Raw genomic sequence first — 140,868 nt, forward strand, 5'->3', positions numbered from 1 at the left:
TCTCTTCCCCCCTCTCTCTCGCTACCATTACTTCCTCTCTTTTCGCTATTCTGTCTCACATTGCAAAAATATCGCTTAAACGAAAATAAGATGAATTAGTGCATCAGATGCATAAGCAGACCGGATGATCCGCTGTGGCGACCCCTAACGGGAGCAGCCGAAAGTAGTAGTAGTGGATGCATAAGCAGACCCCATGCAAGAAGGTGTGAATTAGAGCAGAATAAGGTTGAGGCCCTCCTCAATGACGTGTACGCACACTCTCACGTGAAATTACCTATTTCAACTCAATTCCTGCACGTTCGCCCAGTAATGCTGCACATTAGCCTATGGAGGGGATACAACATCGCGCATACTGCCACAGCTCGTTGCTGATCATTAATAGAGAGCAGAAACAACTGCTTACAGGCATCCGTTTTCATTGAAAACACCTTTGTTTTGTTGACATTCAACGTCTCCCACCAAAACACGATCCATCACACATGTTGAATGCATTTCCTACTTCATAAAACATTTGCAAAGTCTGTTTTTTTATGTTTTGAAACATGCATTGTTTAAATGCATGCATTGTTTCTTCTGCTCTTTTTAACTGGTGGATATGGTGCATAACCGTCAGCCGACTGTCGAGTGGCCTCGCCAATTCAAACACACATGTCATTTCTTTCGTCGTCTTTCTGTTTTCTCTCTGCAGTGCTGTTGTGAATCTTACGTGTCTTTGCTTTCGTTGCAGCCGATTCGCTTCCCCCCGGTCCACGTGTTGTTGTCTTTTTCTTCTTCCTCTTCGTGTTTTATGTCCGCACAAATGTGTAGTACTTCACCCTCGTGCTCGTGGCGTGGACGTGTGTTCTTGTGTGCGTGCTGGAGGGGCACGTGCCACAAACGCCACGGGGACTCGCTTTTCTTACTACGCTCTGTTAACGCCACTAGTAATAAAAAAACCCAAAACCTGTTTCATGCAACATTGACTTTCATGAACATCAGTTTTGATGTGTATTGGGAAAAGTCATCAATTTTTATTTACATTTCCTAAACTGGAAACGGTCCAGGAGCGAGGCCCCCGTGCTGTTCTGCTTTCAGGTCTGCCACGTGCTAGTACTAAAAGTCTTCAGATGGTTCGGAATGCTGCAGCCAGAATCCGAACCAGAACTGGAAAAATGTGACCATATTACACCAATTCTTGCCTCATTGCACCAATTCTTGCCTCATTGCACCAATTCTTGCCTCCTTTCATTGACTTCCTGCCCATGTTAGACCAGACCTCAAGGTGCTTCTGCTGACTTATAAAATCCTAAATGGGCTTGCCCCATCTTACCTCCTTAAACCGTACTCTCCATCTCGAGCTCTTGGCTCTCAAGATACCGGGCTCCTGTGTGTTAATAAGAAGTCAGCTGGTGGCAGCAGGGCCTTTTCCTATCAGGCCCCGTTCTTGTGGAATAACCTGCCTGCTGCCGTCAGACAATCAGAGTCTGTTGAGTCCTTTGAATCCAAACTTAAACCTCATCTTTCTGCCTTAACCTGCAGTTAGTCGCCTTTAAGTTGCGTGCTTCACAACCTGTACTGCATGGCGGGTTGGATTCTGTCTCAGTGAATTTACCGACCACTGTCATGCCCACCAGATTATAGAGTATATAGATTATGGCTATTGCAAACTGTTCTCTTCTCTCACATGTCTTTTACCTCTCTCTCTGAAGGATGTCGTCTCCTTTCTCTTCTTCTGTGTGTGTGAATGGTGTGATGTGAGTCTCCCCTGTGTGCACGTGCAGTCTGTCCTCCTCCCAGGTCTCCATGGTGATGGTGGTCGCCACCTGGACACTGCTTGGCATCCCCGTCATCACATCTTCTTTTTATATGTCTTATAAATCCATATAATTTTGTTATCCTGTTTCAATGTTATATCCGTCTCTCACTCAGACGTGTGACAAATTTTTTATTTTATTTTTGTCTCCATGGTGATGGTGGTCAGGTGGCTCGGGTCCTGGGCTGTTCTGGTGGTGTCTGGACACTGCTTGGCATCCTCCTCATCGTATTCTTCATAAATGTTGTAATTCCATTATAATTCTGTTACCCTCTTTCAGTGTTGTATTGTGTAAATTGTGTACACACAACATCCATTGCACGTCTGTCTGTCCCGGGAGAGGGATCCCTGCTCTGTTGCTCTCCCTGAGGTTTCTTCCTATGTTTTCTCCGTTACAGGGTTGTTTTTTTTTAGGGCGTTGTTCCTTATCTGATGCGAGGGTCTAAGAAGGACAGGATGTTGTGTTGCTGTAAAGCCCCTGCGGCAAATTTTTAATTTGTGATATTGGGCTATAAAAATAAAATTGACTTGACTTGACTTGTGCTGTCTAGAGCTTGCAACGGCTCTGAACACAACCACTCACATCTCAGTTTCAGATGCAGGGGTTTCCAGGAGCCTGAAGAAACACCTCTCCAACTCCATCCTGAAGGCATCCTGTGGTGCTTTAAGAAGCGATGTGGACTACCCCCCCCCCCACCCCGAGGTATTGATGGGAATGTTTCCCAGAAGGCCGTTGGTCAGATTCCTCTCAGCTTTATCTCAACCCTCTGATGGCATTTCTCCTTCAACTTGCAGGCGAATACAGCTGTAGCTATGGTCAGGTGGTGGCTTCCACCAGGATGGAACCGGAGAACAAAGCCGACCCCGTCCTGCTGAAAGACGTTGACCTCGAGAGAACTTCCAGAGTGGTGAGGACATTTTGTCCGTGCTGTGTTGACGTGATGAAAGCTGTTTTTTTTATTGGTAATGGAATTGTTCCCAGTTTGACTAGAGCTTCTTTTTCGACACTAATTTGACACACAGTCAACTACTGAGTATCCCGTCTGGCCATTGTAGAACATAATTCACTGACCCCCAAAACCGGGGGTGGGATTTTAAGAAGATTATGCAAATTTTTCTAAATTGCGCTAATACCCATCGTCTTGATGTGTTAGCACACCGAATACATTTTTTTCTCCCCCCCCCCCCCCAATTGTACTTGGCCAATTACCCCACTCTTCCAGGCCGTCCCAGTCGCTGCTGCACCCCCTCTGCCAATCCGGGGAGGGCTGCAGACTACCACGTGTCTCCTCCGAGACACGTGGAGTCGCCAGCCGCTTCTTTTCACCTGACAGTGAGGAGTTTCACCAGGGGGACGTAGCGCGTGGGAGGATCACGCTGTTCCCCCCAGTTCCCCCTCCCGAACAGGTGCCCCAACCGACCAGAGGAGGCGCTAGTGCAGCGACCAGGACACATACCCACATCCGGCTTCCCACCCGCAGACACGGCCAATTGCTTCTGTAGGGACGCCCCACAAAGCCGGAGATAACACGGGGATTCGAACCGGCGGTCCCCGTGTTGGTAGGCAACGGAATACACCGCTATGCTGCCCGTAACACTATAGAGACAATTACAAAGATCTGCTATAAGCAACATTTTGACAAACATCCATTATATAACATTATGAACAAGTTTCATCCACCCTTCCTTGGAGAAATCAGTACCTGTCTGTATTCATGTATGTTGGTTGCCTCGCTTAGGGGGCACCACCGAAGCAGATTTGCCCCCCGACAGCCTCAAATTTGTCAGTCTGCTCTCCCGCCTGATTTCCCCACTTGAATAGAACGGCGTCTCTCGGAGGAGACGTGAGACGTGATTTAATCTGTATTTAAACTCGTCTATTATTTCGTGTGAAAACACGCCTTTGCGGATGCTCGGTAGTTCCTTGCTTTCCCAATTGTTCGCCCCAGACGAGTCACAGGAAGAGGCAGGTAGATTCATGTTTGCTCCGCTGAGTGACAGGGAAGTTGCCACGGGGTCACGTTCCAAAAAACAATCTCACCTCTCGGCATTCAATCTGAGTGTGTGTGTGTGTTGGGGGGTGGGGGTGGGGGTAATGGGGAATTTCCAAGTGGATAGAAAAGACAGAAGTTAGGACTTGTACTTGTCAACACAATTGGATTTTGCCACGACTGTGGAACCGTAATTCTGCTCTTCTGCAATACAAATTGACAGCAAAACTACACAGTTGATCAGCGCCTTGCCAAAGCCGCCGTGGAAGGAGGGGGATTGGCGTGCGAGCGAGAGGACGCTACAGCGCTATCTGCGTGAGCGGAGCGGTTCTGGGCTCGTGGATTGACGGGTTCCCAACGCAACGCCGCCGATGTGCATCGCAGACCCCACCCCCACCCCGCCAGCCAAGATAGTATGTGTGCGTCCGTGCGCACATGTGCGCGCGTGTTCGAGAAGCAGAATTTGTCCCAGATTTCCTCTCTTCATCTTTCTCCTCCTCCTCCTCCTCCTCCTCCTCCTCCTCTCCTCCCTTCTCTGAGGGCTGGATGGAGGGAGCTTTGATGTGGCACTGTCTCAGTGTTGTGACCGCAGGCCCAAGAGGAACCAGATGCTCTTTGGACTGGCTTGTGGTGGAGAGACATATATATATATATATATATATATATTAAGGCAGAGATGCAGAGATGGTAGTGTGAGTGTGAGTGTGCGTGTGTGTGTGTGCGTGTGCATGTTTGTGTGTATGTGTGTGTGTGTGGGGGGGGGAGTCTAATGCCAGCCTAGTGTACAGTAATGCAACCCGCACCAAAGCAGGCAGAGGGGGGTTGTCTTGTCCCCGGGACAGTGACATGACACCATGGAAAAACCAGAGATGATCAGTTGTTCTCACAGAAAGGAGTTTGCGTGCTGACGCCTCTTAAGATTTGGTGACGGCAAACAGTCCCCGTGTTAAAACGCAGCAGAATGTCGAAAGATCTGAAGACGCGAACATTTTTTTGCACCTAATACCGCCTCATGAAACAACTCTTAACCATAACCCAAAGCAGAATTGTTCCTCGGCTGGTCGCTGAAGGATAAAATGTGAGCCACAAACTATTCTGCAGAGTCACTGACAAAGTATATAAAAAAAAAAAAACCAAAAATGTAATATAATATCTGATGATGCAAAACCATTTAGTAGTCCCAAGTCTAAAATAGATTGTGTTTATGACTCTGCAAGAAGCTTATGATCATGTAATAGTGTTGCACCTCAACCAGAAACGGTTGTTAGTAAAAAATGATCACATTTGGTTTACTCAGATTTTTGCAAATTTTACAAACTTTTTTTTTTACAAATTTTACATATTTGGTTTGTGCTCTGACTCGCACTACACATCCCCTGCTGCAAATTACACCAATTCTGATCAACAGCAGACTTTTTTTTGTCAACTTGGGCTATATGTATAAAGTAAAGAGAATTTATTTAGAATGTAATGCAGTGTGTGTATGTCTATCTACCCTGTATCTGCTCTCATGTGACCTCATAAGCAACATAAAAACACAATATAATGATGTTTTGTTTCTTTAAAGGTTCATATGTATGGGGAAATACTCTGCTTGACCCAACCAGACAGCAGGGTCATCCACAGAGCACTGCACATGGAGCTGGTAGGGACGGACGTAGTGCCCGGCTGAAAGAGCAATATCCACCATCGGCTGTTTTCCTCGACAACATCAGCAGTATGTATCTACAGCACGGCGGGACATAGGCCCCATCCAATATGTCTCCTCCACAACTCCCCACAACCACTGCCCCGGTAATGTACCATTACAAAAACCTCATTATAATTTTGATTTATGACCCTCATGTGGCACCGTAGGGTTTGGCTCCTGGCAGGAAGCCTAGAGAGCTCCATCCTCGGCTTCGACCACATAAACATAAAGGCGCGCATGAAGAATTTTCCTCTGGTCACACCGTAGACACTAATGTGCCACAAACTGAGCCTGACTGGGAACTGCTGACAGGGAGGTCTACGTGATAGAGGTCCGTTTCTTCAAAGCGGGCCCGAGTCCCATGCCACACCGGCGTATCTCCTCTGGAGCAGGCCCGAGGAGATGAGGTCTGTGGGATCCTTGGCAGAGTGATGTCAGTGTTTCCAGTTTCCCAGTCTTCCTCACTCGGCCGAACCTCCCTCTTTCTCTTTCGGTCTCACTTGTCCGTTTTCTCTCCTCCTCCTCCTGCTCCTCCTCCATCGCTCTTCCTCTCCCTCCCCGAGATAAATCTGTCACGATGTTGTTTATCTCATGTGACGGAGCGCCGTCTAAGCAGTAAACCAAAAGCAGAGCGCCACACGGCCCTCGTAACGGACGCTGGACGCCCAGCCTGGCCTTGATATAACTGTTTTGATTCCAGGGCAATTGAACCCGCGGCACCATAAACAAAAACAACAAAAGAGCTGATTTTGTTTACCGGAGTCGAAGACGGGGTACACACAGAAAAGCGATTTCCCCCCCCCCCCCTCCAAGGCCTCTGCTCGAGCAGTTACGAGCTTTGAACCGCGGTCGCAATCAGAGTCGCTTCAACGGCCGAGGACAATAAACACACGAGGGTTGAGTACGGGACGACATTGACGCGAGAGACGTGTCCACCACTTGGATGGTAACGCAGTACATTCTGACGGGCGGAGACAACAAGGCCTTGCGACACGACGACACAGTGCTCGCGATGGGACGTTGGCTGTGGTGTTGGGCGGGGACATACGTACGCATTAAACCGGCGGAGGGGCGGCTTTAAAACGCTCGTTTTCCCAGGGATCATCAAGCCGAGCCGAAGCTGCTGACAGAAAATGTCCCAAAGTCTGCCAGTGGTTGGTTTCATGTGGCGGAGCGCTGCCCATTTAGGAATCTTCCTCAGCTTCCCTCTTAAACATCAAAGGGTCCTCGGCTAATCTGTTTGAGTGGGGCCTGACTGTCTCCACGGCGACCGGATCAGAGACAGGAAGCCTGTCTTTCCTTCATGGACCCTTGTCATCAACAATGCAACTGCTCAGCAGTGTCTGACTCCGCCGTAACTTACTGTGTGTGTGTGTGTGTGTCTGTGTGTGTGTGTGTGAGGGGGGGGGGGGTTGTCCAAATCTTCCCCCACTGTTTGGGACTGTGTGTGTGTGTGTTTGTGTCTGTGCATGTGTGCATGTTATCCAAAACCAATGCAACAAAGCACACTGATTCAACAAACACCTAGAGCACGTGTGTGTGTGTGTGTGTGTGTGTGTGTGTGTGTGTGTGTGTGTTGACGTGGGGGATTGCACAGATCTTTAATCTTTTCTTACTGTGTGGGAATGTGTGTGTGCACGTGCACGCGCTCGTGTGTGTGCGTGTGTGTGGGGGGGTTGTGTGCAAACCTTCCCCCGCTGTTTGTGCATGTGTGTTTGTACATGTGTGTTTGTGCATGTGTGTTTGTGCATATGTGTTCGTGCATGTTTGTTTGTACATGTGTGTTTGTGCATATGTGTTCGTGCATGTGTGTTTGTACATGTGTGTTTGTGCATGTGTGTTTGTGCATGTGTGTTCGTGCATGTGTGTTTGTGCATATGTGTTCGTGCATGTGTGTTTGTACATATGTGTTCGTGCATGTGTGTTTGTACATGTGTGTTTGTGCATGTGTGTTTGTGCATGTGTGTTCGTGCATGTGTGTTCGTGCATGTATGTTCGTGCATGTGTGTTTGTGCATGTGTGCATGTTATCCAAAACCAATGCAACAAAGCACACTGATTTAACAAACACCTAGAGCACGTGCGTGTGTGTGTGTGTGTGTGTGTGTGTGTGTGTTGACGTGTATATGTGTGTGTGTGTGTGGGGGGGGGGGGGTTGCACAAATCTTGAATCTTTTCTTACCGTGTGGGAATGTGTGTGTGCGTGTAAATTTCAGCTTCGGCGACCCAGAATGCTCCATCAAACACCCGGATTTCAGGTTGCCAAGGCGACCACTTTGTTTGCCCGACACACGCTTGGAAACCAAGACAGTGGCGCTGGGCAGAGTTTGCAGAAGACAACTGTACTGTAATGAAACGGATTTGGATGAATCTCCCCAACATATCGAGACCCAGCCGAGATGACGACGGCCCTCCTCCACGTGCGTGTCCATTAGTTGTCCGCGCTCGAATTATCGTTTCAGCCCAACTTTGAAAACTAAATTTCTCCCTTCTAGCCGCTCAGCACCTTAGCTGCGGTCGGCTGCATCTGTGGCACCCACTGGCAGATTTAGAAGCTGAACTATAAGAAAAGCATCATTAATCATTTAGGCCTCCAAAATGTGCCGCTGATACTGGCGGAATAATTTCCCGCTGAAAATCACAAGCAAGTTTTGATACCCGGCCCAGACAAAGTTACAGAAATTGCAATTTGATTGCAATGTGCAAATCATCACCCCCCCCCTCTACCGTTTGATTGGAGCACTGTGTGCGTGTGTGTGTGTGTGTGTGTCCGTCCAATTTAAGACGCATTCTAATCAGTAGGCTCTGCATGTGTGTGCATCCAAGTGCTGTTTCCATCAGTTCTCGAGTCACAAAGGCTGTTGTCATCTTCAGAGTGTTTTTCAAGTTGAATATGTACAATATGTTGTTGGCGCCTGCGGGTCTTAACAGACATCAGGGAATGTCAAGTCTGTGTCCTATTAAGAAAGTGTCATAAACATCTGATGGAAAGATGGAATGAGCTTGTGAATGCAGGAGGGGGAATCAGCTGCAGCACATTAGGACCAAAGCTCGACAGGACCAATAGACTCCAGCGTGTCCACCTAAGCTGCTCTGTGGACTCCAGATTGTTTGCATAACATCAGTGGCTGAGCAAATTGACGAGATGGATTCAACTCACATGTGTTACGCTGTGCATGCAGCCTTGAGTCTGCAACTAAGGAAGTGTTGCATGCATGATGAGGACAATATGAGACCCGGACCTTTGTTGCATATTTAGAAATACGTTTTTGTGGTTTGTTTTAGCCCATTTAGCATTTTGTTTTGTTCGTGTTTTCTTTTTGTTCCCTGTACAGAAAGATATGCGTCATTCCCTAAATTCCTTCACTGTCTTGCCAACTTATAGATGTTCATACTGAGAAATTGTGAGATTTTCCGTTTCTCTTCTGTTGATATTCTTAGATACTATTAAATGTCCTGCCATATACAGCACGGTGGCCCAGTGGTTAGCGCTGGCGCCTTACAGCAAGAAGGTCCTGGGTTCGAGCCCCGGGGTTGTCCAACTTTGGGAGTCATCTCGGGTCATCCTCTGTGTGGAGTTTCCATGTTCTCCCCGTGTCTGCGGTGGGTTTCCTCCGGGTGCTCCGGTTTCATGCGTGTTAGGGTTAATACTCCTGTCTGTACCCCTGACCGAGGCAATGGGAAGAAGAGCTGGAGTTGGTCCCCGGGCTCTGCACGGCGGCCGCCCACTGCTCCTAGCTACACAGCTGGGATGGGGCAGAGAAGAATTTCCCCACCGGGATTAATAAAGTATATCAAATCACTATGATGTTGCACTATGACCTGTGTGTTCTTTAATGTGAGCGTCCCACCATGTCACAAGCCTTGCACGTGCACACTTACCGTGGCTGATAGTAAAACCTGACTCGACATGTGCTCATTTAGCGCTTTTATCCGAAGCAACTTAGAAGACAGTCAGCGATGAGCAGGTAAATGTGCATGCCAGCAGCTGGCATCATAGAGCGCGACATAGTAATCCTGCCACAGCCAGGGGTGCATGTCGGGGTGGGTGCATGTAGTGTAGGTGTGCCTTTGAGCATGAAGAGGCAGAGAACAGGAGAATCAAGAGTATGAAGTGGAGGTACTTCGTCACAAGTCAGAAAGCAGACAAACTAAGCCGTGAAGTGCAGTTAGAAAGTGGCTCAATAGTAGTGGTGTTTTAAGTACACAGGCGCAACGAGTCAGCGCCGGGCCCCGATGCAAGATAGTCAAAGTGGGTCCCGGCCTGCTCGTCACAATCACACGTAGCATAACGCCATACCGGTAGCGAGTGAAAGAAGTGAAAGCGCAGCTTTAAAGCGACCAGTAACGGCGAAATGCACAGCACAGTTGACGTCTTAATGAAATGATTACTAGGAAAACAGACCGCCGTGCTATAGAAGAGGAGTCGTAATAGCAAGGCCAAGATAGTGACAGACTGGCCTACCTAGCTAAATCCGGCGTTGGAGAACCATAACAGAGGAAAACATAATCAGTGATGGTGCACCTGCACTTTGACGGCATTATTCATGTCAGCACGTAGGCCTTATAAACACAAAACACAAGTGTATAGGTTGATCATCAGTCAAACGAATAATAATTAAGTTCTACTTACATCATAGACGCACTCTCTGGGATTTTTGCTGTGTGAAGTCTTGCCAGCTAGCTAACTCCTCTGTGGATTTTGTAAGCAGCAGTGCGCATGTCCATCATTACGCGCGGGCACACTTTGCAACATTTTTGAACTTACTGCACACCGTAGACTCGGTGCTCGGGTCATCGATACGATAGTGGTGAGATAAAGAGGGGTCCGTGTGTGCGGGCCCTAAATTGTTGCGGGCCCCAATGCAGTTGCATTACCTGCATATATATGGTAGTTTCACCTCTGTTTAATTAAGTACGGGCGCAATAGCAACAGCCGGCGCCGATTCACCTCACCTCACCTCACCTCACCTAGGTCGTCCGTCAGGACGCCCCATAACTGCTTCCACGCAGCACCTCCAACTATCCCGCTCTTTCACGGTCGTTTTCAGCTCCCGTACGTTCTCCACCCCTGTGTCCCTTAATAGGTTGTCCACAGAGGTGATTCTTCTTCTACCACATTTGAGTTTTTCCATCAGGCGGTTGCCAGAGCACAAGTTTGCTGGCAGCTTCGTCGCTGGGACGTACGCGGTGGCCTGTAAGACGCATCCTTCTCTGTTGCACTTTTGTGGATACCATAGGGAGCTCTTCGTATAGCTGTATATTTGTCAGATGTCTCTTCCACGATACATTGACAGCCATTCTAAGCATCCTAGTATAGCATCCATCTAGCTGTAGCTGTTTCTGTAGAGACTTTGTCACTGTCCAGGTCTCGGCGCCCGTAGAGTAAAACTGTTTCAACGGCTGCCACTTACCTTTCTTGACAGCATGGAGGTCCATATTCTTCTCAACTTATGGCACGCACACCACACGATTGCTTTCCTTACAGCAAAGTCCTTTTCTGTACATTCAGTCAATGCTCTAAGGTATTTAAAGTTCTTTACTTTATTGTAGTGCCATCTTTAGCTTTTATGATCACCGGTTCTTCTAGGTTATAAGCTTGCGATTCAGTTTTTTTTTTCGCATTGCAATGCTGTCCTACTTTTCCAGCTTCGTGTTCTAGGAGTGTTTGAGTATTTCTTGTGCTTGCTCAGTTTCCTCCGTAAGGAGTGCGAGCTCGTCGGCAAAGTCGAGGTCAGTAATTGTGATTGGTGCAACACGTCAACGCTTATGTAGTTGGAAGCCTAGCTGTTCTTCTCTGCCGCTGATAGTTTTGTGCATGACATAGTCAAGTACTATAGCGAAGATGTACGGGGCCAGGGTATGCCCTTGCAGTACACCTGCGATTACTTCGAAAAATCTTGTTTCTCCATCTGGCGTGATGACTCTCGCTCTGGTGTTCTCATAAAGTTTGCTGATAGTGCTGTGAAGTTTTGGTGGTACATCATAAACTTTAAGGATTCTCGTCATTATTCTCTTGTGTATTGAGTCAAATGCCTTTCAAACGTCTACAAATAGGATTATTGCTTTCCAGTTGTGGCTTTTAACTGCTTCGATTAGCTTTCTTAGTGTGAGAATGTGTGCAGATGTTCACCGTCCTGGTCTTAAACCAATGTGATTAGGATGAAGATGTTTGGCCGTCTTGGGCTGGATTCTGTTGAGGATCATTTTTTTGACTGACTTTGTAACCACTGATGATAGACGTATTCCCTGGTAGTTCGATGTAGCCTGTATCTGAATCTGAATTGTCCTGGCAGCCAGTTCAGATTGATAGCAGTGTGCCACCAGAGACCACTTTAAGGATTAAGGCCTGGAAGAGGAGCTTTTTTTAGGCCTTTCTTCGAAGGAAGTGAACGATTCAGATGGAGACTGGGAGTTTGGTCCATCATTTCGGGCCACGTGAGAGAAAAGTCTGACCTGCTACCATATGTTGGGTGATGTTTGCCACACAGGACGTGAGGGTGAGATATACAGGGTGACGATATAGTTATATTTGAAAGTCAAATCAGTGTACATCTCTGTGACCCATTAACATACCTGATACCACCTCAGCTGTGCTGCTGCTGCGGTAAACCCGACCCATGCCATGTTTCCTGCAGGTTCAAACAAATGCAAAGGAATTATGGGAGAAGACGGGGTTGGGATCAGAATCAGAATCAGAATCAACTTTATTGGCCGGGTGTGCCTATACACATGAGGAATTTTGGCACCGGTTCACAGCAGCTTCTAGTACTTGCAGACATCCTTCACACAAAAAAAGAAGAAAGAAGGGAAAAAATAAAACAAACAAACAAACAGGAAGAAGGAATAGATGGAACATTGACAGGACACTGGAGGCTATGCACAACAGATTTGTTGTCTATACAGGGTTTTGTTATGGTGGAGTAATCAACAACCTATGCCCATATATTATACCATATTGCTTTTATACTATATTGTCCATACACTATACCATATACCATAACACAACTTCTCAACCCATCTCATATACAATGCTATATACTCATACTATATTACACTATATTATCCTATGTACCAGAAGTATACATTATATATCCTCCTACCATCCACCTCACAACTACACACTATATTATATACCTATGTTACAACCGCCACAGCAGCAATAATTGTAACCAGTATACAGCAGTTGTGTGTTTGTATTTACAATTGTACATTTGTATTGCACAAACATTTGTGTTGCACATCTGGTTTAAAGCGGTGGTGCGCATCCCCAGATATGTCGGTGAAGCATCTCGAACACAGGAGGCAGTTTACAAAGTATCATATTTACATAATAAGTGTCTGTTCTTGCACCGTGCTGTTAAGGGTGGGCCGGATGGGTCGATTCCCTCTGCAGAAAGTCTCTGTTTTAGTTCAGCCGTCTACAGTGTTTGTTCCAGTCTTCCAGAAGGTCAAGGTGTGATTCCTTCCCTGCCAGCGCCAGGTTACCCAGCAGCCAAGTATTGAGTTGAGTCTGAGCGTTTCACCTCAAAAAGAGACTGATCATGCGCACAGTTTAAACAGTCTCGAAGTTCAGATCGTTAATGGCCGAGCCATAGTGTTGTATGACGATTTGGGGCCATTAAAAACTGCGGCGAATTCATCACTGTATTTGGCACCGTCTCAGTGCTCACCCCCAACCAACCCCCCGACAACCCCCACCTCCCCAAACTGTTTCAAACACTCCATTACTGATGAGTTGTGAGGGAACAGATTTCCAAACATGTCACTGACTCCATCTTATGGCTTTGGCTGTGTGACCGACCCCACGCCCCCCCCCCCCCTCACCCGCCATCACCCCTCGCGGGACATGGAAACAGAGGTGGAGAGGGGGGCATGGGGGAAAAGTCAGACCCTTTCCTTTTTTCTTTTCTTTTTTACAAAAATGTTCCCCCTTTTCCTCCCCAGTTGTATCCGGCCCATTACCCATCTCTTCCGAGCTGTCCCGGTCTCTGCTCCACCCCCTCTGCAGCTCCGGGGAGGGCTGCAGGCTATGTCTCCTCGGATACACGTGAAGTCGCCAGCCGGTTCTTTTCACCTGACAGGAATTTCATCAGGGGGACGTAGCGCGTGGGAGGATCACGCTATTCCCCACCAGTTCCCCCTCCCGAACAGGCGCCCCGACTGGCCAGAGGAGGCGCTAGTGCAGCGACCAGGACACACCCACATCCGGCTTTCAGCCCGCAGACACAGCCAATTGTGCCTGTAGGGACGCCCGACCAAGCCGGAGGTAACACGGGGATTCGAACCACCGATCCCCGTGTAGGTAGGCAATGGAATAGACCGCCACGCCACCTGGACGCCCGTCAGACCCTCTCTAACCTGCTCTGACCACTTCCCTCATATTCTGCCAGGGTGCCCTGCGATCCCTGTTGTGCAGCTACGACTGACACATTAAAAGCCATTGCCAACATCCAAAGTCATCTCAAGGCACCTCATGAGTCTTCATGTCAAGTCACCTCTTCAATCACTCAGTCGTATATATGTATATAGATAGATAGATAGATAGATAGATAGATAGATAGATAGATAGATAGATAGATAGATAGATAGATAGATAGATAGATAGATAACTTTGTTGAAAGAAACACTCAACGGTAGGGGAAAGTGCTCAACAAATAAGCAGAAAAATAATCCAGTATTTCTAGTAAATTCTTTATGAGACGGTACGCTAGCCCTTGGCTAACAGGTCGGACCGTTTAGTCGACTGGTTAGCGTAGTCGCCCGTGGTGCGGGAGACTCGGGTTCGCGTCCTGGCTGCGGCGGATTCCTGCCCCGCCCCGAATTCGCTTACATTGCTGTCAGAAGTGAGATCGTGAGGCCACCGGAAGCGCGTGCGCCCAGAGGCGTGAAGGAGCTGGTGTGCTGAAGCGCAGGGACGCGCTTCCCCGAAGGATGGGTGGGGGGGGTAACGACCACGGATAACTAGACTCGCTAGCCCTTAACTAAGGGGGGCGGACCCTTTAGTTGACTGGTTAACGTAGTGGTGCGGGAGACCCGGGTTCGCGTCCTGGCTGCGGCGACATGAAACAGGCTTATACTGTCTCATAAGGAATTTACTTGACTCACAAGATCATATATATGGAAAATTTTGGCTGTCTTGTGTGTAAATGTGCTTTCATTTTGGGGACCGGGGCTGTGTTTTTATAGCGTTAAAGTGCACATGCATGTCTTGGCGGTCTTCTTTGGCGACGCCGTAGCTTTTTAAATGCTTAGCGTCTCAGCGGAGCAAACTCGGTTCCCATTGTTTTCTTAGAACCAGTTGATTGATACCGTTTCAGCCACGCTTAGCCGTATAATAACCTGTGTCAAACAAAAACAAACCACTCGCAAATCTCTCCTGCAGCCCCGCCGCTGCTTTTGGACAGGCTCATCAAAACTCGAGGGTGCCAGCAGAAAGTTCCCTCTCCTGCTGCTCCGGATGAAGGTTGTCCACGTGTTTTCTTTCTGGGTACTTGCTGTCATTATTGTCACGCGGCTTTCCATCATAAACTACTACCCCCCCCCCGTGATTTATTAAACGTCTCCAGCACAATGGAGGAGGAGAACGCCACAACAAGCGTGGAGGACTGCAAACACAGTTCTGCTTAGTTTAACCTGCTGTTTATCAGAAACGCTGCGGGGAGGGAAGGCGTTTATCTTCAGCTCAGCACCACGGTCAGATTCCCCCACCCCCCCACCCCAAAAAAAGGAAAACAAAAGTTTACGAGTCGAGGCCTCCGGCTCCTCCTCACAGTGATTTGCAACCAAAAGCCGAGTTTCCCCCTTTTCCACTTTCTGCAAATCCAAAAACACCTTGTAAGAGCCGCTGCGGGTCACGCGCAAGGTGTTGCTTGTGTGTGATTATTCGTAATAGTCTAAGCATTCGGTCACAAGTTTAGATTTTAGGCCTGGTGGGCACACTTCATATTTTATGTTAATAACAATAATAATGTAAGCTACTAATAAGACACGTTAGCCCCTAGCTAACGGGTCTGACCCTTTAGCCGAGCGGTTAGTGATGTCGCCTTGTGGTGCAGTACATGCCGTATCGAATCCCGCATCGGGCAAGAAAATAACCAGTTACATTGGTGGCAGCGGTGGGGTCCGGAAGTGTGCAGATCCTCAGAAGTCTCTTCGGAGCGCGGGAATAACAAAGCGCGAGGGCGCGCTTCCGGGAGAGGGTGACGACTGTAAACTACTAATAAGACACATTAGCCCCTAGCTAACAGGCCTGACCCAGTAGCCGAGCGGTTAGTGATGTCGCCTTGTGGTGCAGTACACTCCGTATCGAATCCCGCACCGGGCAAGAAAATAACCGGTTACAATAATGATGATACTAATAAACAACTGAGAACATTTTATGATATAAAATATTATATAAGTTATGTAAGATGCACAGGAAAACAATCCTAGCAGGAGTGACAGAAAGATGAAATAAAAAAACACACAACCAAGGCAACGAGGACAAATCATAATACAAGCCAAGAATAAGGTGATATAAAAGGAGATGTAAAAGGTGATGTAAAATTAGCTATAAAAGGAGATATAGTGAGGCGTCCGGGTAGCGTAGCGGTCTATTCCATCGCCTACCAACACAGGGGGATCGCCGGTTCGAATCCCCGTGTTACCTCCGGCTTGGTCGGGTGTCCCTATACAGACACAATTGGCTGTGTCTGCGGGTGGGAAGCCGGGTGTGGGTATGTGTCCTGGTCGCTGCACTAGCGCCTCCTCTGGTCGGTCGGGGAACTGGGGAGTAGCGTCACCCTCCCACGCGCCACGTCCCCCTGGCGAAACTCCTCACTATCAGGGGAAAAGAAGCGGCTGGCGACTCCACATGTATGTGGTAGTCTGCAGCCCTCCCCGGATCGGCAGAGGGGGTGGAGCAGCCACCGCGACGGCCCCGAAGAGTGGGGTAATTGGCTGGATTCAATTGGGAAGAGAAGGAAGGAAGGAAGGAAGGAAGGGGGGGTGATGATAGTGACCTTGTCAGCCTGGAGTCCTCAGGCAACGTTGCTCCAAAGTTTAGGAGCCTCAAAAAGCAGAAGCAGCTACGTAATTTGTAGAAGTGACGTTGCTGTAATGTGCATATTCAGCCCGGTCTGAAGAAGCACACGTAGGAATGATGGGTGCCCAGGGGGCGTCTCGTGTCTGAACGGTGCACCGAACCACCGGAAGACAGTCACGTCGGCGTCCCAGCAGCTCATCCGGATCAACATCCACCATGTTTATCACAGCGTATCTGACGCTGCATGTCATCCCCTCTTTCTCTCCGCCCAAGACTTTGTTTACACCGTCACCGGCAAAAACAGTAACAATAAAGAAAGGGTAATTGTCATGATATGAGAATCGCCCGCCTAACTGTTGATGGGTGGACGGGTCAGAACCAGACTTCCGAGTCCGACTACATCTCAGTTGTTGACGCCTCAGACGGTAACTTCCACAACACATGACGGTGCATCAGGCTGGCGATTGGCAGATAATCCTCGTATTGTAACCGGTTATTTTCTTGCCCGGTGCGGGATTCGATACGGGGTGTACTGCCCCACAAGGCGACATCACTAACCGCTCGGCTAAAGGGTCAGACCGGTTAGCTAGGGACTAACGGGTTTTAGTAGTTTACAGTATCATGACAGTAATCTCTCAGAGGGAAACAGTTTAAACATGGATATGACGAGGCTCTCAGAAGTGTGGCGGTTTCTGAGGACTTAAGTGGTGATGCCGTTACCTCACCACCTGTTGATTTCTTTCCATCATGATTACTTCGAACAAAGAAGTTTAGCTCAGTCTGAAACTCAGAGAGACTGCCAGGAAGTGACAGAAAAACAGGAGTGTTACGTGTATTTTTGGGACTCAGAAATATTAACTATTATTCCACCTACCAGAGTCCAAAATAAGACCGCTCATGTTTTCCAACTTTATTGAATTTATGAAGGTTTTACAAGTATATGTCTAATTTAGGGAAAACCCTTCAAAAACACATGAATGTTGAATATACCCTAAATTATGGGGGTTAATTTTAGATGGACAAATCCCCCAGTTCAAATCCACAGACATGCTGGGATAACGGTGAATAGCCGCCATCTGCCACTGAGCCAGGCACTTGTGCCGGGATCAGACTACACAGTGTGGCGAATTCTACTAGTGTTCCTGCTCCAAGCTCATTTGCATATTACCCACGATGCAACTGAAGTGTCGATGTTTTGGTTATGCTGTGGGATATTGAACATGTTAAAAACGGGCATATCTGTTACAGATAGCGGGGATGTGGTGGAAGGTAATGGGGACGTTATGAGAGAAGTTGTATTAGACAACATGCTGTTTCCCACCATGAGGGTAAAGAGTAGGCGAATAGATAACCTCGCTTCTGTGGCCAAGAAAAGGATTAAGCTGAGACCAATGCGAACATGTGTCTGTTATGACTAGCTTGGCTTGCGGTCATTACAAGCTTGCTTGTTAACTCTGATAGGCTTGCTGAGAAGTCCAATATTTGACCACGTCACAATAATTTCAGCTCGATTTTGTGGTAAATTTCTAGCGTCGGGATCAATTATCAACGTCGGGAATGACGACCGGGCGTCTTTACGCCGTGTAGTGTGACATAGTCGAAGAGCAGCTGAAGTCTGGGACGCCCCACGACACCTCGACGAAAAGTCTAGCGCCTCAGAATGTTTTACATTTTCCCGCCTTGTCTGACATCGCCTATGACGTGTTCCTCGACGTTGACCAATAGGATGACAGAGTGCTCTTTGGCGCACATGCGTGAACATGGCAAAGGGAAAGCTATGCTGCTGTCACTTGGAACGGCGGAAGGTTCGCTGAGTAGTGGCAACAGGCAACACCCCTGCAGGCCTTTTAGTCGCCTCCTCGAGGGAGGACCATCCATCCATTATCCAAGCCGCTTTATCCGAATCCGGGTCGCGGGGATGCTGGCGGCTATCCCAGCAGTCACTGGGCGGCAGGCGGGGAGACACCCTGGACAGGCCGCCAGACCATAACAGGGCAAAAAGAAGGGAGGACCATGAAAGTAAAAAAACATAGGCTAAACGTTGGCGAGAAATAGCGGCGTGTAACAGTCAAGAGTCCGGTAAATATAAATGCAATGCCAAATAGCGCCACAGGGTGGCTCCACCTTTTTGTTTTGTGACGCGCTAGAGTAGAGCCGCTCAGTGCTGCTTCAACCGACGTCCGCAAGAACGAACTCTCACCGTAACAAGGTGGCGCAGGTTATAATTTTTACGTTTTACTGTTCACGCATGAACGGTGAACATAGCGCCGTGGAGACCTGGCTACCTATGGTTGCATTGTATGGTTGATGTTATGTACAGTAGAGTAAAGCAGCAGTGTGGAAATCCCCCATCTCGTCCCGTCCCGTCCCGTCCCGTCCCGTCCCGTCCCTCCACTCTGAGCTAATCAGCTGTCCCGGGGCTCTTGCTAACTAGTGTTACCGGTTATTTTCTTGCCCGGTGCGGGATTCAATACGGGGTGTTCTGCACCACAAGGCGACATCACTAACCGCTCGGCTAAAGGGTCAGACCCGTTAGCTAGGGGCTAACGTGTCTTATTAGTAGTTTACAGTCGTCACTGTGTGGCAGCGGTGGGATCCGGAAGTGTGCAGATCCTCTGAAGTCTATTCGGAGGGCGGGAAGTACAAAGCGCGAGGGCGCGCTTCCGGGGAGGGTGACGACTGTAAACTACTAATAAGACACGTTAGCCCCTAGCTAACGGGCCTGACCCTTTAGCCGAGCGGTTAGTGATGTCGCCTTGTGGTGCAGTTTACCCGTATCGAATCCCGCACCGGGCAAGAAAATAACCGGTTACACTAGTGAGAGGCAGCCTACGACGATTGATCGGGGTCATACGTGCAGTGTTGCCAGTCTCCCGACCAAGACACGGCAATAATTTATGGCACTATGATTACCTAATCTGACATGGTGACCCTGTGAAAGGGAAGTATCGTGTAGTCTGCTCCCGGCTTTAAAGCCTAACTGCCCCACCATAGTTGATTAGTGGCAAACTGTGGTTGTACAGGGGCAGAACCGGACGTGAGTGTGTGTACATGTGTGAGTATGAACAAGGTTGGAAAAGGTATCTTAAAAACGCCACATATAATACCTTTTGCTGCTGGCATTTTTGTAACAGCCAGCAAGTGTATTAGTGTTCCTCTATGTGCTGTATTTCGTTAGTGCTGGCGGGGGCCACCATTCCCGCCAAGTTTTTTTTTGTACTATTCCCGCCAAGTATTCAAATGTAACGCAAAGGAAATGCGTCAAGTCGGCCACAAAAGGAAAGAAGAAGACAACGATGATGATGAAGAAAGAAGTTGCATGTCGAATGCCGAAGAGCAAGTGATAAATATTGTAACGTGCACGGATAAGTAGACACGTTAGCCCTTGGCTAACGGGTCGGACCCTTTAGTCGACTGGGTAACGTTGTCGCCCGCGGTGCGGGGAGATACGGGTTCGCGTCCCGGCTGTGGCGGCGGTTCCCGGGCTGCCCCCCCAAATTCGCTGCAATGTAAAGCTAACCGTGATCCAACAGGTAACTAGGTTTAATGATATGATATGGTTTGAAATGATCACGAGTATTACGGCGTCGAAGGACATTGTTGATCAGTCTTCTTTCTCCGAAATACCCACAGTACCTCTGGATTATCAGCCCAGCGCACTCCTGCTGTAGGGCGTAGCCAAGCGAGCCATGGGCGGTGTCATACCGAGCTCTATGCCGGTCGAAAGTTGTGACCTGCATGTCAACGCTTTCTGCACGCCGGGGACCACATTCCTTTCAAATGGGACAACTGTGGGATTTGGTTATGAAAACCAACTGCCGTGACTACCAGTTGTCCCCTAATCCACCAAAAGTGACATTAAGGATAACCATGTTAAAGAAGGGGAAGATAAGTCATTTGAATGTTGTATCTTGAAAACAGTACACGACTCAACATGTAGCTCCTGGACCGTGACCCCCTGGAAGGAACCTACCTCGCTTTTCCGTTTGGGAGAACAGGATACATGGAAGTTTTAGGGATTTTAAAGGATTTCAGCTTTTCGTGTGTGTGTGAGAGAGAGAGAGAGCTGCTGCTGCTGATAGGGTAGTGATCGCATCACAGCCTACTGAAGGGCTCTCTGTCTTCCACAGAGTACAGTGATCCAGGTTCTCACACACACACACACACACACACACACACACACACACACACACACACACACACACACACACACACACACACACACACAAGTTGATGCATGGCACCTGATACTCAATACAAGCCCGGCCAGGATTATCGTTGTCATATTTCAGGGGTGTTTGTCATCAGTGTGAGGCAGCATCTCCGGTAAAGGGAGAGGTAAGTGACAGGATTAACTTGGGCCAAAAGCCCTCAGGAGAGGCCTGGTTCATCTAAGGCCATGGCACACCTCAGAGGTTTATTTTCGTAATTCCATTCAGATAATTACTATTTTGCCAGATATCAGTTCCTAATAGATCTTTCCTTTTTTCAAACTCCAGTTATTTTGATTCAAGGCAAAACCGCGTTTCACATAAAAGAGCAAGGACGTGAAATTAAGTTACGCAGCTCACTTCTCTGTAACCAAAAACTATTACCACTTCATGTCAAAATTGGGTTAAATGATTTTAAACGGATCAGAGGAAAGGCACTGCACTCTGTTTTGTAACTTTAAAAGAATTTAGTACCCTGCCCATCTGAACTCCTTCCCTTGGCTAAAATGAGTGCCTTTTTTTATTTTGCAAGCAAATTTCAAATCAAATTTGGGAAAATCTCAAATTTGGGTCATGCTGCAGGCAATCGCAGACTTTGTTATGTACTCCAAACATAACATGATAAAGTATTTATTGCTAGATCATGACAGAGAGCTTCGTGGCCATTTGCGATAGCGTGTACAGAGAGAAAGGGGTGTCTCTGGAGGAGCGAATCAGATCCTGTGCGACAGATCAATCTGGATGAATTCAGAGGCTATAACCTCCAGCGTTCTTCATTCCAGGACAGACCACCCAAAAAGACCTCCACACACCCTCTATCCACCCTCGCCCGCTCACCCCTCCCTCCCCCGTGTCTCAGGTTACAAGGCATCGCTGCTCTCCAAAGGAAAATGTCACCAAAAAAAAAAAAAGGGGGGAACTTGAACTTCAAAAGGCGACTAATCTGAAGTAGCCTAAGTTAATCGTGTGCATCTGTTCCACAGATCTGGGGGCTTCTGACCCGCTGGAATCTCGCTGCACTCCGCCGGCTGGCCTCGCCATGCAGTCAACGCCAAACACGAGCTGGAAGATTGTAGAAGTATTAAGAGTGTTTGGAGGGAGAGCCTGGAGTTCTGTTGATGAAGCCGCATGGTGAGATAGCCCATCATTTAGGAAGGTTTGTTGGATGTCTGATGTTTTTTCCAAAGATCCTTGTCGATTATTTTTCCCTCTATGCGAGCGCTTCCAAGCTGATGTCTCAACCCAGAGGGATCGTAGTCTGCCCAGTCCCCATGAAGGCCTTCAGTTCGAGGGAAAAATGTATTTATGGTAAAACAACAGCAAAAAACCCCCCCCCAAAAATCCTCTTCAACACTGACTATTTAAAAAGAAATTAAGATGTAGTCCTGTAGAAGTGGCATTATTTTGCCAACAATAGGTTATAATGAATACCTATTGTTCTTTAAAGCGGCAGTAGACAACTTTTCTGCTTTTGTCATTATGAAGTAAATGGTGATTGAACAATGTAATGGCTATAGAATAATGACACCATCGACATTTAGATTAGTTCCCCATAAGCCTTGCTTTCACTATGCAATTCTGTCTGCCACCGGGTATGACCTCGCGGGAAAATGGAGGCCCAGTTTATGGCAGAAAGGAAGCGTGTCAACTATTGCGCAACCAAAATATTGTAGCGAATTCGGGGGGCAATCCGAGATACCGTCGCCACAACCGGGACGCGAACCCGTATCTCCTGCACCGCAAGCGACAACGTTAACCAGTCGACTAAAGGATCCGACCCGTCAGTGGAGGACCAACGTGTCTCCTTATCCATGCACGTTACGCTATGACGAGGGTGGCGCTTTTGTTTTCCCTGGTAGCTATTGGTAGCTAGCCCCAGTAGCGGAAATGGCGGACAGTAGAATAACCGAAATGACAGTGGAAAGTACCCAGCAAGAGAAAAAGAACCCCATTGATGGAGGAAGCAAAGCAGGCGAAGAGGGAGAGTGATAGAAACAGGTAAAATAAGAGCGAACCCCGGACGGGCATTTACTCGATGAAGCGAACTCTGGTGTTGCATCAAACTTTGTTTTCTCATCGAGATCTGTTTCCCCCTAGCCAGACGAGAGCGTTCGCATGGCAACAGGTTAGCTATCGGTTACGATTAGGTTAAGCTTAGGGTTAGGTTTAAGTTAGGTTAGGTTAAGGTTAATCAAGCGTCTCAGTGATGCATCGAACTCTGGCTAGGGGGAAACAGATCTTGATGGGGAAACAGAGTTCGATACAACACTCGGGACTTGAGAACTTGAGAGGATTCCACACCGACATTCAGTTAGCATTCTTTGTACTGGATCAGTAAGTTACACAAGGTGCCTACTTGTTAATACTACTGGATGTTGTACTCTGACGTTATTCCAGTCCTGAGATTGGGGTTTCTAGTTCAAATTGGGATTCTTACGGTTGTTTCTTGCTTTGGACAGTAGCTAGGCTAGTAATTGTAAACTACTAATAAGACACGTTAGTCCCTAGCTAACGGGTCTGACCCTTTAGCCGAGCGGTTAGTGATGTCGCCTTGTGGTGTAGTACACCTCGTATCGAATCCCGCACCGGGCAAGAAAATAACCGGTTACATAATAAACAGAAAGTGATCCGGTTGTCTTTGCGACAGCGGCGCAAACAATAAAAACACTTGGAGATGCTAGGGGGGAAGTTGAAAAGTTATCTACAGCTGCTTTTCAGAAGACCTTGCAGACTTCTTTGTTTGAATAGCAAAACCTTCTTTGTTCTAAACCAAGGTGTGTCTCCCAGCCACCTCAGTTTTCATTGTTCTTTGAGCATCCCGAAGCAAGCTGTGTTCAGTGGCTTCATTTTCCCGCGCATCTCCGACAAGTTCAGACCCAAACAGTTGGAATGACTTTGATCGCTCCAAAGTAATGGATTTATGCTTGCGATCTCACACAAATGGCCAAAACAAGTTTTAACCTGAATAGTCTCACCTTCATAACACTTTAATCATATATCAAACTAAAAGGAATTACGAGCAGCAGGCCGGGTTTAGAAAAAGCCACGCCTTGTGTAATTGTTTGCACCTCTGCCAAATGAAGTAAATCTGGGGGCATTTTTCTGAAGGGCGATGGGACCTGTCCTGACACTGGCTCATCAGACAGATAACCCTGCAAGCTGACCCGCACCGATTCAGCTTGATTTGAGTTGTTGCACAAGGTTTCACTACAAACCATACAGACAAAAAAACAAAACTAACGCAATATCATCAGCCTCAACATCGGCGCAGTAACACACATTGTAAAACCTACAATGTTTGTAGTTTGTACAACCAAACTAAAGCCGCTACGTGTTCACCGTGGGGTCAGATCTGTCAAGATTTCCTACTTGAGGTGCTTCTGCACGGTCAACGTTGGCGCTGCACCATTATGAAGTTGTTCACAGGTTTGCCAGTGTTCACTGCGATAGGCCAACTTTCTTCCCCACAAAGTCAGTGAGCTGCAAGTGTGCGATGCACAAACACCATAAAGTTTATCTTGCGCCCTGATAAAAGTATTGAGGGTGCATAAGTGGGTTGTTTATCACTTAATGCTGTTTGTGGGTGTAGTTTGTTACCGCTGCCCTTTGAAGTGCATAGAAAGTTGTCGCTGCTGTTTGCACTGGTGGGGTTAGCGTACCAGGAAAAGTCGATACCAGCTCCCGGCTAATGTCAAAAAGGCCTTTTTCGCTAACAGACGCCTATTTCGCCAACACCTAGCGGAAGCGAGGGGCTGCTCTTGTCGATGGACGACTCCCTCCGCGCCTCCTACAAACCCTGTGTTTGTTTAACACGGGGACCTATTTCTTTGTGGGAACGCACAACCCCTCGCACTGTCTCTTCACACCGTGTGTGAGGTCCCGTTGCCCACATATGTGTCAGTATGTACTCCCCTTACTGTGTAAGCTGCCAGTGGATCCTTTCACTAACACTACAAGTGCAAATTCCTGTGCGTTTGTTTTGATGGGTGAACACACCGATCCCGATCTCGCCGGCCCTCAGAAGTTTATAAGCTCAGAAAGAGGCATGCAAGTCAATTTCATGTCACCAGATGTTCTGTTGTAGTATATTGGGACTACTATTCCGTGATTATATGACGTGACACACGGGAGCTAGACACTGCTCCCTTCAGTAATGGCAACATTCGATTTCTCCGTGTGGTGTAATGATAGATCCTCTGACCAAACTGTCTGCATTCCTTGCAGTGGGACAGAGAGGGAAAAACATATCGCATTTCATCTCCAGCACCACCTTGCCAAGCAGATAGTAGTCCAGTAACATGTGGCTTGCCCTTGAAGGCTACCCAAAACCACATGTGTGAACCCCCCCCACCCCCTCACACACAGACGTCCACAATCGTGCGCACACACACATGCACCAAAGGCCTCTCGTTACACCCACATATGTGTGTGTGCGCATACAAAGGCATGCACACACACACACACACATACACACAGGCAACCTGGTATCGTTGAAGAGGGGCGATTAGGGGGGAAGCCAAAATCAAAGGTACAAATCTTGCAAATTAAAGGACTGTGGAGCAGCCATCTCTTCCTCTCTGTCAGGAATGCTTTTCATTAGAGGACCTCCTCAATGTGAGCCAGCAGCCCGCAGATGCAGATCGGAGTGGCAGTGCTGTTGCCTCTTTAGAAAAATGAATCACAATGAAAAGGGTTCAAACTCGTAATGTTTTCAGTGTGTCTGTGGGTGTTCGGCTTTAGATGTAACAGGATGTGTAGCGGGGTTCAAATCCCATTACACCGTTGCCATACGGCCTGCAGGACTCAAAAAGTGCGACTCCTTAACACGGTTTAGTGTCCTTTGAGAAAATGTCAAGTGAAGCGACTCTAAAATGTTGGTTTCCAGTTAAAGTTGAGTAAACTGGCTTGATATACCGGGACAGTTGAATCTGGGCTGATTAAAATATTAAATCGATAAGGAGAGATGCCCAATGCAGCCGCCGATTGGTACTCCTTACAGTACAAGCATAGAGCGGCTTGTCGTCTAAGTTATAATGACAAGTCTTCCCTTGACACTTAAAAGGTTAGAGGGATTAGCTACTCTGTCCTCCCAAGCAGCATTTTCCTTTGCCTTACCTTGTGGAAATTTAATGATTGAATATACAGTCTTAAACTTGAACTGATGTTGGTGTGGCGTGTCATAGCGGGGTCATCAGTAAAACATCGGGGAGGAAACACTCGAGATCACATGCTCTCGCCAAACCCATGTGTGTTTGTTTAAAGTGCCTCAAATATAGAGCCTTTGCACAACACCTTGGCACATGTCTGACTTCTGCGTGTGTTTGTGCATATCTGTGTATTTGTGTGTGTGTGTGTGCTTGTGTGTGTGTATATATGGGTGGATGGGGGGTGCAAGCATGTGCACGCCCAAGGTCGGCCCGCTTCCTTTTCAGGATGTTCCGCAAGCTTCACCCACTTAATTCACATGAGTTTATCAGGCTGGTGAATTATTCACCGAGGGGATCGCTCCATCATTCCAGTTTCTTTAGGCTTCCAGGTCGCCTGTCGGACAGCCAACGCTGCCGTGTCATAGGTGTGTGTACACTAAGGGGAAAGGCATTCCCTAAGTGAGTGTTTGTATAGAATTAGAGTCAACGCTACATCCTGTTTACATTCACTTGGGCCACTCCTATAAGCTATTATGATGTGGTACTCGGTTACGTGCATTAACTCACTCACTAATGTCCTCCTCTCCCTTGCCTTTGTTTCTCTTATGTGCCATTATCTTTAGCTTGAGTGTCTCGCAGATGGAAAAGCATGTCAGTCGCAGCCGCCGGCGTGCGTGACATCCACCGTTTGGCCTGCTTATGCTGGAATCTTCCTCTCTTAGCGCCGCACACCTGTTCACTGAACAGCCCCCCCCCCTCCATTTTGTGCCGAAACGGCAACTGTTTGGTGAGAGGGGTTGGAAATCCCTCTGAAAGCGTGCCGCCGACCTTCCCCCTACGAGGTGTTTATGAACGCAGGTTGCGTTATAGGCACTTGAGCTACGCGACCCCGGCGTGACCCTTACTCTCAAATGTAAAAACACCGGCCTCATTCCTTGGCAGAAACCCCTGCGATCGCTAAGCCTCGGTATGAAACGTAAGATTGTGAGAAGGCTGTGATGAAACGTCCACTTCAAGCGCCCTCTCCCTGTTCAAACGTCTCGTCGGGAGCCGGGTTCAAGTGCAAAGACCTGGAGGCCCGCTTCTGGGGCGATAGTGATAAACAGAACTGCAGATAATTTCCAAGCAAGTATGTGCGGCGAAACAACTGCAGCCAGATATGGCTATCCCACTTCTCTCTGCAGCTCTTTGTTCTGCCTCAGTCATTCGGCTGGTTGGCATGCGCTACCTGGACCATATCGGAGGTATCCTTTGAAACACTGGCTGCAACATCGGACTGACAGAATAACAGCTTAGGAAGTCTTAGCAAACTACCGCATTACATTGCGTTTGGGTGTTTGCTGCCAGATGGCCGCTTGAAAACCTCCTCCTCGGTGCCGTGAGCTACTTGTGATCGTTTGGGAACAAGGCCTCCACTGTTTGCGGACAAGCTAGACTGCTGATCAGAGAGCTCCGAGGAGGACGCAGCTGCAGATAATTGCTGGCGTGGACTGATCTGGATCATGTGTGATAAGATGAGGGGGGGTGGGGGAATGGGTGAACTTTAAAGTCATCACCGTTTGGGCTCCACCCCATCACGAGAGAGAGACACACACACATGCCTACCTCTACCTATCTGTTACCTTTTATCAAGAGTTTAAATGCAATAATAGAATAGAGTCATTGTCGCCCAAAAAGCAGTTACTTTAAATCTGTTTGGACGGGAAACGTTGAAGTAAAAAATATTTCAAGGGGTTTGGTTTTTAATTAGCTTAAGGTAATTCATTTTTATCAATTGTTATATCCATCTTGGAACAAAAGGCCTCCCCACAATTATGCGACCTCTAGGTGTCACCCTCCCAGGTGCAATAACTATTTGGACCCGTGTCACATCTAACTGGGCAGTGGGTCTTGGTACCGGTCCGGTTAGACTGTACAGCCGTATCAGAATCAGAATACGTTATTCATCCCCGAGGGGAAATTGGGTTCTATGACATCGCGTTAGCTGCTGCTCAGAAGTCCACGCCTCTGTGACTCCGACTTTGCGTATGAGGTGCCGCTGCTCTTGTTGTTCAACGCTTACTGTGAAACCATTAATTCTTCATGTGTCAGCGCCAGCGTCCCCAGTATTTTGACTTCACAGCTTAAAGCGGTTCTGATTCCTTTTGATACAAATGCCACAGCATGTGTGTCACTGGAACGTGTGCTTGCTTAGCCAGCATCTTTACACAGACCCTGTTCTTGTTCACGTGCTGAAGCCTTGCCGTGTTGTTTTTATGTCCCGTGCTACCTTACTTTATTTCTGTCCTTGCTTTGCGTTCAATGTAGCCAAAGGAAAATGAGCACGGGTGCCGGTGGTTTTAGAGAATGACAGATTCTATTCTGTCCGATTCGTCTCTAAGTGTTGAAAAAGAGACATATCCACATGTTTAAACCAACCTCTCCGATGACACATGCCTCTTAGGATGAGTCAATATTTTTCAGGGACTCCCTGGTAGTCTTCTGAGGGGCCTGCTGAGGGCCCTGTGGTCCTGAGTGCCTGTCAGAGGAAACCAGAGGCCCCTCTCATGAACCCAGTCTCCTGGTCTGGCTGCCCGACATCAAAGATCCCCTCCGAGCTCAGACCCAGACAAGACAGAAACAGGCCAAGCAGCCAGAGATCGAAGCGATACCTTTTATCGTGTATTTTCCCTCGGCAGGAGGACAGAGACGGGGGCGTCCTCGGATCAAACGGGAAAACAAAATGCTCCCCTGGAGCCAACGTCTGAGGAAACAACCGCAGCTAATTGATATTTGCACACCTGCTGAGGAAAAAGACAGCGAGGCTTTCGGTTTTGGGCCCGAGTCCAATTCCCATACTGCCATGTTTCACCAAGTTTGTCGAGGGAGGTGTTTCACCCGCCGTTGACAGCCACAAGCGATTCATTTCATAGTCAGACCTTTAACCCCTTCAGGGATTCTGGCTCACATCCATCCCTCCGTGACAGACCTTTATGGTAACACTGCCACGGATTTTGAGGTTGACGTGCTCCTTGGAGAGACAGCCCAGCCCGCATCGGACTCACAAATAAGAAACCGTCGCTGCACGGAGCACATATCTTCAGATTATAATAACATACAGGTTGATATGTGCTTATAGGGGGGAAACTGTCCCTTCAGGAATAGACCGCAGAATATGATGGGATGCTGCTGTTATAATCCCCGAGGGAAGGGGGGGGGTCGGGGGGTCTTTACTCTGTTACTCCGGGATAAGTCTGGAGCCGATTGCTAAGTTGATTTGGAACTGGATCTGACTCTCCTGAGGAGCTTTCAAGTGAAATGCAATTTGGATAATTTTGTGTGTCATGCAAGTAAATCAAGGTTGTCCGCACAGATCACGAGAATCTTTCTCAGCAGGCCTCGCGGCGCGAGGTGGCGAGGGCAAACGTTCGCGCCCCATCGCAGGTCGGGACCTTGCTCGTGCGTTGATGCGCCGGGTCCCAAATTCCCCGAAGGGATCGCTCGATCTCTTCTGCTTTTCGGGTTTTGCCGGTGATAACGTTGGTGGGGTTACGTCTTGTTTTAGAAGCGCTGTGAGACGTGTTATTCTGCGGGGTTCTGAAGTCAGTTCAGATTCGAAGTCAAGAGACATGAATGATGGGGGGGGGGGGGACGTCCAGAGCTCCAGTGGGGGATTCCCTCCCCGATAGTTTTTCAAGCTTCCTTTGTAATACGTGTGCAACTGGCTCCGAGAGGTCAGCGTGAAAATATTGTAGCGAATTCGGGGGACGACGCAACCACAGGAACTGCTTTGGCCGGGACGCGAACCCGTGTCGCCCGCACCGTAGGAGGCATCACTAACCGCTAGACTGAAGTGTCAGACCCGCGTGCCAGCGGCCAGCGTGTCTTCTTATCCCTGCACGTTACACTACATCGGGGTGTAATATATGACATGTTATACAGGCTTGGGATTTTGCTTTCAATTTACTCACATGTAAACCGACGGTGAAATGAAACTAATGGCTGAGCGCCTACATGCTGCATGATGTGTTTTCTCCATGTTGGCTGTAGTAACGCCAGAAAGTTGCTCATTTCTGAGATGTGAAGAGAGGCCACAGCCGCATATTGACTGCAGTAAATGTGATTCTATCCTTGATGCATAACATCGTTCTCTCGAAAATACGTTCGAATCCGAAACTACGTAGGGGCAAAAGCTGACTGTGTGGCCCAATGTTTTGTTCATGTGGGATCTAGTCTGGCAGCGACAAAACGGGTCACATGAAGATGCTTTAAGATTATATGATCTGCAGTAGACACGGCTCGGATAGAGGGTGCATTTGCCAAAAAAATAAAATAACCCACTTTGGCTCAACCCACCCTGACGATCAATAAATGTGTGTGTGTTGGTTTAAAGCCTTTATTTGAGCTGGTAGTCTTTGCACGTTAAAACAGACACTGCATTTTATGTGGGGGCGCCGTCACTCCAACTGAAGCTTTGCCAGGAGATTTCGTATCCGCTCCTTCAGGAACCTCTGCAGGTGTCGTACAACACCAGGCCTCTATCCGGGAGTTATTTTCAGTATACTCCCTATTCATCATCGGTGGTCGCTTGGGGTCGAGTATGACCGTCCTCCCTCTGGGTCCTCAGGTGGGCGCAGAGGCTGACCCTGGAGTGTCTGATGTGCCCGCAGCCACCACACGGTCCTCGGCAGGGGGTGCTCAGAGCCCAATGGCGTGGAGAACCGAGACGATTGGGGACCACCCTCTGTTGCAGCTTTCATCCACTTTCACTGCCGTTGTGACCCGGAGGCATCATCTGCCAGTTCCGCCGTTGAGGTCTTTGTTGGATCGCGCTTCGTCTGGAACCTCCCCCTTGACCTGCCTGCCTCGGGTGACCCTACCAGGAGCCAAGCTCCGGACGGCATAGCCCTTGGGATCATTGGTACACACAAGCTTCTCCACCACAGCAAGGTGGTGATCCAGGAGAAGACCCCCCCTATATTACACATGACTGATGAGCTACTAATTCAGTCAGCATTTAGTATGAAACCAGTAACATAACCCTGATTTACTGTCGGGTCCGGGAGTATATTCAGGATACTTTTGGTTGGTTTTTGAGTACTTTGCCGATGAAAAACGTAAAACATGGAGTGACACTTGCCATCTATTCCCATTTAAGCGCAAACGATTTGGACGGTGCTATCATCTACAGCGCCACCATCAACCACTACTTCCCGATATTGGAAAAAAACTGTTATCTGTGATTTTCTTTTCAATAACCTCAAAATCTACAAATAATTGTGCTGACACTTTAGTGTCCCCATCATTACTGGTTACCAGATTTCTGTTACATGTTTTTTGTGATTAACCAAAAAAGTCTAGAGGAGATACTCTGTTCCCAGTTAAGCATGGGGCCAAACGCAGTCTTCAGATCCTTCAGCGTGATCAACAGGGGAATTTCATTAGAGTGGGACCTCCATGGCCGAGCCTGATAACAGCTCTGAAGGGGGAGAAGGATAACAGTGTGTGCTGTGTTTGACCAAGGACATACCCCACCCCCACCCCCACCCCCCCACCCCCCCCTGGGAGTCCTGGAGTTGTTATCTCTGCTGGGTGGTGAGAAGAGAAGAGCGAAGGAGGAAGAGAAGACAGGATGTGGTTTGAGGTGGCAGGTGACGGTAGGGGAAAAGAGAGAGAGAAGAACGAAGGAGGAGAGCGGAGGAGAGGAGGGGGTCGTCTGCGAGTCTGACCGAGACCCCCGCCGTGGAGAACACGGCGTGATGGTAATCTCGCCGCTGTAACATCTGGACCGCTCCTGAACAATGGAGTTAGCCGATAGCGGGGCTGAGCCAGCCACCGGCCGGTTCTCTCAGTGCTGCAGAGATGGCGCGATAACCCCCCCCCCTCCGCCAGACTAAAGGGGGGTCTTTGAGCTGAGGAGGAATACAGAGGTCAAGGCCACGCAGGCCAACAAAGGCATACCTTATGTGTGGGCACACCGGGTCGTGGTTAATAAACGCTTCTCTGTGGTCTGGTGAGAAAAGGAGGAAACTATAGGGAGATAGCAGCTCCTGTGTTTGAGGTGAGGAGTGAGACCCCCCCCCGCCCCGCCCCCCAGGTAAAATTCCTAAGAGATCAATGCTCTCCTTCAATCAATACAGTGTTCACCTGGGATACCCGATATGCCTCGACCGTTACAGGGACTCAAGTTAGCAGGCGTTGTACCGAGGGTATCTGTTTAAACGTTACCCCGGGGGGGGGGGGGTAGGTGGGCGCAAGATGATAAATTATGTTCTGTTACTTTATCATTTATGTAAATACATGAATAGTTTATCATCCCGGTCTCCAGTTTCTGTAAACATATAACTAGCTTGGGCTGTTCTGTCGCTCTCTTCGTCTTCGGGCCCGTCTGTCCCGTGTAACGTCATATGACTGCAAATTAGTCGGCGGGCGGCGTCCGGCGAGTTTCAAGAGCTGGCAACACCGCTTGGCCCTCTTTGGTGGACTATGCCCTCATAGGCCCCGTGCCTACCGACCAAGTATAGAAGAGGGCTGCGTGTCCATCGGAGACCTCTGTAATGCCAGCGTTTAGATAGCGTTGCTGAGGGCTGGGACGAGATGCTCGGGGGTTGATATGCAGCTAAATACGTTTGGCGGCGGAAGAAATACTCTGCCCGCTTTCTCCTGGATTCTCCTGGATTCTCCTGGATTCTCCTGGATTCTCCTCGTTCGTGGGTGGATAACGCGCACACGGCGCGTGAAACGGGTTTTCTGTTATCAGTGCCGCTTGCTGGTTTGTTCACGTTTGCCATCTCTGTGACCTCTCTGGTCCCGCCCCTCCTTGGTTCTTATTGGTTAGCGGAAACCGAAGCGACGCTGATGAGCCGTGCTCTTCAGCAAAACGTGAAATTGTTTTAACTTGGGGAGAGGTGGAGCGCTCACGGCACCAGGCCGGGTCTCGGCCCTGGGCGAGGAGCCTTCTAAGCACCAGGTCCTCCACAGAAGACCAAAAACAAAATGCAAAAAGACAGCGTGCTGTTTTCTTGGGGGGATTTTTTTCCCCTCGTTTTTCTCCCCAATTGTATCCAGCCAATTACCCCACTCTTCTGAGCCGCCCTGGTCGCTGCCCCACCCCCTCTGCCGATCCGGGGGGAGGGCCGCAGACTACCACGTGCCTCCTCCAATACCCATGGGGTCGCCAGCCGCTTCTTTTCACCCGACAGCGAGGAGTTTCGCCAGGGGGACGTAGCGCGTGGGAGGATCATGCTGTTCCCACTCCCCCAAACAGGTGCCCCGACCGACCAGAGGAGGCGCTAGTGCGGCGACCAGGACACACACCCACACCCGGCTTCCCACTGCCAGTTGTGACTGTAGAGACGCCCGAGCAAGCCGCAGGCAACACGGGGATTCGAACCGGTGATCCCCGTGTTGGTAGGCAACGGAATAGACCGCTACGCTACGCTACCCGGACGCCCCGGCAGGCTCTTTTCCACAGGCCTAAAAGTCTACCGAACACAAAATCACCAAGACCTTACTCGCCTGGACTCTAACATATATTACCCACATAATAAGAGCGGTGCCTTGCATCAGTAACACTGCATGTCCTTGTTCTTAGCTTAAGATGTCCTAGAGGGGGAAAAATAAAAGACATATAAAAGCTCTCGTGGAAAAGACAACATGGAGTAGAGGGTCCACCGTCCAGGATCCAAGCCCTTAAGTAGGCAATGACACAATTCCAGATGGTGCTGGGGTAAAGACGACATCATAGGAGACTGTGGGGCCTTTCAACGTCAGTAACGCTGATTAAAAGCTTTTACACATGGGGGGGGAAAGGCCTCGCCTCGGCTCCTCTGCCCATACATCACCAGGAATTGTTTGTATACAGTTGTTTCATTCGTCTCCAGTGTGTGTGTGTGTGTTGTGTGTGCGTGTGTGCAAGAGAGAGAGAGAGAAAGAGAGATGAGATGAATGTAATTAAAGTTTTTTTTAATTAGACACTGCTCTTTTCTGGGAAGCCTGTGGCAGTGCTGGGTGGAGCCAGCGTGGAGACTAGAGGTTTGTGGTCTGGCTGAGGGAACCACGCCGGCTGGGGTAATGGAAACCGGGTGTTCACCATATACTCGTGCACGCACACACACACACGTGCACGCGTGCATGCACACACACGTGCACGTGTGCACGCACACACAAACAGAACCATGCTCGTGAATTTAGTGTACACATTCTCACATATATACTCACACACACACACACACACAAAAGTAGTCACATTTCCACACAGACAGCGGTGTAGTGGTCGTTACGGTGACCTAGATGGTAGATCAGTAAGCGGGTGTACTCTCCTATACAGTTCAATGGCTTTTTGACTGATAGGTGATTATGCTGTAATCTGACAGAAAAAGATGTGGGTGCACTCTGTATGCTACCTGGATAGACACTACACTACACTACACTACACTACACTACACTACACTACACTACACTACGCTGCACTGCACACCGAGAAAGATTCTGTACTCATACACACATGCATATGTGCAAAAGTGCACACACACACACACACACACACACATCGACACAAAGGAAAAAAACACTCATGGTTTAAGTGAACGCGAAAGCAGACCGAAACACAACCTCCTGCAACGCTGAGTTGTGCGCACACGCCTGCAGACACCGGTATGCAGTCACACGCCTGCCTGCAGCATGCAGCTCTCCGGCCTGCTCACATGTAAACAGCGGCAGTGTGCACATTAGCATGCACAGAAATGCATGCGAGCTCATGCATACATATACACAAAGTAAGCAGTGACAAAAATACAGACTGACACACACACACACACACACACACACACACAACCATGCCACCCCTGCCATACTGATGAGCCATCCACACGCACAGGCACGGATGAGCGCACGCACATAGGTGCATGCATGAATGCACACCCACTGACTACCTATCACTCACCCGGAGACACAAACAGATGTGCGTGCGCACTCACAGAGCGGCCTCATTATAGATGCACACAGGACACAAACCATAGACTTACACGAGTGCACACACACGCACACACACACACACACACACACACACACACACACACACACACATGAATGCACATTCTCCAGCCCCCCCAATCATTACACATGCATACACACGCACACATGCATGCACACACATAAAAAAATGCGCTTAGGCACATGCTTGAGCACACACAACACAACACAACCCCCCCACGCACACACACACACACGCACACATAAACACTCACCCACACCACATACATGCAAACAATAAGCCCTCATCACCCAAATCCCCTAGGCACACAAACACACACACATAATTCATGCAACCACTTCAACCCCTCACACACACACACACGCACACACACATGCACACAGGCAGTCACGACATAAAAGGCACACAACCGAATAACAACACCCAACAAAATCAATCCCACAGTGTGATACAAAACCCAGATCCTGCATCATTCACCGGACTCGGTGCCCTCACACATATACGGGGATGGTGAACTTTCACACACACACACACATTCACTGTCTCGCTCTCTTTCACACACGCACGTGCGCGCACACACAAAATGGGGCCAGGAAACGCAGAAAACAGATCTTGGGCATCTACTGACACCAGCGAGGGAAGGCCCGCCTTTTCCATTTAGACACTGACGTCATTTTTCCACAAAGCCCTTTCACCCCCAAATTATGGGCGATCAAACCCTTCCTCTGTTAACAGTTATGAAGAGATCAGCCCCACTTCGGCGTGCGTACACGCAGGCGGACAAGCCGGGGACCGGAGCGTCGGCGAGGATGGTTCCCATTAGACGCCGTGGCCACGCGGCCATAAATAGGTACATCGCTGGCATACTGTCAGTTGAGACAGAGCCACAGCTGTGAAACCTCAGAGTCCTGCGCGAGCCGCAGCACAAACGTCTACCAGCAGAACTGGATGTATGTAAATGTATGGAAAGCATCAAGGTGTGATACCGCATACATTTAGCACAGGCGCCGGCCGGGCGTGCTTTCGATTACGCTCGGCTCCCTTCGCTCCGGCCAAGCGTCCACCTTTTCTAGCCCAGTCGCCGCTGTGAAATCGTCTCTTCACGGCTCAGTCGGCCCCGGACTTCCTTGAATTACCAGGTCAAGTTGGCCAGCAACAGGTCAACTACTATGAGCAGGGCACCATCTAGTGTTGCATATCGAGTATGGGCCGGCTCTTGAAAAATGTCCCTCTCCATCACTACACGGACATGTTTGAGTCGTGTACCTGTTTCGCCCCGCGCGAAGGTTTTCTGTAGCCTCCTGGCGTCCGCGTCACCTTTCACTTCAGCCTAAAACTGCCGCATTGAAATAGACCTGAAACAGACGAGGCGAACCCGAGGGGCAGCAGACTTTTGAGTGTGGGGGGGGGGGGGGGACTGGGCACCAGATGTGATTGTTTGCATAGGCGAGGCCTATAAACAAACCGAAGCTTGAATTTCTGCTTTGTCTAAGGACGGAGGAGAGCTTGAACTTAACATGAACTACAGAGTCATCACTTAAAAACCGTCCTCAACATACCATAATATCTTTCCCCCCCCTGGGTAGCCGCGCTGTCATATGATATACGTTCAAGAGAACAAAACGGGGCCCGAACCGGAGCTTCTCGGGCTGTTGCCGACGCCAGTGAAGCCGTCCCGAACTGCTTCGGTAATCCGGCATTGCAGTAAACTACTGTGCAGAACGCAGCTCTGAATCAAAATGGAGAGTGTGGCCTCGCACAGCGGATCGCCGCACATGCAGGCAGCCCCTCCGGGCAACTTGATATTTCTTGTCATCATCAAAAGCGGAACTTCACGCGCCTATCGTCCTTTATCGCTGGGGATGAAAACAACTGGCCGTGAACCTTCGGGGGAAAGGTCTCTTAACGTAAAGAGGCGAAACGATAACGGCTCCCAACACCCGGCCTCGTGGAACTATCCAGCCCCACTACGACCGCTCGACACTCGGGGGGCCAAAGTCAGAAAAACTCCACGCACCAAGTACAAGGGACGAGATTTATCTGCATCATCGGCTGAACTTATTGATGATTGATGTAATCGCCCCCCCCCCCCCGCCTCCAAAAAAAAAAAATAACATCACAGATTAATTTGGGTGTGGCGCACTCATAACTGCAAACCCGAAAACCTCCAACTGAGCAACTAAGCCTGAGTTCTTGAACAAAACCAGACTTTGGGAAAACAATGCAACGCAGCAAATGGTGTTTATTGTCAAAGTGTAGGAGTAGGACAATGTTATATGTGCATATTTCATTATTGTGTATTCTAATTGTGCAACAAACTAAGCTACAGTATATACAGACATCTATCATTAACTGTTGATAGCTGGATGACAGGTATACTGTATAACAGTAAATCTAGTTGGCCGGTTGCTTGGGCAGGACAGCCTATTCAAGACAATCCGTTAGAGGCCCAAGACTTTGGTATCATCTGTGTCAAATGCAAAAATGGTGATCTCTTACAGTGTAATACCAATCAATACAACTAAACACATCCATTAAAAACATCCACATGAATATACTCAACGCAACAAATGTTATGCAGAAAAATCTTCTTTTTTTTTTGTTGTATCTCTCATCTTCTCAAAATGCATTAAAGGTTAAACGAAACATTTAAATGTTACATATCCCATAAAAGTAAAAGAGAATAATGTTATGAGGGACCCCCAGTCTACATAGCAACAATGCTTTGTGAAAAATATACGTATAGTAGAGTGAACTAAACATTTACATGATTTTACAGGCGGAAAAAAAAGAACATTGCTTCGACATAACTCTTAGAATAATAATACAGCCCCACAGTCTTATGAACATGCTATGATCTCTTTTTACTCACTCCGATAATTGTCCATGTGATTCAAGGCCACACAGCCTATCACAGGGTCGTAGTTTGTGTGTGTGTGTATGTATATATAATATATATATATATATATATGTTTGTGTGTACATTGGTTTATCTCATAGTGTGTGTGTTGTGTGTGTGTGTGTGTGTGTTATGCTGTGCCAGTGTGTGTTTGACATGTCAGTTGTGTGTTAACGGTTTTAAGTGCGCTCACAGGCTCAACAGTCCCCCGAATTATGCGAGTGTGGGCCGGTCTCCATTTTCCAGTCTCTCTGGTCAGTGGTCTCTCCTTGGCCCTGTTGAGAGGCAGCCGGGGACAGTGACATCTGTCTGCGTGGGTTGCCGCTGTGCATGGTGTTCCAGTGGCGCTTCAGATCCGACGCTTTGATGAAGGCTTTGTCGCAGGAGCCGCAGTTGAAAGGCCGCTCGCCCCGGTGCTGCCGCTCATGGTCTTTCAGGTGGGACTTGTGCTTGAATGCCTTTTCACAAATTTGGCATCCAAAGGGCCTCTCGTTGCTGTGGACCCTCTCATGCCTCTTCAGGTCGGGGCCTCTGATGAAAGCCTTTCCGCACACCACACAGCGATGCGGCTTGAAGCCAGAGTGGATCTTCAGGTGCTCCTTTAGGTGGGCGGCGGTGGTGAAGGCTTTGGGGCAGTGCTCGCAGGCGTAGGGCCGGTTAGCGGTGAGGAGCCTCTCCTTTTTGGCATTGTGGTCCATGGGCTTGGTCCCGGGTCCCTGGCAGGAGCCGTGGTCACGGTGGCCATATAGCAGGTACTCCAGCTTCATGTCGCTGGAGGAGGAGGTGCCCCATCCGTGGCTGTGGGGATCCTTACCCATGTTGGTGCTGTAGTTGTGGGGTTGGGAGACGTGGGAACCCCCCGGTCCCATGCCGTCCATACCCTGGTCATAGAAACTGTTCTTCCTCACTTCCTCCATGGCCAGCTCCTTGAGAATGGCGTCTTGGGCCCTCATCCCGTGGTCCCCCGGGGCCTGGTTCTCCCGGGTCTTCATGTTGGTCAGCTCACGTTTCTGGGTGCACAAATTGTCCAGGAAGTTGATGCCCAGGATTTGGCCGGACGACATCATCATGTTGATGTCCTTCTTCCTCACGGCGAGCCTGGCTGTGTACATGTAGTTGAGCACTTCTTCGAAGATGTCGGAGCGGATGAAGTCCAACTCCACGATGGAGTTGTCCTCGTCGCTCTGTTTCTTGAAGAGCTTTTTGAAATAGTTGCTGCACGCCGCCAAGACGCAGCGGTGAGCCCTAAACTCGATATTTTCAACCACCACCACCACGTCACAATGCTCACCTTCCATCCTCTGTTGGTTGAGCATCTTTAAAAAGGTGGCTTTGTGGTCATAGTCGATATATCTCAGTAAGTCGGACATGTTGCAGGTGAAATGGGGGCAACCTGGGGGGGAAAAAAAAACAAAAACAAAATGACTATTAATGATCCCCCCCCCTTGCAGAATAACATTTGTTATGGACGTCACCTGCAAAGGGTAATACAATTTGCATGCCCATTAGCATAATTTATACAGTGAATATATGCAACAGCCGTCAACTTCCAGGAAGAATTAAATAGACACATTTAAAAAAAAACAACAACAACAACAACTAATTGCTACAGCGGTAATCGATGTCGCTATAGTCGAAAAAGGGAGAAAGTAAACAAAAGTAAGCCAGCCAGTCATGCAGAAATCCCTTGGAAAAGAAAAAAGAAAAAAGGGGGCCCGACAACGTCAAAAGCGCGGCTACGCTCGCAGGTTTGAGGCAGCAGCAGGAGCAGCAGCAGCGGCGGCGGCAGGAGGAGGAGGAGGAGAAAAAAAAGAAAAAGAACGAAAAAAAAAAAAGAGACAAACGTGCGGGTATCGCCGCAGCGTTCGCGGCCACAGCCGAACGGCCCGAGACCCGCCGCGTCTGCGTGCGTGCCGCGGCCGCGTGCAGAAAGAATAACCTTAGCAAGAATATTTCACATTTCACTGCGCCCAGCCATTTTGGTCAGCAAGCCTCCATTGGCATGTATCGGCGTCTTTGAGCACTTTGGGGGGGGAGAAAAAAAAAGCCAGAGGAGCGAGCGCGGCGTCAGCGCACGGAGCGGACGACGCCAGCGACGGAGTTTCCTGCACCCTACCGAAACAATTAGGTAGTGAATAAAAATGCAATACCCGTGGCCTGGACGCGATCCTTATGTTGTCACGCAAGGCAAGTCGACGACGATCCGAAGCTGTCGTTTTTCCTCTTCCTCCTCTTGTTGTGACTGTGGGGCTCCGGAGGAAACGCTGCATTGTATTGCTGCCACCTACAGCACCGGAGCGCACACGCACGCACACACACACACAGACGTACACACTAACACACGTACACACACACACGCATACACACGCGTGGACATTTTCTCGGAAACCACGTGGGTGGCGAAAGCTGCCGAGTCGCACCTCCGGATAGGCCGTGTAAAATGCGTCCGCCACGGTCGATTGTCGCGACACGGAGACGGCGATTACAGTTATAATGGTTAAATTTTGGGTTAAGATTGAGGGTTCGGTTAAGGTTCGGGGTGTCGTGTAGCACTGAGGTTAGGCGGTGTTTAATTGAGTCGTCGATACGTCGGTTCGGGCAGCTTCGTGTAATCATGTGGTTTCCGAGAGAATGTATACGGCGAGTCCCGGGCGGAGCCCCGGACATGAATATTTCAACGTGAGCATTATAATATGTAGTCATGAAATAAAACATTTCTTTAACGAGCCAAAGGGTTGCCAACATTAACGAATAATATAGAATTGTAGAGCCAGCTGCTGTGTCATAGATACTGTAGGGTATTAGTGTCTTTATGCATGCTCAATAATCCAGGTAAGAAAACCAAAGAAGGTTGAATCGGTTCAGCGGTTCAGTTTATTGACAGATGCGTGTCATCACTCAGCTCAGTGACGTCTTCAATCTAAGCGGCAGGACGACCGAAACCAACGACCGGTGTCATATGCAAATATGGGCGTGACCATTAACTACAGTTTCAATGGCCGCGTGTATGAGGTGCCGTTTGTAAACTTGAATAGGGACATTTTCACAGGCCTTTTTTTCGCAGATTGAGATCTGTGGTAGTATAAATAAATCCTTTCTTTGGAAAGATTTAATTTATAAATATAACCCTTGAAAGAAGACGTTTAAATATTTGTTTTAAATATTAAATCTGTCTTGCGAAATAAATATTTAGCACAGATTAAATATTTAAATGATATCTAAATGTTTTATAAAAATAATTTTTAGTTACAAATTAAATACTTAATTATAAATGACACGCTGTTAGATAAATATTTAATTACATTTTAAATATTTATGTTAAATCTTATACCTAAATGGAAAAAAAATAGATATTTAGTTCAAAAACAAATATGTAAATTAAATCTTAAATCTGGGACTTTAGATTAGTTATTTTAAGTTAAATCTAAATGTTGATTTTACAGTTTGCCACTTTTAGCAATTTGCTATGGGAAAGCCACGGACAGTTCCACCTCCGTCATCAAGTTTGCAAACGACCCGATTCCCAGCAACAACGAACAGGCCTATCTGAACCAAGTAGATGACCTGAATATTTAACAGCAAGCTAAATATTTGTTTTATTGATCCAGGTATAACATTTAACTTAAATGTATAATTTTTCAGCAAATATTTCTTTAGCACAAAAGATTTAAGATATGACCCAAATATATATTTTCTGTTCAAATATTTAATTATGTGTCTTATATTTAGATATGTTATATATTTAGTTAGGTGGTATATGTTTATCTATGATCACCGATTTAATATTTAAATCAAATATTTAAAATGAGTGGTTTTTCCTTTGATTTATAAATTAATCTAGTAAACGAGCTATTTATTTATTTTAAGATATATTTATCGCTTGTATAAATAAATGAATAACTATTTCCATTACATTTAATTTAATAAATCTGATGGAATGAATGATTTTATGAAATATTTAAATTAAATGTTAAATCAGTTATTCTAAATAAATATAGACGTTATATGCTAATTAACCCCGCCCATCTCTGACTCATTGGGTCAATTAGGCCCTTTGACAGTGCCTTCAGAAGTGCCTGAGAGAAATGCTATGTTGGCAGCAGAAACAGCGTCTTAAAACTTGTGTGCTTGCTAGCGTTATGAAACGTATCCTAACATTAGCCCAGCTTACGTCAGCGATGTTCGCAATGTTGGCAGCCATGTTCGTTTTATTCAATTGGAGAGACAGTCTAGCAACTTGTGTGCGTGCTACAGCATAGTTCTCAAGTCTCACTCACGCACCGAGACCACAGCTCACGGTCTCACGCATAGGTTACGAAATCTCACGCACACATAGCCAGGGAAAAAGCTCTATAAACATGTTAACGAAATAGCCTGTACTTTAGTTTATTACCTGGTTTGATTTGTTAATGTTAGCAATACGTGAACAAGGTAAAATCTAATTGGTTGAGCATTACTGCGTCTAATTGGTTGAGCGTGACTTTAGCCAATCAGACGCGTTCCTTGATCTTGCTCCTCAACGGCGGGTTTACGGCTTGTGCCGCTTGCTGTTTGCGACAGCTAGCAAAAACGTCGAAACGAAAGTTAAGCGGTACGCACACTCATATAAAACCAAATTCAACAGTGAATGGATAACGTCATCTCCTGAATATGGACGCGTACATCGAGACAAACTGGACGTCTACAAATTTTTCTGTGACATTTGCAAAAGATCTCTAAGCTGTGCTCACCGAGGACGGACAGATGTTGAACGTCACATAAATGGCGAGGAGCACGAGAGAAGAAACAAGCCATGGTGGGTATGACTTCGTTGCAAACCTTCTTTTTACCAAGCGCTTCACCATTGCAAGAGAAGATTACCAAGGCCGAGGTTTTATTTTCTAATTTTCTCGTGGAACACAATTTATCAGTCGCCAAAGCAACCCCCATCGGGCCTTCAGTCAGAGCTGCCTTTCCAGCCGCTCTGGTGGCCGAGCGGACTAAACCGCCGTTCTTGCAACCCGCTCGTCATGTGGCTGGGAGGTTCGTATCCCAGACTCGCCATAACCGGTCACGGCCAGAGCGTCCACGGGGTAAGGCATTCATTAGACCAACCCTTACCCGAGGGATAGTGGGTGTAGTGTTCGGGGAGTCGTCGTTCTCCGGCGCCTGCAGCCAAGCAACTGAAAGCATTCTCCCTTCGCGGCCTGAAGGTGATGCAATCCATGCGAGGCTTCAGCGTGTAAAATAGCGAGAGCAGCCGACACGAGTTTGAAGGAAGCTGGTGTTACGACCATCTCCTTCCTGTGGAAACGTGAGCCAGGGGAGTTATTCACCAAGAGTTCCGGCCATATGCCATTGGGTTAATCGGGTGGGATAAGGGGAAAAACTAGAAATAAATTTATAATAAAAAGGAGCTGCCTTTCCAGACAGTGAAATCGCTAAAGGTTATGCCTCCGCTGCGACAAAGACATCCTGTATAAGTAATGACGCACTAGCACCACATTTCCTTGCACCTACTATTGCATCAATGAAAGAAGGTTAATTCAGTGAGCATGGATGGGAGCAACGACTCTGGTCTGTACGGCTCTTTGACATAAAGCCTCACACTCGAGTCTCGCGCGAGTTTTTGAACATGTGCTGTACAAATGCTGGAGATGCTGAGACACTTTACTCCACAGTCAACAATGCAATGAAAGAACATGGCATCCCCTGGAGTAACATCTATGTAGTAGGATGCCCTTGTCATATCATTCATAATGCAGCCAAGAAAGGGGGTAGTGGGGTTACTATAGCGTTTGATGTTGAAGATTTAGCTGTTGATCTGTTCTATTACTTTGACAAGTCAAGTAAGAGGAAGAACGAGTTAGTAGCTACTGCGAATTTTGTGATGTTGAATACACAGCCGTTCTCAAATGTCTCAACTTGCTGGCTGAGTTTGCAAACTGCGACTGAAAGGGTCCTGAAGCAGTTTCCTACCCTGAAAAGTTACTTTGCCTCGACGAATGGCCCAGTGCAAAGCCCATGATTCAAGACACTATGTAACGATTTCCAAAACCACGTCTGAAGTGTATCTACTCTTTTACCAGGCTGTATTGCTGTCACTCACTGAATTGAACTTATTTTTTCCTGCAGTCATGTCATGCAGTCAGGTGGAAAATATGCTCGAAAAAATTGATGCAGAACTTTATTGATGCTTGCAGAAACATAGCAAAGTAATGCACATTGACTGCAGTAAGGTCTAGCCAACCACGCACATATTCACTGGCTTTACAACTCAGTGCAAGCTGCGAAATCTGATTGAAAATGGTGACGTTGGTGACACAGATGTTTAACCCTAACCCTAACCCTAAGTTCTACAGTGCCGTGATGATGCGTGATCTCTTCCTACGTGGCAGCTGTGGAATATCTCAAGACAAACTCTCCACTAGGCGATGAGCTGTTGTCACACGCTCAGTTCACTGACTTTAATCACCGGGCCTTACATGGTTTTGAGAGTGTGCAGTTCATCGCACACAAATTCAAGATGCATCTCCAGTGGGATGACGGCGCCATTGACAAGCTGTGGGAGGAATTTATGGACTATCAGAGTTTGCGAAAAGAGGAAATTCCACAGCATGCATGCGGAACAAAGCAGAAATCAAGCTGGAGACTAAAGATGGTAGCACCACCGCAGTGTACCATCGGATGGATGTGGCATGGGCTTTTCTCTCTCAAGTAAAGGTGCCAGGATCCGCTATTAACCGACTTGATTGCCTATCGCAACTAGCACCTGTGTTGCTTGTGATTCCTCACAGCAAAGCGGACGAAGGGAGACTTTTCAGTCTAGTCCGCAAAAACAAAACTGACTGCAGAGCCAGCCTTGACATGGACGGAACACTCAGCTCAGTGAATACAGTCAAGGTCAACAACAAGGAGACCTGTATAGTTTACAAATGCAAAATCAACCTGAACAGGTCTTGTGCAGTGACTTGAAATTCTTTTGCAGAATTTGGTGTCAGATGATGAAGAGTCGCCCCACCAAGGACAAGGAGGAGGGGAGAATTCAGAGGTATGGACAGGACAAGACTTACTTTTGGAAGTTCTTATCAATGTTGATAATGGTTGAACTGGCCACCAATGTGGGGTTTTGTTGACTTGGTGTTAATCTATTAACTTCCAAACAGCACCCTGTTGAGTTTGACCACTGAGTGATAATCTGTGAGTCATCTAAGTAAGGAGCTCATAATTTATCAGCCATTTGAAAATGACCTGTTCAGAATTTAAAGTTTTCTAACACAAAAGTAAACACTGGTTCTGCACTTTGCTTGGAATGTTTAAGTTCATTTGAGCCCTGGTACATGGAAGATAGATCATAAATAATCAATAAATGAAGGTAGTTCAAGTAGGAAACTCATGTCAGAATCTGCTGACATGCTGTGTGGTGTCAGTGGCGTTTACACCAATCAGGTAGTCGGAACCAGGGATTAGGAACGAGTGATTTAGCGGTCTTTAAATGCCGAATCAGGTGTTCTCACTATTGCTGAACTGCTATGCCAGAATGATGTTTTCCTTTTGGGTTTTGTTTTCCACCGTTAACCCAGCCTCAACCTGCCTGGATCTGCTCTTCTATCTCTCATGGGCAGGGGGATATTATTCATTCCCTGCCTAATATTTAATTTGGTCACTTAATTTCTGTGCTTCCTCAGCAGGGAACAACCCAAAAAGCACAGCAAAGTGAATGTAATGATGCTTGCATGTCAAGGAATATTTAAGCCAAATACAAACTTCCCTGACCGAAGTACTATATTGTGTTCAGCTACAAATTCAGCGGATCATAATGTGAAATTTTGAAATGGAATTTTCTGAGTGTGCTGTCTTACTGTCTAGGATCACCAGTGCCTCGCTAAAGTAAACAATGTTTAATGTCACAAACAAAGTGTAAGATCTGGTTTTATATCCATATCGCTGTGGTATGTGGATTTCAGGTGCGCCAGGTGCTCTTCAGCTGACGGACTGGCCACTAATATGTCGTCGAGATAACGAACACGAAAGCAAGGTCACGCAACACCGAGTCCATCAGCCTCTGAAAGGTTTGCGCTGCCCCCTTCAAGCCAAAAGGCATGCGCAGGAACTCAAAAAGCCCAAACGGGGTGATCACTGCGGTCTTGGGCACGTCCTCTGCGTGCACGGGAACCTGATGATAGCCGCGCAATGGACGAACCGTTAGCTGCACTCAACTGTGGGCCGCCGCCTTCGGCTGACCTGTCTGTCTTAGCAGGAGGGAGTAGGCTCTTTTGCGAGCCTGAGTCCACCAGAAACCATCTTCCTGACGTTGAGTCCTTAATGAAGAGCAGCTCACTACGTCCGCCAGCGCCCACAGCTGCCACTGAGCGCTGGCCCTGGAGTTTCCCGGCGCCTCAACCGTGCACGGAGGGACGCAGCGCCTCGCCTTGCCGCCGAACCGCTGGTGGAAGAAACAGAGGCCTCTCCCGCGCCGTCTCCGGGCAGTCACTCCAGCCACCACTGCCGGGTCCGCGTCCTGCGACGCTGGCTGCGGAGGCTCCGATGCCACACTCTGCACAGAGAACCGTCTGGTAGCCAGCAGGACCCGATCGGCCTCCTCAGCCAAACCTCGGCAGTCACCAGCGGCCAGACACGGGGAGTTAGCCAAAGCCGCGCGCACAGGAGACGGGAGCTGGCGCAAGAAAACGTGCGGGAAGATCCACAGCCGTCCCGTCACCCAAACCGGATAGGGAAAGGATTCTATCTGCCCTCTCTGCGGCAGATAGGCTGTACCTCCGGAGCAGAAGATGTTTGAGGGCGACGTATTTACCGTGTTTGCGGAGGGGCGCGCAACAGCTGCATGGCCCGGCGTGTGGACTGCTGGTCCAGCGCAGCGACGACCAAATAGTATCTGGAGTCGTCCGCGGAGATTCCACGCAGGTGGAACAGCGCCTCGACATGCTGGAACCACGAAGCCGGGTCGCTCTGCCAGAACTCTGGGAGCTTCACAGCCGCGGCGAGAACTGCCGGCTGTGAGAGTTGGGGTGGCGTGGCCGAAGTGGATTCACACTCTTCTTCTGCTCCAAACATGTTCAATTCGGGGTCACCAATGTGGCAGAATGAGGAAAAACACAGGAGACGAAGGCAAGTTTGAACTTTATTCCTCAGCTCCAAAACCAAACTGAAACAGGAACAACTTTGCACGAGAGAGCCCGGGAACGTAAACCACGCCCCCAGCTCACAGCCCTGCTGGGTGAGAGGCATAGCCCCTGGTTTCTGCCACAATAGGAATTTTTCTGTAAATGCTGTTAGTGGAACTGATGATGCAGGAGACATCTTACCCTATCTGAAACATAGGGTAGATGTTTCAGATTTTTGGATGTGATGTATTTGGTGCTGCTTAAAACATACCCATAATGTTTATTAAAATCTTATCACTGAAGAATTAAAATCTTTACAAATGCTTGAATTTATGATGTTGAAGCTGTGCATATCATTTTCTTTTTTCCTTGTATGTTTCAGTTCTTTTACCTCAGAGGAGGAGGAAATTCAAGAAGCTATTTTTCGAAGCCTGAATACCGATAACTCGGATACCAGTTCATCGTCCACCAGGGTTGAAAGGTTCGTTTGTACTGTAGTATCCCACAAATATCAAAGCAAATGGTTGCAAATCCCACACAAACAGTAACTGTAGCAAGCCAGTGTACTGCTGACCTCAAGAAACTCTTGGAACCTTCCTTTCAGGTGATCTGGCAGGCGTTTACCACAACCATGTTCACTTTTTACTTATATTGGGGAGTTTCCAACTCTAGTTTCCATCCATGCACTTCACAAGAAATTAAATACATGGATGGTAGGGGTAGTGTCATTGCTTAGACATGCATGTCTGCCACTGGTATAGACACAATACGTATTGATTATGTTCTAAATTATGGTATCGGAGGATGTGTACATAGGTGTTATTAGAAAATATCTCCCGACTAATTGGACAGCACTTGATCATAAAGCTATACAGTGACCCAACAAACCAAACACAACTAAGTATTCATCAGGGGAAAAGTGTAATGTTTGGCCCCGATAATTTCAAACAACTGATAAGGGAAGCAGGTACAGCCTGGCAAAGCATCTTAATAAAGTAGGGTGTTGTCACTGGGTTTTAGGCTCATTCATTTATTGCGTGCAAGGAACGTGTGACCAAATTCTAACTTTTATACAGTGTAACTGTAAAAGCAGTATTGGGAAACTCAAAATGCCACATGCAGTGTTTATCTGACTGTGCTTTGATAATGATGTTTTAGGGTCTGAAGATCACCTGTCTCCAGAGGAATTTAGGGGTACACTGACCGCCCACAGTAAATTGGTGGTGGTACCACTAGCAAGAAGGATTTTCATAAGTCGGAAGGCATGGCACCATAGAGGTAACGTTTGCCTGTGATGAGCGACAGCAGGATGCGGTTGATGATGGTGGTCCTTGGAGAGTTTTTCAGGCTGCTGCGCAAGGCTATATTCCAGGAAAGTGGAGCATTTCAAGGTTTGTGCACTTTCACAGAACCCACTTTATGAACTGTATCGCTTGGATGAGTGACCTGATTTATAGATTGCGCTGTATTTGTCTAAAGAAACAGTAAACGGATTCATTCCATGGATGAATGGTTCCCTGGTTACAAGTGGAACATTCAGAGTCATTGGGCAGATGATGTCAACAATTCTAGTTCAGGGGGGTCAAACACTATGTTTTTTGGCCCCCTGCATTGTCGATTACATCATAACGGGATGTAATGCAAACACGGGTTTCATGCGAGGACGTACCTGAGAGGGATGTCAGGGAATCTCTAGAGAAGGTAATAAAAAAGTCATTAAAAGTGTCAGGTCTTTACTCTGTATTTTTCTTTGATGGTAACATAATTATAGATGATGGACCCAGTTCTGATTTGCAGGATTTCTATTTTGAGCTGTGCTATCTCATTTTCAATATCAGTCTGACTATTCTTTTCTGTTCTATTATGAGATTCAAAAAGCTTTCAGTGAGGCTGAACTTCAAGAGGCAGTGGAACTGTGTGACTGGCGTTTCTTTGTTGAGGGGTTTCCAAATCCAGTTACCCTGGCTAACAAGCTGCATTTTGTGAGATGTGCCATATTTTACTGGGTCATCATTCAGAAAAAATGCAGTTTGGATCAACTTACTGATGGTTTATCACACGATCAGGTAAAAGGAGGCATCCTAATCAGATGCCCGAACCACCTCAACTGGCTCCTTTCGACACGAAGGAGCAGCGGCTCTACTCCGAGCTCCCTGCGAATGTCCGAGCTCCTCACCCTCTAAGGCTGAGCCCAGACACCCTACGTATGCGCGATCTCACCCTTTCGGTCACTACCCAAAGCTCATGACCATAGGTTAGGGTTGGAACGAAGATTAACTGGTAAATTGAGAGCTTTGCCTTCTGGCTCAGCTCCCTCTTCACCACAACAGTCCGGTACAACGTCCGCATTAGTGCTGATGCTGCACCAATCCGCCTGTCAATCTCCCGCTCCATCCTACCCTCACTCGTGAACAAGACCCCGAGACACTTGAACTCCTTCACTTGAGGCAACAACTCGTCCCCAACCCAGAGGGAGCAATCCACCATTTTCCAGTAGAGAACCATGGCCTCAGACTTGGAGGTGCTGACTCTCATCCCGGCCATTTCACACTCAGCTGCAAATCGCCCCAGTGCGTGCCGGAGGTCGCGTTCTGATGAAGCCAACAAAACCACATCATCTGCGAAGAGCAGAGATGCAATTCTGAGGTTCCCAAAACGGACACACTCCTCACCTTGGCTGCACCTTGAGATCCTGTCTATGAATATCACAAACAGAATTGGAGACAAGGGACAACCTTGGCGGAGTCCAACACCCACCGAAAACGTGTTTGACTTTGTGCTGAGAATGGGGACACAGCTCTCACTTTGGTTATACAAGGACCGGAGTGTACAAGTACACGCTTCAGAGTGTAATGTACATTAGATACCATATCGCTGGAGATAATGTTTAGTAGTTTGCCAACATTTAGGGCTGTTTCTGTTGAAGTACTACTATCGCGAATTAGACCTACCTTTATTTATAACACATGATCTATTCATAACACAAACCACATCTTGCTACGTGTCATGAACCAGATGCTCTCTGAATCATCAATCAGCCCATTGTTATTCATTCAGCCAGAATAACTGACCTGACATATTTATGGAGAGATGTTATTTAAACATGTGAACACTCAATAACAAATTTGCTAAGGATGGCTTTCAATAATATAGTCAATAGTCAATACTTTATTTGTTGAGAAAATGACAAAAAATAAAAGTAATGCATTTGCCACTTTTATTTCTCCGCTAAGGGAACATTGTTGTACATGAACGATGGTGAGAGTTCAGGTATTCTAAGAGGGAGGAATTTCATGTGACGAACTTCCTCTGCATCCATACTGGACAGAATGCACAAGTTTGCATCTATACTGGACAATATGCAGCACTGTGCATCTATACTGGACAATATGCAGGAGTTTGCGTCTATACTGGACAGTATGCAGGAGTTTGCATCTATACAGGACAGTATGCAGCAGTTTGCATCTATACAGGGCAGTATGCAGCAGTTTGCATCTATACTGGACAGTATGCAGGAGTTTGCATCTATACAGGACAGTATGCAGGAGTTTGCATCTATACAGGACAGTATGCAGCAGTTTGCATCTATACTGGACAGTATGCAGCAGTTTGCATCTATACAGGACAGTATGCAGCAGTTTGCATCTATACAGGACAGTATGCAGCAGTTTGCATCTATACTGGACAGTATGCAGGAGTTTGCATCTATACAGGACAGTATGCAGCAGTTTGCATCTATACAGGACAGTATGCAGTAGTTTGCATCTATACAGGACAGTATGCAGCAGTTTGCATCTATACAGGACGGTATGCAGCAGTTTGCATCTATACAGGACAGTATGCAGTAGTTTGCATCTATACTGGACAGTATGCAGCAATTTGCGTCTATAGTGGACAGTATGCAGGAGTTTGCGTCAACAATGGACAGTATGCAGCAGTTTCTGGCCAGTCACACAAATCTGGCATGTCAAATATAGAAGACTTCAGAAAGTATTCATCCCCTTATACTTCATATTTTCTTTCTTGCTACACCTCCAAATTTTAATGTATTGAAGTATTTTTACACCCTTTACCAACACAACAACTCAACACATTTATAAAGCAAAAAAATGTTTTTCTCAAAAATTAAAGATTTACATTTCTCATACAGTATCCAGTCCCCCAGAGTGAATACTTTGTAGCTAGGCCTTTGGCAGCAATTACAGCTGAGTTTTCTTGGTTGTGTCTATGATCCTTGCAAACGCTAGTTTTTTTTAACCCCCCCTCAACACAAATATGTTTCAGCTCTACATAATTAAAAAGATGACATAGGTGAGCAGCAATTTTAAGGTTATGCCAGATTTTTAGTAGCATTTAAGTCTGGGGTTTGGCTGAAGATAGTGTTTTTACATGTGTGCTTTGGGTCAGTGTCCTTGTTGAACATGAATCTTCTCCCTATACACAGATCAAGAGACTGACCGACTGACCGATCAAGAGACTGACTGACTGAAATGAGCTCACCTCAAGTTTTGTCTGTATTTGCCCTCATCTTGCCTTTGATGGCAACAAGCTTTCCACGTCCTACAGCTGAAAAGAAACCCCATGGCATGGTGTTGTCACTTCCATGCTTGACAGGAGGGACGGTGTTCACCGGGTGTTGGGCTGTTTGGTTATCGCTTTGCTTTCAGGCCAAAAAGCTCAACACACATTTTTTTTCTTCCCTAAGATCTGATTTTTACAGTTGACTTCAAGCACACTCCAGGCATGACCTGATGTTTGTATTTCTAAGTGGCTTCTCGCCACTCTCCCAAATGGGCTGAAGCTGAAGTGCCGAAGAGACTGACCTCAACTCAGTTGCTCCCATTTCAGCTCTGCAACTCTGAACTTCGTAGCCGGTCAAGTCTCGTGACAGTTTCCCTTTTTGTCCAGTTGCCATGATGTTCCGAGGAAGGTTCAAAGCTTTGCTAATCTATTTCTAATCTTTGGCTCCAACTTTATCTCAAAACTGGTGGTTGTTGAGTCAGTTGGGAGACTCGGCGATATTTATATGAACAGTCATGGAAACCAGTGGTGGCTGGCCAATACAGGGCGCTGGGGTGCCGGCCCCTTCAGATAGCAAGAGATTAAAATCTACTTAAACATGTTAAATATAATTTAATTTAGTTGTATAAATCAAATAACTATGAAGTAAAAGTGTTTTCCAGTCTGTGAGCGCCTGTCAGCAGCCATTAAATATTGGTTCCAAATGGTATTTGGTTGATTTCTGTCTGAATACATATACTTCCTGGGTGAGGGGCGCCGGCCAGACGATACCTTATGTAAGCCCTCAAGTGAGCAGGTGAACTGAGGCTGCTGTCTGATGGGTTTCTTCAGATTTTCAGACACTCCCACTTTTATTGGCAGTGAATTGGTATTGTTTTAATGTTTTTTGATCTAATGTGATTGGACAATTCTCGTGGCTGTCAATCATGTTCACACCCACCACCACGCCTCGTCTCGATTTTAAATCATCCACCGTCTACCAACCCTGATAAAATCTATAGGCTACATCGTCCTTCTTAATAGTTCTGTGAATGTGTGGACATTAAAGCAGTTGTCAGGTGTGCTGCGCCAAGGTAAATTGCGCCCCCCCCCCCCAATCTTTTTAGCACCAGCCGCCACTGATGCAAACTTAACACAGGTGGACCTGAAATTTACATTGTGGACCTTGTCAGTGTGTTTTGTGATCGCTCAAGAAAACTGAATACTTTGGCCCAATCTAAGTTGTTATCAAAAGGGTGGTGAACACTTTTCCAGCTGAATAATTTTTAGGTTTTTTTATTTTTCATATAATTCTGTGGACACACAAATACTTTATTTCATTTTGCCATTATAGAGAATTACTTCTGTAGGAGTAGAAAAAAACCCATTCATGTATATTTTAAGCTCACTTTGCGACAAGGCAAAGCGAGCAATAATCGATGCAAGGTGAATACTTCCTGAAGCCACTACACGTACGTACAGCCATAAAATGCACTTGTCCACCCTCAGAAACATTCAAGGCTTGTACTGGCATACAAAAGTCACTTCATTTGCACTGAAACGCTGATTTCTCTCCTCTGGAGTTTTGCCAAAACAGTCTGTGTTTCAAGAAGTGTTGCAAATGGTGGAGTCACATGGTGAGAAGTAATAAAATACCCAAATGACAATTACAAAACAAAAAAATTATTCAAGTAGACAAGAAAAGTCAACTGCTAGGGATATGTTATTGTTTTCTCTAGGAAAGCTCGGTAATGTACAGTGTTGGGGTGATATCGATTTCTGCGGTGCCACTTACAATGAAAAAAATTATCACCGAGTCGGTGGAGTGAGTGAGACGATGCTGGCTGGCAAAGAGGTTGGCACTTCTACAGCGTGGGTATACGGCATGTGCTCTAGTGTATACAGCCTACAGCATTTTTAGGGTTTTTTTTTTCTTTTCTGGAGTGATGGCTTTATTTCATAAATAAATTGTCACTATAGTAATTACTCTCAATAATCATTAAAATGCATCAAAGACATAAGGCAGTGAAAGAAAAAACGTTTTGCTCGCTGCACACATGGATTCGTCGTGCAGATGGATAATAACCCTTTAATATATCGTACAGTTTATACGTACTGTATATATCTTGTCATTCTTTGATAATGCAACACTGCGTCCTTCTCATGCAAAATGCATTAGGTTTTTATTCCTGCGGGTGACGGGTGGGACGAGTGGTGAGCTGCAGCATTTGGAGAATAGGAGCCGACTTCTGTGTCCCGATGTAATATGTGGAATCCTGGATGTTGGGAGGTTGAGTCGTTGAATAGAAAACTGCCATCAGCCTCATTCCTACAGGTACACAGAAAACAGCAGCTTTAGTGCACGTTCAGTCATCTCCCAATCTCCCTCGCCATGCTCAAGGCACGTGGCATGACAGTGGAACCAAATACTTTGATAATGAGCCTGAAAATGAACCCGAGGCAACATCACTGCAGTGTTTTAAATCTCTAACAGATACTCAGAGGTCTACAAAGGGGGGAAAAAAGCCTGTTGATACACATGGGCTATGTGTTAGCTGGAGCCAACTTGCTGGCAGCGTCACCAGTGTCTCTTCTATATTTGCTATAACATTGACATTTTTTTTTGGGGGGGGGGGGGTTGCCCCTTTTTCTCCTCAACTGTACATGGTCGCTGCTCCACCCCCCTCTGCCGATCCAGGGAGGGCTGCAGACTACCACATACCTCCTCCGATACATGTGGAGTCGCCAGCCGCTTCTTTTCACATGACAGTGAGGAGTTTCACCAGGGGGACGTAGCACGTGGGAGGATCACGCTATTCCCCCCAGTCCCCCCCCCCCCAAAAAGGTGCCCTGACTGACCAGAGGAGGCGCTACTGCAGCGACCAGGACACATACCCACATCCGGCTTCTCTGCCGCAGACGCGGCCAATTGTGTCTGTAGAGACGCCCGACCAGGCCAGAGGTAACGCGAGGATTCGAACCGCTGATCCCCGTGTTGGGAGTAATATTGACATTTTTTTGACAGCCAAGCTAGCCAAGTATGTAAAAGTCAACATGAATAAAATCACAACCATCTGCTGACAGATACAAAAATGATTTATGATCGCTTGGCTTATGTCCTAAAAATCTGAGGTGTGGATGGGACTACATTTAGTGTTGACATTGTTGATCTAGATTTTCTCCACTTTCGTAAACATTTAGCTGCTCCATGTGTATCTACAGAGGTCAGAGGAAAGCATTCAAAAGACCACAAAAACACCGAGTTGACTGTTGATAGTCCTGTTGTGGGTGCAGGCATTCTGCAGGCAGACATGAAACAGCACAGCACATAAGGCTGAGGGCAAGTCCATGGAAAAAAAAAGTCAGCCATTTATCGTATACTGTGTCGCACAAGTACAAACCCGCACCCGCACACAAACACAAACACACGAGTCTCAATCTCTGTGCCTTGGGGTTATTTCATTCAAAAGCAAATGAAATACCAAGCCAGAGTGCGAAAAGTTGGTGTTGAACGAGACAAATACAGGAAGTATCCAGAGACAAACACGCTTTAATGAAAAGGGAGGCAAGATAGGGGAAACATCAACAGGGCGATGCTTTGTGATAGGATGGAATGAGAGGTTCCAGCACACAGCGCCACGCCTGTCATAACCCTGACAATACTGACAGACAAGTTGAAACACAAACCATTGCATTTGCAAAGTTAGTAAAGAAAAGAAAATGAAACAGACCCTGCGACAAGAACCTCTGGCATGCCACGAACACAAGCAAAGTTAGGCATTCAGTTCCCACTTCAGGGGATCATGCTAAAAATGGATGCACTCGTGGTTATGTAAAGTAACATCCAGCTAGACTTGTGTCGGATCATATTATTTCTGTTGTAAGAGTGAAGTCGGAATAAGAACCTAGAGACAGACTAAGGTGCATTTCTGTATGCATGGGATCAGATTTCAGTCAATGGACATGACTGTGCAGACCACAAGCAAGAGGCAGAGCTGGTTCGGTTGGTCTTCTGTACCTTATCACCGACTGTATCTATTGTAGGACTGCTGGTTGCTGACAAACGTTAAACTGGAATATTGTTTGCTCGATACAACAATTTCAATGTGACATGCAACTGTTGTGGCCATAGCTGTTTCTGTACAATGTTTTTATGCGTTTCATATACTAGATTATACAAAACGGATGTTTTTCCTCTGGTGTATAATGATGTTAAATGTGTCTTTTTTGATCACCGTACAAGAGTCTGCACTAGAATATCTTGTTTAGTGGGGGGATCTTAAAAGAACATTTTAGAAACTGCAGTATCTAATACTGCAATTTTATTTTTCTTGTTGAAAATTTGCACCGCTAGTCTATTGCATCTAAACATTCTTGATAGGGCTGTGGTAATGCAGGGACACAAAATAGCACCAACAATGATACACTACATAGATGCGGCAGTCATATCTGGGAAAATGGGACCATGTTTTATTTCCAGCAGGGGGGAGTGTTGCAAATAAATGACTAAGTATTGCATAAGGCTGCCAGTGGCATTACCTCGACATTATAAGCTGAGACTATAATATATACTCCCTGGATAGTTGATCTATCCCTGCTGGGGGTGGAGGTGCCAGAATGACGACAGCATGATGCACTGGCTGAGACTGTTAGTACTACAGAAGCAGGGCTGTCTGGTAGGAGGAAGCGCTGATGGGAAAAGCGGCATGCGGAGAAATGGTACGTAGACCAGCTTGCAAGATCAGCCCGACCCAGAAACTAGACCAAACCGGACTAGCGTAACCAAGACCGCAACCTCTAAACCTCTTACCTGGGTCAGTCCTCCCCCTCCTCTGGCGTGATCTCTGTCTCTTTATGTACCACTACTTTGGTCACTGACATGTCAGGGTGCTGCTCTTTGGCTTCCTTAATGGCCTGAGCCAGAGCCTACATATGGGGAATGCAGTGCCAGGAAGAACCACCAGGGGGAGACAGAGAGCGGGAAAGGCAGGGAGGTTGGGGGTGGGGGGGAGTGGGGATGATGTTGGATTGTAAGTTACACTTGTAATACTTGCAGTACTTGCAATGCTTGTTAAAGTCACACCACATGTTAAAAGGCTTTCTGTAAAAAGTCATGTTAGGCCACACTGCATCACGTTTATGAGTCTCTGTGCATGATAGTAGATGGTAAAAAAGGGGCCGGGGAGGACAAGTTGCCTGTTCAGCCTTCTACTTTTTTATGTCAAGATCAAATCACTGACGGTACAGAGAGATAGAGAAAGACTAAAGGAAGGTGAAAGAGAGCAGAAAGAGAAAAAAGAAGAGCTCATGAGACAAAACAAAACAAGGAAAGATAGTCAAGGAACTATGTCGACACCTGGTCGTGGTCGATGTCCGCATCTCCTGTGATAACAATCCTTTTCTCGATTCTTGTCTCCGATATTCCTCCTTTCACCGTCTGCAGAGAACAGAGGAGAGGACTCCGTTAAAATGCTTCACAGTGCTGAAACACAATTCATTCATTTGCACACAATGGTTGCCTGCTGTGGAATAAATAATTTGTAGCCCTAGTTTTGACATCTCTGAGTAGATGTGATGATATCATTTGGGGGAAAAAAGTCATCCTACTTGAAACTAGGTAATTTTCTCCCCTAAACCGGCTTCAGTTTTGCTCTCAGGATGCAATATGTTCTGCATTGCCCACCTGTATCTGATAGGACTCGTACTCTTAATACATATTTGTCAATGAAAGTACAGCTGAAAACTGCTATAGTAAATAGGCAAATGTGTTTTCTGACCCAACTACATAGCAGCTATACACCGATCAGCCAAAACCACCTGCCTATGTTGAGGTCCCCCTCATGCTGCCAAAAAACAGCTCTGACCAATCAAGGCATGGACTCCACAAGACCTCTAAAAGTGTCCTCTGGTATCCGGCACCAAGACGTTAGCAGCAGATCCTTTAAGTCCTGTAAGTTGTGAGGTGGGAACTCCATGGACCGGACATGTTTTTCCAGCACATCCCACAGATGCTTGATCGAATTGAGAGCTGGGGAATTTGGAGGCCAAAGCAACAATTGGAACTCGGTCATGTTCCTCAAACCATTCCTGAACAGTTTTTGCAGTGTGGCAACATTATCCTGCTGAAAAAGGCCACTGCCATCAGGGAATACCCTTACCATGAAGGGATGTACCTGGTCTGCAACAATGTTTAGGTAGGTGGTACATGTCAAAGTATTATCCACATGAATGTCAGGACCCAATGTTTCCCAGCAGAACATTACCCAGAGCATCACACTGTCTCTGCCGGCTTACCTTCTTCCCATAGTGCATCCTGGTGCCATCTCTTCCCCAGGTAAACGGCGCACATGCACCCGGCCATCCACATGACGTAAAAGAAAATGCGATTTATCAAACCATGCCACCTTCTTCTGTGGTCCAGTTCTGATGCTCACATGCCCAATGTAGGTGCTTTCGGCGGTGGACAGGGGTCATCGTGTGCACTCTTGACCGGTCTGTGGCTATGCAGCCCCATACACAGCAAGCTGTGATGCACCGTGTGTTCGACTCTTGTCTATCATAGCCAGCATTAACTTTTTCAGCAATGTTAGCTACAGTAGCTCTTCTGTGGGATCCGACCAGACGGGCTAGCCTTCACTCCCCACAAGCATCAATGAGCCTTGCGCACCCATGACCCTGTTGCCGGTTTACCGGTTGTCCTTCTTTGGACCACTTTTGGTAGGTACTGACCACTTGCATACCGGGAACACCCCACAAGACCTGCTGTTTTGGAGATACTCTGACCCAGTCATCTAGCCATCACAATTTGGCCCTTGTCAAGGTCGCTCAGATCCGTACACTTGCCCATTTTTTCCTGTTTCCAACACATCAACTTCAAGAACTGACTGTTCAACAACCATTATTAACCCCTCCCTGTGGAACAACAAAAACCATAAGATTAAAAAAAGAGTCACCTATGTAAGCCTAAATGTGAGGGGGGCTTGGCTTTGCTGGACTTCATATAATATTACTATGCAGTGAATGTCAGAGTGTTTTACTTCCATTCCTTTCAATATTCTCCTAACTGGCTAATGCTAGAAAGGGAAGCCAGCCACCCATATAAACCAGAGACCATTCTACTGGCGCCTAAATATAATGGCAATGTGTTAATACACGCATCAGATGACATTTGGAAACAGACAGGCAAACATGTCCACTGGAGCGCAATGTACCTACTGACGCCAATCGTAAAACCTTTCATCCCCCCTTTCCACGTTGGACCCTACGTTCAAGACATGGGAAAGAGCTGGTATTACGACCATATCAGACCTGCACATTGAGGGTGTTTTTGCCTCATTTCAACAAATTGTTGACAAGACAGGACTGCCTAGACAAGACTTCTTCAAGTACTTACAGATAAGGGACTATGTCTGGAAATGTGTCCCCTCCCTATAAGACAATGATTCATGCCATAATTAGGGCAATTGTCAGATGTTCTCCTTTTTCCCCTCATTTTATATCAGACCTTTACATGAATATACAAGAGGGCAAAGTAGACACTTCTAATATAAGGGTACTGTAGGAAAGAGATCTGTATCTTGATTACTGAGGAACAACGAGTCATAGTCTGAAACAGATACACAGATAGTCCATAAACGTTAAGACATTGCCTCACCCAATTTAAGATCATATGCAGACTATTATTAGGTGACATTTCCCATTATTCCCCTTCGTTTCACCAAAATGTGAGAAATGTGAGACGAGTGAGGCCACTCTTGCTCACAGTTTTATACAATGTCCCAAGATTGAGAATTACTGGATTTATGTTTTTAAACTGGTCCGAGCACCAGAGAAGGAGCGGTATACCTGGTGGACATACTGAGTATAGCACTCTTCTAGTTGTTTTTGTGCCATGTGGTGTGTGTGTGAACCAAGGATCAGCTCCGAGCCCTTTATTGTTTGCAGTGGTGATGGACGGACAAGATCAGGCAGGAGTCTGGACTATGGTGGACTATGACGTTTGCAGATGACATTGTGATCTGTAGCAAGAGTAGGGTGCAGGCTGAGGAGAGCCTGGAGAGGTGGAGGTATGCACTGGAGAGAAGAGGAATGAAAGTCAGTAGGAGCAAGACGGAAAACCTATGAATGAATGAGAGGGAGGACAGTGGAATGGTGAAGATGCAAGAAGTAGAGGTGACGAAGGTGTATGAGTTTAAATACTTGGGGTTGACTGTCCAAAGTAACAGGGAGTGCAGAAGAGAGGTGAAGAAGAGTGCAGGCAGGGTGGAGTGGGTGGAGAAGAGTGTCAGGGGTGATTCGCGACAGAAGGGTACCAGCAAGAGTTAAAGGAAAAGTTTACAAGATGGTTGTGAGACCAGCTATGTTATATGGTTTGGAGACAGTGGCACTGATGAAAAGACAGGAGGTGGAGCTGGAGGTGGCAGAGTTGGAGATGCTAAGATTTTCATTGGGAGTGATGAAGAAGTACAGGATTAGGAACGAGTACGTTAGAAGGACAGCTCAGGTTGGACGGTTTGGAGACACAGCAAGAGAGGCAAGATTGAGATGGCTTGGACATGTGTGGAGGAGAGATGCTGGGTATATTGGAAGAAGGATGCTGAATATGGAGCTGCCAGGCAAGAGGAAAAGAGGAAGGCCAAAGAGGAGGTTTATGGATGTGGTGAGAGAGGGCATGCAGGTGGCTGGTGTGACAGAGGAAGATGTGGAGGACAGGAAGAGATGGAAACGGATGATCCACTGTGGCGACCCCTAACGGGAGCAGCCAAAAGTAGTGGCAGTAGTAGTAGTAGTAGTAGTAGTAGTAATAATAGTAGGTGTGTGTGTGCAATGTGGTTGCTGAGTGACACAGAGGAAGATCTGATGGTGATGCTGTCTCTTTGGTGTTAATCCAGTAGTGCATACAGTGCACTATAGTGTATTTTCTATGTTGCTGTGTTGACTGTATTGGCCCCCGTATGAGAAATGTGTTTATATGTATGTGTGTGTGTGTGTGGGGGGGGGGGTGCAGTTCATTCCTGAAGGCCCTGACTGAAACCCCATGTTACACTAGATAATAAATCTGAATAACATGACGAATATGGCCCTGTGATGGACTAGCGGCCTGTCCAGGGTGTCTCCCCGCCTGCTGCCCAATGACTGCTGGGATAGGCTCCAGCGTCCCTGCAACCCTGAGTAGGATAAGCGGTTTGGATAATGGATGGATGGATGGATGGCTGGATGTTTTTTCACCTGTCTGTATGTGTGTTTGTGTGTGTATGTACCTGTAAAACAGAAAAAAACAAATGAGGGTTTGTGTATGTGTATGGCCTAACGTGGTGCTTGATTATGCTGTCTGTCTCCAAGACAGACCGCCTGATTGCTGCATCGCTATTAAAATATTTGTTTCAGTTACAGCTTATGCTAAGCCCTGTTATTAGAAAATATCCCTTGTTATTTCTTTGTTATTATTTTCTGTTTCATTATTAATTAAAGATTGTAATCTTATCGTGCCCTTCTTCATATCTGTTACTCGTTCTAACAAAAGCAACGGTGTATGTATCTTATTTGTAACTGTCAGTAACCGTCCCAAACACTTCAGTAAAACGTCTTGATGCATGCTCAATAATCCAGGTCAGAAAATCAAAGAAAGTTGAATCACTTCATCTGGATACAATGTTTACTGAGAGAAACGTTTCATCACTCATCTAAGTGACCTCTTCAGTCTAAGCTGACTGCAGGTATCCCACCCTTATAACACCTCTATAAAGAATACACCTTTATAAACAATACATGGTCATTCCCTCCAAGTCTCTTCATGTGCGTTCTTGTTGATGAAGCAGTGGAGATAATCCGTATGAAATTATAAAGTGACTCCACCCTTAGCAACAGGACCACCCTTAAAACTGACCAAGTATGTCTGCTCCTGAAGCTGTGTCTTCAGTCCACATACTTCACATACAGGGTCCACATACTTCCTGGCTTTGACAAATGCCCAGTTAAGATAACCACACTTAACCAGGGCCTGTTTAATGTGGTATTTCTCCCCTTCCTCGGCCGCTGTGTCAGTGGGGACGTTGTCAGCTCGGCGGTACAGTGCCCTGATGACTCCTAGTTTGTGCTCCAGTGGACGATGTGAGTCAAACCTTAAATATTGATCAGTATGTGTTGGTTTACGGTAAGCATCAACAATCAAATGTTCCCCATCCCCAATTGCAATTTCACAGTGTAAGAAGGCTAACCTGTCATTTTCACATCCTCCCTGGTGAACTTGATGTGGTGTCCACAGACTTAATGTGGTCGGTGAAATGTGGTACATCCTGACATTTAATTTTAACCCAGGTGTCGTCCACAAATCTGAACAATGGCTGGGTGCTGTCTCTGGATAGGACATCAGAGCCCTCTTTTTCACTTCCTCCATATACAAGTTGGCCACTACAGGTGAGACTGGGGAACCCATAGCACACCCATGCCTCTGCCTATAGTAGTGCCCCCTGTATGTGAAGTATGGGGACTGAAGACACAGTTTCAGGAGCAGACACACTTGGTCAGTGTTAAGGGTGGTCCTACTGCTGAGGGTGGGGTCGTTTTGTAATTTCATATGGACTACCTCCACTGTCTTGATGCATGCTCAATAATCCATGTAAGAAACTCAAAGAATGTGGTTCTTTGACTACCTCCACTGCTTCATCAACACGAACGCACGTGAAGATAATTAACATCATAAGAGGCCATTGTTTCCTCCCCCTCCATAATGATGTCCCTTACCTTATCCACAAGATTACACATGGCTATTGAAACTCTAGTTAATAGTCACGCCCATATTTGCATATCAAACTGATGGTTTCGGTCATTGTATTGTTTATAAGGGTGGGGATACCTGCAGTCAGTTTAGACTGAAGAGGTCACTGAGATGAGTGATGAAACGTATCTGTCAATAAACGTTGCGTCCAGATGATCTGATTCAAATTTGTTTGAACTTCAATAAAATATCTTGCTGCCTAATATATCCCACCCCTTGATAGGCGCCACTGTAAAGAGATAATCAATGTTATTCACTTACCTGTCAGTGGTTTTAATGTTTTGGCTGATCGGTGTATATTTGGGTCAGACAGAAGAGCTGTGTGTCTCCACTCTCTCCAGACCGGAGGGTGTGGGTAATGAGGCATATCATTCTATCACCCCCCCCCCCACACTCCTCAACCTCTTCTTTACATGCTTACAAATAGTGCATTAGGCAGGAAAATGGTCAGATTGGGAGACGGGGCAGGGGCTGGCGTTACCCATTAATACAGCTCCATTACACTTCTGTAGACATGTGCAGGCTACAAGAGATTACAGGCAAAACGGAACAACTGATGACCCCTGACCTTTGTGATGTGTGTGGTCGTGGTGGTGCTGGTGGTTTCCGAGGTGATGGTCTGGGCGCTCAGCAACACCCCGGGGTCTGCGTCGCCGTTGGCGTCGACCTGTTGATAGTCAAACGCTGTGTTTTGGAAGGACATTCAAACTTTCAAATGTTAAAATGACAGAGGAAGACATTTTTGGAGTCTCGAGGGAAAAATGTACATCGGTGGTGGTTGTAATCTCAATGTGTCGGAGCAAATCAGAGAGACACCCCCCCCCCTTTGCCCCCTTAGCCTACTCCTTAATATCTTTTTAGATAACTGATACAAAAAGGAAGCTTAAACCTGTGGGTAACAGGGGTGGGATGATACTGGATCGAATTCCAAATCGTTCGATACAGTCTTCACGGTTCAAGACGCTCCCCATTTCGCAAGTTCGTGTGTTATTAACACTAGAACGACCGGGATTTCACTCCTACCTAAAATGACCATGGGCGGTCAAAATGACCGCTGGTTTTTAAACTCTATATTCTGTCACGATAAATACCCAGTTGAGATATTAATGCATTGCATATGTTAGTATGTCTGTTAGGAAACGACTGACACCAAAATTAACATTTCAACAACTATAATACTGCAGCGAATTCAGGAGGCAGCTGGGACGCGAACCCGGGTCGCCCGCACCACGGGCAACTGCGCTAACCAGTTGACTAAAGGGTCCGACCCGTTAGCCAACGGGCTAGCGAGTCTACACATCTGTAATTATTACAATACAAATTTTCAAACAATTTAAAATGGCTGCTGTCCAACACATGTAAATACTGCAACGCCTCGGTGGTAGTCTGGAACGGCGGCTGTACCCAGACATGTTGGAAATACTACCTGAAAAACTAAACGGAAAACACATATCGCTAATCTAACAAACGTAATAAGGCATATAAAACGTGGAATGTAAAAAAAGAACGTTGCGAAGGAAATGACGCGAACAACACACGTCATAGTGACATGATGCGCACGATGATGCGCAAATTACGCGCGGTCATGGTCGTTTTAGGTAGATCTTATGGTTTCTTTTTTTGTGCAATTGATCTAAACTCGTTTTAATGCAGATATATGCAATTTTAGGAGCATTCAGGGAGCGGCAGGTCTGTATCTTTTTCCGCCCACAAAGTAATTAAACTTTGAAAATCCAAAATGCTCAAAGTGACCGCCTGGGTCGTTTTAGTAGTTTTAACATTTTTAAAGTAAAGCAATTGTGTTACACAACGAGAAAAGATGGCACAAAATGTTGTGAGAACTTCTGCACTTGCGTTACGTTTGAGTACGTGCCTTGATGATGCCAAAATGCTGGGCCTGATTCTTACAATAAATGAAAAACAGAGAACGGCGGTGGTGTTTTGTCTCTTGCTCAACCAAGGCGTCCACTGTATCGTGTTGAATTGAAACCATGAGCCCTGAATTGTGAGACGCATCGAACCGTGAGATGTGTGACTCCGCCCGCCCCTAGTGGGTGATATTACGGTTTCAGGTGTATGTAGGTCATCAGTACCTCTGCTGCCTCGTAGGTGATGGTCTTCGTCTCTGTGTGGACTACAGGCACCTCTTTGGTACACAGCTCTTCCTGCTGCACAGCCTCAGGACTCTGAAGAAATAAGCAAAAAACGCAAACAGAAGGAAGGAGATGTGAGTGTACATGTTGGTAAAATACCAGACCAACAAGAACGCCAGATGTTCTAGTTCTCAACACAAACCTTGGGTGTCGTGTCTTTGGCATTCCTAACTTCACGGCTGTGCTTTGCTGACTGTGTGGCTTTGTCCTTAAAATAGCCAACACTTCTACAGCACCACAACAAACATAATCGAATCCACACAAACCAACGCAGCATGCTCGTAAACTAAGCCAGCGACTGTCATTTACAGGCATGCAGATATGTTTACGTGGAGCGGGGAAAATGAGTGAGATGCAAATCACAAGGTTTTCATCAAGTGTGTGTGTGTGTGTGTGTCTGCGCGCACGCTATTAGGTAGGTTCCCTGATTCAGTCAGGAACAAACAGTGAAGCTAGAAAACTGAGATGGAGGTCCATGCTGAGTTTTGCCCCAGATTATTAGTGGCAGACTGTGCCAGCGAGACACGAAGGTATCAGGTGAGGTGAGGTTACTGGGCCCTGGATGAGGGGCTGGTGCAAGGCTAGGGTTACCTCTGGCTGAGGAGTGGCTGGAGGTGTGCGTGTGAGTGGGCTCTCAGGGGTCCGAGTGTTGATCTGAGTCTCTTCCTGACAGCTTGACTTCTGGTTATCTTCATTCGGTCCATCATCCCATACTTGAGCCTGGCTTACCCGTTCTTCCTTCCAGGCCACATGTACCCGTTTTGCAGTCATTGCACTGACACAGTCCATTACTTGTTCCAAATTCCTTTTTTTCTCCTCTTCTTCTTGCATCTGCTCTCCATCCGTTACCGCTCTCCCTGCCGCCTCTTCCGTCCTCTCAAGATCATCTTCTGGGCTTTCCATTCTAACGTAGTGGTATTTCTTCTTTTCATGAGGTAAGTTCTTTGAGAGGTCTTGAGAGCTGTTCTCTTCTTCTGCCTCCTCTGAACATGGCAAGCCTTTCGTGGAACATTTTTCCTCCTCCTCAACAGTATCATCCAACTCTACTCCTCTGAAGTACTGCACCATTGTGGAGAATTGAACTTTCTTGCCATTTACCTCTGTGTGCTCTCTCTCCTCAACCTCTTTTACAAATGTGGGTATGTCCACTTGCTGTTCTAAAGCCAACCCCAACCTGCCCGCTGCAGCTTCATCTTGGCAGCCTTCCTGCTTAGGTGAAAGAAGCGCCTCTTCATTTTCATAATTGTCTGCTTTTGGGAAGTACACAGGCTCAACGATGACCCTGGAAAGTCCGTCTTCCTCTATGATCATCAAATCCCCGTCCTTGGCACCTGGAAACCTCCTCTCCTCCTCCTCGTCTCTCCCCACCTCACGCTCTGCTACTGCTGCTGAGCACAGCACTGCAGGCTCAAGAGGCAAGGGAGTATAAGCAAGCCAGTGATCACCTACACCCCCTGTTTTTTCTAGCATGTGTACTTTGGCTGTTGGCTCCGACTCTGTGGATGCACTTTGTTGAACTTTTCCTTCCGATGGTCCAATTAGTATGGGCACAGCACTAACAGAGTCGGCTGATCTATCCTCTGCAGTACGTTCTCTGACATTTGCTTCCGGTGTCTGTGTGTTGACAGCGACTCCTGCCCCCGACACTGATGCTACACCACAGGCCACGGTCATGTCTGTGGGGTCCATAAAAACTGGTTTGGGTGTGGGCTGTAGTGCCTCCACTGCGTTGTGTGGTGGCCCAGCCTTTGTTGTGTGGATATTCACCGTGGGCCCTGTCGACTCGGCCGGCATCGCCTCTGTCTCCTCAGCAGCTCCCTGCTTCTCCTCTGACCTGGCTGATGTCTGTGAAGGATAACAATCCCATTAGATGACTGTCTCTATCACACTCGGAAAAAAAAAGAAAAGGGAGGGGGTCACACGCCACAAGGTCTTGCATCACGCCTGTTAGAGATAAACAGTTTGTTATGTAGTTCTTTGGCAGAATAAGAACTCCATATAGAATCACAAATAAATAAATAAAAAGGTAGGGATACTTTCAGACAATCTACATGTTTTCATTTCAACCGAAGAAACCAAAAACACCTCTGTGGCTTATTCTTTACTGTAGGAGGCCCTGGGAGGGCATGGTCACCTTTGGTGAGGTGGGACTCAGAGAAGAGGAGACCCATCCCAGCGTTGACTGATGGGACAGATGGAGAGAGAGACATATATGAAGAGAGAAGAAAGAGAGGACAGTCAAAAAAAGGACCCGGTGAATACCAGACAAAGAGCAAATAGAGAGAACGGGAAAATGACAGCTCTGACTAAAAAAAAAAAGTATTGATTGTATGGGTATTTTAACAATTTGATTGCCTACAATCTCAATCCATTGATACTAAAACCAATTTGAATAAATCCCCAAAACATTAAGTGAGCAGAATTTTGTAGGACTGGTATGGCTACCAATAGCACATTTCCAGTAATGTGTATGTTTTGCAAAAACTGGTAATCGAGAGCATTTGGAAATCTCCGTTCAATTGGACCCATACAATTTTATCCTGTTTAGCCTTCTGCTGGTGGAGGCACGGGGGATTGTGGAGAGGGAGGCGGGGGGGTAACTGCAGCGGTGGCACGGGGCCAGGGCTATGAAGTCACTGCTTAGGTGGTTCAGATGATTAGAGAGCTGAAAGAAAAAGTGATGTTGCTGAGCAAACAACAATCCCCCCCCCCAAACAAACAAAGCCAACAAAACCCTTCTTTTCTCCCCTCATTAATGGTTAAAGCCAGCTGCTAAAATAAGGTAAGCGTATTATCAGTGAAAAAAAAAAAATCACAACAGAAAAACACTTGTATCAAAAAGAAGCAGAGCACCTGAGGGCAACAAAAGCCTGCAGGTTTGGCAGGTTTGACGGTACACGCTAATCGCTTCGGGCCATGCAAAGCAGTTGGTTATACTGTCGATAAACTGGCTGGGCTACAGGTTAATGGGGTGGGAGGCTGTGGGGGTTGGCGATGATGGGGGTGTGGTAGGAGGTTAACTTAGGGTTGAGCTTGTCATACAGTACCACCGCTAGGGACGTAGTCGATGGCTCTGTAAGAATTTGAGCGGCGGTTGGGCTGGTCCGTGATTGCTCAGTCTGGACCTCCTCAAAGGTGAAGAGCTCTGTTTTCTGTCGGACTTCATGAAAGGTCTTCGTCTGTTCAACATACTTGGTGGACAAGCTCACATCCTCTGCTCCTTCGGTTGTATTTGTCACCTCGGACACCCATGCTGCCATGGCCTTCTTTGGCGAGTCGACCCCTTTGGACCGAGTCAGCTCGACCTGTTTGGTCTCCACCATCACACATGTCTTGTCTGTTGTAGCATCTGTCTTGCTGGCTGTCTCTTCTTTGATGGCTGGAGCGACATCCTTTATTTCAAAGGCAGAAGGGGATTTTTCCTCATCAGCTTGGGTCTTTTCAGAGATAACAGGCTCCTCCTTCTCGCGGCGCATCTCTGTCTCTCCCCTCTCGGTGTCCATGTCGTCCTCCGCCTCCTTCAGGATAATGAGAGTCCCTCTCTTGTCACTGATGGCCTGGGACACCTCCTGTCTGACGGCACTGGGGCTTATCTTCACCATGGACCTCTCCGACACCTCGTCCTGTGACTCGGGAGTCTTCTTCTTCTCCTCTTCCTCCTCCTCCTCCTCCTCCTTCTTTAAGGCCCCATCGGTGAAGACATCATCATCCATGGTGGTCGACAGACTGATTCCATGTGGCCCCGAGGATGTGGCTCCATCCGTAATGATAGTATCCAACACGTATTTCACCACGTATCCTGGCGCCTGGGGGAAACAACTAGCTTATTGAGACTGGGCCGGTTAAGCTGATACACAAGAGGGCATAGTATAAGAGGTGGAGACACACAAACGACACACAGTACCACTGAACTAGAGACTCAGAGTTCATGTGTATAACGCCCACGTGCACACTGAGCTCCATAAGTATTTGGACAGAGATTTGTCTCTTAATGCACCCTGGCCCTCCACCCAGTTTTTCTTGTAAGGAACTCTGAAATAATCTTTAATAGAAAAATAAAAGAGTTGCATGATGACCAATATTATACAAAAACTCACGCAACTTCAGATGTTACTTTGAAGAAGGGCCAGACTGTGTACAACAAGGTATATACTCTTTTGTATGGTAACCTTTAGGCCCAAATATTCAGACCATCTGAGCTTTAACCACAAATTCGATGTGCCTTAACACATCCAAAGTAACGCTCCAAATGATTCAAAACTGTGAAAGTCTGTATACTATGGAGCTCACTGTGCTGCAGACCCAAATGCTGAGGGCAAGATACGGCCAACACACAAAGAAACAGGTTTGGCGGCAAGAAACAAAACGGGCGGCAGCTTACCTCAGTGGCGTTAGCTTCTAGTTCCTTCTTTACCACACCTTCCACAGGCTCCTCCTCATCTTTAGCCTACAGGAAAACAACAGAGATGTCATACAGAACACAGCAGACAAGACAAAAGATGTGATGCGACTTGACGATATCATGCCCCATGGAAGTTCCCATGAAAAGGCACTTGATCCCAAAACACTTCAAGAGAAGGAGCAGCTCTCTCATTTCAGCCAGTCAAACCCAGTTGATGGCAGTGATTCAACTTGAATGACGGTAATTAGAGATGCTCCTTTATCCTGTGTTATCTCATCACATTACAAAGCAAGTCCCATGCTGAGAACACAGTGAGACACTTTGATAAAGCGTTTCTTAACTGCAGCCATACTACTGACTATGATGATTAAAAGTCATATATTAGTGATTAATGACTACATTCATTACCCACACAGAAGTATTTTATGTTAATCAGAGATACAGCAAAGACCTGGCAAAGAGACAGACTCGTGGGATTATGAATTCATTTTATTATCACACAAATTCTTGGCACAAGTGTACAAAAATTTCCTAACAATACTATAAGGGTGCAAGTACCCTGCAATAATATAATGCGATAGACCTAGGATTATAAAACATAATGTGCTAGTAAGATCTTAAACACACTACATCTGACGGAGTGTGAAATGACTACTGGGCTGAGTGTGAACTCTGTGATAATGTGTGAATGCGACTCCTTGGCAAGGTCATGCTTTGCACACATGCCGTTAATCAGTCTTGGACAACATCTTACATCCTGAGGGTGCAGCGGCTCAATCATGGGCGCCTCGTCCGCTTTTGGAGAGCGGGCGGGGGACGAGGAGAGTCTCTTCTCCCACTCCGTAATGCCTGGAGTGCTTCCCGTCTCCAGGAAGGAGCGCTTCAGCTCGCTGATGTTGGTCTGATGCTTGACCAGCTCGGCTGAAGTTTCGGTGTCCTAGCCGATTAATTACGATATAGGGAGAGAGATAAGGCCGGGGGCAGTTCGGGCGGGACGGCGGGTCATGCTTTAAGTACTTACTGGTAGCGTGCACACTTGATCAACACGGTAAGAAAAACATACAGGGTAGAGAGGTTTTGAAGCCTGCTGATAATTAAACACTGATATATATCAGAGTCAACAGCTTCTAAACCTCCAAACTCCCTCTGTACACTGCAAAAAAATGTTTTCTTTTTCTTGGAATATTGCCCCCTTTTCATCCCAATTGTACTTGGCCAATTATCCTACTCTTCTGAGCTGTCCCAGTCCCTGTTCCACCCCCTCTGCCGATCCGGGCAGGGCTGCAGACTACCACATGTCTCCTCCGATACATGTGGATTCTCCAGCCGCTTCTTTTCACCCTACAGTTAGGAGCTTCGCCAGGGGGATGTAGCGTGTGGGAGGATCACGCTATTCCCCCCCAGTTCCCCCTCCCCCCCGAACAGGCGCCCCGACCGACCAGAGGAGGCGCTAGTGCAGCGACCAGGACACATACCCACATCCGGCTTCCCAACGGCAGACACGGCCAATTGTGTCTGTAGGGACACCCCGACTGAGCCGGAGGTAACACGGGGACTCGAACCGGCGATCCCCGTGTTGGTAGGCAACGAAATAGACCACTACGCTACCCGGACGCCCCTCTGCAATAAAATATGTTAATGAGCCATTTCATCTACACCTGAGTCTTAAAAACCTGTGGCAAAAAATTAATCTAGTGTAGCAATTAATCTTATTCAAGAAGTGGAAAAAAATTCAAAAAGCAGTAAAATAATTTCACTCGTTTACAGTGTAAATCAGCTTGTTTCAACCTTTTTATCGAGTCACTAGTGACCTCAAGGCTCGTTTCAAAACACTTAAGAATTTCGCAATTTGATGAAACTGCATTGGGAGCCAGAGTAATCAGCTCAGCCCAACTGAGCAAAATGTCCTACACTAGTTTTAATCAACCCAAGGTATCAATACTGAATTTTAGAATAAATGACTCATTAAGATGGACATCATTTTGTAGCTTGTACATCGGTCCCTGTTGAGATGCTGTGCAGCTACCTGTAAATGCTTTCTCCGTGTACTGATTTAATATTCAGCAAATTAATGGCAAAATAAAAGGTCCATCTACAGCGTGGTTTTAATGGATATAATAGCTGGAGGTTAAATGCTGAGGGGGCATTTAAACCATCTCATGCTGAAAATAAAAATGTTCATGCATATCTTTTAACGAGTATAGTTTAGTACAACACTCCCAATTCTCGTTAGAATCAGAAAACTCGGCAAACCGTGACACTTGACCAATTTCTTTGTTATTGCCTCATCCATCACACGAATGGGTTTCGACACCCAGAATGAAGTCTGCTACACCGCGGACGCCATTGTAATAGTAACTCCAATCCACACAGGAACTCCAAAGAAGATGTTTAATACCGACACAGCAACGAGTGAGCCATGTTTTTTTTTTTAATCGCAGTCCAGTTTTTCACACCAAAGTACCTGCATGCATCTTAGCATCATGCTTCGTTTTCTTACCAACCTCGAGCATCAGGTTACTATGCCTGATAAAAACGTTCTCCCCTTTCACCCGTCTTATGAAACTATACTGTGAAGACAAAGAAGGGGGAGAACCCGTCAGCTTGAAGTTTGCCTTTCCACGTTACGCTGCGTCGTCTGGAGAAAGGGGAGTTTTGCTTGACTTGACCTTCTATAGCTGTAAATGACAGGGTGGTCAAAAATAAAATCACCCCCGGAGGGTAACTGCACCATAAATGAATGCTAGCGGGGGGGGGGGGGGGGGACAACAACCCAATGATAGTAAATGATAAATCGAACCTGCAAACAATCGATTTGATTCTTTGACAACGGGTTTGAGCAGCAACAGAAACTTTAAGCGCCGTTGCACCACTTCAACAACACAAGCACAGACAGAAATGAGCCGGGATGAAATGGTGCCGTTTTCAGAAACAGCGGCAGCTTTGCGGCAGTTTTTGTGGCCCGAACTCGTGGGCAACTGAACACTCGGCCTGGCGTGTGGCGGCGGTGGCGTGCGTGTCAACAGCAGCAAGCAAGACTGGCGGACAGCACAAACTGACTGATGGTGTCGGGGTAGCTCAGTGCATCCGCTGGTGGGGCGATGCAGTGAGCTGGGCTACGAAGCGAGCCCATTGTACCTGAGTCCGCATCTCAGAGTCCTCCTCTGCCTCCGACTGGCGGCAAGTAGGCGGGGGGGAAGCCAAGAGAGACAGGGTGAGACGGGAAAGAGGAGCGATAAGGAGAAAAGACGTTGAGGGAGAGACGGGTCCGGGGAGAAGGATGGGAGAGGGGGGGGGGCAGCAAAGAGGAGCATGCAGAGAGACAGAAGAGGGACAACACAGCAGGTAGAGGAAAAGTGTGGCACACAAATATATTAGACAACCAAGGCACAGAAGGAGAGTGAGACAGGAGTATTAACGGTCGGGGTGACACGGTAAAACGACAGACATGGCAGAGAGAGAGTGATAAAGCGGAATACTTATGAGTAAAGCAATATGTACATCCAGTTCAAAGTTTATGCACTTTATGAGGAAAACAAGAAGGAAAAAGTTAATCAGCACAAATGGCATGCACTTTCTGCGTGCATCACCTGCTGGAATACATTTCCTATAAAACCCTTAAACTGGTTCAGTAAGAGCATTCCACCTAAAAGGTTTTGCTCACGCTTTATAATGCGTAGCTTAAAATACCGATTAAAATCTGAGTAACAGGGCACCTATAAGCTCTTACAACACTTGTTTGTTAACACAAGCAAACGGCTTAGAACTAATCACCATCATAATCTTAAAACTCATTTAATGCTAATAGTAGCATTACAGGAAAAATGTATACGAAGATTAATCAGAATTTACACCTGACATTTCTGAACCTGGAGGTTAATTTAAACACAAAGCCCTGAACGACTGAGGTTAGAGCTAATAATTTGGTCTAGAAAGTCTATTCTGGTAACTTCAATTAGGAAGAGGTTCATCCATCCATCCATCATCCAAGCTGCTTATCCCAGTTGGGTTCACGGGGATGCTGGAGCCTATCCCAGCAGTCATTGGGCAGCAGGCGGGGAGACGCCCTGGACAGGCCGTCAGTCCATCACAGGGCCGACACACACACACACACACACACACACACACACACACACACACACACACACACACCTACCTAGGGACAATTTAGTATGGCCGATTCCCCTGACCTACATGTCTTTGGACCGCGGGAGGAAATCGGAGCACCCGGAGGAAACTCACACAGACAAGGGGAGAACACGCAAACTCCACACAGAGGATGACCTGGGACGACCCCCAAGGTTGGACTACCCCGGGTCTCAAACCCAGGACCTTCTTGCTGTGAGGTGACTGCGCTAACCACTGCGCCACCGTCCTGCCCGGAAGAGGTTCAGATTGGATAAAAAGAAAGAAAGAAGGCACTACAACACTCAAAGCTGTATTAATAAGATGGTTATAAGGGGAGTCCAGGTAGCTGGAGGTCTATTCCGTCACCTCCCAATACGGGGATCGCTGATACGCCCCGTGTTACCTCTGGCTTGGTCGGGCGTCCCTACAGACACAATTGGCCGTGTCTGCGGGTAGGAAGCCGGACATGGGTATGTGTCCTGGTCGCTGCACTAGCGCCTCCTCTGGTCGGCCGGGGCGCCTGTTCGGGGGGAACTGGGGGGGAATAGCGTGATCCTCCCACACGCTACATCCCCCTGGCGAAACTCCTCACTGTCAGGTGAAAAGAAGCGGCTGGCGACTCCACATGTATCGGAGGAGGCATGTGGTAATCTGCAGCCCTCCCCGGATGGGCAGAGGGGGTGGAGCAGAGACCAGGACGGCTCGGAAGAGTGGGGTAATTGGCCGGATACAATCAGGGGGGGTAAAAGAATCCAAAAAAATAAATAAGTAAGATGGCTATAAATACTTTTAAGCCGTCTGCCAATGTTAAAGTTGTTAATGCGTTACTCATTTATTCATCACTATTTACTGCTCCTTATTATAAAGCATCGCCGTGGTTTAAAAAAAAGGGCAATAATGATCCAGCATCACTTTATTTTGCTTTTCATGGATATTTCTGTCATGCATTGAGGATTTCCTCCCCTCAATGTACAAACCTCTGTGGCGGTCGTGTCTCCGTCAAAGGCAAAGTCGGTTTGTTCGCTGTCAGTCTGCTTTGTCAGACAGACCGAGACCATTCCACACGGCAAGCAGAAAACGAGAGAACCCGACTTGTGAACTTTTGTAAAATATATATATATATATTAATTGAAAACAAAAAAGTAAACAACTCTTAACAGTGACACCTTATAGCCACAAATGGGGAGAATGGAATGCATTGGTTGTTTTACGTATGCGAGTACAGAGTCAGACAACACTAAATATAAAGTTAGCAAATTAAAAAAAAAAAAGAAGGACAAATGAAAAGTAAGCAAGCAAAATTTGGCAAACAGACTCAGAGGAAGTCGAAACCTTCGGTCAGTCACTTTTAAGATTTTCGAATAATATTAAAGAGTTTGACCCGGATTCGGAAAAGGCAAGGTTATGTTCTACGTTGGCTGAATTTCAGACCAGGTAGCGTCACTGGCTCACAATTTGAACGCCGGATTCGACTGGTAAGACAGCAACCTGACTTTCAGGCCCTCCCCCCTCACCGTGCAGGATGATGCCAGGGATGAGCTGGACGCCCGGAACTGGAACTGTCTCTCTGCATCACACGCTACACCCGACACAAGCCGCTCATTTGTTATTCCACAGGAAGCGTTGTTTTGGGGAAAATCCTGACTCTGTCAGGAAGCAGCTAGTTACAGTACTCGGGGTGGGGGGGGGGCCTCGTTGGAGCAAGAGAGAAATTTAAATGGTTTATCTTGTTTTGTGCTGCTTCGCTTGAGGCAAATGGCAATGCAGAGAGACTGGGTGAGTGCAGGGATGTGTGTGGGAGTGTTTCCACGCAGGTGGTTATGATATATTGCATGGTAGCGGTGATGGACTACACTATAAGGATGTGAATGGAGGAAGGTAGTGACTGAGATGGGTTAGGCAAAAAGTTAAGCAATACATTTTCCCGGATTGGTATTCGGTTAAGGATTAGTATTTATGGATGAAAAAGGTGAATTCTTCAAATTCCCAAAATTTAAGACAAACCAACTATGTGTCACAATTTACATTTATTTACATTACACAGATTTTGCCAGTGCTATTATTCGATGGTTAACTGCTCGTGAGGTTGGTGAGGTACAAATTATCCTAAAGAAGTGGAACTTGACTTGGACGCGGGGAAACTAGATCCCCCAACAGTGGTGTTCTCTCTTTGTGTCTAACCCTCTCAGCAGATACAAGCCAATCTGTCAGATAGGAAATGGTGGGAACTTGCATGGATTCATCTCTGTGAACTGCTGATGGGAATGTGGTCTACCGGATGAGACTGTGACCAGGCAGAGATGAGGTTCTGAAAGTAGGAGGACTGACAGACACTGGGACGGACACAGTCCTCAGGTCGGCTCTGGACAAGTGACACAGTACAACGGGGTAACAGGACAGGAAAGTGGCTGTTAACCGCTAAGGTGAACCGTCACTCTAAACCGGGAATATCAAAACACACAGGCGTACGCGCACGCACACACCTCCTCTTCCTCTGAACTGTCATGGTCATGGAAGCCCTGGGCTATGGAGGCGGTCAGGGAGGCAGCCTTGGGCTCCAGGTAGCAGAGGCACAGTGCCAGGGGGAAGGAGAGGGTGAGGGCGTAGGGAACGGAGAAGGAGGTGGAGAGCAGGAAGAAAAAGATGAAGAGGAAGCAGGGGATGAGCGAGGGTGACTTGATGGGCAGGAAGTGCTGTGCGCACTCAGGGAGGAAGTGCAGCTCAGACAAGTCAGGGAAGCTGATGTAGCCATCCTCGTCCAGGATGGACGACAGGTCGGGCAGGTGCAGGGAGAAGGAGAAGAGGGTGCCGCTGCGGCCCTTGCCCTGCTCCAGCCTCTGCTTGCGGGCCGAGAGCAGCAGGGCTTGCTCCTCCAGCAGCGCCGCTTTGCGGTCGGCACGGGCTTGCCTCCGGCGGCACCCGGCGCCACTCTTGGCTGGACTGACCGATGAGGCCCGCTTGCGTGAGCTCTCCCTGCGCCGACGACGCACTTTGGTCGATGAAACGGGGGAGGAGGGGAGAGAGAGCTCGGACCGGAGGGGGTCGGGCGAATACAAACAAGGTGAGCGCTGATGGGGAGGAGGACGACACAGGGGTGACGGGAGGTGAGGATGGAGGCAAGGAAAAAGGTGCATGTGTGTGTGTAAATGGAGAAAGGGGGGGGCGGGGAGGCAAGTGCGCATGATCACACACAATGATAGTGTGGGGTCAAAGGAAGGACAAGAAAAGAAAAGCTAATTAGTAAAGCATACACATGACGAGAAGCACTTAGGCCTAGTCTACTGCGGTGGGTAAGCTGAAAGCATCTGGGATACAATTCAGACAGCCATGTAGTCTAGAAAGAACTGAAAAAAAAAGAAGAAGAAAACAGTCTTCTCGAAGACCTTGCAAAGGACAAGTCACGCAACCACTGCAAAAATCAAAAAATAAAGAAATAAAGAAGTTTCTTCGGTGTGTAACCAGTGTGCCATCACCAAGAGGAATCTTTTACACTCACAGTGGCACATTTGAATAATTATTTCTCATTATGCAAAATACAATCCGATATCACCGACATCACCATCCGAGCCTTTGAATGGTTCTTTTCTCCGATTCGACAATAGCGGCGCTGACCGCAGTGAAAACGCTGGGCGCTTACCTTCATGTCCTGTCTGAGCTGTGTGGGGGGCGTGGGCTCCGGTGCCACGGCGGCGTTGGTTTGGGCTTCCTCTTCCTCCGCCTTCTCCTCCTCCGCCTTCTTCTCTGGCGTCACACTGGTGATCAGCTCTCCCTTGGAGATTACCTTAGTCTCTCCGTCAGAGGCCGTGTCCTTCATGAGGGTCTCGTGGTTTTCCATGATGGGGGCTAGAAGGACAACAGACCACAAAGACGGAAAGATGGATGCAACTGACTAGAATTAGTGGCAATTTAAGTAGATTCAGACTTTCACAGATAACTAACAGCTGACTTCAAATGCCTGGCAAGAAAAAGAATGGTGACTAATTCTGAAGACTTGAAATATTTTGCATTTTTTTCTTTTCTATGATAAATTGGAAATAATTTTGAATAGCTACAGCCCAATACCACCATGATAGTGGCAATAAAGCATCTATCTATCTATCTATCTATCTATCTATCTATCTATCTATCTATCTATCTATCTATGCAAACATGTTGTATAGATGTGGAATTTGCGTAATTTGTTTCTTCCTTGTTTATTTGCACATATCAAATTAATAAAACAATACATGAATGTGTGTATGTGACATTAGAAAAACAAACAAGAGGGCTTCTAAAAACGTGTCATCCACCATCCAAACCGCTTATCCTGTTCAGGGTCGCGGGGATGCTGGAGCCTATCCCAGCAGTCAGTGGGCGGCAGGCGGGGAGACACCCTGGACAGGCCGCCAGTCCATCACAGGGCCGACACACACATGCACACATTCAAACCTAGGGACAATTTAGCACGGCCGAGTCACCTGAACTACTACATGTGTAGGTCAGGACTGTGGGAGGAAATCGGAGCGCATGGAGGAAACCCACGGAAACCCACGCAGACACGGGGGAGAAAATGCAAACTCCACACGGAGGACGACCCGGGACGACTCCCAAGGTTGGACTACCCGGGGCTCGAACCCAGGACCTGCTTGCTGTGAGGCGACGGCGCTAACCACTGCGCCACCGTGTCACCACATAGCAAATGATGAGACAATGTTTGCAAAATAATGACATGGCAATCCACCAGTCAGCGCTTTGCAATGTCCCAATAAGAGCAATGGAAAGCAGTGTTGATCCAATGCTTTGTAAATAAAATACTGCTGGGTAAGTAAAAAGACATTGCTAGAAGAGAGATAATGGTGAGAAGGTGTCGTTGGGGATCTAAAACAGATTCACACTAGGAGCACAATGCATTTTTGGTTTCCTTCCCCAAACCCCAAACCTTTATGAGTGCATTTTATGGAGTAAACTCTGAGGAAGACCACACTTTCAATTAGAGGAAGAAAAAAAAAGAGACAGCATCAACAGGGCACACTTACATCTGCTCCAAGTTAACTTAGCTGCAGAGCTCATCTTGAAAGTTTACTGGCCATAAATAACGATAACTTAAGGATGTAGGACTTGAGGAAATTTTGCAGTGGTCAGCTGGATGACAGGAACTTGATGTAAGCGGAGCGTTTAAACTCTTGAGGGCGTTTGTTGCTACGCACTGATCTGATGAAGACTGTTCAGCTGAAACGAGAACCGTGCTGGAATAAACCTTTTTTTGGAGCATTTAATTTAGTGTGTGAGTCTCATTTCTCTGCCCCATTTTGGTTTGTTTGACTATCTTTGGGACATTATGTGGCAGCACATTACAACGTAGGCCCGGGGCGTCCAGGCAGCGTAGCAGTCTATTCCGTTGCCTACCAACACGGGGATTGGCGGTTCGAATCCCTGTGTTACCTCCGGCTTGGTCGGGCGTCTCTACAGACACAATTGGCCGTGTATTGGAGGAGGCATGTGGTAGTCTGCAGCCCTCCCCGGATCTGCAGAGGGGGTGGAGCAGCGACCGGGGACGGCTCGGAAGAGCGGGGTAATTGGCCGGATACAATTGGGGAGAAAAAGGCCCCCCCCCCCCCCAAAAAAAACCACAGGCCCATGCATCTTACCTCCATCTAGGCTGCGGGACATGTTGTAGCGCTTGCTGGAGGAGCGTTCAAAGAAGGGCGCAGGTCTGATGATCTGAGAGCTGGCTCTGCGGGTCTGAGCCTGTGTTCTGCCACTGTAGCGAAACTTGGAGCCCAGGCCCAGGAACTTCTTTGGAGGTGCCTCAGGGGATACCAGCCTGCCACAGTTATAAAGTACTCGCAGTTAATCAATCCAGACACCGAGCACCGATTCAAGCCCGACACTTGTGAAATATCAGATACTCTCCTGATTTAAATACTCCCCAGACAGCGACTAGCATTCGTCTGGGTGCTTAAAATAACTCAAGGAAGAGCGTTTATGCACATCAACAGCTGTTTTATATACCGTGATGAAGTCCTGGGCTTTTGACTATTTCTACACCTGAAGGAAGTATTTCTTACCTGAAGAAAGTATGGTGCTCCACGCACACCTTCCAGAGCCGCTTGGCAGCACGGTGGTTTGGAAGCTTGAAACCGATCGTGCTTTCAAACTGCTCAAACTGCAAGGCGGATAAAACATTTCCATGTCAGACACATCGTTCTTAAGCTGCAGCACATTTTTCAAATAGGGCCCTTTTTAATCTCTTTATGCTGCACCTCATTTGTTTTATTTGGATAGAAAATACATTAAAATATATATATTTATATTTCTCTTGTTTTTCTTTTTGGATTTTCCCCTCCCGTTTCTCCCAATTGTACTTGGCCAATTACCTCACTCTCCTGAGCCGTCCCAGTCGCCGCTCCACCCCCTCTTCCGAGCCGGGGAGGGCTGCAGACTACCACATGCCTCCTCCGACACATGTGGAGTCGCCAGCCGCTTCTTTTCACCTGACAGTGAGGAGTTTCACCAGGGGGACCTAGCGTGCGGGAGGATCACACTATTCCCCCCAGTTCCCCCTCCCTCCTGACCACCCTGACCAACCAGAGGAGGAGCTAGTGGAGCGACCAGGACACATACCCACAGCCGGCTTCCCACCTACAGACACAGCCAATCGTGTCTGTAGGGACGCCCGACCAAGCCGGAGGTAACACGGGGATTTAAACCGGCGATCCCTGTGCTGGTAGGCAACGGAATAGACCACCACGCCACCCGGACGCCCTTATATTTCTTATTTTTATATATATATCAGTTTCTTCATTGCCTATGATAAGTGCCGCGTAATCAAGTTCCTCATCAATCTGACAGTTTCTGTTGCCCTCATGATGGGTCACCTCGCCGGGGCGGATTTTGATGTAGAAGTTGTTCCTCTTGTAGGAGATCTTGAGGACTTTGGGCCAGGCAAACCTGTTGATCCGCAGCCTGTCTCTGTAGATGAGAAGGCCACTGGCGCAAACACCTAGCATGATCTCCACGCCCTCAGAGTCCTGGGGGAGAAACACACACACACACACACACACACACACATAGGTCAGAACTACACAGTCTCATTGCAGGACAGTAGGAGGGTTATCAGGATTTCAAAAAGAAGCCACTGAGTGGGAACTGGCTCTTCTTTTTTCTATTCTGCGGTACTACTCTACTGATACTACAGTATATATGGGAGATATATACCAGCCAGAGGACAGCAGGGTTGAACTCTGCCAGGTTTGAGACAGAACCAGGGTTAAGCAGGCAGGTGGCAAGTGGAGTCAGGCATTTGGTATCTAATGTACTGTATGCTGGGTTGTAAAAGGTGACCATGAATAAGGCCTCCAAGCGGCCATTTCGTGGCAAATGAAACAATGGAGTGGATGGAGGGGGTGTGTGTGTGTGGACAAAGCAGGTAATGGGGTTGTGGAGTTCACAGGCCTCCTTATGATGTGATGCACGGGGTTGTGCGACTGAAACCAGCGGTGACGTCGAGACGGAGGGAGGCGTGGGTCTGAAGCGGGGGCAACGTGTGTACGGGAACAGCAGAGCGCACGCCGTGATACAAACCACAAATGGCACTCACACCGTCTAAACCATGCATGAGGAATTAACACACCTAAACACAAGACACACACACACACACACACACCCACCCACACACACACACTCTGGTAAGCACATGGAATGCAGCGTCTTACCTCTCCCTCGGCAGGACCCAAGCACTCAAAGAGACTCCCTACCAACTAGGCATTTAATGAGACAGGAGAGAGAACAAAAGAGTTGTGCTGGTCTGATAGGTTCTCCAGTACTTGTATGTCATTATATAGAAAAACTACGACACCCCACACTCCCTGACGAGGTGCAGACGTGCCTCCTCGGTTCAACCGAGCCGGCTCTACCAAAGCACCGTCCCCGTCACGTACTCTAGATCGCCGAGGATGACGCCCCCTTTCATCCTGCCCATCCAGATGCGTTTTTTTTTTTTTTTTTTGGTGGCTCTCAAATAAACACATTTAAATCCAGAGTGATGTCGGTAATGTGCCTCGCCGACAACAGCGGGTCGCGCTGTGGTAATCCAGCTTCCCCTCCCGGTCTCTCCCTCTGCTGCCGGCGTCCTAATGACGCGCTTGATCTCTGTGGCGGGCGGATTAGACACAACAAGAGAATCTCTCAAGTCAAGCTGAGCTCCAACCCCCCCCCCCCCGCCACCCTCCCCTGAAGCAGCGGTGATAACTGTCAGTCAATCAGCAGCGCAGCAGTTGCATGTTAAGCCGTATGTGCCGTTACCGTGCCAACGGTGATGAGCAATGTTGCGGTGCTGGTGAGAAGCGAAAGTGCTGATTTGCAGGGATGAAATGCTTTGGGGTTTGTTTTTTTTTTCCTGGCCAGATTTCGAGCAGAACATGTGACAAAAGCCATCGGGTCACTTGTGTAGGTCCCCTAATTCACCATTCATCAGCGAAGACACAGGCGACATTCTGACACCTGCTTTAACCCTATGTGACCTCCGGGGGCGCCTGCAACCCCTTGCTGGACATCCTGTTATATAAGCTATGTAAAATCATGATCACTGGATATAGAGAAGTTCTTTTCACTTTTTGCTGAGTGCAGAGAGACGTCACCACACAGGGAAGCACTGCTGTGCACCACTGGAAAAATACAGAAACTCGACAAACATTCTTCACAAGGTTTCACTTCACAAGTTTTGTCACAGAGACAAAACAGACATTTTTGTTAAAACAAAAAGTGTTTTCAGATTCACATTAACTCGTAAGCTTCCCTTTTTTTTTGTTGCATAAATACCAAGTTATCTTAGTTTGGCCAATATGGTTTAAATATGCAATATCATTTGGTGCTGGTGCCACTGATTAGCCTAGGTTGTGCCGATAGTGAGCATACCAAATACTGGATAATAGTAATATCCATCCATCCATCATCCAAACCATTTATCCTGCTCTCAGGGTCACAGGGATGCTGGAGCCTATCCCAGCAGTCATTGGGCGACAGGCGGGGAGACACCCTGGACAGGCCGCCAGGCCACCACAGGGCACGCGCACACACACACACACACATACATTCACACCTAGGGACAATTTAGTACAGCCGAGTCACCTGACCTACATGTCTTTGGGCTGTGGGAGGAAACCGGAGGACCCGGAGGAAACCCATGCAGACAAGGGGAGAACATGCAAACGCCACACAGAGGACGACCCCCAAGGTTGGACTGCCCTGGGGCTCGAACCCAGGACCTTCTTGCTGTGAGGCGACCGTGCTGATTTGGTGCTGGTGCCACTGATTAGCCTAGGTTGTGCTGATACTGAGCATACCATATACTGGATAATACTACTCCTCAGATCTACAATACAGACACACAACCTTTTTTGAAGCTTGGGTCAGAAAGGGTTAAAATCAAAATTCATTTCCAAACTGAATTTCTTCTCATTTGTGAAAGGGCAAGAGTCAAGTTCATTTTATTTGTATAGCCCAATATCACAAATTGCAAAATTGCCTGTGGGGGCTTTCAGAGTAGCAGATGAAAAGTAATTTGGTGTTGTGGACGGATGATGGCTAAGAAGTTCATAACAAGGCATTAAGGGTGTCTCCAGCTGTGATGAGTGTCTCCAGCTGTTTCATCAAAACTTCCAAACAGGCTTTTCACGGAGTATAATGATCAGCACTCCGATGGATATTCTAATGACTCTGACGAACCTCTGCTAATGTACCACCAGCTGCTAAGCTGTGAGGGAAACCATTACAGCCCGCTCTTACCTTCGCATGGTGGAGATCCACACCGTACATGGACAGCTTCTTGGCGTTTTCCAGGAAATGCATCTCTGCATCAGCCGGCGTCATCCCTCTGACACACCAGGACAGAAGTCAAGTCAAACTTTATTTATACAGCACATCTCATACACAGGCAACACAATGTGCTTTACATAAAGTGGCAATACAATCGAAACACAATCAGAAAAGTGCAAATGTAGAAAATAAATATGCATATGAAAACAGATCAGACATGCCAGGTCAAAGGGTAAAGGTAAAGCGGAGAGAAGGGTGATGCTCTCTATGCATAAAACTAGTGCTATGGGGTTCATTCTGTTCGATTTTCTTTTTTAGATTTTTTTTTTAAATTTCCCCCCTTTTTCTCCCCAGTTGTACCCGTCCAATTACCCCACTCTTCCGAGCCGTCCTGGTCGCTGCTCCACCCCCTCTGCCGCTCCGAGGAGGGCTGCAGACTACCACATGCCTCCTCCAAAACACGTGGAGTCGCCAGCCACTTCTTTTCACCTGACAGTGAGGAGTTTCACCAGGGGGACGTAGCACGTGGGAGGATCACACTATTACCCCCAGTCCCCCCCGCCGAACAGGCACCCCAACCAATCAGAGGAGGCGCTAATGCAGCGACCAGGACACATACCCACACCTGGCTTCTCACCCGAAGACACGACCAATTGTGTCTGTAGGGACGCCCGACCAAGCCGGAGGTAACACGGGAATTCGAACCGGCGAGCCCCATATTGGTAGACAATGGACTAGACAGCTACACTACGCTACCCGGACGCTCTAGATTTTTTTCTTTTGAGGAAATAATTTGTCTTCATCAAGCAGTGAAGGACAGGAGAGACACGGGGGCAGACAAACAACAAAAGCTCCTGGGTTGGGGTGCAGCCCAGGAGAGTGCATTGAGACCTATGTGGGACGCACTCATAAGCAGCTGTGCCAACATGAAGCATCAGAAAAACGATAACAGATTTTTACAACATAATGTGAGTGTCATCTTTATGGGGGCTCTCAACAAATGGGCCACAAAATATGATAAGTGCATACATTTTTAGCATGGGTGGCCTCAGAGAGAACAGAATTGAAATTCTGGCAGCACAACGCTGTGCTCCACCCATCAAGCTACAGAGAACCGTGTCAAATTGCGCACAAATCAATACAGCATAGAGTGGAGGTTTCAGACGAAGGACTACAGCCAGCAAAAACCATTTATAGAAAAGGACATATTTTATGCCTGCTACATCCATCTACAGGAAAAGACATTCAGTAGAGATGTTGGGTTTCAGAACAACGGAATGAGTGTAGAGGTCTCAGGACTGAGCTGTCATTTGTTGGATGTATGAACATTTTATGGTGTAATCCTCAACGTACTCTAACAGAATTTGTGTTTGTCACATTATGGATTAAGAGTAGTGGGCTGCACACTTGATCAGAACAAAAAGTGAAAAACAGCTATATTGACCATTGTAATTTCATACTCATAATAGAGAAACTGCTTTTAAATGAGAGCCAGCAGACATACAGAACACTGTATTCTGATGCTGTGCTGATAATCTGGCCAGCAAATCAAGTCGCAACTTGGAAAGATGATCTTGCATTGCAATGGAACCGAAGAAATGAGTAAACTTAAGCTGATGGTATACACCCCCCCCCCCAATTTACTAAGAATTCCATCCATCCATCATCCAAACCGCTAATCCTGCTCTCAGGGTCGTGGGGATGCTGGAGCCTATCCCAGCAGTCATTGGGCAGCAGGCAGGGAGACACCCTGGAGGCCGCCAGTCCATCACAGGACCAACACACACACACACACACACACACACATTCATACCTAGGGACAATTTAATATGGCCGATTCACCTGACCTACATGTCTTTGGACTGTGGGAGGAAACTGAAGCCCCCGGAGGAAACCCACGCAGACATGGGGAGAACATGCAAACTCCACACAGAGGACAACCCGGGACGACCCCCAAGGTTGGACTACCCCGGGGCTTGAACTCAGGACCTTCTTGCTGTGAGGCGACCGTGCTAACCACTGCATCACCGTGCCGCCTTTACTAAGAATTGATGCAGAAATGTGTGCGTTATAATTCATTTTGCAAATTCAGAAAAATGAACGAGTCCTTGTCAGTATCATACAACCCTTATATGATGGTTGGAGCGATTTCACAATTTCATATTAAATGGTCTTTTTCATAAGTCGATAAAATCTTATTAATATTAGTTAATGATTTTTTTTCTTCCAAATAAGTCAGTGACAGCTGTAGCTACAACTGGCTTAAGTTGAGTTCTTTTCTGGTTCAAAATTATACGAGAGTTTAAGAAATCATATGCATCGGTGTATTATATGGTTTCACACTCTACCATAACCTCTTATGACTTCCTCTGACTCTTTTCTATACTGTCCAGGAAAGAAAGAAGGCCTCTAAAAAATTAAAACCGGGAGGAAAGAAAACTGACTTGTAGTTCTTGTGGAGCTCCATGACCTTCTCCTCTAGTTCTTTGGTTTGGTTGGGGGCGAAGCGTAGCTCGCTGATGTAGTCGCTGCCGAGCTCCTCGGGGTCGTAGTCTCCCAGTTCGGACTGCACTGTGTAGGAGCCCAGCACCGTGTGGGTGGCGAAGGAGCAAGGCAGGCGGCCCGAAACCACATCGTCTCTCAGCTGCAAGCACAGGTAGTACCTGAGCGAGAGAGTTTGATTTGTCATTAAGTTGCTGTTGTCCACAATAAGTTCTTGATTTTCATCTTGTTTTTGCCTGTTGCTTTATAGGTGAAAGATTTTTTTAGTGCCTCTCTAGCTTTTAAGAATTCACTTTCTCCACTTGATTATTTTTGTGCAACCCCCCCCCCCAAAACAGAACACTATAAGGTACGTATGTACCATAGAAGCACATTTTCCAGTTATGCAGAAGTAAATGTGTGCAAACTAAAGAGTATAAATTATTTTAAATTAGCTCGTGTCCCACCTTGTGATGTCCTCGGATAACTGGGAAGGGTCTGGAGGGTAGAATTTCACATTGAAAGCAAAGTTCCATGGCCCAGCTGCAAAAACACACAAAAATAAAATAACATTTAATGGGATGAGTTGAATTTTACAAATGCAAATGTGTTGCTTGGCTTGGTTCAAATCAGAATTGATAATGAGGCGGTCTTGTCTGAGTACGTACTCCTAATCTGCTTCTTCAGCTCCTTGGTCGGGTCGAGCCAGTTCTGTAATGAAGCACAGTAATGAAAAACGTTAATCACCACTAACCTCCCCGTCATTGTAAAATCAGTTATCGAGGATCAGCTCTGAGGCACGACCCCTCCACTGATCCCAGGACACAAAAACCCGAGAAGAATTCCTTTTTTTAAATGGATCCTTAGGCGTGGGAACGCCCTGCCTGAGGAGCTTAGGATGCCATAATCATCTTTATCCGGTTTCTTCAACAATTTCTTCAGAATTGCTTTTGTGAAGTTTTACTTACCCCATTTCACTCCCTCCTCCCTTCTGTCCCCTTTTGTCTGTTCCGTTTCCCTCCAGCCCTGCTTTTAATAATGTCCATCACTTCAAATTAAATGGGTCCCTCCCCCCTTTTTCTCCCCAATTGTACCCGTCCAATTACCCCACTCTTCCGAGCCGTCCTGGTCTCTGCTCCAACCCCGATCCGGGGAGGGCTGCAGACTACCACATGCCTCCTCCGATACACGTGGAGTTGCCAGCCGCTTGTTTTCACCTGACAGTGAGGAGTTTCACCAGGGGGACGTAGCGCGTGGGAGGATCACGCTATTCCCCCCCCAGTTTCCCCCTCCCCCGAACAGGTGCCCCGACCGACCAGAGGAGGCGCTGGTGCAGCAACCAGGACACATACCCACATCCGGCTTCCCACCCACAGACATGGACAATTGTGTCTGTTGGGATGCCCGACCAAGCCGGAGGTAACACGGGGATTCAAACTGGCGATCCCCATATTGGTAGGCAGTGGAATAGACCACCACGCCACTTTCTGTCTGTAAAGCCCTTTGTAACAAATGTACAAAAAAATTGTTCCATGAGAGCCATTTATAAAACCATTAGCATCAATTTTATTTATAGTAGAACTAACGTTTCTATCATCATCATCATCATCATCAGTCTCATCATCATTGTTATTATTACTATTGGTACTGCCATTATTGTTATTTCCTGCTTTACCTTCTGGTTTTCCACATCTCTGTATGTGATGCCGAAGTAGTCCTTCTCCAGCAGGTTGAGATGATCACATACTTTGTCAAACAGCACCTGGCCCTTGGCTCTTTTCTAAAGGCGAAACAAAACCAAACATTGGTTATTTGACTTCGGAGAGTAAATGTCATGTGGTCGTCACGCTGAAGGCGGAACGCTGCATCCTGGCAACTGCGGCTGGGATGTCACGTTTCATGGAGAATCCCCACTAAGACGCTGTGACCCACCCTCTCAAGTTGACCGAGATTCTTATTCTGTGATGGAAATATTCTCCGGGTCAACAGCGGAGATAATTCGTTTTACCTGCTGTCGTGTGAAGACCAGAGAAAACACGACCGCTGATATTTCCTCCCACTTGGTGTTAAACTGTTACGGAAGCACCTTACGCGCACTAGTGCATGTGTTTAATAAGGGTGGCCAAACGGGGAATTAAACCAGCGACCCTTTTATTGCTGATGGCATTTTCCACTCGATGCCCTACAGGGGGAGCAATTCCTCTATAATAACCATAAATAGAAAAACACAAACAAAAAGAAGAGGGAGTGTAAGTGGTGTACACAAAAACGTTTAAAAGATAAAGTATAGTATCTTTTAAATATATATATTTAAAAGATAAAGTCTTAGGTTCACCACTCAAATACAAAACACGGAGCGGAAAGGAGTCCCCCTTAAGATCAGAAATGCTTCAATTTACCTGCAAAGTTGTACTGAGAATTAAAAAACAGCAAAAGCATACTCTGGTGAACACGTGAGGCTGAAACATGTCAGTTTGTTTGTTTGTTTTATGTTCAATAGCAAATTAAGAATAGAAGGGGGCGTCCGTGTAGCATAGCGGTCTATTCCGTTGCCTACCAACTCGCTGGTTCGAATCCCTGTTTAACTGCCAACTTGGTCAGGCGTCCCTACAGACACAATTGGCCTGTGGGTGGGAAGCCGGGTGTGGGTCTGTGTCCTGGTCGCTGCACTAGCGCCTCCTCTGGCCTGTTTGGGGGGGGAGACTGGGGGGAATAGTGTGATCATCCCACGCGCTACGTCCCCCAGGTGAAACTCCTCACTGTCAGGTGAAAAGAAGCAGCTGGCGACTCCACATGTATCAGAGGAGGCATGTGGTAGTCTGCAGCCCTCCCCGGGTCGGCAGAGCGGATGGAGCACAGACCAGGACGGCTCGGAAGAGTGGGGTAATTGGCGTGATACAATTGGGGAGGGGGAATAGAAGGGTAATTAAGGGTAAATAGAGCCATTTTAAATGTTAAGGGTATACTGCCTTGGTTGGGTTTGTTACTGTTTCGAACCTAAATAAACGAGTGTTTGAATTCCTGAACTTGAGGGTGAGACTGCACAGGGCACTGGGTGTCATGTATACACCGCTGAGTCATTGGCGTGGCGCACAGTCAACTCCAAAGGGGGAGGAGACTCATCTGGTGGACTAGCTGCCTTTTTTTTTTTTAAGGTCTCCACTACCACAGCACAGCAACCCCCACCTGCCTGCCCCGTGTCATGGTCCAAATCCAGCAGAACCCTGGCTGATCCTCACATCTGGCTCCCAGTCATTTCACTGCAATGCCCCTGTTACATCAGCAGCGCTGATGTAACAGGGGCAGTCCATCCATGACATAAAGTCCATCCATGACATAAACACTCATGCAAGGCTGCAACCCACACTCCTCAGTTACACACACAGTTTGCAGACCACAAACTATAGCATAAGGTAGGGCATGGCAATAATTCATTACTGTTTATCGCCATTCAGTGGTATTGTATCAGAACGAAATTTGAATATTGTCACATCCATCCATCATCCAAGCCGCTTATCCTGCTCTCAGGGTCGCGGGGATGCTGGAGCCAATCCCAGCAGTCATTGGGCGGCAGGCGGGGAGACACCCTGGACAGGCCGCCAGTCCGTCACAGGGCTGACACACACACACCTAGGGACAATTTAGTACGGCCGATTCACCTGACCTACAGGTCTTTGGACTGTGGCAGGAAACCGGAGCACCCGGAGGAAACCCACGCAGACACGGGGAGAACATGCAAACTCCACACAGAGGACGACCCGGGATTGGAAAAATTTGGGATTTGGAAAAAAAAAAAAATCTTGTAGATGTGTGTCAGGAAGGCCACCCAACATAAAATTTTGCCAAATTATTATGTGGATTGACAAGACCGCCATCGGTGCTGTGCACTCACAGGGTACCGATGGAAACTACCAAATCTGCTATGGCGACCCCTGGGAAAGGGGGAACAAGTTGAAAGAAGAAGAAGATATATAGAGGAATACACCCATATACAGGAATAAACAATGTATTTAGTATTGTGTATGCATCATCTGTGTGTGTGTGTGTGTGTGTGTGTACGCACAAAAGACTTGCAATACTCAACACACGGTTGTGGTTAAGGTAGATTAGGCATGCTTGTGTGTGTGTGCGCTTGTGTGTGTCTGCCTGCGTGATTTGAGCGGTCCTATAAAGCCGATGGAGATAGTTAATCCTAAAGGAACTTCTCCTGGGGAATTAGTCGAGTCATGTCAGACTAGCGCTGCCTTGCTGTGATAGTGGCCTCGCATCTCAACTCTCAACCCTACCACCAACAGGTTTTCATGCAAAATAACACACAAAAAACAAAAAAACTGGCATTACACCCTGTAGACCTAGGTCTATTCTGTTGGCCTATCCAGTTTTCAGTCACGATACACACTATGGCAAGACAGTGTGCGCAGCGAGTTAAAACGCGGCACGGTGCTCACAGGCATCTCAAGCTACTGATCCTCCCTCCAGAAAGTGTGTAACGTAACTCAAGACAAGAGGAGGAAACTGCAGAGACAAACAGCACCAGGAGAATTTCATGGGAAATTTGTGACCAAATAAATAAATACTGATATCTTGAGCAAGCCTGGAAGGAGTGATTCACGATTATTCCTACTGCAGTCTCTCCCACAGAGCGGCGTTGCAGCAGCTTTGTACCACTTGGAGCCGCACAGCGACTGAACAAGGGCAGTTATGTCCTGTTTCACAGCTCATGCAAGACGACGACACACGGTTCTTTTCAAGTTCCATCCATCCATTATCCAAACCGCTTATGCCGCTGTCAGGGTCGTGGGGATGCTGCAGCCTATCCCAACAGTCATTGGGCGGGCAGCAGGCGGGGAGACACCCTGGACAGGCCGCCAGTCCACCACAGGGCCGACACATTCACACCTAGGGACAATTTAGTACGGCCGATTCACCTGACCTACATGTCTTTGGACTGTGGGAGGAAACCGGAGCACCCGGAGGAAACCCACGCAGGCACGGGGAGAACATGCGAACTCCACACAGAGGACGACCCCCAAGGTTGGACTACCCCGGGGCTCGAACCCAGGACCTTCTTGCTGGGAGGCGACCGCGCCACCATACCGTGCCGCCTGTTCTTTCCAAGTTGAAATGTCTAATTAATGCATCTTTCACTTCCTGTGAAATTAATTAGATACAATTCAACCAAGAACGGGTATGATGTGAGGAGCAAGCAACGGTGCTTCCCACTGTGGCAAAGTCTGCTAGTATGCAGGTATAGGGGAGAAGAGTGTCTCACCCCTCGCCGGGAGGCCTTCATTTACCACCGTGACCAAACTGAAACACAGGGCTGTAGAGCCAAACCACTTATTAAAAGACAACATGCAACTAGTCTGGAAGGTAGAATAAAAAAACCTCGCTTAAGGGAGGGTTCAAAATCATTTTAAATGGAGGCTGAGATGTTTTTTTTAGCGCTTCTGTTGAAGCCATATGCCGGCGCCCTCTGAGGGGAGGGCGAGAGAACATCTTTTCTGTGTCATACAAGATGGTGAGAAACACCTAGTAAGAGACATTTTTCCCCACAGGAGAAAAATTAGTTGAGCTAGAAAACCGAGAGGCAGGGGAGACAAAAATGTCATATCTTGACATTCTGGGCCTGTTTCAAATGGGGATGGGAGGAGGAGGAGGAGGAGGAGGAGGAGGAATCTCTTGCAGTTTTCTGAAGATGCTCTAGCCTGAACTGTATCATTGTGTACCTGCAGGTTTTAAACAGGTCTAAAAGTGTTTTCTTTTAAACAAGGCCGTTTGAATTTTTTTCTCCCCCCTTTTCTCCCCAATTGTACCCGTCCATATTACCCCACTGATCCGAACCACCCGCCCCGGTCGCTGCTCCACCCCCTCTGCTGATCCAGGGAGGGCTGCAGACTACCACATGCCCCCTGCAATACACGTGGAGTCGCCAGCCGCTTCTTTTCACCTGACAACCAGGGGGACGTAGCGCATAGGAGGATCACGATACTCCCCCCAGTTCCCCCTGAACAGGCGCCCCGACCAACCAGAAGAGGCGCTAGTGCAGCGACCAGGACACATACCCACATCCGGCTTCCCACCCGCAGATACGGCCAATTGTGTCTGTTGGGACGCCTGACCAAGCCGTACATAACACGGGGATTCGAACTGGCGATCCCTGTGTTGGTAAGCAATGGAATAGACCGGCCACACTACCCAGACGCTCCCTAGCTGTTTGAATTTCTTCATACAACCAACAGTTTTTTAGCCGAGTGCTTTTAATTGATCATGGCTGTGCTTTACTGGCACGTTAAGCGTTCCATCCATCCATTATCCTAAGCGCTTAGCCTGCTCTCAGGGTCGCGGGGATGTTGGAGCCAGCAGTCATTGGGCAGCAGGCAGGGAGACACCTTGGACAGGCCGCCAGACCATCACAGCCCCCCCCCCACACACACACACACACATACATTCACATCTAGGGACAATTTAGTACGGCTGATTCACCTGACCTACATGTCTTTGGACTGTGGGAGGAACCGCAGCACCCGGAGGAAACCCACGCAGACACGGGGAGAACATGCAAACTCCACACAGAGGACAACCTGGGACGACCCCCAAGGTTGGACTACTACCCTGGGGCTCGAACCCAGGACCTTCTTGCTGTGAGGTGACTGCGCTAACCGCTGCATAGCTGTGCCATTTAATCTGAATATAATAAAATATAAATATAATATAATGATAATAAAAGAATACAAGATATTCTGGAGTGCCCTCCTCCACTTGACTGGTGCTGGCAGTTAGCACCAAGCTACATTTCATGTCTGCTGCCTCACAGTCAGACCCAGCTGTGGGCCGATCCAGTATCATCGCAGTGCTAAATGCCACTCCATCTGAAAACCTGCGTTCGCAGCTTCTCTTTGACTGCCCAGTGGTTTAACACCATTCCATGAGCTAATCTGCATGTCAACAGTCATGCGACCTACTGAAGTGCCCTGGAGCAAGACAACGAAGCTGCTTTCTCCATCTAGGCTGATCTGAATAAGCACAGCTGCGTGGGAATCTAAACTTTTGGGCACGAGGTAGAACAGAGTCACCGTACAGCCTGCAGAGTCCCGGGGCAAGACCAGTTTCTTTTAAAACCCAAAAGGTCTTCCTTCGTGTTCCTGTTAATGTCCCCAATAAACTAGCCCACGGTCAGGGGCACCTCTGTAGCCGAATGGTTAGAGCGCATACCACATGGTCGCAGCATCGCCGGTTCGAATCCAGCCAGTGACATTTGATGAATGTCATAACCCTCTCTCGCTCCCTCGTTTCCTGTCTGTCTCACTACCGCTATCTAATAAAGAGGTATAAAAATAAATAAATAAGAATAGAATAAAAACAACTAACCCATGGTCAGTTCTAGCTAACCCTCCATTAATGATGGGTTGTGGGTAGGGTGAGATGATCCTAAACTTGAGCCTCAACCCAGGCAGCCTTGGCAGGAGGCAGGGCTGGGGGATTACAGGTCACTAAACAGATGGGACAACAGGATTCATCTGGCGCCTGCCCTACCCTGCCTTACCCTGCCTTACCCTTGATGCAAACATCTTACACTCACGCCATTAAGAACACACACACACACACACACACACACACACCCGTAAAACATCCCCACTAAATCCATCATCGCTACAACTTACTCCAGCCTGACAAACTGCCTCACTGAAATTAATCATGGATGCGAGCCAACTTCCTCACACTAAACTGTGATAAATCTGACACCATCATCATCAGTCGCGAATCCCTCACCAAAACCACTCGCAACTTCTGCCTCACCATCGATAACTCCACTCCGTCCCACACATCCGCAACCACTGAATCATTTTTGAAAGCAACCTCTCTGAACACCACCTCAATCACATCACCAGAACTGCCTTTCTCCACCTAAAAAACATAGCTCGTCTCCGCCCGTCACGCTCCTTCTCTGCTGCTGAAAGCTGACCCATGTCTTCATCACATCCAGAACTGACTACTGCAACAGCATTCTCTACGGCTCATCATCCAAAGTCCTAAACAAACTCCAGTTCATCCAGAACTCTGCTGCCCGCCTGCTCCCCCACTCCCGCTCCCGTGACCACATCACCCCTGTCCTCCAGAACCTCCACCGGCTCCCTGTCCCACAACTGATCCAATTCAAAGTCCTTCTCCTCGCTCACAAAGCCCTCCATAACCAGGCCCCCTCCTACCTCACTGACCTGCTCCACTACCATACTGCTCCCCGCAGCCTTCAGACCTGAGGTGACAGAGCCTTCTCCACAGCTGCCCCCTCCCTCTGGAGACCCCTCCCTAAACACATCAGAGACTGCACCCATCTGTCCACATTCACATCATTAATCAATACTCCCCTCCTCAGAATTGCTTTTCATGTGTGATTACTGTGTTTTATGCTTTTGGTGTGATGTTTCTGTTTATTTTAACATATGTAAAGCTACTTTGAGTACTTTGGAAAGCGCTGTACAGCTCAAATGTATTACTATTATTATTACTATCATTATTCCATCCATCCATCCATCCATCCATCCATCCATCCATTATCCAGGCCGCATATCCAAATCAGGGTCACGGGATGTTGGAGCCTATCTCAGCAGTCATTGGGCAGCAGGCGGGGAGACATCCTGGACAGGCTACCAATCCATCACAGGGCGCGCGCGCACACACACACACACACACACACACACACACACACACACACACACACACACACACACCTAGGGACAATTTAGTGTGGCTGATTCACCTGACCTACATGTCTTTAGATTGTGGGAGAAAACCGGAGCCCCCGGAGGAAACCCACGCAGACACGGGGAGAACATGCAAACTCCACACAGAGGATGACCCGGGACAACCCCCAAGGTTGGACTACCCCGGGGCTCGAACCCAGGACCTTGTTGCGGTGAGGCGACCACACTCACCACTGTGCCGCCACTATCATTAATAACAATAAACAATACAGCTTCACATAATGTTTCATAAACAAGTATTGCTACAATGTGAATATTAGGTAAATAACCTAGCCGCCTGCCGCCCAGTGACTGCTGGGATAGGCTCCGGCACCCCGCGACCCTGAGAGCAGCAGAAGCAGTTTGGATGATGGATGGATGGATAGGTAAATAACACTTTATCTGCTATTGACACTTTGTACGTAGTTACATCACAATGTGATGCACTTACTTTAAATCTCAAATTCAACACATACTTTTTTGTTGCTTGTTTGTGCGTTTTCAAAGAGAGTGTGACTCATGGCTACCTTGACAAGTACAAGCTTCTAAAATAGTCCTGCCGTAGAACCCTGATACAGATGTACTCAGTGGGATACAGGTCCAAACTGACTACCGTTTCCCGACTACCATCCTTGGGATCCCTTGCTGGAGCCGCAGCGGGAGGTCAAGCTGCCAACTAATCACGGTGACACAAAGGGTGCAACACTGATTCCCCACAACAAACGCTCCCATTTCACAGCCCCCCCCCCCCAAACAGTCAGTTAATCCCGTAGTCCAAATCCCTGGCGAGGGGGAATCTGTTTAAAGGGAGACTGGGGAGGAGGGTCTGAATCACCGCCACGCTGGATCTCCTCTTCCCTGGCCAGCGAGCTCACACTTTGGAAAAGTGCAAAGTTGGCGTCTCACCCTCAAACTCAACTTTGAAATGACACTCAGCTTGGCAAACTTGGGGGAAAAATCTTAACAGCTTCAACTTGTAGCATCAGAAAATAAACACGAGGGACGTCCGGGTGGCGTGGCGGTCTATTCCATTGCCTACCAACACGGGGATCACCGGTTCAAATCCCCGTGTTACCTCTGGCTTGATTCGACATCCCTACAGACACAACTGGCCGTGTCTGGGAAGCTGGATATGGGTATGTGTCCTGGTTGCTGCACTAGCGCCTCCTCTGGTCGGTCGGGGCACCTGTTCGGGGGGGGACTGGGGGGGAACAGCGTGTTCTCCCACATGCTACATCCCCCTGGTGAAACTCCTCACTGGGACGGCTCGGAAGAGCGGGGTAATTGGCCAGGTACAATTGGGGAGAAAAAGGGGGAAAAAAACCATAAAACAAACGTCTTTGAAAAGTTTATGATTTACCTTTACTGCTGAATAAAGTGTTTTCAAAGGAGAACATGCACACGTGGAATCATCATCATCATCATCATGAGTGGAATATATACACCCCCCCCTTTTCTCCCCAGTTGTACCTGGTCAATTTACCCCACTCTTCCGAGCCGTCCCGGTTGCTGCTCCACCCCCTCTGCCGATCCGGGGAGGGCTGCAGACTACCACAAGCCTCCTCCGATACATGTGGAGTCGCCAGCCGCCTCTTTTCACCTGACAGTGAGGAGTTTCGCCAGGGGGACGTAGTGCGTGGGAGGGTCACGCTATTCCCCCCAGTCCCCCCTCCCCCCTGAACAGGTGCCCCGACCTACCAGAGGAGGCGCTAGTGCAGCGGCCAGGACACATACCCACATCTGGCTTCCCACCCGCAGACACGGCCAATTGCGTCTGTAGGGACGCCCGACCAAGCCAGAGGTAACACAGGGATTCGAACCGTTGATCCCCGTGTTGGTAGGCAACGGAATAGACCGCTACGCTACCCGGACCCCTTGGAATATATACATCTTACTTATAAACCAAGTCAACCAATGCATGCTGCGGTGCTGTAATGTGCCATGAACTTCGATGCTCGAGTTCTTTTAATACTTCAACAGGTCCTTCACATTTTACACACACGTGATCCTCGTATCCAAAGCGCTTGGAGAGGACCCATAGCTGCTGGTTGACACTCACACTTTCACAGTGGCAAAGATGAAATTCTCGACCATCTCCCTAACCATTGGGCTAACCTGCTGACCAGTGGAAAAGGCAGAAGGAAATTTGGGTATTTATGCAAGTGTCCCCCCCCTAAAAAAGCACAGTATCAAAGAAACCCATTGTAACTCTGACCACCAAATTATGACCACTGCTGGGAAATGTGAAATTGAAAATGACAGGGCATGTTGGTGGCTCCGCCAGTTTAGAACGTCTACCATATGGTCTCAGACCAAAACTGCAACATCCTGCCTTTGAATCTGGTGCAGGACCAATGCTGCATGTCACCCCTCCCCTTTTCACCCAGTCTTACCCGCCATATCAAATGGAGCAAAAAATTGCCCTAAAATAATCTGTAAAGCAGAAAAAAAAATCAACTTATAATTTAGAGTTATTTTGTCACAAAATACGCCCGACTGTACAAATTTGTTTTTATCATTTTGATGAATTTTCCAAAAATATTTTTTTAAAAACATGGACCAAAAATGGGGTCTGGTGTGGCAGTAAATAAATGAATAGGATAAACTAAGACCTCGAGTTGGTGACGGTTCCAGAAAAGCCTTTAACATTCTCTTTACCTTTTAAGACCCTGTCCTCTTATAAAATACATCATTTTACTACTTGCTTCAGGTTGAGTCTCCACGATTTGTATCAGCCATCAACCCTTTTCTGTAAATCAAAAGCCGGGTAAACTAACCCTAACCCTCCGCCGTCAAACCTCAAAGTGAAAATACTCCGACAACAGTTCCGATGGTTCTATACTGAATCACCGGGAAAGCCCCATGACCGCTCCCGCCTCAATAACACACACACACACACACACACACACAATATATAGAATAAAATAACCCACCAACACCCACTCTTGGCACCCCAGGGTATCTCACCTCCATAGGGAGTGTGTAGTCGGAGCCGTCCAATAAGGTGACCTTACACTGCATGATCTTCAACTTCTTTACTCCTCTCAACGGAGACCTGGTAAGACGACTAGTGGATGACCTGTGGGATACCTGGTCCTCTTCCTCCTGCTCCTGTATGAGACAGAATGATGATAAGACTGGCATCAACAGAATGGAGAGGGGCAAATATAGTTAGTCCATGTGGTTTCTTTGGAACATACATTAAGTCCTGTTCGCCTTGTTGGATTCTCCCAGTGTGGCTTTGTCATTAAGACATTGGGCCTCATTCATCAATAGTTCACGACTACAAATTTGTTCTTTCACACCCATGGATTTTTAACCCTGAAGTTTACCTTAGAGACCAATGTAGAACCTGGGTAACCCCTGAATTTAGACACCGGTTGGCTAACACTGATGTGTTTGCAGGCCTGTGAGATTGCTTGTTGCAAGAGGTAGAAAATAGATGTTAGGGGAAAGAATTACAAATAAATCAGGCTTTGCTTCTGACTGTGAGACAATCTTGAGAGCTAAAGAAATTCCATGGGTGTATACAAACAAATTTGTATGTATAAACAATTGATAAATGAGGCCCATTGTGATCGTCAAAACCTATTTCAATTTGTCAAATTAAGGGATTGCCATCCACATCCGGCCAGTGCGGTGACTAGGTGGTTGGCAGTGTGTCACTTGGGATTTTTCTGATCTCTGTGCGGAGTTTGCATGTCATCCCTGTGTTGGTGAGGGTCTCTTCTAGGGGCTCCCGTTTCCACCCCCAGTCCACAGACATGCATTTTACATGCTTCGGCAACTCTACATTGCTCCCAGATGTGAATGGTGTGTGAGTGATTGTGTGTCTGGGTCCTGTGACAGACTGGCGACTTGTCCAGGATGTTTCTCGGCCTTCTGTAATGCCTGCTGAGATAGACTCCAGTCCCCCACCACCCGGAGTAGGTATGGAGAATGATCAACATCATAACAGAAGCATTTACTCTGCACGACCCGCTGAAGAAAGCGCAAATATAAACTGAGACACACAAAAATGTCTCCTGTATGCTTTAGATTTACTTAACCATGTCAAACAGACCTTAGAATCACAGTTGTCTGTTGAAGGGAAAAAAAAAACAGTTCCATCGTCTACATCCAAAAACTAAAAATAGACAGCAAGACCAAGGGTGAACTGAGTCAGGTCCCACTGAGTAGACCTCAAGGTGTGCCGCCATTTTCACATAACCAGAGAAATCCAATTGTCTACTTCACTGAAAAAAAAGCACTTCTTGAGTGGCTGTTGAGTACGGGGTGTTTCGTCTTCTTACTCTAAAAGTAAAATTTCAACTCCTTTCTGTTCGAAACTTCAACCCAAGCCCACTATATTACACGTACTTAATGTACATGTATTACAGACCAGCAACACTAACACACATGGACTAAGTTATGCCGGTGTAATATCTCAGCCCAAGTGAACATGTCTCAGAGGCAATACTAAAACTGCCACGTCAGAGTGCCCAGCTTTCTCAAGGGCAGAGCATCTTCCATGATCTCCAGTATGACACACTGAATAATGGCTGGATAATGTAGCCTACTGGACCTTTGATCTCCAGTATGACACACTGGCTAATGGCTGGATAGCGTAGCCTACTGGACCTTTGATCTCCAGTATGACACACTGGATAATGTAACCTACTGGAACTTTGATCTCCAGTAAGTAACACTGGATAATGGTTGGATAGTGTAGCCTACTGGACCTTTGATCTCCAGTATGACACGCTGGATAATGTAGCCTAATGGACCTTTGATCCCCAGTAAAACACACTGGATAATGGCTGGATAATGTAGCCCACTGGACCTTTGATCTCCAGTATGACACACTGGCTAATGGCTGGATAGCGTAGCCTACTGGACCTTTGATCTCGAGTATGACACGCTGGATAATGTAACCTACTGGAACTTTGATCTCCAGTAAGTAACACTGGATAATGGTTGGATAGTGTAGCCTACTGGACCTTTGATCTCCAGTATGACACGCTGGATAATGTAGCCTAATGGACCTTTGATCCCCAGTAAAACACACTGGATAATGGCTGGATAATGTAGCCCACTGGACCTTTGATCTCCAGTATGACATGCTGGATAATGTAGGCTACATTATCCAGCGTGTAGCCTACTGGACCTTTGATCTCCAATAAGACACGCTGGATAATGTAGCCTACTGGACCTTTGATCTCCAGTATGATACACTGGATAATGGCTGGATAATGTAGCCTACTGGACCTTTGATCTCCAGTATGATACACTGGATAATGGCTGGATAATGTAGCCTACTGGACCTTTGATCTCCAGTATGACATGCTGGATAATGTAGCCTACTGGACCTTTGATCTCCAGTATGATACACTGGATAATGGCTGGATAATGTAGCCTACTGGCACTTTGATCTCCAGTATGACACACTGGATAATGGCTGGATAGTGTAGCCTACTGGACCTTTGATCTCCAGTATGACACGCTGGCTAATGTAGCCTACTGGACCATTGAGTGGTTAACCAACTGGTTTGGATCTACATAAACATTGGGTATGTGTCTCTACAATACTATCTTCAATGATACCGTTTTCAGTCATGATCTTATATCTGGTTTTATTTAGTCTAATCTATCTACTGACCTACTTACCTATCTACCGATCTGTTAACACTATAGAACGACCAGGATTTCACTCCGACCTAAAATGACCACGGGTGGTCAAAATGACCGCCAGTTTTTAAACTCCATATTCTGTCAAGATAAATACCCAGTTGAGATATTAATGCATTGCACATGTTAGTATGTCTGTTAGGAAACGACTGACACCAAAATAAACATTTTACAACTTTAATACCATTTTTCCAAACAATTTAAAATGGCCGCTGTCCAACGCCTGCAAATACTGCAACGCCGTGGTGGTAGTCAGTCATGGTGCGTCTGAAATGGCGTCTCTAATCAGACATGTTGGCAATAATCAAAACTCAAGTTTAGACTGTTACTCTGCACTGGAGAACGCTAGTGGGTTTCTAGAGCAGAGCAATGAACTTCGCGAAGGAAATGACGCGACCAACACACATCATAAACAGTGACATGACGCACACGATCCCGCGCAAATTATGAGCCATCTTTTTGCCCGCTCATGGTTTTTTTAGGTAGATCTTATCATAACTTTTTTTGTGCAATTAAAACTAATTTTAATGCAAATATATGCAATTTTAGGAGCATCCAGGGGGCAGCATGTCTGTATCTTTTTTTTTCCCACTAAGTTATTAGACTTTGAAAATCCAAAACTGTCTAAATGATGGCCTTGGTCGTTCTAGTGTTAAAAAAGGAAGCGAAAGAGAGTCAATATATAGAGTTAGTGTATATATAGTATGCAAGTAAGCAGCTGGTTTGGAAGAGGAACTTGTGCAAACATATTAGTTGGTGCCCTTGAGTAATGCACCTGGGCCAAAAATGCAGCACGTATTGGAAACACGAGACGTCGTCTAAGGTCAGCGTACGGTAGAGTTAAAAACCAGGGGAACGCCTACGCTCTGGCCATACTGCTCAGCCTAAAACATAACTTCACACAGCTCTTCTCTTATGCTAGTCCACTTTGATTCACCATCAACTCATGCTCTAATTCGTCCCCTCATTAAACACTCCAATTCCGCACTTAAATTATTCCGCATTATGATAAAAACCAGACCGCCGGGTCAGTGGGGTCGCATGTTTGAGTATACTCCCACTGGACACTCAAATGGATGGAATGAACGGAAGAACATGTCCCAGCCAAAGGCCTTTTTCTACACATCTGCTCTCTGGGTGACAACTTGACCTTTGCAACCCCTTCATATTTACTGCTTGTTGTAACAGGACTGAAAATGTAAACTTGATTAACTGATGCACTTTACTCTGAAGCTGCTCTGGATTAGGGCAGCAGCCAAACATCTCTAATGTAATCTAATGGCACTGAAAATAAACAGCAGCCCTGTGACGAGACAGTGACAGTAAAGGGCCGCTCAAGGATAAGCCACACCCACACGCGGGCTGTGAACCTCTGCTGGTCTGAGAGGATGATGTTTTCGATCTAGACCTTTCTAAACTGTCCAGATAAAAACATGACTAAAAAAAGCGAATAATCAAAAATTTTATAATTTCAGATCTTATTACTGCAATTCCTCACGGCATCTTTACATGTGTAAATTAGGGGCATGCGGGTAGCATGGCGGTCTATTCCGTTGCCTGCCAACATGGGGATCGCCGGTTCGAATCCCCGGCTCGGTCGGGCATCCCTACAGACACAATTGGCCGTGTCTGCGGGTCAGAAGCCGGATGTGGGTATGTGTCCTGGTCGCTACACTAGCGCCTCCTCTGGTCAGTCAGGGCCCTTGTTCGGGGGAGAGGGGTAATTGGGGGGGAATAGCGTGATCCTCCCACGCTCTATGTCCCCCTGGCGAAACTCCTCACTGTCAGGTGAAAAGAAGCAGCTGGCGACTCCACATGTATCGGAGGAGGCATGTGGTAGTCTGCAGCCTTCCCTGGATCGGCAGAGGGGGTGGAGCAGCGATCGAGCCGGCTCAGAAAAGTGGGGTAATTGGCCAAGTACAATTGGGGAGAAAAAGGGGGAAACAAAAAAAGGTGTAAATTAGGGCTATGGCACATGAGGCTAACCTGCAGCACACACCAGGAAGGCGTCAACATTTTCTTGTGTTCCAGAGTTAAGTGAAAATAAGTGTTTGGCAGGATAAGAATGTCTTTTTGCATTGTTTGAATGTCTATTTACTATATTGTTGAACCTTACCGCTGATAAGTGTGTGATTGCTGAAGTCGCACATATTGTAGTCAAAATCTCAAATGCAACCCACAAAGAAGAAAAAACAAAACAGCGTGACCAGCTGAGCCGAGCGAGCCGTGTTATTTTTTTGACGACCGGGGGATTTAGCTGCAAAGAACGAATCCGCCTTTGGTCTGCCAGTGCTCCTCGCTGCCTGGCAGCCGAGGAAGTGCGATTGGTCAATCAGCCGATCAATCATAGTAAGCGCGGCCACTTGTTCGGACCAATAGCTGTAAGCAAGCACAGAAAAGCCAAATAACGTCGGCGGCTACCTGGACTGTGTCAGACACAAAACAGATGGGCTGCGAGCTGCACCCCCCCCCCCCGACAGAGAGCGGCGTCGGTTTTAAAAACCCACTGAACTCACCCAGAGAAAGAAAAGAAAGAAGTCATGAGATTCTTGTTTATCTTTCACCAGAATTACGACCAGATTTATCAAGCAGGTTTCTAGCGATTTCCTCGATCTGGAAAACGCGGACGGAACCCAGGAATAGAGGCGTAAAATTAGATTCCGGTTTCCCGGAGGTCCCAAACTTGTTAACGTATTAGGAATTTGGAGCGATTTGTCCTGCGATCATCCGTCGCCCGCCCGACCCCTCGCAGGAATCCTGTCGCGCTTCTGCGTCACTTATGCATGTGAGCGTACGCATCACAGCGTGCACACGTCAGTAAACGCACATGCGTTGGTTGTATGGCACAGAAAACAATACCCAAGTGACCGGCATTATGTAAAAAAAAAAAAAACCCCAAAAAAAATTCAGGGCCCTTTTGCTTTTGTTTTTATTACTGTGGTGGATTTCACACAGTCTTACAGTAAAAAAGGGTAAAAAGACAAAAATCTGAATAGATAAAACTGAGAAAACTGAAAATGGAGGAAACAAAAAACAAAGCAGAATTTGGGGAAAGACGTAACATATTCAATAGGGCCCTAATCCGAGGATACACATGGCTCGTGAATCCCAAAATTTGCCACCCTCCCCTAATAATTAGGGACTACATCCCCCCCACCCTTCTGATCGGTGGTCCTTATGAACAGCGCTTTCCTGGTTATTTGTGGCTGATGTCAACCTCCTCTAAAGCCACAGCCAGACTTTAACAGCATCCAGCAGGGGGTTCACTTCCTACCCTGTCCCCAGTCCCTTGTTCTCAGTGTGTGAAGGTAGTGAAGTAGGGGGGCTGACCTGTTCCTTCCTGATGGGGGTGCTGTGTCCGGCGGCAGCAGGGAGCGTCTCCGGCTGGGCCTCGGGCGATGCTGTCTCTCCTGCTGCCTGGCTGGGCTGGGCTGTCGCTTTAGCCTTTTCCTTCTCTGTCTCTTTGCTATCCGGCTCCTGCTGCTCCTGCTGCTCCTGCTGCTGGTTGGGCTCCGAGTCCACGCCTGATTCAGTCGTCATGGCAAATCACGCTGGAACAGAGAAGGAGAATAAAGATGGGGCAGGAGGAGGAGGAGAAGAATTAGATGAGTCAGCCGACTCATTTTCAACGCTCTATACTGTCATTTCTCAAACCCCCCCCTCCCCTAAACAACTCTGATGCAGATCCAAAACACAGATTTATGACAGAGGGATTAGTGAGGAAGGAATCCTGCATCGGCACGTTGGCCCAGTTCGGATTTGCCACCCTTCCACTTCCATGCTATCCATACTCAAGGCCTTCAGATATTAGCAATTTGAGCAGCACAAGGTTTGTTAGTGTTTCAACTTGAGGCTATTCACACATTAATAGAGCTGGACTCGGCTCATAATACCTCATAATATAACACTCTGCTTATAATAATAATAATCATTACATTATCAGCTCATCTGCATATCTAGGTCAATTTAGTCTGCGAATAGTACTACTTTTACAATTTGTAATACAACTGTTGTCATATCTTCACTATTATATAAGGTAACTTGTGATCATCATTTATCAACACTTATCAGTGGACTGAGCAGAAGATGATGCAATGCGCAAGCAGTTGTACGTATGTGTGTTATTCACAAGAGCCAGGGTGAAAAGCCAGATGCAGCCACGGCGGTTAGACATAAAAGGGCGGTAAAAACCAAACTGGGTAACCATGTGATATCTTGGGCGTTGAAAGCAATTGCGCAGCAATGCTAAACATCTGAACGATGGCCCTGCATGTCTTTCATAACACGAGCCTCTGCAGCGGTACAGAGCAGCCTACCCAACTGCAGACACGCTCCCCAGGGTCTTGAACAGTGTAACAAGAGGAAACATCTAATGGGCCGTTTTGCCAAACTAAGATGACAGATAGGACAACTTGCTTTTGCTAAAACCCTGAGGCTTTGGGGGATGTGGAGTGTAGAGGGTGTGTGTGTGTGTGTGTGTGTGTGTGTGTGCAGACCGGCGGGGGCCTCAGAACAGAATCTGGGGTTTGTAGTAAGGATGCCTGTCATTCTGCCGTTGGAGTCTTTCTCTCTGAGCTCTATTTATAGGACCTGTGTTTACTCTGACGCGGTGGGGGCTGAGGAGGATCTCCGACTGCCGACTGCGGCCATGACCAGCAGCCTGCGGGACTGACGCGGGAATATTGTAAACCAGGGGGCGCCCAAACTTTTTCACATGGACATGTGCCTAACATAGGATTGGCCCCTTTTTTTTTTTTTTTTGGAGAATCACACAAGTATAAATTACCTCCTAGGATTAACGTTTATACAAGATCGCAAAACAAATCATAAAATATTATGATAAAATTTCATCAAAATGGATAAAATGGGGTAAGCTGTGGTAAACTTGGATAGGGCAGAGTTTTCTCGAGTGCCTTATTTGGCCTGCGGGCCCTGCTTTGAGTGACCCTGCTATAGACGGCACTGGCAGGCACATAGTTGGAATATTAATAGCTGGGGTCCGGCCCCGAGGCCACGGGTGTGCGTGTTGTTTACTAATGTTACCGTCACACTCTAAACACCAGTGGTGTTTCAATTAACCTCAGTTAAATTTTGAATTTGAAAGAATCCCCCCCCCCCCTTTGGTGATTTTTTTTTGGACATTGTACAAATTTTAAGAAACTGCGTGATTCAATATATTTGCTGTAGGGTGTAAAAAAAAAAAAAAAAAAAACGGTTTTGCTGTTAAAGCCAAAAAGTAATTTCCCTCCGCTAATGAGCATGGGTTCAGCTCTGTGTGTAACTGCCTTGGAATAGGATTAGAGCACGATGCCAAATCATGCTTTGCCAAGCATCTAAAACCACTCCCGAACAGGGAGTTGTGCAAGATTTTTTTTTTTTGTTTTTAAAGAACAGGATGATGTTTAACTTGATTCTGTGGCAAATTCAGATTTAGCAATGAAATAAACCAATCGGGTGCCGTAAACAGCTTACTCGGCGTTTCTGCCTCGGCTGTGGTGCCAGTCCAGAGCATGAGTGTTTGCAGCTGGGCGGGTCACTGAATGCAACACGCTGATCAAATTCCTTATACTGTATCTTCAAGTTGGCTTCAGGCACTATAAAAAGGTTGTATAGATTACAAACTCTTGATTATAGGGTTGAGTTACTATAAGCGGGGATGTGAATGAGGTTATGAAGTCACAAGATCCAAATTCCAGTCCTGGCTTCTGAAAGAACATGTTTTTTGTTTTTTTTGGGGGGGGGATTTTTTCTGATGGAAAACAAGCAAAGGGCCTTTCTGAGAGATTGCTGAGGTGAATTCAACCAGAACCCCATCTAAACCTCTCTGTTGCTCCATGGCGTCATATGGGGCAGAGTTGAGCACCAACTAAGTGATGGGCTGGCTGAGACGGGGCCGCACAGCTAACCTTTGCTTTTCTTCAACCCCTATTAAACAGGAACTATGGCTGAACAGGAGGGCGGTGGGGGTTGGGATGGGGAGGACCAGAACATCTTAGCACCATAGAAATGGAGGAAGAATAAGTTCAGTCACTGGTTACTGGTGACAGGCACTCTTCACAGGGCCACACAACGGCTAACACAGTAGCCTTGTGTGCGCCGAATACTATGGTGGGACTGACACATACATTATGCATTCAGAATGCTGCATTCACAACACATTTATTGCCCTAGTTGGCATCGAGTATACAGGGGCAGTTTATGACCGAGCCAATTCAGCCTGATCATGTTAAACACGAGCAAACGGCTTTTAGATTGTGTCGAAACACTACGCCGAAAACATTTTGCCAAATAAACAGATAACTTTTCTAAAGATGTTGTATGGTCAGGGACCGCATGATGGCTTGGCGGTCGGCACTATTGCCTGACAGGAAGAAGGTCCTGGGTTTGATCCCAGCCCTTAAACTCTGCACGCGTTCCCCCGCGTTCGTGGCCGTTTCCTCGGGGTAATCTGGTTTCCTTTCAGAGTCTAAAGACGTCCATGTCAACTGAACTGGAGACTCCCAACTGTCCCTAGGCAACGCGAGTGGTTACCAGCTATCTGTCCAGAGTGTCGCCCTGCTTTAGCCGGACGGAGATACTACTATACTCCAGGCCGCTTTGACCCCCATCTGGATTAAGTAGGTACAGAGAATGAATAAATAGTTTCAAAATGGCTTTAAGCATAAATGTCACCTGATACGAAAAAAGCAAATGTATACTTCCCAGACACAGAGATTTATTTAAAAAAAACAAAACACATCAAATCATCTTAGTGGTATGATCTTTAACACGGGAGAAGCAAAACCTTCAGCACCCATGTTTCCTTTAGGGACATGACCTTGCAAAACAAAGACATCAATGCAGCCATTGTGATTTTCTGTTGCTCGCAACAAAACCAACACAAATCTGTAGTATACCCTGTGTAAGAACACAGCTATTGGTGGCAAACCAGACAAAAAGCCAAAATTCTGAGGGGAACTGTGTTCACAGATAACAGCGAGACGGCTGGATAATCATCACGGCAAGAAACGTGCAACGGCGGTGTAACAGCTCAGTTGCATAAATGATGTCGAGTGCTTAAATGCATTGGCGCTGCACTCTGCAGGCGACCATTTTAAGAGCCACTTGTGATTGTAACGCATACTGTTGGGCAGTGTCCTGCACACGACACCACCCACACACACACACACACACACACACACACACACACACACACACACACACACACACACACACACACACACACACACACACACACACACACACACACAGGATATGGCGCCGCCATCTGTGCCGAGATGCCATTATCTGGAGTAAACCACAGCTGGGCCCATCTCTATACTACGCTAACCCCCACCCCCCACACCTCATATACACACCAGGCCCCTGGGGGCTTAGGAAGGTTACATAGAGATGACTGCCTGGCTGTTTCCGACAGGTCCAGGCTCATCTCAAGTGGGCCATACTGTTACCAAATCACCTCTGTCTCTCTCTCTCGCTCGCTCTTTCTGACTGCAGGGCTGACAGCTGTCCCACATACAGCCACTGTAATGGGATAGCGTGTAGCTGGCCTGATCACTCTGCTCAGACACCTCTGCAAAAACGGGGAGTCTTAAAATCAGAAGAATAGAAGTGTTTTGAATATGGCATGTAATGTAGCTATTTCTTAAAACGTGGAAAATCAACAGATTCCAGTAACATGGGATGAAGTGCAGGCATTTCATATTACTCTCCTTTGGATGTGACAATGAAGGTTTTTCTAAAAAAAAACCTCTGATTGCAGAGACAATTCGGTTCTCTACATCCAGAACTAAGATGGGAGAATTCTACTGAGGAAAGCATACAGTTTTCATAAGCAGGCCTTCTAGGTCCATATTCATAACACTTACTGTCACTGGCACAAGAGTCGACACAGCCAGAGATGCAGTGCAGACGAGCAACCTAGTTCACTGTTATCTCGGCTGGACAGTCTTGACTGTGCACTTCATTACGCGAGCATCATTTTGGTTGTACACAGCATTTTCCGGCCACAGTTAGCTTCTCTTCACATACAGTACAAATATCACCAGTTTGGGTAAAAGGGGCACACATTTTTTTTAAACCCTTCAAGAATTCCTCTATTCGGTTAACAGCCCGCCCATTCTCTCTTCAAATAGATATTAAAGCAGCCAGTTGGATTGGAAGACTGGCACCAAAACACGGCGGCTAAATGAAGTGCCAGTGTCTGCTTATGCAAAGGCTGAGACATACAGTGAATAGGGTACAGATGGGATTAACCATTTTATATGATTAGGCTAGCGATAGGTAATCACTAAATCAGCTGTGACTCGATTCCCACTAATGTCTGCCCACCAGCATGACATTACAAGTCGCTTCAGCCTTCTTAGGCGTCCGCCGATGTCAGCAGGGTCAACATGTGTGCCGCCTTTGTCCTTGCTGTGAAGGCCGCTGAGGCAAAGTCGTAATTTGTGACACAAAACCAACTTACTGTTGTACCTATACGCAACGTGCGCTCGCCGAAAAACGAAGCCTTGCATGACAGGCCAAAAACACAAGACATCTTGCAAATTCTAGTCTTACTGTACAGTCAAAAGGAGACCGGAGTGGTGTCGATGCAGTTGCCCACTGGGGACTGGGGTTCGCGCCCCGGTCTCGTCAGATCCGACTATGGCCGGACTCGATGAAGCAGCAATCATTGGCAACGCTGTCTTCGGGAGGGGGGCGGAGTCGGCTTGTGTTCGTCATGTGAATGCGTCTCTGTGTGTGTCGGAAAAACAGTGGTTCGGCTTGGATTCGCCTTGTCACGAAAGTGGGGAGGCGCTTTCCTTCGAGACTGCCGGCCGGAGAGATGCAGTTGGCGAACGCATGCAATATGAGGGTGGGTGTTTGAATTAAAATAGGGATCAATTGGCCACTAAATTGGGAGAAAAAAGGGAAAAAATCAGAAATAAATTTATAAAAAAAAAAAAAAAAAGGAGACCGGAGAAATGGCAAAGCTGTGACCCACGATGCACTTCTAGTGTGTCAACCCTCCCCCCTCCCCTCCCTCCCCCCCCCCCACACACACACACTTCTGACATGGCCCATGATACCAACGCCTGGCTCTACTGCTGCAATAAGCGCTTACAACGCATCTTAATTAAACCGGCACGGGCAGGCACGGGCCCTAGCATACCCTAGCTAAGGATGAGAGGATGCTAACAGAGGTTGGACGACTTAGCCTTCTCACCACGCCCACCGCAGTGCAGATCACAAAACACCAAACGTGTCGTCTAAACGCCAAGCATCCCGACGACTTCTGAGGACCCCCCCCCAACCCCCCCAAGCTGGACACAGACGTCACCAACCCCCCCCCCCCCAGCTGGACACAGACGCTAGCGTGTGGACCGTGACTCGGCTCGCGACGTCATCATTCATTGATCTGACATGTCGGCGTTTGGGATCCCAAAAACATGTTTTACCCCCACCCCCACTCCCCCCCTCATTTCCGGCCATTTATTTTGCATGCAATGCCTAAGTCTCCAAACGGTTTGAATGATTCACTTGGCGAGAGACGTTTTCCTCCAAGCCTGACTTGTTAAAAAAAAAAAAAAAAGGTCCTGCTGCTGCTGCTGCTGCAGGCAGACCCATCCGAGAGAGAGAGAGACTGTAGCGTTACAACGCTGCGCACTAGAGGACTACATGCAAGACCCGCAAGCAGGACCGAAAAGCCCGATACGTCCGAGACATTTAGCCACGTACCCTCGACTCCACCGCACGAGCCAAAGCAAGAGGCACGAGCGCATCTTTTAACGCCGGTCGTGTGTCATCGGCCGCCCGCCTGACGTGGTCGGACGGCCCCGCCACGACGCGCAACGGGCCAGAGAATCCGTAGAAAGTCTTAACACCCGGACCGCACACGCCTACGCCGGTTTACGGCACTAAGGAAGGCAGCAACACGCAGACAGTGAAAGCGCAGCGCTTAGTACCGGTTGTCGTGCGTCCTCTCTCCTTCGGGCCCGAATAGGCGAGCTGCGTTCGCGGCGGGGGCTTGCTGGGTTTCCTGACCGCGGCGCTGCGGCTCGCTCTCCGCCAGCCTATCAGACTGCGCTGTGCGGCTCAGAGCAGCATTGTGGGATAGCAGCACAGCCGGGGCATTATTTGACTACACACCCCCCCCCCCTCTCTCCCTCCCTCCCTCCCCAACACAGCGGCACACTTCATGACGCTGTGCACGCCGAAGGCATTGTGACGGCGAGAAACGTCTCCGTTTAGACGGACGGCGATCGTCGGCACGGTTCAGCAGCGTCCATCCTGAGACGCGGCGGCCCGTTAGCGGCCGATTTGAAGCGGGACGGTCTCGGCAGACGCGTTGCTCCCCGCGCTCTTCCCTGCCTGGCTTTACCGTAACTATAAGACGGGGGCCTTGCTCCCGTACTCCAGGGGCGCCCTCTGACCCCGTTTACACCCGGTTTTAAAATGCGTTTACGGGCGACCGGATCGCAAGTGGACAAGCGAGACACGCCGCCGTTTACAACCCGCGTCTGTCGCGCGTCTCCACATGCGTCCTGCTGCCCACTTGGGATCAGGTTTCGTTACTCCCAAGAAGAAGAAGACTTCCTGTTATGTCCTTGTCCGTTTCCCCTCGGGGGGTGAATAAAGGGTTCTGAGTCTGACCGTCGGGGACGCATCAGGACGCATCATAGCGTTTACACTACTGAAGATATGTGGTCAAATGCGTCCCAGACCGGTTCACAAAACGCTTTTGGTGGTCGTTTACACTCTTATTTAGCGCTGTCTGCTTGTGATCCGATCGCAACCCCCCCCCCCAAAAAACAAAACAAAACAACGCATGTTAAAACCGAGTGTCTGTCACACGCGCGCACGCGCAGACACACGCCTAACTTTAACCTTTACCCTAATTTAACTTAATCCTAATTCTAATCTTAACCCTAAACACAAGTCCTAAACCTAACTATAGTCCCTTGAAGAAGTGAGGACCAGCCACAATGTCCTCACTCCAAAACTCAAATTGGTCCTCGCAAATATATAGCTGGAGCTGGACACACACACACACACACACACACACACACACACACACACACACACACACACAAAACCTTGCCCTAATTTGTACCTAATCCTTATTCTTACAGGACCTTCTCCCGGAACCCGAGTCCTACCTCAAAAAAGGGAGGACTGGCCAAAATGTCCTAACTCCACTCTTATGGTTAAAAACCCATTGGCCCTCGCAAAAATAGCTCAACACACGCGCACGCGCACAAATCGGTAACTGCTCCAGTCAAATGTACATATGCTTACACACTCAAATACGCTCCATAAGAGCCTGTTTTTAATTAGTGTCTAGGCTGTTCCCTCGAGGGATTTGTGGGTTTTGCCTCCCTCCTCCCAGTGGGATTTTGACCCTACTCTTTTGGCATGGCTTGGTCACTGCTTTGACTTTTATTCTCACTAATTGCTTTCATCCTCTAGTATAAAGTATGTAAACACAGAAAGAGAGAGAGAGACAGTTAAATGGGCTGACAAACAGACAGGCACACAGCAAGAGACAGACAGACAGGCAAATGCACAGAACATGCACAATACTAATAAATGTACATGCACACAGGCGTAAACATTTACTCCTGCATTTCCTGATTTACTGCTCTCAGTTACACATACATTGCTGAAACAGAGATGTGTACATACCTACACACACCGTACATGCCTCGCTGAGACAGCAGAGGCAGACTGTGTGCAATAACATGTACAAACACATGTACAACTTCCCATTCTTTACATCTGCCTTTGAGACCTTGAACATTATTACCATGTGTAGCATGACAGCAGCCAAAACTACAGCCAAATCCCCAGTCATTGTCTAGCTAACTGTAGCACGGCTAATTGTGCAGTCTGACCAAAATCATTAACTGTTTTACGTTCACATTTAGCTGACGTTCCCATAAAGAGCAGCTCAAAATTGGTTGCAACAGTAGAATTTGTACAGAGCCCTCAGCATGAAATTTACAAGCAACTTGATGGTACAGTAAATTGTAGGGTCCAGAGCCATAGTGCTGTGACAAGAGATGTAAAGATTATGCAAGACGGTAGAAGTGCTCAGAGATGGAAAAACAAGAAATCAGAGATGAGAAGTGATTGCAGACTGGACAGTTTTTGGCAGACACTTCCTGGCAACGGGTTGTAGTGGTGTCATGATGAATATGTTTTTTTTTTCAGGAAGCCTAAACCTCTATGGCCATGCTTTACTTGTAATGACCAAATGACAAGAACTACACATTTTTGCATCATGACAGCCCACCACTTTAGGCCAACTAAATCTCCAAACCATACGATACTTGTTAAATTTTGACCCAATTATTTCATATTTCCACATGTTTTAAGAGAACAAATATTGGGTCTGTGATAAATTTGGCTTCCTCATCAACCGCCCCCAGACTGTAACACTGGACAAGCACACATCCTCCACCCTAGTCCTGAGCACCGGCGTCCCCCAGGGTTGTGTGCTGAGCCCCCTCCTTTATGCACTGTTCCCACATGACTGCCAACCCAGCCACAACTCAAACGCTATTGTTAAGTTTGTGGATGATATGACAGTCATCATATCAGACAACGATGAAGCGGCATACAGGAGGAGGTTCAGAAACTGACAACATAGTGTGCTAACAACAACCTGGTCTTAAACACCAAAAACACCAAGATCACACACAGTCCTGTCCACATCAACACAGAGGCTGTGGAGAGAGTCCCCTGCTCCAGGTTCCTGGGTGTCACCATCCTGGGCTGACAACACCTCAGCTGTGGTGAGTAAGGCACAACAATGCCTTTATAATCTGAGAAGGCTAAGAAGAGCCAACCTCCCCCAAAAGCTGCTTGTCAGCTTTTATAGATGCTCCATCGAGAGCATCCTAACAAACTGCACGACAGCCTGGTACAGCAGCTGCACCAACGCTGACAAAAAGCTCTCCAGCATGCTGTGGAAACAGCACAGGACATTGTTGGCATTGAGCTGTCTAACTAGAACATCTTCACAGCACTCGCTGTGTGAGAAGAGCTAAGAACATCATAAAAGATATTACACATCCTGGACACCATCTGCCTCAGCCCATCCCATCAGGTAGGTGTTTCAGATAAATCTGCACACACACAAAGAGACTGAAAAACAGCTTCTTTCCAAAAGCTGTGGCACTAATGAACTCAGACATCTCCTCAGTCTGATGGGACTGATGTGCTACCACCATTGGGCACGTGCAATATTTGCAATATTTACTCACACGTCACTTTAAGCCACTTCATATCTGTCCACCACACTTTTACTGCATTTTTGATGGTGTTTTTGCACCTCGTAAGCTGTATTTTATCATTAACTATTATATTTTATACCTTATACTGCTTATTATTTTGCATTTATATTATTTAGACTCTGTGATTTTATATTTCTTATCTCTTTTATCGATGCACTATTCTGAGGTTGACACAACTGCACTTTCTTTGTGCTTGGCACAATGACAAAGTTCTTGAATCTTGAATCTCGAATTGTGCTGTTGAGTTTGAATATTTATCGCCTATTTTACTCAAAATCTCAACAATTTTACAGTTTCCAACCACTTTCCAAAGCATACCAGTTGTTTTTTTATCCATTTTCTTTTTTTTTTTAATTTTGCATATTTTCTTGAAATCGCCATACTTTAAAGCACAACCGTTGAGTCAGTGACAAACCCTGCTTGGGTAGCGAGTGTAGCGTGAGAACCACCCTCGCTAATTCAGTAAGCATCTCGTCAGTATAATTGTACAGTATACTTAATAGTCGCCCTGGGTACGATGTTCAACTGTAACCATGGGGTCGTCAGCGACTTAACCCAGCACCCCCACTTCAACCTTTGGGTTGTTGTGAGGAGGGTGTTTGGTCACCCAGCAGGACTAAAAACAAAACCTGTCAAAGGGCGGATGAGTCCCTCTGTGAACCAACGGCCATCCATACCTGGAGAGGGGATAGGGACCACCAGGTACTCCCCCTACTGAAACACAATGATGACTCAGCCAAAGAGGTATCAGCTGTGCTCCTACGACCTCCATAGTTTACGGAACTGATGATGATAATAATGATACTTAATACGCAACACACCCTTTTTTCAAAATTACAATCATCTTCCAAAGCATACCCCACAATGTCTTTTTCAGGATTTTTGTGTATTTACTTGAATTGCCCATGCTTTACAATGAGTCGGAGATAAACCCGGGTTGGGTACACGGTGCTAATGGACCCCGCTGTGAGGAAGCACAACAGGCAGTAGAAACCCTAATGGCTAACTAGGGATGTCTGTGCTCTGCACAACCCAAACAAGAGATAGCTACATTTAGAACAGGCGGAGTCGGGAACAGTGTCGTCATGGCGCCCGTTGTACCGTCTCAGACATCAGCGCATCATTGGCCTGTCTGGCTGGTGTGCTGTGATTATGTGCCTATCATTAAAAAAAAATAAAATAAAATTTAACAATGTAAACTGGAAGCCAGGGAGATCATCCCATCTTCAGGGAAACCACGGAAGTTAAGTCTGCGCCTAATTCTGTCTGACTCCCGCAATTAGCTCGGATGGTAAGTATAGCTCACAACACATAGTGTGACATAATTCGTAGTGGTGTCACGGCCAGATGGGCATCTGAATGCAGGACAGCTGGTCCAAACGCTCTGTGTAATGTGACGAGTGGGTTGAAGCCGCTGTTTGAAACCGGGGTTTTCTTTAACTGGACGCAACTGGAATCACATGCAGTTCTTAGGACGGTTGCGAGTGAGGCAGACCAAACAAATACCAGAAGGTGTTGAAGAAATGTACCTCTGTCCGCTCTCACGTGGAAACCAGCAACGTATGACTGAACTTTGAATCAGTCACTTTTGAGATAGCACTACGTGTAACAGGAAGCATAAAAGAAATCTACTTTTGATAATAGCTTACATAGAGGAAGATAAAATGATAGAAGGTGACGCCCAGGAAAGGCCTATCCCTATTCGTTCTGAGTGAGAACACCACCTTTCTCATGCAGGTTTTTAGTGTAAAGAATCACAACCAAAGAAGAACAAAAGGTCCGTGATCAGAAAACAGTGTCATTTCTTTTCTCATTTTTAAATCATTAATTAAGTTTCCTTTATTAATCCCCTTGGGTAAATTCAGTTACTGCAACTTAACTCATCCTAGCTGTGATGTGTGTAGCTTGCAGCAGTCGGCTGCCGCCTTCATGCTGCGCCCGGGGACCAACTCCAGTTCTTTTACCATTGCCTTGCTCAGGGGCACAGACAGGAGTATTAACTCTGCACGTTTCTTTTGATGGTGGGGGAAACCGGAGCACCCGGAGAAACCCCACCGCAGACACGGGGAGAACATGCAAATTCCATACAGAGGACGACCTGGGATGACCTCCCAAGGTTTGACAACCCCGGGGTTCGAACCCAGGACCTTCTTGCTGTGAGGCGACGGCGCTAACCACTGGGCCACCATACCTAAGATGGGGTCTGAATACTTGACATTAGAGAGCACAAATGTCTTGTCTGCTTGGTGGTCTAAATGCTGTGAACCTAATGGATTAACTGAATAACAAGGATTACAAACCGTTTTTTTCAAAGTTCAGCATTTTTTCATCACTGTAAACACTCGGTGCATTAGCCTGTCGGGAGGACGATCTGTCCCGTCCTTCTATAGTACTACATTTCAACAGTCGGGGCTCTGATACATCTGATTTCAGGACTCTTCCACAGCAAAGTGTAATAAACATGACCCAGCACTGGTCGGCGTCGATGTTATCCTGTATCTTAAAATAGCCCAGTTCTTGTTTCGACCGTTTGGGTATCCTGAGATGAGACGCTTTTATCCAAAGCCACTAACATAGTGAATCAGCAGTTAGCAGATATAATAGTGTGTCAATCCACAGGCATCTTGGAGTACTGATTTGTAAAATCATATCATAGCAAAGAGTGCAGGTCTTTACCAGTGTAAACAATGCAAAAGCACAACAAGGAGATCACCAACAGTAACACGTGAGGGATCGATATCTGGACAACACCACAAATCCATTACACAGTCAGACTTAGAGACAATCTATGGATTAAGGTAGGCCGGGATGGAGAAAGTGAGTCTGCAGCCCTGATGGAGGACCGGAGTTGATTTCACCATTTTTGGGGCCAGGTGACAGAAAAGTCTGGACCTGGAGCTCAATCCTCTTGAAGTGAGAACAGACCGCATCCTTCCAGAGGTCAAACCCAGAGGGTGAGCGGAGGGTGTACATCTGGGTGACAACCGCTGGAAAAAGCAACTAGCTCAAGCAGCAACTTAGCTTGCCTTTAAACACGTATTAAAGTGAAAATTTTGAATTTGGATGAAAATTTCACACATTCTTTCTGGAAATGAATCAGTTTCCTTGAACTTCCCAGGCCTGCAAGTGACACTCTTTTAAATTCCCCTTTTACAGACGTTCTGTGACGGTGATGACCCAGCGTGAAGAAATGACGGGCCTGCTGAGTGTCATTTCTCTGGTAACAATCTGTATGAATTGCTGATAAGCACAGATACTGGGTGGACAGAGTCTGTGGAACAGTCCTTGGTCAGCAGAATGACTAAGACCAACCCAGACAGACAACATGTGATCTCTGGACTCTGCTTAGCGTATGTGGCTGCTTGGCTCTTCACTTTTTCTGCTTTGTGCGGAGACTCTGTATGTTCCCGTGCAAGGGTCCCATTCGGTCCGACTATATAGTAGCCTCGGCCATGACCTTGGTTACTGCTGAAGGACCATGACTACAGCCCCCCCCCCCCCCACACACACACACACACTCAAAAAAAGATGAACTTATTTGCATAATGCTGCTCGGCAGTGGAAAATTACTGACCTCTGAACTAACTGTCCTTTTTTTCCCCATTTTACTGCTTTTGAAATATCTAAAATTAGTTTGAATTTTTTGTCGTCATAGCAACGTGGTATTCAGTGTACTACACTGATCATGGGCACAGTGGGGGAAAAAATGTCAAATTATTACGGTGTCCCAAATATAAATTAAATATCCCAAATTTGAATATAATACTATTTGCTGCAGTCTTCCTCCAACAACTCAGACCCCCCCTCCCCATCCCCATCTATGTGAACACGTCCATAAATGCCATATCTTAGGAAAAATGTGTTGTTAAACAAGATAAACATAATCACTGCAGAGAAAATGATAAGTGGTGCTTGATATGCAGTGTCGGCCGTACTTCAGAAAGCCTCATTAAAACTTGTAAAAGCGAGCCTCTCGAAATCAGTAACCTTATGAAGATCATTACAGCGATCCAATTTTCAGTGCCCCAGTCAGGACAAGCAATTTGGCACCTCATCAATATATAATTATGTCGAAGCATGTCTGTTACAATTTGTGGCAAATCTGCCATGTGATCCAATTAAATAAAACAGGTCCAGGCTTGCATTCCTAGTCATCCCTGGGGCACGGCGGGAAATAATTGCTGGTCCAGAAGGAGCCTCACTCACAGAAGTCAGCCAACTTCTACTTTTTTCTTTTTGCTAAAAAAGACACACAAAAAAGTAGAAGTTATACACCCACACACACACACACACACACACACACACACACACACACACACACACACACACACACACACACACACACACACACACACAGTCAGAGCCACCATGAACTCTAAAATATGTGCCAGGCTCTCCACCAAATGACAACACACTGACTCTGGGCAGGCCTAAGCTGCTCGTATCAGGGTGACGTGGAACTCTACTTCTCTAAATTCAAAACCTTGAACACAAAACACTTCCCAATCCAACCGAACATGACGACGAGTTCAGGTACTATTGGAATGAACCCAGCTTCGGTTCCAGTTTTCCATTTCGAGCCGGCCGGCCAAAGCGTTGGCGCCAATCCTGGTTTGTGCCACAGGCTCTGCCAACGCAACAATCCCCCGGCTGGCTAGTTTTGCTCTTCCGCGGCTCGACTACTAGAGGGCCACATTCCAGCAAGCGCACAATAGATGCCAAATTGGAGTCTGATTCCGATGCTCCCAAAGTGCCCTAATGTTCCCGATTCAACCACCTGCCGCCGGTACACCCTAAATCAGAGCGGCTGGGAGGGAGGACACAAAGTCAGACTTTCACTTTTTTCCTCTACTGAAGTAGCGCCACTAGTTTGTGTTACGCAGAACGATGTCTTAGTATGAATGCGAACCCTCCGACGCGAAGGGACGCCTCTGGATACGCGAGGGCACATCTTATCTTAAGGAACCATAAATGCTGTCAGCGTTTCTAGCCTCCGGAAAGCGGTAGGCTGATGACTGTGCCCTTCACGTGATTACAGAGGAGGCTTTTTTAGACCAAAAGAGGAGAAGCGTGTGTGTTGATGGCTGGAGCAGACGGCGGCGGGGTTTAGATTTAGCCTTTCCTTACCACTGCGGGGCCTGTTAAACGATCAATACTGCAGCTCAATAGAATATTTTCAGTTGGCAGCTCACTCACTCTCCGTTTAAAATTAGAAGACAAGGGATCGTACGCTCTATGATTTTGTCTATTTCCTGAGGTGGAGAGATAGCGTTTAAAGAAAGAGCCTGAAAATCCTGGAAAGCTTTTATATTTCAAATCTTCTCTGATGCACAAGTGCCCACATACCACATACAGACGGACCTTTATTATTTCTGGGGTTTTTTTGTTCTTGTATGCTTTTCTCATTTTAAGGTTGGTTCTATTTTGATTTTAATCCCCCCCCGTTTGTTTTCTTGTGTCGTTGCGGAAAGCAAACTGCCTCACAAATAGCGTTTTATAAATAAATCCTGATTGAATTGCACGCTCCTTAAATACTGTGCAGAGTGCAAATACGCCACCGAAGTAAATCATCACCCGTAACCTCTTATCCGTATCTAGTCAAAAAAAATCAAAAGAGGAGAAGGACATATATTAGATAAGATAAATAAACTGAGGGGAAAAAAAAAATCTGAGACGGGGACAAAATGCAGCCCGGCGTCTTTCCGTAGCAGCGTTCCAGAAAACGGATTGATAGCGGTCCAGCAAAGTTCTTGGCAGAAAACAAAAGTGTCTGCACAATGGCACTCTTGTGGAAGACTTCAAAAGAAAGCCACGGCCGACCCCTCGTATTCCCCACTATAAATAAATCATGACTGCTAAGGTGCCATCTCGGGGACCGTACCTTTATAAGGCAAAGACGACTCTTGAGTGATCGGGCGACGCTGGGGAGATAGCGAGACTTCCAGCAGGCTTATCTCTCCACCCAGCGAAACCGAGTCTCACACACGATCCCTTCCCACCCCGAGGCTTTGGTGAACTGAAGCATCGCTGCGTTCACATGTTGAGCTTCGCACATGATCACGATAAACGCTGAGCCCGAGGCCAACGGGTCGGTCGTTGGCGGTTAGATTTCCATTTTTGCATTTTCAATCCGATGCGTTTATCTCCAAAGTGACTCACAACGGTACATCGACTGTGTGTTTGTGTTTGTGTTTGTGTGTATGTGTGTTTGTGTGTGTGTGTGAGGGGGGGTTAACGTCTTGCTCAAGGGAACTTGAACAAAACGCGTGACATCGGGAGATTGTGGGGAATCGAACAGTTATGGCACAGTCTCTCTAAACCTGAGGCAGCCCCACCGCTGTTTGTTTAATCAATTCTCTACAAACCAAGTACAACAACACACACTCTGGATACACCACGGGGGGGGGGGGGGACTACTGCAACAACTCCAGCTATAGGCTCTACTTTCTTTTCCTGGACAATTTCAAGATGACTTTTTTGCTCCAACCTTTTGCATGTTGTATTGTTAAATCACGATAAGGAGATTAACAGGCCATTGTAGTTTACCTTTAACCCTCTTCTCTGACACTCAACATGGCCCTACAGGATCCGTCTCGCGGTCCCAGATGACAAGACGGTGTGGTTTCGTGGTAATGGCTTCTCTTCCTGTACATTGGCAGGTGTATTGATCATGACAGTAATATTGACAAAAATGTCTTACACAGATAGCATTAACAGCCCGGCACGATGACAGGTCGTCATTCCATCGCTGTGCTATTTTTGTCAGCCTTTAGGAGGCATCCGGCTCGGTTTAACATCTTCTTTGTGTTGGTCCTTCGGTCTAGGACCAGTCTAATCAATATTGGTGAACATGAACAACCACGTGCCGGAGCTGGAAACGACTGAAATAAGACACGACTTGTGAAATCTTCAGGTCTGAAGTGAGTGAACAGGAGAGATGACACAAAGGTGATAAGGAAAACAACCAGGGGATTCTTTTTCGAGGATGGCGTAAGCATTTCCTGGTCGTGAACTGTCAACAACCAAGAGAGAAATTTAATTTTTTTTTCAGCCGTACTTTCTCGATCTCTTGGAGCAAAGTGGAGTTTGCCCTTGCCCTCTTCCAGGGAGTCTGGCTCACAGAATCAGCTTCACTCCGGTGCTCTGGAGCCGGAGGGGGATTAAACTGCCTTGCTCAACGAGCAGGTGGCAGGTCGGCCCTTTGTGCTCAAGCTAAAGGACAACCTCATCGACCATCAGCCACTCTGCTCTCACAGCTCAATGAAGAGCTTGTTATGTGGCGCCACAAACATCCGTCTCCCATTCATCATGAGGTCAGCCGCTCCAGACATACCCGCACATTTGCACCCCAGAGACTTTGTATTTTCAAGGTCTCCGTCTTCTGTGTGAAAACGCTCCAATAATTACCAAGTTACTGGATTCCCAGACATGATGGGAATTTCACTTTTTGTTATGCACATGGACCTCGGTGCACAAGAACAACCGATCTGCCATATTTGCTGCCAGGGAAAGGAACCATACTACCGGCATTCACGTCTTTTCACCGTATTGAAAAGCAGGAACCTGGACAGACTGGAATAATATTACTTGGCTATACCTTGTAATAATCATGTAATATATATGGTGGAAACACAATTGTAAGCCCCCCCCCTCACATAGAAGCGTTAACTACTGGACCAAGAGTGGATAATAATGACCGTTGACCATTTATGAATGAATACCCATGCAGATATGAAAATATGCACGTGCACAGGCTACTACCAACCAGTAAACGTGACATACCACGATGGACTTTGCTCGATCTTATCTTCCAAGAAAATGGCTGAGTCCATTCAACTTCATTATTCAGCCTCATAAAACCATTAACACGGTACTGATCAGTAGGAGATGTTGCATCATAAAAAGCAGCATAAAACCCTGAAGATCAATGTCTTGATACCACCGAATAAGGGAGAAAGTTTTGGGGGGGGTTTTTGTTTTGTTTTTTTTGCTTTTGCTCCTAAAGATCCTGCAGGCAAAGTGTTCAAGTGTGTTTGTGAGTCGCTCCGTCCCAAGTCTGGGCAACGTAAGAGAGAAAAGGCCTCTGCGGTCATTCCGCTCTGGACGTCTGCTAAATACAACCGAGACAAAAAGGAAACACATGCTGGGAGCACTTCCCTTTTCTCAACAGCGTGTATGTGTCCGGCGAGCCTTTGATCAGGTGTGTGTGTGTCTCTGTGTGTGTGTGTGTGTGTGTGTGTGTGTGTGTGTGTGTGTGTGTGTGTGTGTGTGTGTGTGTGTGTGTGAAGAAAGACAAGTTGTGCTTGCTCAGCGGTTCAGAGAACAGTGAAGTGCTGATACCGGCGCGTCTCTATCGCAGCACACCATCGGCGCCGTCTTGAGACCCCTCACGCCACACGTCCAATGGCGGATAAGAGCGAGACCGTCGCGTGCGTCCAGATCTTGTCCAATGTTTTGATTTGCGACAGGACAGAAAAGTGGCTCGCGTCATACCGAACGGCCGCGTCGTCGTCTCGCTCACTGTGTGCGCGCGCGTGTCTCTCTGTGTGCGCGTGTGCAATTTCTCTATGGCCGTTTTGTTTTGTTTTGTTTTTACTGTGTTTTTACTTCCTCCTCGTGAAAAAGAAGCGATACTCACCAGCGAAGGCGGTCCCATGTCACCCAAAACCGGCAGGTCCCGGCGCAGCGAAGCGAAGCAGCCCGACGGTTGACAGACAACAGAGCAGAAGACGGAACAAACAAATCAATCATCTTACGACAATCTCCACAAAACGACCTTTTAAAACAAAACAAAATCCCAACTGTTTTAAATGTGAACGACCCCCCCCCCACGAATTCAAGTCGTGAAAACAAAAGCCGTTCCCGAGGTCTGGTCCTGCGGTACCGGACCGGAATAGCGTAAGTGATGTGCGGGACGTGGTTCCCGCTGCGAGAGAGAGAGGGGGGGAGAGAGGGGGAGAGAGGAGGGGGGGTTTCAGTGTGTTTTACCTGACTCCGGCGAGAGGAGAGCTGTTCCCACAGCACCGCGGAGCGACGAGCCGTTGACGCCGTGCCGACGGGGAGTCGCGACGGAGAGGTCACGCCGACGTAGCGAACTTAACACCTGCGAGTTTCCACTTCGGCAAACCTTCCCCCATGGGCGGAACAAGTTAACCCCGCCCGTCTCGGTTCGAAACGGCCGACATAACAAGCACGCCCACCCACGCACGAAAAAGGAGCGATTCGATATAGTCACACCGCCACCTTCAGGGCGTTTACGGGAACGTCAGTATGGAGCGATACCGCTAGATGGCGGTATTAGCCCGCAATCTATGCATGGGGGGGGGATAATTGCGAGCAGTCTACGCAGGAATCTTACGGTATCTTAAGTGTGCAATTATGGAACATACAAACCCATTTCTTCTCCAGTATTATCAGGGTTTTGTTTTTGCGCCCATAGTCTATCCTATATCCTCCGTTCTATACCTATATTCTTTTATTCACCTGATGTATATCACCACTCTTCATATTTCTGAGCAGTTTAGGAATTTATCATCCACCTTGTTAATGAAACAGTCGACTTGGGTTTTTCTTTGTTGCCTTGACTTCAGTTGAAAATGTGTCTCAGTTACCACAACAAGTTAATATCTACTACTACTACTTTCGGCTGCTCCCGTTAGGGGTCGCCACAGCGGATCATCCGACAACAAGTTAATATGATTAACCAATTAACAGTCATAATGAGGCGTGTTTGTAACCCCTGCACATATGAACATACAAACTGCTGAATTATGTGGGACAGATAAAGCAAACCAGTATTATGGGTTTTGGGGTTGTCCTTCTATTTCTTCCTACTGGATAGTGATAAAAGAGAGTATGGAAAGGGTACTGAAGGCAGAACTTCCACTTAAGTTTAATGTATTATACTTAGGAACAATATCCTTTGATATTAGGGGGGTCTACAGAAAGGTAAATATTCAAAATGATAGTGATTGCTAGTAAGAAAACAGAGGTACCTACAGTTGTAGATTGGGTCAATATAATGCGTGACATATAAGTGATGTGAAGGATGACATTTCTCCATTTAATAAAAATTTAATAGAGTTGGGAGGACTGGATCGAGTACTTAACACCGTTCAGACTGGACTTTATATGGCACAGAACAGACCCTTGATGGAGACTGATATCCCTACGTTAACAGCAACAAACCATACAGAAATATGCATTTCCTGTTATTTGTTTTATCTGTTTAGAACTCCCTTTTATTTCATTTATTCCATTTATGCATCAGGAAATCAAATATCAGATTGTACTAGTCACAAGATGGATTGTTTAGGCGGGGATAACGGAGGAAGCACTATGTGAAGGGAGTGTTTTTTACTGTAAATAAAGATCAACCACTCTTGGGCGTCCGGGTGGCGTAGCGATCTATTCCGTCGCCTTCCAACACGAGGATCGGCGGTTCGAATCCCCGTGTTACCTCCGGCTTGGTCGGGCGTCCCTACAGACACAGTTGGCCGTGTCTGCGGGTGGGAAGCCGGGTGTGGGTATGTGTCCAGGTCGCTGCACTAGCGCCTCCTCTGGTAGGTTGAGGCCCATTATTGTGGGGGAATAGCGTGATTCTCCCACGCGCTACGTCTCCCTGGTGAAACTCCTCACTGTCTGGTGAAAAGAAGCGGCTGGCGACCCCACATGTATCGGAGGAGGCATGTGGTAGTCTGCTGCCTTCCCCAGGTCGGCAGAGGGGGTGGAGCAGAGACCGGGACGGCTGGGAAGAGTGGGGTAACTGGCAGTACTGGTGGTAAATCTGTGTCCAGATGATCTGTATTAGACGTCTGTTGTTTTTCCCAGGATGCGGATAACACATTAGTGCGGTGTTTCCCAACCCAGTCCCCAAGGACCCCCTATCCTGCAGATTTTCTTTGCAACCCTGAATAGGTCCCTGTTTGTAGTTATTCAACCAATCAGCAATGAGTTATGTCAGACGTTGCACACCTTGCATAATGAAGTGCTGTGAGATGATTGGTTGAGTAAGTACAAGCAGGGGCTACCTCTGCAGGGTTACAATGAAAATCTGCAAGATAGGGGGTCCTTGAGGACTGGGTTGGGAAACACTGCATTAGTGGATAGTCTTGTACCAGACCAGCTTTCCCCTCTCGTTCAGTGGTGTTGGTCTCGGGTAAGAAAACACGGTTAATGTGAGCAGGACTGCAGCGTCAGCTCTGTGGCTGCTGACAAGGTCCGAAGACACGGTGCTGAAAGCAGCACCTCCGCCCCCCAGTCAAGCAGAACCCAGGACGACTCTTCCTGGACTGCGTTTCTTTTTAAATTCCCACACGCGGGGGGGGGGGGCAACGAGGCTTCCGGCGTTGTCAACACATTACACAACGACACCGGTCGGAGTCACTGGAGGCGTCACAGCCAGGTTTAGTCAACCATGAGACTTTTATTCAAACAAATGTGCACGTGGGCAAGACCTCATTGTGAGGGTCCCCAATCCTAAACCAAACGTCTACCTGAGATTCAGTTCAGTTCACCTGTTCACGTGATTACCACATAACGATGAATAGAAAGAAATCTAATCTATTGGGGTTTTTTTTCTTCTGTAGCATAGGCTTATGCTACAGTACACCATGACGTACAGTTGTGACTTTAAATGACTTCTTTTTTTTATGGGGGGGGGGTCTACAGCTACACTTTCTGCAGTTGCCCTATACCGTTATATAAAAGAAATGTCTCAAAGTTAGACCTACTCCATGTAAGACCTGTTTCCTTACACATCGTTACCAAATCTCCTTACGTTTCTGCGGTATTGCTCTTTGCTACAATGAAAAAATAGAAAAAAGGTACATCTGAATATTGAGCCGGGGGGGGCGGGGGCGGGGGGGGGTTTGCAGTATTCATAAAGAGCCTCGCTCTGGACGGTCCATGGCTATGTTTCAATCGCCCTCAGCTGCTCACTCCCCTTGTGTTGCTCCGTATCCTCAAGGACAGACGTCCGTCAGCAGCGCCCCCTCCGAAAAAGAAAGTATGGAACAAGGAGAAACAAGACGTCGAAGAGTCCTCAGAGGCTCGTCGGCGTTGAATCAGTCTAGGCCTCTGCTGAGGCGCTGGGGGTCACCCTGTCCTCCTCTACCTGAGCTTCCTCTTCCTCTGCAGCTGCTGCCGTTGATGCTACTTCCTGGTCAGTGTCCACCGGGGAAACGTCCGTGTCGGGGGCTTCGAAGGAGTCGCCCCCTAGGTCGGTCAGTTTGATGTAGCCCTTACTGTTGGAGCGCTCCAGGCGGGGGCAGCTGAAACGCCTGCCTCTGTCACCTTGACGGCACACGGTCACAGACAGGCTGCAGCGCCGCGCACACCTGGGCTGTTCCGTGAGGGAGTTGAGTGACAGCTGGGACCCCATCGCCCTGGCAACGGGTGACGGAGGGAACAGCTGCATCTGGGTCCACTGGGACAGCACTTGCTCTAACCCCCGCTGGTTAGCTGTGGTGGCGAGCGTGGTGTCGTGGGTCTCAAGGTGTGGGAGGGGGTCAGCCGCCGAGGCCTCCCTCTCTCTGTTGCCCACCTCGACGCTGTGGTCGCCAGCCGCTCGTCCATCCTCGATGCCGCTTTCCCCGGCAGCGCCACTGACGACTCCTCCCTCCGAGGCCGCGCCTGCTCCTGCCTTTTCCTCCACCTCACAGTTGTTTAGTTTGATGACGGGCAGGGTGAAGGCGTTGACAGAGGAGGTGACGATGGAGGTGGTCTCCCACTGCTTGGGCTGCGGGGTCAGCTCGCTGCTATTGCTGTGGTCTCTGTAGATGCTGTAGACGGTGTCCGTGAAGGTCTGCACATCTCGGGACCAGCTACGTGGCCTGCTGGCCAACGACAGGCGCCCGAACATCTCGTCGCCACTCGACTCGCCCTGGAAACTGAGCCTGGTGCAGGGCCAGGAGCTACGAGAGGGCATTTCGCTAGCACCGCGCAGACCGGACGGACCCTCAGCGCTCCTCGACTGGGTGTAGTTCACCAAGCCGTTGAGGGGAGAGTATTCTTTGGACCGCTGGCTGTGCAAGTCAATGACGGTGGAATAGATATCTCTCAGGTTGATGATTTTAGTTTTCTTGTCCCGATTTTCATGGAGGACGGCGTTGGCACAGATGAAGAGAAAGATGCCGATGCCCATCACCAGCGGGCCGAAGACCTTCAGATTGTCCGAGTACAGGTAATTGTCCAGGAACTCACAGAGGAATCCACAGGAAGGGGAGGGGTCCGGGAGGCTGCTGTTAGCATGGCTCTGGTTGAACAGGTCAGCCCGGTTGGATGGGGAGTTGTTACTGGTCTGGTTGGAGGGAACCGGCAGAGTTTTGGAGTAGCTTATCCTGTTGCCTCGGTGTGCCCCGGTACGCCGGCGCTCCTGGTACTCCTGTTGGTTTTGGCTGGGCCAGTAGCCCAGCACGGCCATAGAGATCCCCACCATCAGAATTGCAACTCCAACAGCAGCCACCACGCCTGCTGGGGAGCACAGGTTGAGCTTCCCCTTCACCACCACCACGTCGTTCTTCTTCCTCTTCTTGGCTTTCCTCTTCCTCTTGTTCTCAGCTCGGTTCTTGGACCGCAGCGAGTCCTGGCGCCTGTTCATGCGCAGCAGGCCGCCCGTGGCTATCATGGTGGCGACTGGACAGCAGGCTTGTCACTTAACCTGGTGAAATGACAACCGGGAGGGGGGGGGGTCATTAGGTTGACAGAGCTGAGAGAGGGCATTACGTTGACTGTCTAACAGAGAATAGAAGATTATGGACAGATTTGGAATAGCCTCATTATATATATATATATATATATATATATATATATATATATATATATACTACCGTTCAAAAGTTTGGGATCACCCAAACAATTTCGTGTTTTCCATGAAAAGTCACACTTATTCACCACCATATGTTGTGAAATGAATAGAAAATAGAGTCAAGACATTGACAAGGTTAGAAATAATGATTTTTATTTGAAATAAGATTTTTTTACATCAAACTTTGCTTTCGTCAAAGAATCCTCCATTTGCAGCAATTACAGCATTGCAGACCTTTGGCATTCTAGCTGTTAATTTGTTGAGGTAATCTGGAGAAATTGCACCCCACGCTTCCAGAAGCAGCTCCCACAAGTTGGATTGGTTGGATGGGCACTTCTTTGAGCAGATTGAGTTTCTGGAGCATCACATTTGTGGGGTCAATTAAACGCTCAAAATGGCCAGAAAAAGAGAACTTTCATCTGAAACTCGACAGTCTATTCTTGTTCTTAGAAATGAAGGCTATTCCATGTGAGAAATTGCTAAGAAATTGAAGATTTCCTACACCGGTGTGTACTACTCCCTTCAGAGGACAGCACAAACAGGCTCTAACAGGTACTATTTAATGAAGATGCCAGTTGGGGACCTGTGAGGCGTCTGTTTCTCAAACTAGAGACTCTAATGTACTTATCTTCTTGCTCAGTTGTGCAACGCGGCCTCCCACTTCTTTTTCTACTCTGGTTAGAGCCTGTTTGTGCTGTCCTCTGAAGGGAGTAGTACACACCGGTGTAGGAAATCTTCAATTTCTTAGCAATTTCTCGCATGGAATAGCCTTCATTTCTAAGAACAAGAATAGACTGTCGAGTTTCAGATGAAAGTTCTCTTTTTCTGGCCATTTTGAGCGTTTAATTGACCCCACAAATGTGATGCTCCAGAAACTCAATCTGCTCAAAGAAGTGCCCATCCAACCAATCCAACTTGTGGGAGCTGCTTCTGGAAGCGTGGGGTGCAATTTCTCCAGATTACCTCAACAAATTAACAGCTAGAATGCCAAAGGTCTGCAATGCTGTAATTGCTGCAAATGGAGGATTCTTTGACGAAAGCAAAGTTTGATGTAAAAAAAATCTTATTTCAAATACAAATCATTATTTCTAACCTTGTCAATGTCTTGACTCTATTTTCTATTCATTTCACAACATACGGTGGTGAATAAGTGTGACTTTTCATGGAAAACACAAAATTGTTTGGGTGATCCCAAACTTTTGAACGGTAGTGTATATATATATATATATATATATATATATATATATATATATATATATATATATATATATATATATATATATATACACTAAGCACAAAAAGTAAGGAAAATGGTGTTTGGTAGATTATTTCTTTGTTGTAACAATGTGTCTTGGCAATAAATCTTATACCGTTGGAAAGCCTGTTTATTCCCCTTTTAAATGGGGCCACATTTGTAAGGAACATGCATTTGTGGGATGAGCAGCAGAGCTGAGTATGTGGGTTGCGCCCATGAAAAATTTGCTAAATCTTCTCTGCCAGTGTATCCAAAGGAGTTGAATCAAGTGCAGCTCGACTTGGTATATATCCGTGATACATAGGAGGTGTATATATCTCTGCCAATGCCAAACAGCTTATTTTGCTGTTGCTATTGACTCTTGTTTTGAGCTTCTGGTATCCCATGTGCTGACAATCAGGTGCCTGATGTAAGATTTACTGCCAAGAAGCATTGTTACAACAAAGACATAATCTAGCTAACACACATTTCCTTACTTTTTGTGCTAAGTGTATATATATATGTCGTCATGCAGAAGGCAAATCAAGAGGAAACATCTGCCCAGTTGGGTCTCTAAGTGAAAGAGAAATACCTAAGATGACTGTTGGGAACAAGGAGTGCCATTTATCTATAGTCAGCGGTGCCGGTGCGCTATCAGCCTATGAAAATGTAATGTGTCCAGACAGCAGGCCAGCAGGCATGTTCTCTCCACCTCCTTCTCCCTCACCCATTCATCCTCTCTTTATCTCTTCCCTTTTTTTCCTGTCTCCAACCATTCTGCCCCACCAAAGCGCTCTCTCTCTCTCTCTCTCTCTCTCTCTCTCTCTCTCTCTCTCTCTCTCTCTCTCTCTCTCTCTCTCTCTCTCTCTCTCTCTCTCTCTCTCTCTCTCTCTCTCTCTCTCTCTCTCTCTCTCTCTCTCTCTCTCTCTCTCTCTCTCTCTCTCTCTCTCTTCTTTCCTGAAATCCTTTTGAAGGCCACAGCTCCTCAAAACGCCCAGCTCAGCTCAGCTCAGCTCTAAAGATGTGCCTTTGAAACACTGTACAGCAGGATATGGTGGCAAACACAGACCATCAGCCCAGTTGTTTACCCACCAGCACTCCCACTCCAACCACGATCTCTGCTGCGTGGGAGGTGTTTGCGTTTGGGTTTGGGTTCTGTGATTGTGTGTTTTATGTGCCACAGACCGGTCCCCTTCCGCACGCCAGACAGTCTGAAGCCAACCAAAAATCATTGTAATTACGGATATCTGCGGATGGGTTAAGGATCACATGGGGTGAATATTAATTTGAGGAGGAAGTTGATTAATTAGAGAGCCTCGTGCACCCACCCACCCCCCGCCCCCGGGATCTCCTGGTAGCTAGGTATTTAATTTGAGTAATCACACCTAATTATGTGTGACTTACAGGGCCTAGATTCATGAATTACGTATTCTGCAAATTATTTTCAGTGCACCAATTGGGCAGACATTTTCAAAGGAAGCCCTTGCGCGTCAGCGTTGCTCCCCCAGCAAAGAATACTGGGGAAAAAAATAAGAATAAAATAATGAAGAAGGCCCATGCAGTCTTTTCATAGACTTTTTGAGTTCATGATAACACAATTCCCATGATGAGTTAAAAAATAAATCATGCAACAAAGCAGCTTTCAGCTTGCTGCTTGTGGCGGATTTCCCTGAGTATCGCAACCACCAGTCTCCAGTGGCGGCTGCCGCTAAAACAATTTGGGGGGGGGGCGCAATTGACCTTGACGCAGCACAACTGACAGCTGCTTTAATGTCCATACAGTCACAGAGCTATTAAGAAGGACAATGTAGCCTATAGATTTTATCAGGGTTCGTAGAAGGTGGATGATTGACAGTCGAGACGAGGCATCGTGGTGGGTGTGAACACGATTGACAGCCACGAGAATTGTCCAATCACATTAGATCACAAAACATTAAAACAACACCAATGCTGCCAGTAAAAGCGGGAGTGTCTGGGGCGCACAGAACTGCGCCCCGTGGGAAATCTGAAGAAACCAATGGGGGAGAGTCCACGAGCTATTTTTAGCCCTTCCCGAGCGGAAGCGGAAGCTTCGCAGCAAACGGAAGTCAGACATTGGATGCACTAGACTACATTAGAAGTAATCATAATGTAATATTATCGGATATATGGCAGCATACACGTGAGTTAGTGATGTAAACACAGCCACGCTGTACTGTCTAACGTGCTCCGCATGTCTGACTTCCTGCGGCGCGTCCATAGCGACAGCGATGCTGTGACGTCACTCGGACGCTGCCCCATTAGACAGCAGCCTCGGGTCACCTGCTCGCCACAAGTTTGAGGGCTTACATAAGGTATGGCTTGGCCGGCGCCCCTCGCCCAGGAAGTATATTGTATCCAGACAGGAATCAACCAAACACCATGTGAACCAATATCTAATGGCTGCTGACAGGCGCTCACAGACCGGAAACCACTTAGTTCATAATGATTTGCATCATACAACTAAATTACGTTTAACATGCTTAAGTAGATTTTCATCTCTTGATATTTGGAGGGGGGCGGCGCCCCGGCGCCCCGTACCGGCCAGCCTGCCTCCTCGTGTGCGTGTCCTCTCTCCGTTGACCCGCACCATAAGTGACGACGTGTGGGCAGACCCACGCACTTCATATGGTTAGCCAGAGAGACGGCGCTAACGTGACGCGTGGGCGTGGGCAAGTCTGGGTCCGTCCCTGTCCGCGGTGCTGGAAGGGGAAGTGGCCCCGGGTTTGAGCTGAAGCAGCTCCGGGGGCAGAGGGTCCCCTAAAGCTCTTTTGTCTGGGCGAGACAGTCGATGTTGGAGATTTGCCTCGCTACGCTGCGTGAGTAATGGACTGTTGATATTATCCAGCATCTGCTTCTCCCCCCCGCTGGAGACGCCGGAGGGGGGCTGGGAGGAGGGGAGGGGGGGGGGGGAGGATATCACGAGCCGCCGCCGACGGGGTCTGTGATGCCCTGAAAATATCCAGAGCTGACGGGGCGGACATCTTTCTACAACACGAGGCGAAAACACGGCGCGTTTGGTTTATGGCGGTGACAAACACGCGCACCTCTCCCGCGGCCTGACGAAGGCCACGCTTTCATAACGAGCACAGCTCCGAGCCGCGTGAGGCTCCGGCGGCGGCCGGGGGGGGGGGGCAAGCGGGTCCAGCGGGGACCCGCTACGCGGACTCAACCACGCCACGCAAAGTTTCTCTCTTTCTTCTCTTCTCTTCTCCCCCCCCCCCCCTGTGGCTCGTCAAACACCGGATGTTAAAACGTGCCTATCCATCCTTTCTGCACGTGTGTAGGCTTTTTACCCCCCCTACCCCCCACCCCCACCTCAGAGGAAACACACCTCGACCTCACAGACCGAAACAGCGCCACAGATAAACACACAATACGCGTCATCGTCACTGTCATTACCGCTGTCATCATGGTTCAGGTAACCGGGCTGCACGTCTTCCCTGGTCGCAAGAAAACAACTCCTGCACGCTTATTCATTTAATATGGAATATAACCTCCAACTAGCATGCATCTATCTATCTATCTATCTATCTATCTATCTATCTATCTATCTATCTATCTATCTATCTATCTATCTATCTATCTATCTATCTATCTATCTATCTATCTATCTATCTATCTATCTATCGATCCATCTATCCATCTATATAAATAATTAATCTGTCAAACAATAGTGACTAGTGCAGCAGCACGATGCCAGCAGCAGCAGGCTGAAGGCAACATAAAGGAGACTACCCGGCAGAAAGGAGGCAGCCTACACCTGTTCAGGGAAATGCAAATGTTTGCCTACAGCGACATTTGACGGCAACGACGACGGGAAGGAGGAAAGCGGGACGGGGAAGCATCTCACCACAATATGTCGCTTGACCGTCGCACATCTCCGGGAAAAGGCGCTCTCGTACCTCCGGGTTTTTTTTTTCTTCTTCTTCTTCCCCTCCTCCACCACCTCCACCTCCACCTCCGATCCCCCTCTGCGGTTCAGCTGCGCGTCTCCCGGTGCGCCACTCCGGCGATCGACGCTGGGGGAGGAAGGAAGAGTGGTCTCCGAAATGCACGCGCATCCCCGACACGCCACGCAGGGGCGGGGCGACCACATGTGCCGTGCGCCTGGTCAGGTGATTACCGATGCCCCGGCTCGCCCCCAGCCACCGCTGCTCAACACACACATGACTACTGCATGCTGTTTATCATTATTATTATCATTATTATTATTATCATTATTATTATGAAAAGCCATCATGGCGTTTCTTTAAACAATGTCTTTACTGATTTTTAGTCGTACACGTCTCAGCATTATTACGCAACAAATTACACTGCAAATTTTAACTTTCACCATCAAACAAAACGTGCCCCCCACCTCCATACTCACTCAACATCTCCCCAAAACATATGACCAAATCAGTCATGCAATTCAATGGTGCCGCTACCAAAATAAAGATATACATGGACAAATAAATAAATAAATAAATAGAATACATCATTGCAACAACGCTTCAAAACGTGCCTCCATCCCCTTCTGGAGTCTACCCTTTACCTCTGCACCGTTCTTTAGGTACCCTTGTCCCACGTTTTCCCTCTGTAAGAGCTCCCCTATATCTCCATTTTTTTTTAAATAAAATCAGTGAATGGTTTCCAGATTCCTTCGTAAACAGCCATGTTATTGTTCAGGGTTCACGTGTTAGTCTCTCTATTGACATACAGTGCGCCGCATTCTTAACCCGAGCGCCACGTGCAGGTGCAACAACGTTCTTCCCCTGCAAAGCCACCAACCATTGTGCCCGCAGTACAGAGAAACCACTACATTTATATTCTTTAATGCTCGGCGTGAGACGTGACGTGTCATTGCGCTGGAAGGGTTGGGGTCGCAGATGAGCGCCTCTCAGGAGTCCTGACCATGCAGCCCGCTGCTGCACAGGCGGATATCGACGGCGGTGCAGCAGCGCTGCAGCTGCAGGTCAGCGGCGCTGCAGCTGCAGGGCAGCGGCTCTGCAGGTCAGCGGTGCTGCAGCTGCAGGGCAGCGGCTCTGCAGGTCAGCGGTGCTGCAGGTCAGCGGCTCTGCAGGTCAGCGGTGCTGCAGCCGCAGGTCAGCGGCGCTGCAGCCGCAGGTCAGCGGCTCTGCAGGTCAGCGGGGCCACGCGTCTCTCCGTTTACGTGCCACACAGTGGCGGCGAGAGCACGCAGCCCGGTGCAGCCTCGCCGAGAAACACGTGAAAAGCGGAGTGCGCGCTGTAAAATATTGAGAGTTACATTACATAATGCAGATCCCAAAGTGTACATGAGTCAGGATAAGCGTGGGCGAGGTTGGAAACAGTGCAATCCAAAAATACTAAATTCGCTGTCCTCTTCTCTTACATCTGCTACCCCCCCCCAACCCTTCACCACCACCACCACCACCACCTTTTTGCCAAGAACGCATCTCCAGAGCTGCTCATGAGCCGTGTCTATGTGCATGTTTAATGGGATGAAAGCTGACAGGGCCTGGGTGCTTCTTAAGGCTGGAGACAGAGTCCGCCACGATGGGCGGGAAGAGCATGAATAACAAAAGGCTGGAGTAGAAAAGCTCCTGAGACTTGACTGCGAATTAATGACCCAGAAACGTGTTTTGTTTACGGCATAAATTACTGGATGGAGTACGAGAGGCGCAGTTGGAAAGTACATCAAACTGGGAAATAATCCAAGGCTTTTTTTCAGATGCTTAACATCAAGACTCGTCTTTAATCTGTGGCCTTCACCAGAGCTGTACGCCCTGTATTGGCATACCATGGACCAGGGCTAAGCTCTGTGCCATATACAGACACCAGATGTTTATAATCTCCAGCACTGGTCCATTAGTCAACCCATTTAAAACCACGTTTTACTGACCAAACAATATTTCAGTCCAAATGTAGATATGAAACAAGGTTACACTTATTATTATTACTACCCATGATTGACTGATGAGAGGATAGTATGTAATCAAAACCTTGCATAACAACAGTCATACTGGATTGTCCATCAAGTCACATATTATAGTGAACATCAATGTCTTGGTCAGTAATGACGTCATCCGCTACCAAAGCTTTACTCCTACCCACTGGCTCATGGTAAATGATTCTGGACAGGTACATCAGTTAAATGTCTATTATTTTTTTTATTCCTATTATCGACCGGTGAACCCATCAAGTTAAACCCTCCCACCAAAAATCAGGGTGCGCACTGCAGAGCGTACCACTGGGACCACACTCGCCCCCCTACAGGACTTGCACACCGGGCGGTGCAGGACTAAAAGGGTTATTATGGATCCCCATCATCCCAATTACTGACTGTTTCAGCGGCTGCGGTCAGGAGGCCACGAGGCCAACACAGAAAGACCCAGGAGGAGCATCTTCCCTCAGGTCATAAGGGCACTAAACACCAAATAACAAGTATGTTTGTAACTCCCACTGTGTGTACTGTGTGTGCAAATAAGAACCCGTCACTACTGCCCCTTTGCCTCTGACACTCATACAGACTATTTGCACACTTGCATTTGTATAGTAACATTGTACATGGATGTTTATCAGGATATACGTATCTTCTGTATTCTCCCCAGATCTTTTTTTAACCCAGCCACTGGGGATGCAAGAGCCAGTGCATTCTTAGTGCCGGTCCCAAGCCCGGATAAATGGGGAGGGTTGTGTCAGGAAGGGCATCCGGTGTAAAAACCTTTTCCAGATCAAAAATCAGATTTCCATACCGGATCGGTCGAGGCCCGGGTTACCAACGACTGCCACCGGTACTGTTGGCCAGCAGGGTGCCGGTGGAAACTAGGCTATTGTTGGGCGAAGGAGAAGGAGGGGGAAGGCATGTCCAGAGGCAGCGGGAGAGGAGGAAGGGTAGGAGTGTGGAGGTGAGAGTCAGAACTTTGAGTGTTGGCACTATGACTGGTAAAGGGAGAGAGCTGGCTGACATGATGGAGAGAAGGAAGGTAGACATACTGTGTGTTTAAGAGACCAGGTGGACGGGGAGAAAGGCCAGGAGCACCACAGGTGGGTTCAAACTCTTCTACCATGGTGCGGATAGAAGGAGAAATGGGGTAGGGGTAATTCTGAAGGAAGAGTATGTCAAGAGTGTGTTGGAGGTGAAGAGGATGTCGGACAGAGTGATGAGTATGAAGCCAGAAATCGAAGGTGTGTTGATGAATGTTATCATGCCCCACAAATTGGGTGTGAGATGGAAGAGTTGGATGACGTGGTGGAGAGGGTACCCAAGGAGGAGAGAGCGGTGATTGGAGCGGACTTCAGTGGGCATGTTGGTGAAGGGAACAGAGGTGATGAGGAGGTGATGGGTAGGTATGGTGTCAAGGAGAGGAATTTGGAAGGACAGATGGTGGTGGATTTTGCAAAAAGGACGGAGATGGCTGTGGTGAATACATATTTCAAGAAGAGTGAGGAACACGGGGTGACGTATAAGAGTGGAGGAAAGTGCGCACGGGTGGATTATATGTAGGAGGTGCATCTGAAAGGGATTGGAGACTGAAAGGTGGGTGACAGGGGAGAACGTAGCGAGGCAGCATCGGATGATGGTGTGTAGGAGGACTTTGGAGATCAAGAAGAGGAAGAGAATGAAGGCAGAGCCAAGGATCAAATGGTGAAAACTGAAGAAGGAAGGCTGTTGTGTGGAGTTCAGGCAGGAGTTAAGACAGGCACCGGGTGGTAGTGAAGAGCTGCCGGATGGCTGGGAAACTACTGCAGAAATAGTGAGGGAGACAGCTAGGAAGGTACTTGGTGTGTCATCTGAATGAGGAAGTACAGGAAAGTGTAAGGAGAGAGAGGTTGGCGAAGAAGAAGTGGGATAGAGAGATGAAGAAACAAGACAGGAGGGCAAGGGGATGCAGCGTAAAGCGAAGAGAGAGGTGGCGAAGGAAAAGGAAACGGTGTATGGTGAGTTGTATGAGAGGTTAGACACTAAGGAAGGAGAAAAGGACTTGTACCGAATGGCTAGACAGAGGGAGCGAGCTGGGAAGGATGTACAGCAGGTTAGGGCGATCAAGGATAGAGATGGAAATGTGATTACAAACGAGGGTTGAGAAGGTGGAAGGAGTACTTTGAGGGGCTGATGAATGAAGGAAATGAGAGAGGGAGAGAGGGAGAGAAGGTTGGGTGATGTGGGGAAAGTGAATCAGGAAGTGTGGTGGATTAGCAAGGAGGGAGTGAGGGCAGCTATGAAGAGGATGAAGAGTGGATAGGTGGTTGGTCCAGATGACATACCTGTGGAGGCATGGGGATGTTTAGGAGAGATGGCAGTGACGTTTTTTATTTTGTAAATGTTTTTCTCCGTTTATCTCCACGGTTGTATCTGGCCAATCACCCCACTCTTCCGAGCCGTCCCGGTCGCTGCTCCACCCCCTCTGCCGATCCGGGGAGGGCTGCAGACTACCACATGTCTCCTCCGATACATGTGGAGTCGCCAGCCGCTTCTTTTCCCCTGACAGTGAGGAGTTTCCCTAGAGAGATGTACCGCGTGGGAGGATCACGCTATTCCCCCTCCCCCCCGAACCGGTACCCCGACCGACCGACCGAGACCAGAGGAGGCGCTAGTGCAGCGACCAGGACACATACCCACATCCGGCTTCCGACGCCCAGACACGGGGCAACACGGGGATTCGAACTGGCGAGCCCCATGTTGGTAGGCAACGGAATTGACCGCCACGCCACCCGGACACCCCCGGCAGTGGGGTTTTTGTCTAGATTGTTTAACACAATCTTGGAAAGTGAGAGGATGCCTGAGGAGTGGAGAAGAAGCATACTGGTCCTGAGCTTGAAGAATAAGGCCGATGTGCGGAGCTGCAGCAACTACAGAGGTATAAAGTTGATCAGCCGCAGCATGAAGATATGGGAAAGAGTAGCGGAAGCTGGGTTAAGAGGAGAGGTGGTGGGGTCCGCGGTGGTGTAGCGGTCTAAGCATCGGCTTGTGTTGATGCAGTTGCCCACTGGGGACCGGGGTTCGCGCCCCGGTCTCGTCAGATCCGGCTATGGCCGGACTCGATGAAGAAGCAATAATTGGCAACGCTGTCTTCGGGAGGGGGGCGGAGTCGGCTTGTGTTCGTCACATGAATGCGCCTCTGTGTGTGTCGGAAAAAGCAGTGGTTCGGCCTGGATTCACCTTGTCACGGAAGTGGCGAGGCGACTCCTTCGAGACTGCCGGCCGGAGAGATGCAGCTGGCGAACGCATGCAGTACAAGGGTGGGTGTCTGAACTAAAATAGGGATCGATTGGCCACTAAATTGGGAGAAATCAAAAATAAATTTAGAAAAAAACAAAGAGGAGAGATGATGATTAGCGAGCAGCGGTATGGTTTGATGCCAAGAGCACCACAGATGTGATGCATGTTTTGAGAATGCTGATGGAGAAGTATGGAGAAGGCCGGAAGGAGTTACACCGTGTCTTTGTGGATTTAGAGAAAGCATATGACAGGGTGCTGAGGGAGGAGGTGTGGTATTGTACGAAGAAGTCGGGAGTTGCAGAGAAGTGTGTAGGAGTGGTGCAGGATGAGGGAAGTGCGACGGTGGTGAGGGGTGCGGTTGGAATGACAGATGGGTTCAAGGTGGAGGAGGGATTACATCAGGGATCGGCTCTGAGCCCTCTCTTGTTTGCAATGGTGATGGACAGGTTGACGGACAAGATCAGACAGGAGTCTCCGTGGACTATGATGTTTGCGGATGACATTGTGATCTGTAGCGAGAGTAGGGAACAGGTTGAGGAGAGCCTGGAGAGGTGGAGGTATGCACTGGAGAGAAGAGGAGTGAAAGCCAGGAGCAAGACGGAATACCTACACAGTAAAAAAAACTGAGTGTTAATTTAACTCCGAGGGTGTACAAATGGATCCTCTCGGGTCCGTTTGTACACTCAGGCAGTTAAATTAACACTCAGGATTTTACTGTGTATGCATGAACGAGAGGGAGGACAGTGGAGTGGCGAGGATGCAAGGAGTAGAGGTGGTGAAGGTGGATGAGTTTAAATACTTAGTTTAGTTTATTGTGTATTTGACAGGGACAACGCACAATTTTACATTTGCACCAGAGTTAGCTGGCAGCTAATTTGCATCTGCAGTCCCTGGGCAGGCAAACAAACAACAATTAATACAGAAGTAACAACATAACAATACATAAAAAAAACTATTGGACAGGCAGACAAAGAACAACCAAGACAAAATAAAAACATAAAATATTTTAATAAAATTCAAATAAAAACTTGGGGTCAGCTGTTCAAAGTAATGGGGAGTACAGAAGAGTGCAGGCAGGGTGGAGTGGGTGGAGAAGTGTCAGGAGTGATTTGTGACAGAAGTGTACAAGCAAAAATTAAAGGGAAGGTTTACAAGATGGTTGTGAGACCAGCCATGTTATATGGTTTGGAGACAGTGGCACTGATGAAAAGACAGGAGGAGGAGCTGGAGGTGGCAGAGTTGAAGATGATAAGATTTCCATTGGGAGTGATGAAGAAGGACAGGATTAGAAACGAGTATATTAGAGGGGCAGTTTGGAGACAAAGCAAGAGAGGCAAGATTGAGATGGCTTGGACATGTGTGGAGGAGAGATGCTGGGTATGTTGGGAGAAGGAAGCTGAATATGGAGCTGCCAGGGAAGAGGAAAAGAGGAAGGCCAAAGAGGAGGTTTATGGATGTGGTGAGGGAGGACATGGAGGTGGCTGGTGTGACAGAGGAAGATGCAGAGGACAGGAAGAGATGGAAACAGATGATCCGCTGCGAAGTAGAAGAAGAAGAAGAAGAAGCAGGAGCTGCTCCCGGATTTTTTTAAAATTTTTTTTTAAAATGTTCACTTTTTAAATTTGTTTGCATTTTATTTCATTCTTATTGTAACGACCACGGATGAGTAGACTCGCTAGCCCTTGGCTAACGGGTCGGACCCTTTAGTCGATTGGTAAACATAGTCGCCCGTGGTGCAGGAAGCCCGGGTTCGCGTCCCGGCTGTGGCGGTTTCCGGCTGCCCCCCTGAACTCGCCTCATTGGTGTCAGAAGTGGGACGGTGAGACCGTGAGGCCATCGGAAGCGCGTGCGCCCAGAGGCGTGAGGGAGGTGGTATGCTGAAGCGCGGGGACGCGCTTCCTGAACGAGAGGGGGGTAGTGTAACTACCACGGATGACTAGATTCGCTTGCCCTGGGCTAACGGGTCCGACCCTTCAGTTGACTGGTTAGCGCAGTCGCCCATGGCGCGGGCGACCCGGGATCGCGTCCCGGCTGCGCCCTGAATTCGCTCCTCGTTGTTTCCACTTCTCTTCATGTTGCAGTTTCTGGAGTTTGCCCAACATCATTTCCCTGTTCATGGTACTTGTACGTGAAGTCAAGTATGTGACAAATACATCTTTGAATCTTGGTTCTTTACCCCTCCTCTCATTCCAAAGATCTGAGTCTCTCAGTGACAGAGGGGGTGAATATATATATATATAGATTACATCCCCCCACAGCTGCTGATATCTAATCAGCCATCAGCCCGCGAGGAGGTTGCCCCCCCCCCCCCCATTTTATCTGTGATTCCACGAAGTGACAGATTGTTACTCGTTTTAATCTGTTTCACTTGCTGACCCTTCAGATGAGGTCTGGGACCCGCCATATGCTTTCCGCTCGACATCTCTCCATCTCTGCAGAGCAGGTCGGGCAAAAGCTGCTCCGCTTAATGAAGTCAATTTAATGATGAGAGGAAAGTAACGTTTCCATTTCTCTAACAACATGGAGCCCAAATGGGAAATCCATACGTCTTGGTCAAGATGCTATCTCATCGATATGGGAATTATCTGTGGTTGTGTGTGGTTGTGTGTGCGTGTGTGTGTGTGTGTGTGTGTGTGTGTGTGTGTGTGTGTGTGTGTGTGTGTGGATCGGTATTAAGGGAACTGAGGGTATTAGGAATATACAGCTTTGTAGGTATGACAAAGGTCAACAATAGTGTGTTAGACAAAGAAAAGGAGAGAAAAGGAGGGATGGTGATGTCGGGCTGGGACACAGAAGCTCGGAGAGGGAGTGAGAGAGAGAGAGGGAGTGAGAGAGAGAGAGAGAGAGAGAGAGAGAGAGAGAGAGAGAGAGAGAGAGAGAGAGACAGAGAGAGAGAGAGAGAGAGAGAGAGCGAGGAAAAGAAAAAAGCCTCCCCCCCTAGGTGAAAGACTGCCAGAGTCTTGCAGAAAGAGCAGAAGCAATTTACTCTGCCCAAGACTTCTAGCTTGCCTTAATGACGCTACCCTTGCTTTCTTAATCATTTATTATGGAGACATACCCGCATAATTAAACTCACCTAGAGCATGGTGATGAATTAGGTATGCCTTGCTCCCCCCTTGAGATTCACTGTCGCAAAAAGAGATGCAGAGAGAGAGAGAGAGAGAGAGAGAGAGAGAGAGAGAGAGAGAGAGAGAGAGAGAGAGAGAATTACGCGCAAAGGAAGTAACCTGGGGTGAGACAGCAAGGAACACAGAGTATAAGAGATGGAGAGAGAGGGTTATTGGAGGGGAAAATGTGGAGGAAAGAGGGTGGGAGAGGGAGGGGTAGTATGGCTAATGTATAAGAGAGCTTATGAGAGAATTGTGCGCGTGGCGTGCGTGCGTGCGTGCGTGGAGGGGGGGACATGTGAGACAACGATTGAAACTGAGAGAGAAAGATATTTGTTTTTTTTGCCATTCCCTAGTTATGTCACATTCCCACAATCCCATGGTTTTCATCTCGGGGGAGGGAGGGAGGACCGGTGGGTGATACTCCAATCCACACAGCAGCAATAATTCAATAATTCAATTCATCTCCCAGTGATCATTATTCCACTGCTGTCACGGTGCTTTCAGACGCCAGTCTCTCGTGGTCTCTGTTCTAGCTCGAGCCACCAGTGACTGATAAACAGCCCTTTGATTCAGTTCCACTGGAGCCATATTTGATCTACTGCCACCATTTTCCGTTCTTCCCTATCAAAATACAGACACCCGGGAGCGTCTGGGGTGGCGTAGCAGTCTATTCCGTTGCCTACTAACACGGGGATCGCGGGTTCGAATTCCCGTGTTACCTCCGGCTTGGTCGGGCGTCCATACGGACACAA

At 47.5% G+C, this 140,868-nt stretch overlaps 3 protein-coding genes across 5 annotated transcripts; all 3 read right to left on the minus strand.

Moving 5' to 3' along the window:
* Positions 1-37,060: 37,060 nt before the first annotated feature.
* Positions 37,061-39,957, minus strand: LOC130124056 (zinc finger and BTB domain-containing protein 14-like). Its single transcript, XM_056293437.1, has 2 exons — positions 39,880-39,957; positions 37,061-39,122 (listed from the first exon to the last, which is right to left on the minus strand). The coding sequence occupies exon 2, from the start codon at positions 39,097-39,099 to the stop codon at positions 37,927-37,929; it is 1,173 nt and encodes a 390-aa protein (XP_056149412.1). The 5' UTR covers positions 39,100-39,122; positions 39,880-39,957; the 3' UTR covers positions 37,061-37,926.
* Positions 39,958-49,986: 10,029 nt separating this feature from the next.
* On the minus strand, positions 49,987-121,631 carry LOC130124278 (band 4.1-like protein 3). Of its 3 annotated transcripts, XM_056293734.1 has the most exons (20): positions 121,399-121,631; positions 102,811-103,031; positions 96,781-96,924; positions 86,745-86,849; positions 85,738-85,780; positions 85,537-85,612; positions 85,033-85,251; positions 82,559-82,646; positions 79,651-79,803; positions 78,841-78,938; positions 78,421-78,596; positions 76,431-76,636; positions 68,645-68,710; positions 66,398-66,445; positions 66,031-66,108; positions 64,204-64,296; positions 62,679-62,777; positions 56,690-56,770; positions 56,144-56,259; positions 49,987-53,662 (listed from the first exon to the last, which is right to left on the minus strand). In XM_056293734.1, exons 2-19 carry the CDS (start codon positions 103,018-103,020, stop codon positions 56,149-56,151), a joined length of 2,094 nt encoding a protein of 697 aa, XP_056149709.1. In that variant the 5' UTR covers positions 103,021-103,031; positions 121,399-121,631; the 3' UTR covers positions 49,987-53,662; positions 56,144-56,148. The 3 variants fall into 3 exon arrangements, with proteins under 3 accessions (XP_056149709.1, XP_056149710.1, XP_056149712.1); XM_056293735.1 differs by lacking the exon at positions 66,398-66,445 and having other exon boundaries at positions 121,399-121,629; XM_056293737.1 differs by lacking the exon at positions 56,144-56,259 and having other exon boundaries at positions 121,399-121,629.
* A 3,199-nt stretch (positions 121,632-124,830) lies between these two features.
* Positions 124,831-126,387, minus strand: LOC130124556 (transmembrane protein 200C). The gene has a single exon (XM_056293959.1). It carries the CDS (start codon positions 126,385-126,387, stop codon positions 124,831-124,833), a length of 1,557 nt encoding a protein of 518 aa, XP_056149934.1.
* Positions 126,388-140,868: the final 14,481 nt, after the last annotated feature.

This window comes from Lampris incognitus, chromosome 14, assembly GCF_029633865.1.
Source record: "Lampris incognitus isolate fLamInc1 chromosome 14, fLamInc1.hap2, whole genome shotgun sequence".
Classification (NCBI taxonomy): domain Eukaryota; kingdom Metazoa; phylum Chordata; class Actinopteri; order Lampriformes; family Lampridae; genus Lampris; species Lampris incognitus.

Coding starts and splice junctions, on each gene's coding strand:
- LOC130124056 (XM_056293437.1), bottom strand. CDS start 39,099: ATGTCCGACTTACTGAGATATATCGACTATGACCACAAAGCCACCTTT.
- LOC130124278 (XM_056293734.1), bottom strand. CDS start 103,020: ATGACGACTGAATCAGGCGTGGACTCGGAGCCCAACCAGCAGCAGGAG. Junction 82,647..85,032: donor GAGCTCCACAAGAACTACAA/GTCAGTTTTCTT, acceptor CTGGTGTGTCAG/AGGGATGACGCCGGCTGATG. Junction 78,939..79,650: donor TCAAAATCCGCCCCGGCGAG/GTGACCCATCAT, acceptor TCCGCCTTGCAG/TTTGAGCAGTTTGAAAGCAC.
- LOC130124556 (XM_056293959.1), bottom strand. CDS start 126,387: ATGATAGCCACGGGCGGCCTGCTGCGCATGAACAGGCGCCAGGACTCG.